The 144,179-nt window shown below is 45.0% G+C and overlaps 1 protein-coding gene across 5 annotated transcripts; it reads right to left on the bottom strand.

Annotated features, from left to right (window-relative positions):
• Positions 1 to 22,888: 22,888 nt before the first annotated feature.
• LOC146177226 (uncharacterized) lies at positions 22,889 to 136,781 on the bottom strand. Of its 5 annotated transcripts, none has more exons than XM_084580403.1 (5): positions 136,178 to 136,781; positions 49,958 to 50,005; positions 34,151 to 35,150; positions 33,154 to 33,557; positions 22,889 to 23,389 (listed from the first exon to the last, which is right to left on the bottom strand). In XM_084580403.1, exons 3-5 carry the CDS (start codon positions 35,050 to 35,052, stop codon positions 23,160 to 23,162), a joined length of 1,536 nt encoding a protein of 511 aa, XP_084436529.1. In that variant the 5' UTR covers positions 35,053 to 35,150; positions 49,958 to 50,005; positions 136,178 to 136,781; the 3' UTR covers positions 22,889 to 23,159. The 5 variants fall into 5 exon arrangements, with proteins under 5 accessions (XP_084436529.1, XP_084436532.1, XP_084436527.1 ...); XM_084580406.1 differs by lacking the exon at positions 136,178 to 136,781 and adding an exon at positions 115,359 to 115,577; XM_084580401.1 differs by lacking the exon at positions 49,958 to 50,005.
• Between the last annotated feature and the right edge of the window lie 7,398 nt (positions 136,782 to 144,179).

Genomic DNA, 144,179 nt, shown 5'->3' with positions numbered 1-144,179 from the left:
AACAGCCCTGTAATCGCATTCTTCCAAGATTTTAATAAAAAAAGGGTGCGTATGCCGATGTTAATAAACTTAAACTCCATACAAAATGATTATTCCAAGGAGACATTAGCAAATCTTGTAAACCAAAGCTAAGGATCGAAAGAAGGCTTATCTTGTCATGAGAAGCTCAAAATTGGCAAAAACATGTACGCTTGGAACGATTCAACTGAAGATTAAATTAGCCTCTCTCCTCTCTCTTCTAGTAACTCAGATTGATAGACCGCCTCAATTAACCCAGCTCTTCGTGACCTGATTATGTTAAACATAAATGCCCATAGCATAGCGAAACAGACAACTGCCCTTGAGATGGCTCTGTTTACTCACAGTCCCGATATAGTTGTTATAACCGAGACTTGGCTTCACTCTGGTATCACTAATTATGCATCTTTCCTCCACCATACACTGTATTTAGGTGCGACAGGGGGTCACGATGAGGTGGCGTAGCCGCTTTACTAAAACTGATCGTTTCCTCTATAGTTTTAAATTTACCAGAAGTGAAAGTCTTCCTCTGAAAATCACCTATCTTGGCTCCACTTTCATCTTATGTGCACTGTATAGGTGTCCTAATTCAGACCTGGCCTCTTTCTTACAGCACTGCTGTCGAAAGTTGCGTTCATTTTTGTCGCGTTCTTGTCTTATCGGTAACGTTAATGCATCAATGAGGGTTATGGTGTATTTATTTTACACGACTTGAAAACTTTTTCCGTTGGAATCTCAGAGTATGTAGTGTCTTCAGCGGCTGCTATTCGATCTGCGAGATTTAGTAGGAGCGGCGCCAAAGAAGTGTAGCAAGTAGAGGAAATAGACTTCTCATCGCAACGCGTGACAGAGGTCCCCGTAGTGCTTCCTTTGACGTCAAAAGTGAATTCACTGTAGCGTACTTAGTGACTCATTCATAACCAACTCGTCGCTCTTCCCACCCGAAGAGACATGAATATGAGCTCCGAGTTGGTGAAAGTGACTAGAGCGATGAAAGCCGAATGAAGATTCTAAATGGAGTCCGTGTGAAGCAAGTTCGAAGTGCCTCCATCGAGTATGAGTGCAGGCGAAGGAAGGAGACTTTTTATTTCTTGCTTCGTATTTAAAATAAACACAAGAATGAAAAAGCGAAAGTTACGCCGGCGGCACAAAAACGCTGAGAGAAAAGTATGCTATGATAAAGGCCAACGTGCATGACGGGGTGGTCGCTATGCAACCTATAGAGCCGAGGGCCGCTTGCCCCCCTGCGGAGCGTCTTTGAAGTCGTCAAGTCCCTCGGAAGGCACGTCCTCTTTGGCTGGCCGTTTCTTCTTATTTCATTCCGGGCAGCACGAGTCGTTAGGCGCCCCGCCGTCTATCTTGCAGAAGCAGGCTGCGTCTCGTCGCATCCTCCCTCGACGGCCCTCTAGCTCCGGAAGGAAGGCTCGCCCCATTTCCTAGCGAGATGTGGGCTGTAATCCGGACGGCCGCTCCGGAGTGGAGCGAATAGAGCTAGGAACTGAATTTTTGATGCATGCAAATGGCAACAAGCTAGCTTCACTAGATTTTCTGTTGCTCTTGCCCCTTCCCATTCATTTATTTTTTCTTCCCTTTCAGTGAGCCATCAGTTCAGCGGAATTTCTCTTGCCACAGACGAAGTCCTCGACGTGACAGAGACATAGCCAAGGGAAGTGGGTCCGCTGTCTTTGAAGTCCCATAAACAGAAAGTGGCCACCGTTAAGTACTATAGCATTTGCGCATCTCTAACGACAGAGCTGCGTTAACATTTTTGAATCTTTCAAGAACACATTCTAGGTAAAATCTCCGAGATATTTGTGCTAACTGCTGTTTTGACTACCTTTAGGTTAGCGGCACATTTTACGAATAAAAAGGTACATCTGTTTAGTTCACTGTTTTCTTAATTTACTTGAAATGACCCGAATTTAGAAAAAGCGGTATGTGTTGCAGTTAGCCAGCATCTTTCTGGCTGTCTGTTCTAGCCATAGCGACGTTATGTATTGATCGCCGACAAGAAAAATCTAGCAATTTTCTACGTTAGTCATACGTGCTATAGTGCGACTTTTTCAATTGGTGCACTTATTGACACCATCGGCCAGCAATGTCGATTTTAAAGCATGCCATAGCTGCTTACGGTGATAGCTCCGACGAGCAGCTGCTATCGACTAGCGGAGGCTTGCTAAGCAAGCTGCGAGTAGCTGTGCCAAATAAACTAAGGCATATCACTTTGGAATGTTTTTTTTTTTCTTGTCATGAAAATAAACTGCGCTCAATGGAGGACAAAAATAAATTTAGAGGATGCCACTTCGCTTCGTTTTCATGGCGAGGTTTGTATAGGTTATGAAGTCAAACTGATAATAATACAGCATCAAGAGCAGCAACACTTCGCACACAAAACGATACAGAACCAATATAACGATCGACAAGCGATTAACTTTCCCTAAATAAACATGGCTGCAGTGCACTTTCGAACGTTCCTATCATTTCAGGTTAGCACTCTGCTACGCGAATGATTGTATTTATTTGTTGGTCGAGGAAGAAGCAGATTATCAGGGTTTGCACTCTTTAATTATATGCCAATACTTACAAAATGAAGCATATATAAGGTTTAGAAAAAATAATTGTGCGGTATTAACTTTATGAACGGCACAAAATTTGTGTCCCTTGTTTGCCGTAAGCCACAGTTAGGTGAACGATGCTCATAATATATTAATATATTCATTTATTAGCTACTGCGCGTCGGCAAATACTTAAGGCAGTGATGCCTATTACAGTGTATACCTTCGCTTTTGAAGCTATCCTGAAAGGAGACTGAAGCACAAGTTTACCTGTTTAGGACACCTTTTGTTTAATGAGTCAGCTTTGCGACATTATAAAATACCGTTATGCACACCTGGACGAGAATGGTCTACGCTTCTGGTGCTCAGCGAAGCATTCCTGGTAAATGTTCTCCTGCGCCTGTCTCGAGCAGTTAAATGTTTTCGATTACAGTGTCTAGGAGATAGTGATATGTGGTAAGATGCTTTTCACAATCACTTTATTTGGCATTCCTCACGGTATAGAAATAAAATGAGAGGACAAGGAATAAAAGCTGCTGTCTAAGCAGCTTGACGAAGGCCCTTGCCGCTTTTGATGGCAGCGTACAGCGGCAACAATCATACATTGGTTAAAATTTGGGTAGAAACATAGCTGAAATATGGAGAACTGTAAAATGTAATCAGTTTTCCTGCTAATAATATGACAAATTGTACAAGCTCTATTTACAGATCATAAAATTATCATTTTATGCGTAGGTTGTGCACAACAGTACAGAAAATATAAGAAATAGGAAATGCACATAAAGATCAAGCATTTATACAAATCAACACACTCATACATATGTCCAAACGTCTATGCACCATACATAGAAAATCTATGCAACTTATACATGCTTGAAAAGTTAAAATGCATGTACAGGAAACTTTTTTTTATTTGCTTGTTGGAATGCCCATTTCTAATCTGACACTTTATACTGTTAAACTTATACAATATCTAGCGAGTGCGTGTTTCGTTTTTCTTATATCTCTAAGACTGTGTTATTAATTGTGTTTAATAATGCTGGCAAGTGATATTCTAGTCTATTGAAACCGTTATTCGTACGCGAAATGGGGACAAGCTAAGTATTCATGTTTCTCATTTTGTAGGGAACTTCCAAAGTTTGTCTTAGATTGCACAGCGATAGAAAGCATGTTTTTATACCTAATACTTACAGGTAAAATTATATAGGTGAAGTACAGGCAGTATATTATATGTTGAATAAAGCAGCTCAGCTGTATGGCCATCATGCAGTAAGCCTGCAATGTGACGGATTGCCTATTTTTTACATTAAGAATAACTAGTGTATGTTGGTCTTCGAAGTTGTTGCCTAAACAAGGCTACAGCAATTGATGTGTAATTGATGGAGCATATTGACTCCTAGGAATCGTCTGAGCCGTCTGAGCTTCCGATGCGTAGAAAGAAAAATAAACCTTCTTATATTTGTCCTGTGCTCGCAAAGGATATTAAATCCTGCGATGCAAAACTAATAGGGCGCGGTTTGCAAAACCAATAACACAATTTAAAAGCCTGCTGAGAGATAATTGCCGATGTATTGACTTCTATGGTACAGCAGCCATAGAAAAAGTAAGTCAATTACGTACAAAAAGCCATAGCAAAAGTTAGAAAATTACAAAACGTATGCCCCGAATATTCCCGGCAATTTTTCAATATGGCCTTATGAATTTACCACCAATAAAGGATGATTAAGAGCATTGTAAACAGAAGGTGAGCAAGTGTGCCTAGGGGTAAATAAACATATTGGATCTAACCCGGCGCGTTAATAACAAGCCATTTTAGTCCAACTGCATTTGCCTAAAAATTACTATACCTCCATGAGCGATTAGACCTACCGGTCAGTGCGGTGGACGATAAATCCGTATGCTTATCGACAGATTCCTCGTGCAGCGATTTGATTTGTAGTTGGAAGGCAAAACCTTGCATTTCCAGCATTATTGAAGAATCAATGCTTGCTTTCACGCGAATGATTCTTAATTTGTTGTATTTGTCCCGTTTAAGTGAGAACTTCTGTTTTCAAGCATTGTCATTGTTTTTATAGGCTTACATGGTCACTTTACAGCAGACGAACTACTTACAACCGACAAACTATAACTTGTTACCAGTAAAATGTCTATCCGAAGGTTTTCAGACCATGACTGAAATGCTTACAACACTGCAGCGAGGCAGCTTAGTGTTTAATTTTGTGGACGCCTGTTCCTCTGTGGCATTACTTCCAAGAATATGTTGTCTTCACAGAGCCTTATTATTGTTCGTGCTGCAGGCTTTTCTGATTCTTTCTTTCTAATTCTAGGATTTCTAATTCTTTTGCAGTCTTGATGCGAGGCTAAAACAAATTTGCATTTGTGGAATATAATGTTTTATTATAAGTCTCTCTAAAATTGTATTTATTGTAGTTTATTATATGCAAGCCCTTACAGAAATTGACTGCTCGTTGAGCACTTCGGAGGCTACTTTAACACTCAGCGCGAACAGTAGGCAATGCCACATTGCACGTGGTGATATTCTGGCATAGCGATATTTCCGCAAAGTGGCCTGCATTTAAAATCTGAGACAATATAGCTGGTGTTACCAATATAATTATCAGTTCTTGTTTGCACAAAGCTATTTTTCAGTGTATTTTGCACGCTTTGATCATCCAGTGGCACGTTTGCTGTGAATTCAATGGCATTTTCTGCGACAATCTAAGGTTTCACTGTTGGCTTCATGGTTTGAGAATATCAGCGGTGGTGCTTTGTGTTCATCACATCTCAGCGTTGAAGTGCACGGTTAATGTCATTTGTAGTTCTCCAGCCTATACCTACTATAAATATATCTGTTAAAGGTGCATCTATAGCAAATGGTCAAAACTGAGACAAAGCCATTGAAAAAAGGACTTTAGAAGCACCACGCTCCCCAAGCTGCAGCAACAATGGGTCTTAACATGCCGTCAGGTCTTCAGCTCTTCTGTACTGATTACCGTTGACGTAACTATTACACGTCACTGTCACTACATCCAAAAGCGTCAGGTATTCTATTTTACCATTATACAAGGCAAAAATTCTTTGGAGACCGAACGGAAGGTGAAACCGTCCTGTATGAAGCTTGCCGTAAAATGTACAATAAAAAGCAAGGCTCAATATGCAGTTTTTAAAACACGCAGTCCGCGAGAACCTAATAGCAATGTTCTTTTTTTTCAAGTCACATTCTATATCTTGTACCGATGCTTTTGTGCATTTCCGAGTCTTCTCTTCACTGTTGCAACTTGTGTTCTGTGCTGTAGAGCTTAAATCCATTTAAACGTAGTCTAAAGTTTACTTGGATGGTAGGAAACACCATCCAAGTCTTTTAGCATTTACACGCGCCCGTTGTTGCGTGTTTGGCTTACAAAGCAAACATCGCCTAGTACATAGTATATGGTAGTCATCTTCTCTATGTAGAACTTACTATGCTAAAAAGATCAAATACTAAGAAATGGTAGGAGTACACGAACAACAAGATTCACTAGATAGAATACCGCAAGCTATTCTTTTATTTAGGTTTAGTGCGATTGCGTTTCTGCAGCAGTCGTGCCCTGCGGCGGATCTGTGTGTACGCAGCGGCTACATTTGGAACGCGTCGGCGGAAAACGACGTGTTGGCGTCGCGGCTATAAAGAATTGATCAAAGCATATGCGGCATATGGCGCACCACTGTGATGCGTCTCTGCAGATATTTTCTCGGAATAATCTTTAAATCACATGTGCACAGTCTAGTTCGCTGCACGTGCCACGTAGCATAAACAAAGCAGTAGTGTGAAAGGAATGTTGCGCTGACATCTCGGTAACTGATACCTCGAGTGCTTGTGCCAGTGCAAGACAGTTTTGCTGTGCGTCACTGCCGATATAAGGGACTGCGCTATTACATCATCTTCATTCATGCATTAAGCCGCCGCTTCTAAGATCTATTTAGAACCTTGATGGCATTTCACTTCTTATCTCTCGCGAAAGTTATGAAAGAGGTAGCCAGCTATTTTGATAAGTTGCCGCATAATTTGTTCCTACCTAACTTTTTTCTCGAGCAAAGTACTCTCACGTATTTCATGTGAGGGTGCAATCCAAGTAGAGTGATGTTCGCGATTGCGTTGCGGCTGGTGTGTACGTTTAGAACGCATAACATTGAGTTCAGCGCGGAAAATTACTGACAGCAGCATCCTTCGCGGGAATAAACGCTCAGACTCAGAAAGACGAAAGACATAAGCAAGAGCGAATGGACGGGTCCGACGGCAAAGCAACGCCCACTTCCATTAGCCTAACAATTTTCGTTGTTGCCTCAAAGTTCTTCCTTGTTGCATCAACGGTATGAATGTCTTTGCGTCTGGCAAAGCCTTTCCTGTTCAAGTGCCACGAAATGTTTGAAAGGTTTGGTGCGACAGGGCAGGAGACAATGTAATAGGAGTGTACTTCTAAAGTGCGATGATGCCCGATCCTTTATTCCAAAAATAGTCGCGCTCCTACGAACACATTGCGAAATGTGTATAAGGTGGTTCGTGAAAAAAAAAAAAAAAAAACAATTAAGAAAATGGCAATCAAAGACAACATGTCAGAGCTGAAATGTTTCTGCTCTGCAAACTTAGCAATATTTTTTCGAAACGAACGACGAACGTTCTGTGAGCGAATATTTCTACGCTCATCTCTTCGCGAATTCACGAAAGTGATTAAAAATTTCAAATTGGCTGTCAACATTTTATTTGACACAATTTACGGTTGTAGTTAGCATGCTATTTAGTATGTGTCAGTCCGTTGAATCTACGAGGCATTGCAAATAGTTTACCGCAATTTCAGCACAGGCAAAATTCTGTAAAAGTTGGAGTAAGAACCACTCGAAAGAGCGCACGCCAGCAAGCAGAGATGCGCATGTAAGACTGATCTATGGCCTATTGGCAATTTTTCTTTGTCAAGGTAAAATGATTCGCCTTGTAGGACAGCAGACATAAACGCGCATGTAAGACTGATCGACTGACAATGTTCCTTTTCAGGTTAAGATAATTTACCATGCAGGCAGTTCGCGCATCCTGTTTAAGCTTGAACTCGTTAAGAGCTCTCAGTTTCGGCAAAATGTTGCTTCCTTCTATAAAAAAAGTAAAAAGAATACAAAACGAATATTATTAAAATGCCAACCATCCCACTGCCCTTTACTTGTTCCAAAACGACCATCTTGCTATTCGCCATTTTTTCTCCTAAGTTTCGAGTAATTATCTACTTACACGTCTCAATTTTTAGCGAGTCTTCCGCGATATTCAAAAAGAAATTATGTTCTCTACGGTTTATAATTTCATCATTTAAACGATAAACGATCTTCCTCAGTTCATAAAAAATGACATTCTGCATTTTGCAGATGACTGAGTTATTTAAACTCCCGATTCTGAAGATATTCTCAGCTTCCTACGTGGTGCAAAAATGACAAATGTCCTTAAACACCGCCAAATGTAAAGTGATACACATTCATAGGCGCTTCAATTTAACTGAACAAAGCTGCATTCGCTGTAGTTCTCAATTACCGGACACTATAACTTATAAATATATAGGAATACACCTTTCCAACAATCTTACGTGGTAAACCCGCATTAAGCACATCACTTCAGCATAGAGCCGATCCTTGGGCTATCCTAAACTTTCCATTAAGCTTGCTTCAGCACACGCGAAATTGTTAGCCTACAACACATTAATATGTTTTGAAGTGTAATATTCCGCCGCCGTTTGGAACCCACACCAAAAGTACTTTTCTTATAGTTCAGTAACTATTCAAAATCTCACCATTAGATATGTCCATCCCGATGTTTTATCGTGCGCTAGTGTAACCGAATTAAAGAACCGTGCCGGATTATGAAATTTAACAGGTTTGACTCTTGTTAATTCTGCTATTTACTTCAATCAAGCATCTACGTCAAAAACAGTCGCCATTTTCAGCTCGTCACAAAAATTAACCAAAGGTGTCATACAGCCTTGTCCAAAACAATCATTTGTTCATTCTTTCTTCATACGGACCGCAAACGATTGTAACGAACTTCTCAACATCGCTGTAACCATATAAGAATTTACTAAATTCAAAGACACGCTGAAATCTATTTATGCACCTTAGTTTCTGGTATCTATTTGGTGAAACACTTTTCTATTGTACTTAACTTATAGTTTCCAGTTTTTTCTTGTTTTCAAAAGCATGACTTAGTTTTACACCCACTGTTCGCCGCCTCTTTATCTTTTTTCTGTTATCGTTTTGTAGCGAGCGATACACTACACTACGCTTCACTCCTTTCGCGGTGTCTGGAAAACAGCAGCAGTGAGCATACGTCAGGATCACCACAGGTGCGCCGCGTGTTTCACCCCTGGTTGCACTCACTACAGAGGAGCAGGAAGAAGGTAGCGGTATCCCAGCAGATGCACAGGGTAGTTCCCGCACTGCGCATGCGCGCGACGCTGCGGAGAGCTCGCCTAGTGTAGCAGGAAAGTGTCAGCCGGCACGCATGCTCGCAGCATAAAAGTGTATTCGGCCTAGAATGCCGATACGTTCAATGGAACGCTGGTTTGTTCGATGCAGCTCTCGGTCGCCCAAAGCCAAAGCATTCGCTCCACATTCTATTGAGCAGCGTTGAACTCATACAGTTGTAATTGTTGTAGTTGTTTGCCTATGTCCAAATCATTATTTAATCCCTCTCATACGCATTCCACAGAATATGGTCTATGTTTGGTTGTTGTTTTAGTTGTTAGCACCCATATGTCATTTAATGCCCCTTCTGAGGTCCTCGAGGTTACAAAAATAAATAAACAAAAGATTGCCAGAAACCTGACAGAAAAGTTTTGAAATACTTTATAATCTTATTTGTCTGTGGAAAGGGGCATTGCTCTTTGTTTTGTACGTCTTTTACTGTTTGGGAAAGGGGAAACAAACTCAGAAAAATTCCGAGGACACTGGCGACTAAAGTGATGAAAGGCGAGAGCCTGAGGGCTGCATTCTGCTACGCGATTTTACCGCGTGCGCATGATAATTATTGAATAATTAGTTAATTATGCAACTGTCAGAGATTAATATTTATTAATAACAGTAATAACGAGTAAATATTCAAGTAGACATTGATTAATAAGTCACTAATTAGTCAGTGGTTTTTGATAGCCATATGGCTGTTTAAGAAGACATTAAATATTTATAAATTATTAGCTAATTAAGCAATTGTCACTAATTAGTAATTATAAATATTTGTAATATTCAGTAGTCATTTAATTAGTGATTTATTTGTTAATCAATAATTAGTAATAAGCCTGTTGTTTGCCATATGGCCGTATAAGGCAAATTAATAAATAATCAATAATTACAAATTAGCATTTATATAGCAATTACTACTAAGTGATTGATTAAGAAAATTTCGTTAATTAGTACTTAAGCATTGATTGGCATATCACCTTATAAGACACGCAATCACGTATACTGTAGTCCGGGGTGCGTGGCATTTATTAGTAATTAATTGGCTCATTAAGCGCTACTCTCACCTTAATTAATAAATATTTAGTAAATAATTAGTAATCAGCAAGTAGTAATTATAAACAGTGTTCAGTAATTAGGAAATTATTAATGATTCATTGCGCAACTACGAGTGTGTAATTATTATTAACTAGTCATTATTTAGTAATTAATCATTGATTAGCATATGGCCATATAAGGCACGCATTTGCGCATACTGTGGTGGTGCTCTGTGATTGGTCGAGACCTCCACGACGCCATCTCGTCTCGACCAAACAGAGACGCCGCAAAAGCGTTACCCTTTTGCTGACGACAACAAAACAACGGTTGTTGACGACAACACCCCTTAATTTTAAGGCTTAATTTTAAGGCCTTCGCCTTAAAATTAAGGGGTGTTCATGCTTCGCTCTATGAGCAGAAGCGAAACCGCTTCAACTCCGTCCTTCAGGACGAAAGCCTTTTGGCTCATTCTCCTCTTTGTCCGTCCGTCTGTCCGTCCGGCGTTACATTCAGCGCCTGGAGTGACTCATGGTCGAACACAGCTGCCAAAAGGTGACATCATCTTCATCGATAGGTGGAGCGGTCGACAAGCTGCTCAGTCGTCAGTTGATGTGCGGCAGCTAGTGGAGGAGGATGTCTCCCAAGAATGCAGCGATTTTGCGCCAGGTAGTTCGGCTCAGCAGAGGAAGGGGACTCTAAACACGCAACGGCGATAGATCAACGAACGCATGCGTCAGCGGTGGCTGAACGCGTCGCCGGCTGCAAATCTAGGGAGGCTGAGCGAAAGTATGAACAGCGTCAAGCCGCTTCGCCGGTACCAAAGATGCTTCATTAACACTTCTTTTTGGGCGAATTGGTTCCTTCTGATGGTAGGAAAATTTGAAATGCCGCTACCACAAATAATCACAAAAGAATGCCCGACAAGGCACAACCAAACTCTATGGTGTGGTCTCAGTTGTAACAAACCTAGGCAGTGAGTGGCATTCGGAGTAGCGCGCAAAGGCTTTCGCATAGCGTACTTAGGGCTGCCAAAGTGCCCCCATAAATTTTTATTCATTGCCCAATTTGTTTTATTAGTTTTTATTTAAACTGGTTTTTGGGAAAATGTAGGCGCAGTATCTATCTCCATTCTTGGTTTGCTGATTAAATAATGATAAGTGGCACGCGAAATGCTATGAGAGCCCCCTGAAGGCTAGACAAAGCGTGGTTGCGCCACAACGTTGATATGAAGTCGGGTGTGTACTTCGGCTTTTGAACACCAACGCCGGCTTTTCGGTCACACGGGAACCTTAAAGCGAGCGGGCTAATATCTAAAACCTGGCTTAAGTTTGATAGAGAAGCTTGCAGCCAGAATATTACTATTCTGTAGAAATAAACAGTTTGTCCTCATCACAACCAAAGGTTTGCAGGCATGCAAAGAAGGAACTCTCCAGCGTAGCTTCACCACCGCTGTGTACAAGACCTGCTCACCTGCTCACTGAAGGTGGCCTTCCTTTGTGCGGTATAAGATCCGACAGAAAAATCCGCAAAGGTGAATACAAGTAGAAAGAGTAGTTAGCTATCACTTTCAGTTACCGCACGGCATCGTAGAAAGTGAAGCATTGGGCAGTGAGGCGGAACGGAGGCACTGGAAAAACGTCCCACGCGGCGAAGAACCGTGATAACATCAAGACACGAGTTCGAAACAGTACTGGCGGCGCCTACTTGACAGCAGAGTTTGAGAGACGACTGCCCTCCGATGTCCTACGCTATAGAGTTAATTTTCCAGACTGGAAGCTGCCTAGTGCAGTGCATAATTGAGCACATATGCATTAAGAACCAAGAGAACCCCCCTCGACAACTACCAGCCGTCTGTATCTTAATTACGGCAGCTAAAGATGGCTGATTTGAAAAAAATGAGTAGAGATGCATATAGGCGAGCTGTACTGCAAGCGAAAATAACTCTATCTGGACAATAGTTTTTTGCCCCGTGATCTGGACACAGCAGCACGGTCTGGGCTGCGTGAGTCGTCATGCCTTCCGCATCTGCCAATCCAAGTAAGTGGATAAAGTTTCACCAGAACCGTATATATGCGAATGCAACCTTCCGAAAAGCGAGCAACAAGAAATTCGTGTAAGTAAACTTGAGGTAGTTGAAAATACACGATGTGGTGCCAGCAGTTTTCAACAGACTCCTTTACTGTGTTTTTACTTTTGGCTTTTTGGATTCGATGATAATAACAAAAAACAATTGGAGGATGTTCAAACTTCGCCCTAAGAGTCCAACGCGAAAGCGTTATCGGGTCCCGTTCGCATCGCTTTTTCATGCTCCTTAGCCTGACAATGACATACTTCTCCTGAGACACCACTGCATTTTGTGTATTTAGGGCAGGGTGAAATTTCACTGCTTCCTTGATTTTAACCACCAATCAGGTAATCTGCGCTCAATTACTTCTTCCCGCTTAAAGAATCTAGTCCGTTTATTTTTATCCGCGATCCTTAAACCCCAGTGCTTTGAAAACGATGAATGGATGCATAAGGAGTTGAATCGGGCGCCTGCTCGCGCCATCTTTTGCGGTAGCGCTGTAAAGAATATATAAAGAAAAAGAAGAACCAACAATCCCGTAGCTCGACTTTTGAAACGAAAAAGGGCCATTAATCTGAGCACAAAGCAGAGAAGAAATGCCGAGCTCTTGCTCCCGATAGAGCAGCCAGCAAAAGTCAGCGCCTTCCTAGGTTTCAAGTTACAAACTGAAGACGGCATGGTCCACTTTCCCAGAACGACCGGGGAACGCGCGATTGGAAACAAGGGACGGCGTAGCACCCCGCTGAGGAGAAGGAGGGGCCTGGGCCGGCGACGAGGAGGCTGTGCGCACGTGCGGGGTGCGAGTGCTGCTGGGAACGACTGGCCGAGAGAGAGAAGAGGGGACGAGACAGTGCGGAAGGCACCCTTTGTCGGAGAAAAACGCGTGTAAACTTTGCTGAATATATCCAGTATTTTTGTTACCGATAAATAGTTTTTGTCCCCGTGGTGATTTCTTCACTTTTATTCGAATCCCCTAAAGTTCAAAGTTGTAGTAACAAAGTTCAGTCTAATATCAAATCAACAACTACTACATGGTGCCGAAACCCGGGATGAGAAGATAGTGGCGAAATCCAAAAAGACCACGACGGACCAAAATGGAAAAGCTCAAAGCGAAGAGGCGAAGTCGACGAGGGCAAAACACAATTATCATCAACGAGTCCACAACAGCCCTGCCGACAGCCAACGTCCAACAGTTGACAGCTCTGCTTCACTGACTGGAAGTCAGCAATGATGAGCTGCGGAAGATCAACGACGAGTTGGAGAACTATCTACCGGAGGAAGCATTCTAGACTGAGTTTACAGAAAGCGTCGGATACGATGACCTGGCCATAAACCTAATCGGCCAGCTGAGGGCTCGGATCGCAGCTTCACAACAGACTGCGTCCGAACAGAACACCGAATCGACGCAAGCGTCCGTGCCGACGCCCAGGCTAACTGCAATCATGCTTCCGAAGCTGCAGCTCCAGTCTTTCAATGGTGAGCTTGCCAAATGGCAGTCTTTTTGGGAATTGTTCCGCGAAGCGGTGCATAATAATGAGGCCCTGTCTAAAGCGGAGAAATTTCATTACTTAAAGAGCCTCCTCACCGGGCCTGCCGCATTGGCAGTAAAAGGATTGCAGGCAACTGAGGCCTGCTATGACGACGCGGTACAGATACTGCAGCACCGTTTCGGCGACAAGGGGCTAATCGAACAAGAACACCTGACCACATTAAGGACGCTACCGCCAGTGTCGTCATCAGGAGATGTCAGAGAACTCCGCCGTCTTTACGATCATGTTCAAGCCCACAGTTTCGGGTTAACGGCTCTCGGAGTGACCAAGCATGCTTACTGATATTATCCTGACGGCGCTGCCGCGAGACATGCTGGTGGAGTTTCACCGCTTGGCAAGCCGAGCGACCAAGACAGATGTATTGTCGCCGCCCGATTGTAGTCCCGCGTCACCAGCGCAGCAGTCCTCCGCCTCGACGCAGCAGCAGACGGATCAGAGAGAAGGCTAGAGGAGGTACTACATTTTCTGCTGGCAGAAATAGAGTGTCGAGAGCGATGTAGGCAAGTTCCCGCCTTTGAAAAGCCGGTTTACAAGGAGAACCTCGGCAAACGCGCCAGGCGGCCGACTCTGAGTGCCGCTGTTCTTTATGCGCAAACAGAGAAATGCGCATTTTGCGATTCGAACAGGCACGGCACAGAGATCTGCGCGGCTGCACTGACGAACGAAGAAAAAACCGAAAAACTTCCCAGGACGAAAAGGTGCTTTCGATGCACAAGTTGGGGACACCGAGCAAAAGACTGTAGGCGAAAGATAAAATGCGGGAATTGCGAGAAAAGGCACGCTACCTCAATGTGTAACCTCAGTTGGGCAGCGATCAAAACTGATGTGACAACAGAGGTCACCGCCACTAATGTGCATGCAGAAGCCAAAACAGAAGAAACGCAAGAGACGGCACTGCAGACTTTCCGTGCCTTTGCGTTGGGGAGCATCAAATACGGCTACATCCGGGGCGTAATGGACGGTGGAAGTCAAAAAACGTTCATTCGAGCAGAATCTCAAAAACACTTGATTTGAAGGTTTTAGAAAAAGCTGACTTCCACCTAAACACCTTTGGTGCTGCGGCCGCGCAAGTCCAATGCTGCCGGCTGGTAGAAGTTCGCCTTCGGAGCCAATACGAAGATCACGAAATAGCAATAGAGGCTATTGAGGTGCTCTTCATATGCAAGGACGTCAGGAAGGTGCCCACAGATCACAGTTTTGTGCAAAAGATGGAATTTCGAGGAGCACTGCTCGCAGACAGACTGATCCATCCGGGCATGTCTTCAATGCCAGGTGTTGGATTACTAATTGGAGCCGACCACCTTTGGAAATTTCAAACGGGAGAGGTGCAAAGATGCAACGAAAATGAAGGATTAGCAGCGGTGAACACAAAGTTTGGTTGGACGATTCAGGGACCGTTCAGTGGGACTTCTAGCCTCGCAATCGCAAACAATGTTTGCATATTAGGAATGGGCTTGGAAACTGCAGACCAGGTCCACACTACGCTGCAGAATTTCTGGGAACTAGACGCCTTCGACATAAAAGATTCCCCAGAGACACACGACGAAAGAGCACTGAGCAAGGTAAAGCTGGAAAAGAAAGGTCAGCGCTATGAAGTTGCCTTGCCATGTAAAGACGCATCCAAAGAACCCAGTGACAACAAAAATATTGCAATTCGGCGACTCGACAACCTGACAAAGCGACTACGCCGCAATCCAGAACTCGTTGAGCAATACGACGACGCCATCAAGGCAGGGCATGCGGAGTAGGTGACCGAAGAAGTAGTGTCTGGGAAAGCTTATTACATGCCACATCAGCCAGTCGTACGTAGTGAGGCAGCTACAACGAAGCTGCGTGTCGTGTTCGACGCATCATCACACGCTCCGAGGAAACGGTCACTCAACGACCACTTGGAAAAAGGACCTAACCTGGTCAGTGATTTGGTGCAGATTCTCTTGCGGTTCCGCATACACAAGGTCGCTCTCGTAGCAGACATCGAGAAAGAATTTCTGCAGATAAGCGTGCGGCCTGAGGATAGAGACGCCCTGCGGTTCTTCTGGTACAGTAGCCCGCCGCTTGACGCGTCAGCATTGCCGGATATCGAAGAATGGAGAATGACTCGGGTACCGCTACCCTCCTCCACCACCTTGAATGCACGACAAAGGAAGTTTCGAGAACGGCGAGCCTCATGAAGGACTCCTTTGACGTGGACGATCTGGTGACGGGGGCGGCTACAGTAAACGAGGCGTTGAGAATAGCCACTCAAGCCACCGACATAATGAGCGACGCTGGCATACGCTTAAGGAAATGGTCCTCGAATTCCGATGCAGTCCGCGCGGCGCTTGGAGACGACGAAACTACACCTTCGAACGGTGAACAGAAGATCCTGGGAATGAAATGGAACGCAGCTGACGGCAAGACGGCAATGTCCCTGGCCAGTGTGATCAGCTCATTAACTAGCAGAGCTGCGTCGAAGCGCGCGGTGCTGCAGGCGTCGGCAAGACTATTCGACCCCTTGAGCCTCGTCGCACCGTTCGTGGTGCGAGCAAAGATCCTTTTTCAAAGGCTATGGGAGAGAGGTATTGAGTGGGACGACCAATTACCGAGCGACTTGGAAGCAGACTGGAGAAGTTGGCGTTTACACCTCGCCAATCTGAGACAACTCTCCTTCCCACGTTGCATCCTACAGAACGACCACGTTTCCGGGCAGCTCCACATTTTTTGCGACGCAAGTCAGACGGCCTACGAGCGCTGTGCCTACCTCCGCATTGGAGAAGACAACAAAACGGTGAGCGTCAACCTCATCATTGCCAAGTCACGCGTGGCGCCTCTATAGGCCTTGTCGCTGCCTCGGTTGGAGCTGATGGCGGCTGTAATTGGATCACGAATGGCCACCTACTTTCAAGGAGCAATTGATAACCAAATGAATGTATTCTATTGGACTGACTCAATGATTACGCTCCCTATCCCTTGTAAACGCGCATAAAATGAGTTGCACTCATTTTTTTTTGGGGGGGGGGGGGAGGATGTAAAGAATATATAAAGAAAAAGAAGAACCGACAATCCCGTAGCTTGACTTCAGAAACGAAAAAGGGCCATTAATCTGAGCACAAAGCAGAGAAGAAATGCCGAGCTCTTGCTCCCGAAAGAGCAGCCAGCAAAAGTCAGCGCGTTCAGCGCGTTCCTAGGTTTCAAGTTACAAACCGAAGACGGCATGGTCCACTTTCCCGGAAGCGTATTTGGGTTTGCTCGGTACGGTGGCTCCGCAAGGGACAAAGCAACAGAAGAGACGAAGAAAACGGGCTGTTCAGACTAGCATCTACCGCCCTCGCGTATTTGGGTTTGCTCGGTACGGTGGCTCCGCACGGGACAAAACGACAGAAGAGACGAAGAAAGCGGGCTGTTCCGACTAGCATCTACCGCCCACGCGCGATTGGAGAGAGAGTGAGCAGAACTTTTTATTTATTCCAGCGGATGAAGAGGCTCCGTCGCTTGGGATGGATGGCGGGTGCCCCGCCTCAGACGCAGGCCGGCAGACGTTGTTGGCCGGCGGCGTCCCAGGCCAGCTGGATGGCGGCTAGCTGGAGCTCGGGGTCCGAGCAGCGCAGCATGGTCTCCCAGAGTTGCGGTGTCAGATTTAGACCCCTCCCGGGAGAAAAGGGGCAGTCCCAGAAGATGTGTTCGAGGGTCCCTCTCGAGTCACAGTTTGCACACAATTCAGATCTTTCTCCTGGGAGCATATGGCTCACCAGGAGCGGGTGTAGAAATGTCCCAGTCTGAAGGCGACGCCAGGCGACGGCCTGCCTGAAATTTAGGGTAGGGGCTGGCGCAGCAGCCACCCGTCTACTGAGTCTATAATGCTGCAGAATTTCTGTGTAAGATTTGGCACACTCTATGGTCCCCGCTCCAAGTCCCCCCTCTCTGCCGCCGGCTCGGTGGTAGAGCCCTCGAGCCGTGGCTTGGGCGGATTCGTTGCCGGGAACGCCAGTGTGCGATGGAGTCCAAATCAGCTGTATAGTTCGCGAGATTGGTGATTGCTGTAATATTCGAATTGCCTGGGGAGCAATCAACCCACGACTGTAATTTCGTATGGCAGTTTTGCTGTCGCAGATCACGAAACGCGCCTTTGTCTGGGCGCAGGCTAGAGCTACAGCCACTTCCTCAGCTGCCTCAGGAGATCTAGTTTTCAGGGTGACCGCGGTGATCGGTCTACCCGACCCATTCGATACCGCTGCAACCATAAAGCGGCTTGCCCCTCCGGCAGCATCTACAAAGGCTACTTCCTCCGGCGGCAAGCGGCTAAATTTCTTGCTAAACATTTGAGCTCTTTTTTCCCGACGCTCCGTATGGTGTTCGGGATGCATGTTTTTTGGCAGCGGAGGTATCCATAGCCTGTCCCGTACAGCCATGTCTATTTCAGATTTTGTCTGAGCGCCTCCCCAAGTAACGATGCCCAGTTTTTCTAGAATTGATCTGCCTGCGGCGGTTAGGCGGAGCCGTTCTACCTGTGAAGTGCGCACCGCTTCCGCGATTTCATCCCATGCGCGATTGGAAACAAGGGACGGCGTAGCACCCCGCTGAGGAGAAGGAGGGGCCTGGGCCGGCGACGAGGAGACTGTGCGCACGTGCGGGGTGCGAGTGCTGCTGGGAACGACTGGCCGAGAGAGAGAAGAAAGGACGAGACAGTGCGGAAGGCACCCTTCGTCGGAGAAAAACGCGGGTAAACTTTGCTGAATATATCCAGTATTTTTGTTACCGATAAAGAGTTTTTGTCCGCGTGTGACTTCACTTTTATTCGAATCCCCTAAAGTTCAAAGTTGTAGTAACAAAGTTCAGTCTAATATCAAATCAACTGCTACTACAAGCGCCGTAAGATCAAATGAATTTTCCGGTGAGTACCACATCGCAAGCAAGCAATGCACAAATGTTCTTTGCTACTCGCTTAACGGTTATCTCCGTACTTAGTTTCTTTACAATGACGCATCTGAACATTAGCTGACAGCCATAAGGCAATGGATATCTTAAGTCCTTCTTAAATCGGAAAGAAGCAACGCGGTTATGTGGCGGAGTGGCTGCGTGTTCCCTTCGCCCGACAAATGAACCTTGTCCGACTCCGCAGGTTTCAGTGAAACATTGTTTGTTCTTTTACTTTCTTCTAATTTCCGCGTTGCATGTACAACGTCTCCACCGCCTTTTCTGCGACACGGGGCCCTTAACGCTACCGGGTTAAAAATTATGTTTGTCAGGAAAGAAAAGGCGCAGTGTCTGTGACACTTTTTTCTGTGGTTGGTTGGTTCACGGGAAGGCAAAGGCGCAGTATCTGTCACACTTGCTCTGTGGACACCTGAACCGCGCCGTAAGGGAAGGGAGGAAGGTGGGAGTGAAAGTGGAAAGAGAGAAAGGGGAGCCGTAGTGGAGGGCTACGGAGTAATTTCGGCCACCTGGGGATCTTTAACGTGCGCTGACTTCGCACAGCACACGGACGCCTCTTCGTTTCGCCTCCATCGAAACGCAGCCGCCGAGGTCGGGTTCGAACCTGGGTGCTCCGGCACAGTAGTCGGGCGTCTTACCACTGTACCACCCCGGCGGGCGAGGTCGACCTGCACTGCCCCATAAGCAAAGAGAGGCAGGGGGAGTGAAAGCGGAAAGAGAGAAAAAGGTGCCATAGTGAAGCGGGCTACGAAGTAATTTCGACCTCCTGGGGATCTTTAATAGAACCGACATAGTACAGCACATGAACGCCTCTCTTTCGCCTCCATCTAAAGCAGCCGCCGGCAGTCGGAGCTTAACCACTGCCCTACCGCGACTTCTACATCTCGCATGGCCTTGTCCTTTGAGCGTCAGTCGTGCATCGGTGAAGGGGTCCGGGAACTTCGACTGCGTGGGGTTATATAAAGTAACTGAAATCGCTCTATAGACGGACGTTTAACTTTCTCCCACATGAGAAGGTGCCTGCCCCGACTGAAATTGAACACGCATGCTTGCACTTACAAGCGAGCGCTCAAACTGTGGTATTTCGTGCGGAAGGGTATCTTTCACTATTGCAGAGAAAAAAGGCTGCAGACAGCCGTGTGACTTCGCGTTAGACTGAATAATTTATCTGTCTATCTACTTCTTTTATTGCATAAGCCAGGTTTCTACCCATCGCGTAAATGCGGCCGATAGCCACGTTTGACATTTAGAGCGACCGCAGATGGGGCCCCTCTTCAAGCCGTCGGGCAAACCCCGTCACTAGCCATACCACGGCGAAGAAAAAGATCAAGAAGAAAAAGGGAAGCTACGTCGACTTTGATTACGCAACCTAACGGGTTTAACTGAGGCTAAACTCAAGCTGATTTTATTCTTTCGCCTGTCTGCTGGCGCTCCGTTGGCCAAAAACTTTAGCCTGAGCTCATTGATATATAGGCCATACGGTAAGTGTCGCTATACACAATGGCTTAAATACATTCTTGTAGTTGAAAATTTTACGATGTGGCACCTTCCTTGAATTGGGTACTGGAGTTTTGTTTTGTTTAGAAGAATGAAATGTGCTATTGCATCGCAGTTATCGTTATCTCGTATAGTTTTATTCATTCATGCCTGGGCGCTCTTTGTGCAGGCACTGCGCAGTTCAGTGGTTCGAGCGAAACAACTGGGAATATTTAGCTATCAATATTCAAAAATTTTATTTCACGTCTCGTAGCTACAAACCCCACCAAAACTCATCCACGTCACTGATACTAGGCGCACAGCGTCATTATGCATGCGTCTAGTCGGGCTGGTGACGAAAGCAGTCGTAGCAATGTGCTTTGTGTATTTAGCGTTACTCAAAGGAAGCTTGTCAATCCAATGAGTGATAATTTAGGTGCTGTTTCGAAAAAAAATAATGAGATCTGAAAGTACAGACAAGTACAGCGATATAGTTTGTTCATATAAACATATGGCAGAGAGCATTTCAACCAAGCCTTCCAAGAACACGGAACATGTTGAAATGCATTATAATAAAAAAGCGTATCCCCATTAAAAAAGAAAATCTGAAACATGAAGTTTCGGTGCCTATGCCCATGGAAACATCTCATGTTGCTAAACTGCAGTCTGCAGCGCCTGCCTTAACTCAATATGGTGAACGCAGAGAAAGGAAAGTGAAGCCAATTAAAATCGTTATTTCAATCACTAGCCAGAGTTTTGAGCGACTAAATATTTTACCATTAGAGCTTGCGGACGAGAAAGAAAAGACCACTTACCTTATATCAGGGGACACTTTGAAGGCAAGGATACTCACAATTGATGTCCTCAGAGACCATAACAGTCTTTATCACCAGTGATGTGCGTGGAAAAACTTTCTTCCTCTGTCACCGCGGCTTAGCACCCCCTATCACATGTAGGGAAAGCGCCGGCTGGAAGAGGAGGTACGCACATCCCTGATGACGCGGAGAGAACCACGGGAGCTCCGTACGGGCCACCTTCGGGTAATTTAGCAAAGCGAAATGCTTTTTCCTGGTCCTGCCAGCAACGCGAGCGGTCGTAGCCGCAACCCTCCTGCCGCCTCCCACGGCATATGCAGAGTGATGGACTGGCCCGATGTATGCGGCGCCTATGGGGAAACCCGTAGCACACAGCTATCTACAGTTTGGTTCTGGACAGACCGATAAAATACCCTACGCCCTAGTTGCCTCTCATGGCGGGCACCGAAGCTTGGCTTTTGTCTTTAGAATGATGCTCACTGCCAAAGACGCACCCCTCTTTCCTCAGCCGGTGAGTCGGGAGTCCTTCTTACGTAGCCTTCTCCATCTGAGAAAAATCTTGTTGACGATATATTGCTAGCTGGGCACTCTGTGTATTATTTGAAACTGCAAAAAATAACAGAAGAGTTTTCACGCTTGCTCTGCCATCCCTTTGTTCACTCGAGCATGGGCCCTCCGCGGTCCGCGAGCGAAAACGCCGCATCACCGGATTGGCTAAGGAGTGGAAGGCTGCACCCATTATAGCGCCACAAGTGGTAGGCTGTATTTTTACTCATTGAATTTGATGCAGCATAAACCGCGATATAGACTTCTGAAAGGGTTTTGGTGATCAAGCGTGTTGTATTTATGTAATTTATGACAGCGCGTAGCTCCATTTCTTTATCTAGAGTGACAGTGGACGCTGCGGAGCCTATGATCTATTCCAGGAGAAAAAGGAGAAGGGGGGGGGGGGGGTGAATTGTGTAGGAAAAAAACAAAATAGAAAGGTTTCGATCTCTCGCGTTTCCCTTTAACTCCAACTTTCCAAGTGGCTTCAGCGCACAACGTCGTGCCACTTTGTGGTGCGCCTGATGCTCGCAGATGCGTTTACCAACCGCTACCGCTTCTAGGTAGCAGTAAATTCCTCAATATATTTTACAGCCCTTTCTGCGCTAGTTTCAGCATGGACGATATGTTCGACCGTAGCCCTGTTCATTATGCACTGCTTATTGCATCGAGGTACATTCACGACACTCTGCATTGGGATTTTGAGCCCCTCGCCTGGGGATGTATTTTTCTGAATGAGTCTTGCGTGCGCGATACGTTGATCTTGCTAACAGTCTTCATTTTTATTTGTTCATTTCTTATTTATATCTAATATCAGTTTATTTATTATAAGGTAACTTTTCAAACCGCTAACCACGCCTGGTTAACTGCATAGCCTTAATCTCTTCGCCATCTCGGTCTTTCTTGAGCTCCCGATGTTTCCCTCACTTATTCACACGCCCCCAAATTTTTTTTCTCCGGCTATCTCGTGCAATAGCAAGTATTTTTTGCGAAGTACTTCTCATGATCGTCACCAGCATTTTAGACGGCAGTAGTGCACAACTGATTAGCCCTTATTCTACCCCTTCCCCCCCATATTTGTTTTCCTTTTAAGGTGCCTTTAGAAATTTCAGGAATAATGCGGAACTGTACGTTATACGGAGTCAACACTCAGTCGCTTCTTTTTCAGGTAATGAACACAAAAGAATGCTAGGAATAAACCTTCTACGCCTCCGTATGGATAAGTCTTATAAGTTCTGAAATCGGGTAGCACAGTTCTCTTTACGCACTTCACATGCCACAAAGCAATCCACATCTCTTTCTGCGGCTGGCTATGCTCGATGTCCGGAAAGTTCGGTGAATATAACCATCTAATTTCTTTAGTAACATACTATATTTTCTTCACAAAACGAACAGTCGATTAGCAGACCTTCCTGTGATGAAAAAAAAAAAAAAACAGCCGCGACGTTAATGCCATCATTTTATTAATACGTCGCAGGATAAGAACAAGTGAAGAGACTCGTTTGTGCGTTCAAAGAGGCTGGACTCGTGCATCATAAATATAATGCCCGTTTTTACGGAACCGCTAAAGCACTTTTCTCAGCCTCGATATTAGGTCCAGCACCTTGCTTCACTTCCATGAACCGAAAAATTACTTGCGTTGTGCACATTTATTTAAAACTTGCAGAGTGTTTCAAAACCGCGGTCCATGAATGCACCAGCATGACTGCCACAATAGTCACCACGGACTTCCCAGTCCCGGAGCCTTCGGACAGCGTCCTTTGTCCGGGAAGGCTTGCGCGCACACACCGTTCACCCGGTCAAGCAGCGTGGTGTTGAAGCGTAGCGCCGAACGGTCCACGATCGAGGGCTGCTTGACACAGTCGAAGCCACCAAACTCACAGATGCGGTAGTGGTGGAGCAGTGCATCTTCAGGCGCCACACGCTGCGTGGCCTGGTGGCGACCTCCTGCGTGAGATGCCGTTAAATTGTTTGGCGGGAAGAATTAATCTGTTTAATTTGCAGGAAAAAAAAAAGTCTAACCGCATTACGAGGCTGAGGGGTAGAAATTGATGCTTAACAGAGGACTAGGATCCTCAAAATCCCATTCAAATACATGAAAAAACAAACAAACCTTGTCGCACGCACTATAAAAGAAGGCAATGCCTGTTAATGAAAAAAAAATTAACGTACGAAGATAGAATCTGGCTGCATCGTTTGCGAACGCTAGTGTAAAATGTCCGTCGGCCATAAGATTAAATGCCCGCTACCCTTCTCAGAAGAACCGGGAAGCCAAGCATCTGCCACAAATGCCAACAGGAACCCACCCGCCATACGGGGGGCTGCCCAACGCGTGGCTCGACCGAGACATTACCATGTCAGAGGTACGGGTAGCGCTGCACGAGCTCAACACCCGCTCAGCAGCCGGTCCCGATCTTATTACCAACAAGATGCTATACGCAACCTCGACTATGCATCGATCGAGGCCCTAATAACCCGCTACTACAACGAATGCTGACGTTCGGGCAAGCTCCCCCGTCAGTGGTAAACGGCAATAACAATCCTAATTCCGAAACCGGGCAAACCATCGGACGTCGGCAACTTGCGTCCCATTTCGCTCACGTCCTGCGTGGGCAAGGTGATAGAGCACGTGTTTGCCAACCGGTGGCAGGAGTACCTAGAAAAGGAAAACCTATATGCGGATACGATGATCGGCTTCAGGCGCAGACTCAGCCCACAAGACGCCATGCTACAACTCAAACAAGAAATACTCGACAAGACAAGACAGCAAAGTAAATCTGGGAGTTGATTTACAAAGTGCATTCGACAAAGTCAAATACTCAGCCATATTGGCACAAGTATCGAGACTCAACATGGGGGTAGCGAGCTACAATTACATCCAAGACTTTTTGACCAACCGCACGGTCGAACTGCATGCCGGAGACCTTAAGTTCCCCGAACACAAGCTCGGCAGCATGGGTACCCCGCAAGGTTCAGTCATCTCGCCGTTGCTCTTCAACCTTGTCATGATCGGGGTAGCGAGGGCAGTAGAAGGGACCGGCTTCCGGCATACGATCTACGCCGACTACATTACCATGTGGGCGGCAGGCGGCACCGACGCCAGCATTGAGCAGCAGCTTCAAGAGGCTGTTACTGCCATCCAGCAACACCTTGACGGCACAGGCCTAGTGTGCTCGCCCGCCAAATCCGAGCTGTTCGCCCTCACACCATTACAACCGGTACGGAAATGCGCTCCCCCTCGGGAGTGCAATCACGTGAAGATCGTGACAGCATCGGGGCAGCGCATCCCCGAAGTTCCCAAGATCAGGGTCCTGGGCCTGCTACTAAACAAGAACGGCCGCAACGACGAGACCATTAACAAAATTACCACCAAGGCAATGGACGCTATCCGGCTCATACACCCAGTCTCGACACCACGGGCAGGCATGCGTGAAGACAGCCTTCTGCGCCTCGTCCAGTCGTTCGTGATCAGTCACATCGCCTATATTGCGGCCCACCTCAACTGGCAGGTCACTGACAGGACAAAATAAACACGAATCAGACGGGTTTACAAGACGGCGCTGGGATTAATGGGGACCACAAGTACGGTTTGGTTCCTGCAGCTCGGCGTCCATAACACCTTAGAAGAAATAGCCGAGCACAGCTCACTGCGTAAATGGAGCGCCTCTCTACCACTGAGACGGGCCGAAGGATACCGACGTCCCTGGGTTACAATCCCCGAGCTCGCAGTCGGCAATCGTGCGAGATTTGCGATGAGGCGCGGGCCCACTTCCACTGGACCCCATCCTGAAAAATATGCACACCGAGTACTACTAAGAACGGCGGCAGGCGCGGGCCAAAGTCCTTGTAGAGCAACACGCCCAGGACCCGCACGCCCAGTTCGTGGACGCTGCGAAGTACAACCGAGAAGGATTCGTGGCAGTGGCCACTGCGGCGGCTACCGACATCAAGACAACGGCAGCGAGCGCGTGGTGCACGGACGCCACAGCCGCCGAGGAGGTTGCCATCGCTCTGGCGATCTCGGAGACCGTGTTCGCACCGTGCTCAGAGACTCGAGGAACGCTGTGCGCAACTTTGCCAAGGGGCGAGTATGCGCGCCGGCGGCCGCGATCGTCAGTAAGCTCCAGCTCGAAGACCGCGGCAATACTATCCGCATCAATTGGTTCCCGGCGCACGCGGGAGATTGTGCATCCTGTTGTGGCCGTGCATGGTCCGCGCTTGCGCGCCCTATTGTGCGCCTATGGGCATGATATTGATATGTGCTGTTTGTGCAAGGGCTCTAAGTGAGCGTGTTCACATCAATGTTTTTGTGTGAGCATGCTTTGCTTTGCCGTGACCCTACAACTGCCAAGTTGGCCCTGCCAAGGGAACGTCAAGAAAAATACAAAGAAACATCGCCCTGTGAGAAATAGCCGGAAGTGCTTTTGTTCAACTGTTTACCCTTCCTGTCGAGAGGCTTTATTGTCAAGTGAGGAATGCCTATTGTCCAAAGGAGACGATCGGAGTGACACGTCCGCTGAAGTACAGGAGAAGAAAGGAACATGAGGATTACGGCCATTAGAGGATTTCCCGTGAATGCAGGAAAGAGTTGCAATTGCCGGAAAGGGACAATGCTCGGAGCAGTATTCGTGGCGCGCACGTACACTTGTGTTTCTGAGAAGGAAATCCACTTGCTGGAACCAACATAGCGGATCTTTGCAGAAGAATCGAAATGTACCTCCTCGCCGTTCCCAAGCTCTACAAGACAACAAGTGACCACGCCCGACGAAACAATACTGGACCAGTCAGTGCATCAGACCATCAGTGCAGTGATGTGTTCGATTGGTTGCCGATATCTGAGGGGTGTGCCCTGGAACTGATTGGTCAGCATCTACAGAGAGGGGCTGGACATAGGGAATTTAAGGATGTTGCAGAGCGCGAAATGACGCTCTGAGCCCTAGGTAAACAGCTCATCCAGACACTTCTCTCTATGAGCTCTTAACGCTTGCCATTTTACTGATATACCTTTTCATTTCATGTAAATCAGTTTCCTCAAAGTGCCATTAAACCTGCTTGTATATATTTTACCAACTTCGAAGATTCAGTCCTTCATCAACCCGGAGTCTCTGCACGCTACCAAGTGAAGGCCGGGTCGACTTAGTCCCAGCGTCACGACAACTGGTGACCAGCGTTGGGATCTGAATCTACAAGCTACAACATCTGGTGATTGGAGGTGGATCAGAATCTACAAGCCGCAACATCTGGTGATCGGAGGTGGCATCTGAAGCTACAAGCCACAACATCTGGTGATCGGAGGTGGCATCTCAAGCAACAAGCAGGAGCAACAATCGGCCAACAAGAGAGCAGCTCGAACATCGATCGCATGTGTGGGTGAGTCCTTGGCTTTTGTTCTGATATGGACCAGGTTCTAGAACAGGGTAAGATTTTAGAACTGGTAAAGAGTGTTGAAACGCCTTTAGGTTTGGTAGTTTGCACAGTTCTTTTGGAAGTAGCCGACACTCGGGCGATCATGGACCTACAAAAGCTGCAGAAACCGGAACTGTTGCTATTGTGTGAGGATTTGGGAATTGATATAAGTGGTTTGGCACGAAAACCCTTTATTTTAAAGGCAATCACTGATTTGGGAATCGATGATGAGGAGCTCAGTGAAGCATGAAACTTCATCGGACAAAAAAAGGAGGAGCAGCTCAGACAGCACAAAGAGCGGGAAAAAGAGGAAAAAAGGCATGGGCGTGAAATTGAGAGAGAAGCAAAAAGGCTGGAGCAAGAAATTGAGCTCCGGAAATTAGAAGTAGAGTTGAGCAAGAGGTCGGGCAATTGTCCCCAACTAGCGGTACCTCTTCTCAACAAGGAGGCAGATTTCAAGATGCCAAAGTACATGCAGCCATATGTGATATCAGGGGATATCGGTCTGTATCTGGCTAACTTTGAGCGAACTTGCGAAAAACTGTCCTTCCAGCGAGACACGTGGTCTCAGAGATTATTGACGGTTCTGCCCTGCGAGGCAGAGGAGGTTGTCGCGCGGCTAAGCAAGGAGGACGCGGACAACTACGAGAAGGTTAAAGCTTGCCTTCTGAGAATGTATAGGCTTAGCGCCGAGGCGTTCAGACAACGTTTTCGGAACGCTACCAGGTCCAGGGACGAGAGTTACGCCGAATTCCTATACAATTTAAGAGTCAATTTGGGCGAGTGGCTAAAGAGCACTGATTCCTACAGTGATAGGGACGCTGTAGTCGAGCGAATTCTTTTGGAGCAGTTTTATAACTGCCTCCCAGACAAAGAAAGAAATTGATTACAGGACCGAGGCGACATTAAGTCGGCAACTGAAGCTGCCGAACTCATTGCGGAGTACGCTTCGCGCCGACAATTCAGCAACCCAGCAGTGGATAGGCCCCGCAATCCCAAGTTGAGTGTGAATAACCGTCAGGAAAGGCTCTTTGCTAGAGTTGCAAACGAAGAAAGGAAGGCTTCTTCAGGCAAATTCCCTGGAAAGGACGGCAGTGAGAAAAGTGGGGAAGTGACCAACGTGCAGAACACAAAGAACAAGCTTGAGGCTAAGAAGCCGCTCACATGCGTTAGGTGTAATGAGCAGGGTCACATTGCCGTCAACTACCGGAAAGAAAAGATTGCTTTCTCGTATGTCAGTGACTGCGATGAAAATATGCAGCTTTTGGAACCCTACATGCATCACCTAGTAGTCAACGGGAAGCCTTGCAAGGTACTGCGTGATTCGGCCGCAACGATGGATGTTGTCCATCCGGCGTATGTGTCGCCTTCCGACTACACAGGACACTGTGCATGGATCCGCCAGGTAGTGGAGGAACAGAGTGTGTGCTTGCCAATCGCGAACGTGGTCATCGAGGGCCCTTTCGGCGAGTTAACAACCGAGGCTGCCGTTTCATGAAAGCTTCCTAAGTGCTATGCGTATTTGTTTTCCAACAAATCGGACATGCTGCTGCGAAAGAGGGGCATCCTTTTCGAAGACAAAGTTGTGCAAGCCGTAACGCGTTCGAAGGCGCGAGAACTAGCTACACTGCTCATTCCAGAAAATTCCACAGCGGAGGAATCGGCAGTTAAAACAGTGGTCGATGCGGAAGATAGCGGGTCAGAAAACTGAGAGCGAGGCATCTCAGATAAGTCAACTTTAAAGTGAGCTTGATGAGACGCGGAATGAGGACGTTTTTGAGAGTAACCTCTTGCCGCCAGTGTCTAGTAAGCGTGATTCCGTTCTCTCAATGGTAGGGTCCTCTGAGCAGCGTCACCTGGCGACAGATAGCAGAAAGTATTGCAAAAATGAATAAAAGCCTGCCGTACTCGCTGCCTCAGTGGCGCAATGGCTATTAGTATTACGTACCTGAGCCCTTAGCGAATGAAATATTTGTTCGAATCCTCAGTTAAATTTTTTCCAAAATTTGTTTTTTTAACTGCAACATAAAATAAGCTACTAATTTCTTTCCTGGAGGCAGTTCCCCTTTAGGTTGCATCATGTGATGATTTAATTCTTAATAGCCACAATACCTGCCGTGAACGCAGCCACGAGACAACACAATGACAACGCTTAAACGATTTAATTACATAATCATTTCTTGCCTTTAGTGAGTGTATGTTACCTTTAGGTTGCGTTCAGACACCCCTCTCGATAACAATCGCCGTTTAACCCACTCAGAGGCAACTAGTGATGAGAAAGAAGTTGCGGGACCCTACCGTTGAGGAGACGGAATTATGCGTCTAGTAATCTCACGAGACTTCTAAGTGGAACCTGAGAGGGCTTAGCTATGGAGCAAGCCAATGATCCCAAGATACAGGAGATAAGGGAGCGCCACCGCGCCACTAAGACCGCAAAGAATATTTCTTTCGAGATGAGAAAGGGAGTGCTGTATCGCTTATTCAAGGATAAGCGCGGAGTAGAGCGGGACCAGTTAGTCGTTCCCCAAAAGTACCGCGAAGACTTACTGCGACTTTCCCATGGCAGCTCGTAGTCATGTCATCTTGGAATAAGGAAAACAAAGCAGAGGCTGTTGCAAGAATACTATTGGCCTTGATGTTTTAAGGACACGGAAAATTTTGTACGGTCATGCGACACGTGCCAGCGGGTTGGAAAGGCGCAAGATAAGTGGAAAGCTCCGATGGTGTTTATACCAATCATTACCGAGCCGTTTCGCCGGTTAGTAATAGATGTAGTTGGGCCACTTCCTGTGACAGAGTCAGGGTACAGTTATATCCTCACTATGTTATACCCAGCCCCCAAGTTTTCAGAGGCTGTTCCGCTGCGCGAGGTGACGTCCGAGAGTGTAGTGGATTCGCTGCTGTCAGTGTTTGCACGAGTTGGATTCCCTTCCGATGTCCAAAGTGATCAGGGTAGCGTTCTCACAAGTGTCCTCACCACCTCATTTCTCGAGCGATGCGGCATTAAGGTAGTGCACAGCTCGATCCACCATCCGCAGAGCAACAGCGTAGAAAGATGGCACTCTGTTCTCAAACGCGTCCTGAGGGGACTGTGCTTTGAAAACAAGCGCGAATGGGATACCAACCTGCCTGCAGCACTTTTCGCTTTGCGGTCAGTGCCGCACGAATCCACTGGATTTAGCCCAGCCGAGTTGGTGTACAGAAGGTCACTGCGCTCACCATTCCGAATGGTGCGCGAAGCCTGGGAGGGGTGCGCAGAAGACCCAACAGTAGTAGAATTCATTCTGAACTTCCTGAATCGCTTACATAACACTAAGGAACTCGTTCAGGCCAGCATGAAGTCAGCCCAGGCTCGTTCCAAAGTGTACTATGATATGTCAGCCCGTCAAAAGACGCTTCGTATCGGGGACCAGGTGACGTTGCTGAGAGGTTCAAGGCAGAATAAGCTCGAAGTACAGTGGGAAGGACCTGCTGAAGTCGTTGCAAAGGTTTCTAACACTAACTACGCAGCGAAAATCCCCGGTAGGCGTAAAGAAGTGCCATTTATCATTGCAATCTTATGAAGCCTTATGTGCAGAGGGAAGCCGTGGTAAATCTAACGTTAAACCTTCCCGAGGAGATGAGTGACAACTTGATTTGCCTCAGCGGAGAAGAAAGCAACGCTCAGGAGCTTCTCAAATAGACGGACCATTGTCCCCTGGCTTGGCTGCAAACTGCGACATCGAAGAACAGTCGCCTTCTGAGGTGGAGCTTGATTTTACAGCAGTACAATTTTGAAATAAGACACAAAAAGGGGAAGTTAAATGGGAATGCGGACGCGCTTAGCCGCTGTTAAAAGCGGTCCGAGGTGCTCCTCACCATGTATCCAAATTGATACTCAGGTTCTTTTTTTTTTCGTGCGCTTGTATATATGTGACAAAGTAAAGCAGCACGTTTGGTTTTCTAGGCATACGTGGGTCCTGAGCGTCTTGAGTGTGGGCTTTTCTCGGACAACGATGGCAGTTTTCTTTTGACCTGGTCTTTTCAGACGGGAGCCGAGTGATTGCTTAGACATGTGGTTGAGTTTCAGAGACAGCTCAAGCAATTTGGCCTACGACAATCAAGACAACGCGACAAGCGACAGCGAGCTTCAAGCGTTCATGTGCAGGCCATTAAGTCGTCTCTTCATGCAGCAGCTGCGATTGCTGCCCTCCGTGACTCTTCTGGCGGGGGAGGAGGCTGTTGTGACCGTGCATGGTCCGCGCTTGCGCGCACTATTGCGCGCCTGTGGGCATGATATTGATATGTGCTGTTTGTGCAAGGGCTCTAAGTGAGCGTGTTCACATGAATCTTTTTGTTTGAGCATGCTTTGCTTTGCCGTGACCCTACAACTGCCAAGTTGGCCCTGTCAAGGGAACGTCAAGAAAAATACAAAGAAACGTCGCCCTGTGAGAAACAGCCGGAAGCGCTTTTGTTCAACTGTTCACCCTTCCCGACGAGAGGCGCTATTGTCAAGTGAGGAATGCCTATTGTCCAAAGGAGACGATCGGAGTGACACGTCCGCTGACGTACAGGAGAAGAAAGGAGCATGAGGATTACGGCCATTAGAGGATTTCCCGTGAATGCAGGAAAGAGTTGCAAGTGCCGGAAAAGGACAATGCTGGGAGCAGTATTCGTGGCGCGCACGTACACTTGGGTTTCTGAGAAGGAAATCCACTTGCCGGAACCAACATAGCGGATCTTTGTAGAAGAATCGAAATGTACCTCCTCGCTGTTCCCAAGCTCTACCCGCCACCAAGTGAACACGCCCGACGAAACAATACTGGACCAGTCAGTGCATCAGACCATCAGTGCAGTGATGTGTTCGATTGGTTGCTGATATCTGAGGGGTGTGCCCTGGAACTGATTGGTCAGCATCTTCAGAGAGGGGCTGGACATACGTTATTTAAGGATGTTGTAGAGCGCGAAATGACGCTCTGAGCACTGGGTAAACGGCTCATCCAGACGCTTCTCGCTATGAACTCTTAACGCTTGCCATTTTGCTGATATATCCTTTTATTTCATGTAAATAAGTTTTCTCAGAGTGCCATTAAACCTGCTTGTATATATTTTACCAACTTCGAAGATTCAATCCTTCACCAACCCGAGTCTCTTCGCGCTATCAAGTGAAGGCCGGGTCGACTTAGTCCCAGCGTCACGACAATCCTCACCGAATTACGAGACGGCTCATTGGGCGGCGCGAGCGCTTACCTTCTGCGCCCCGAGAGGGATCGTTCCGAGTGATGGTTCGAAACAAAAGACCGAATTACCAGTTACGAGGAAGTGACTAAATTTTACCGCCTAGCTCGACGGACAATGCCGCCTCTTCAGCCGGCACTTAGTCGGGAGGAAGCGGTCATCCTAAGGCAAATGGAAACCTGTTCACTACTATCCTCGGCAGAGCTGCACGTCCTCCACCTAGACATTTACTCGAGTGATAGGTGCACTGTATGTGAAGTGGGTCCGACGGACCAATGGCACATCATATGGGACTGTGCCAGGTTCCCGACCAAAGCTGCATCCTGGACATACCCGCCGGAACTTCAAAGTGCTGTGCAAAATACAGACAAGGACATTCAACATTGGGCCGTCCAGCAGGCCCGGGGTGCGCTCGAAAAGCACAAGCCTCACAACCCACCACAAACGGGCGAAATGAGGTAGTGCAGAGTAGGACATAACCCAGGATCGACGCTTGGCCAGTGTCACGACGCTTTAACTCGTCGTTTGCCGGATCCGTAATAAAGTTATACATACATAGACATATATAAATAGATCATCAGTAAGTACATTGAAGGTTACGCGCAAAGGCTTTGAATGCAGCATTTGTCAAAACACCACCTGGTGAAGCAGTGCTCCTCACTGACATCGAACAGTGGCTGGGCATCCTAGTGACAGGGCCCCTGTGGAACTGCGAGATGTACTCAGGCTCTAACTGAAGCAATATTTATACGCGAAATTAGAACAATGCGAGCGAGCTATGCCCATTTCGTACATTACAAGAGAAGCTTATTTTTGTCACTGAGTGTTTAAGATGAAGCTGATAAATAAAGCGAGTGTAGGTGTTGCAAAAACCTTGCGAGTAGCAGCCTTCATGCCTCTTTTTATTCTGTGTGATACTGAGAAGAATGGGAGCATGCATGCATTCAGAGATGAACAGCATCAGGTATCCCTGTAATTGTAGGAAAACCAATAGACCTCTAGGCTCACAGGAATCAAAAATCACGTGCAGGCCTTATAGAGACCCTAAGAACGAAGAGCTTACTGGAATGTAGAAATACGAAGCTCACCCAAATAACGCCACACGACGTGATTTCCTACTTCAACTGCCGCCACCGGTCGCACAATGTACTTGGAGCGCGAACCGACGCGGAAGACCTTCCTGGAACGTCGCGTCTTGAACTGCGTCAGCATGTACGGAATCTCCGCGGGAGCAGTTTCCGGAGGTGCCCCGTAGGCAGCCGTGTCGTTCTCCCAGTACAGGTAGAAGAAGCTGTTGAGCAGAACGTAGCTCATGGTGCGTGGCGCCGAGCGCTTTAACCTCGTCACCATTGCCGGCAGCGTGTCCTCTTTCCGGGGCACGGCAAACTCGTCCAGGTCCAAGACGAGGACGTAATCGAAGTGGTCCATGCAGCGATAGACGCAGTCGTTGAGGGCGGCAAACAGACCCTCGGTGCGTATCTCCTTTTGGGACCTACGAACGATGCGAACGATGCAGTCAATCGACAAGACTCACGAACTCCTGCACAAATCACACCGCTGTTCAGAAATTGTAGACAACTGCAAATTATTTCTTCACACTGGCAAAACAGCCCTACCGGATCCGAATTGAATAGGCTTCACTGCAATGTGCATAGCACAAATTACTTTTTTATCATCTCAAAAAAAAAAAACCAAAAAACAACCATCACCTCTCTTAGCAAAGTAACAGAGTGTGACTTGAATAAAGATTTGCCACTGCAGAACGTATGACTTCAGCTAGCAATCAACGTTTGACTTCAACTTTTTTTTTCTTGTTGCCAGAATAATTATCGTAAACTGATTACAAACAGTCGATTCCGAGTTTTGAGAGAATGGCATTCGATAGTTTTAATAAGTATGCTATAATATAATAGCATAAGCCGAAATTCTGTAAAAAAAAAAAGAAGGGTGTGACCTGCGGCGGCACACTGATATATTTATGGCATAATATTCATGGTAACTAAGCCTTACCTGCCCACTAAAAAGACTTAGGCGCTGAAATAGAATGGCAATAAAAGAAAAGCCATACTTGTTCGTTCTACTTACTTAATGTCCAGGTTCCAAGGTAGGCTCGTGACAACCCCTTTTGCAATGTAGACTTGTAGCAGCCGCTCGACGTTGCTCCCGATGCTGTGGTTGTAGAACAGGAAGTGGTCAACTCCGACGATGCGATGGAATTCGACGAACTCAGCAAGCCACGATGCCCTGTCATACTCGTAGTGAAGCGGCTTGACGCACACCGCGAAGCGTCCTGTAGGGTGGTCCGGCCGTGTCTCCAGGGGCCAAACGGGTATCGAGGGGCTCCACTGGAATTCGTACGTCTCTTTGAGCCTCACGCGAGCAGGCGGGGGTGTGTCGGGCTCGTCGCTGTATGGACACGTAAAGAAAGCCGCGCCGTACTTCAGCTTCCAGTTTTCGTTTATGGTCTTCTGTGCAGCTGCGACCACCTTCGCCTCGCCATTGGCATACTCTAGCCGGCAGGATAACTGAGCTCCGCCCACACTTGCGTATGCGCCTATCACGCGAACGGCGGGGACGGCGAGGCGATTGTCCAGGTACGCGGAATACAGAAAAACCTTAAGCTTCGTCCTCGGGTACGCGTCCGTTGAGACCCAGTCTCCGTCTTTCGAGGGCTGTTCTTTAAATGTTTCAGGAAGCTGGACTTTTGGTGACAATGGAGACGTAGTGACTCCTTCCGACGATGACTGCCTAGTCCTAGGAGCTGCCACCGAAGTGGCCGCGGTGTAAGGTTTTGTCGAGAGCGAAACTATGACGTCACCTACGTCGTCCTTTTGATCGCCGATTCCGGAAAATCGGTAGAGCGCTTGCACCCAGAATATGACGGTGAGCACAGCGACAAGAAGACACAGTGCCCTTATGGCTCGGAATATAGCGCCGGCGCTTCTGTGCCGGTCGATGCGCCATCGTCGTGGCGTCCATCTGGTCATGTTCTGGAGGCGGCATGGACATGAGCCCCGGCGGTGCGGAGACCGGTCCCCGTTGCGTTACGGCGACCGACGCTGGAACAGGTCACAGGGACTGGGACCTGTATGCCGTAAGAGAAGGAAGGCAAACCTTTTTGAGTATACTTATCAATAAGGTAGCAAAATCTGAATGACGTAAATCGTATTTGGGCTTCTTTGACCATATGCTTATGAAAACATTCTTTTCCCTCCGACAAACAACCTACGACTTCCGATGCGAACAAGTACAATAAATGAGGATCAGGTTAAAAAAACAATACCCGAGGACTACTACATTTACTCTGGAGACAAAGAACGGAAAACCTCAACTGCCAGTGCGAGCATTCTATCGATGATGACTGCCTTGATTTGAAGGCAAGCATCATCGTAATCTGCGAGATTGTATCAATGTGCATGGCTGTTGAGATTACCGGGGTACCGCCTGTAACACAAGAGAGCTTTTCTATTTCTGCGGGCATCATCGGCGGTACACGAGTCAGTTGTAAGCTGCCGTCCGTCGTGAAATATACAAGGCCGTTGAAAGGGACAGCGTTGCCTAGGGTAAACACTTGCAGGCACGGTGACATAATAGCTTTCCGCTCGCGCCGCGAACCATCGCACAAATATCAGCTTACGCATGCATTTAGCTTTCTTTGCTATTCATGCTGGCAAAGGAAACCGCGCATTACAGGCGGCAACGCTACAAGGTGACGTTGGCGGCAAGGCAGTATGCCGAAACTAAATTTGTGGAGAGACTGAGCCTTGAGTGAACGTTAGGGCTGTTATGGTAGATAAAGGACCGAGAATGTTGCTAGTGAGGACGGCAACTTGAATGTTACTGCGGCTTTTGAAAAGCTTTCGAGACAGAACTCTCTAAGGATAGGGCGCTTGGAGTGCCGTGGCTTGCAAAAGGTTCTGCTACATGCGTTTATGGCAGATTTATTGTATATACCTTTTCTTTCCAGCAATAAACTCGGTTTTATAGCCTTGGTCAAGCTCCCCGGTTCGTGTTTTTGGTGATGCTAAGCTCTCCAGGGAGGGAAAAACAGCTGCAAAAACCAGTAACTTTCGCAGGTAGAGATAATGTACAATAAACCGAGTCCCTGTTGTCAGTGTAATTTCTGTCGTTAACTAATAACGGTCGATTAAAATGGAATTTCGTATTAGTAAAGACAATCTGCCACCTTTGGCCAGTTGTCAAGGAAAAAAACCGGGTAACAAGTGGCGAGGTGCAGCGTTTCTAGGAGAAAATGAACAGTGCGGTAAACTCTAAACCACTATCATTTAAACATGAATAACAGGCTCACAATATGAGTACATTTGTGAGATACAAAGCGAGTAGCATGCAAAAAGTGCAGGGCAGTATGCACGCGAAACCGCTTCAGTGCGCGGCTTGCAGGGTAGGTAGCATCTCGGACAGTCCAAACAGAGCAAGTTTCGTTTTATCGGTTAATCAGCCAGTTCACCCGTCAAGGCTGCTTATCACAATTATTTGTTTTAAATCTTGGCCTCCATCTCATTTATGCCAAGTACTAGAGTTCTAAACAGCCCGCGGCAGTGCCGCCGTGGCCCTGAAACGCACTATGAGTCTGCAGGGATGTAAAGACTTGCCACAATCGTAAACGGCGCCGTACAAGCAATATTAGAATGTGGCAAAGGAGCAGAACAGCTCAAGCAGGACTAAGAAGAGCTAAGAAATAGGATCGCCACTCGTTTTGAGTGGCGCAGTTTTGAGGCCACGCACAAAGATCAGAGTGCGTCCTGCGTATCGCCGCTGTCGTCTCTGGTACTTCGTTATTTGCAAATAAACCTGCGTCCCTTTCACTGTAAAGGCGAGTCTGTTACTCATCTGTTCTCTGTGCCAGCTCTCCTACACGTGGGCTTACTTGGACAGATATAAACAAACGCTGGCAAGTCATGATACCTTTTTTTTTCAGACATCTTTCCACGTACGCAACCGGGATAATGCCAATTAGGCTTTCCTTTCTAAACTCTGAACAGAGAGTAATTTTCTAAAGATGAGCCATGTACATAACAATTATTAAAATAATTTTTGATGGTAAAAGCCTTATCGCCTGGCCAGAAGATATCGACACGTGCATTAGAGGTAGAAGACGAAAGAGCGCAATCGGTAAAAGTAGAGAAGCTGAAGTGTAGGCCGTTTCTGGCGCCCTCGTTCCATTTTTTTTTGCAATGTAGTTATACATCTCAAAATCTAATATCTCTGCACCACAATTCTTGGCCGATCCCCCTGTGTGGATATGTGCCACCAAATTAGAGAAGAACAACAACAACAACAATTTCAGCTCTATCGGCGCCCTCGTTCAGCCGCTGCAGTACTTCTTCAGTGTAACAACTGTTACACTACTTTACGGTGCGTATAATAGCTTTTCTCAAGACTTTAGTGACACATCTCACTTTCTGACTTCTATGTCTCACTTTAACTAAACTTTACTGATACTCATTTAAATAAGTGCGACTTTTTCTCCTCCAGCCTTATGCGCACAGGATGTTATCCTGGCTTCACTTGGTCATACATTTCTTTTGTCGTAAAAACACGCAGGTTCTATCAATTACATACAAGATGCACCTGGGCTCTTCCTCTTCAAGCATAATAGCTTCGTATTCAATACTGCCTCACTGAGATTGAAAATTCAGCACTAAAAGCTTAGAGCACATACGCCCGTTAGAGCAGTTGCCTTTTCACATAAAAAGCCAGTAAGCAGAAACGTCCTCAGTATTTCTAAATTAGTATACTGAGGTCGTCTTCAAAAGATTTGGAAAATAGTTTTAAATACGTGGTATAACGTCTAGGGCGTATACAAGGGATTCGAAGCGCGAGTTATATGCTAAAAAGTCTGGAAAAAGAACTCCATGTTAGGGCTACTTGTATACTTGAGAAAGAAATCCTTTGACCACATAAATTACAAAGCTCTGTTTCGTAAAGTAGATTATTACGGCGACGTTTCGAGCTCAATACAGCCTCTACTTTTCTTTGAGTACCTATTATGTCGATATGCCTAATAATTAAGTGTGACACGCGGCCAGTGTTTGCGGCGGCATAACGCCAGGAAGCATCCTCAGCCCGCTGCTGTAATGAATGTAATGAAACTGTTAAATAATATCATCCGATCAAATCACCGCTCCCGTTTTAATAACGCTTCAGCGTTTTGCTTTAATCGCAAAGACTGCAGGGAGGAGAACTACATGAGGAGTGGGTTTTGAAGTGTGGCAAATATAAATTGCAAATTGCCATCACTTTAGAGGAGAGAAGGAAAATGCCCAACATGAGCATCACCACAGAAAGCAGCTCCTTGAACTTAAAAATGTTTGTGTAAAATTGAAATTTTATTTACTCAGAAACAATAAGAAGGGCTGCGAATGGCTCAGAAAATATGGCAATGACAAAGAATATCTCAGCAAAGATGAAAATTATTATGATGAACTCTCACTATTGCACAAAATTGCGGAGAAAATACATTTATTGAGCAATTAAATATGCGAAGACGTGTATGAGGTAATAGAGAGATTTAGCTTGTCGGAGACTTACTGACGTAGACTTGTTCCGGTTTGCTGGACCCCTCCTGAGCACGTGCATTGACAGCGGTGAGTGCGATCGCGGCAACGGCGCATGCGTCAGAGGGGTACGCTAAACCGGTATACGTCTACATCAGTGTGTCTCCGGCAATTTAAATCTCTCTATTATCAGGTGAAAATACTCAGTGAAAGAGAAGAGGTTTAAAGCAAAGAAGAGAAATAATGATGACTCATTGTCTTCAGATATTTATCAATAGGCGCACCCTTAACATTGTACGTGAGCGGATTACACGTATATATTTCAGTCTGGAGAAACAGGCATCAATGAATTAATCAAAATTTACAGTGTGGAAAAATTAGCACTGTGGTGTAATACAAACTTGCTTTGAAATAATGCACGTATTAATTGGTAAAATGCGCGCTTTGCACAGTTCAGTTCAGTCGTTCACTCGTGTCCGACTCCTCGTGACCCTATGGACCATGTCACGCCACGCTTTCCGGTCTCTCACTATCTTCCTAACATGACATAATTTCATCTGCAGTGCCTCGAGGATGCCATCTAACCATCGCGTTCGCTGCCTACCTCTTCTCCGGCGACTCTCAACCTTTCCCAACATCAAATCTTTCTCCAGCGACTCCTCTCTTCCCATCAGATGACCAAAGTAGCTGAGCTTTAACTTTAGAATTTGACCCTCCAATGAGCAGTCAGGGTTTATGGTCGACAATATCGACTGATTTGATCTTCTGGCAGTCCAAGGAACTCTCAAGAGTCTTCGCCAGCACCACAATTCAAACGCGTCAATTCTTTGGCGGTCAGCCTTTTTCACAGTCCAACTCTCGCATCCATACATCACAACTGGAAAGACCATAGCACGAGTTATACGGATCTTGGTTGGCAGACTAATGTCTCTGCTCTTTACTAGGCGGTCAAGGCTAACAACAATTAGCTTTGCACAAGCTAATTCTAAATGGCAATTATCGCCCCTAAACGCCAAGACCGCTGTCCGTTCTAAATGAAATTAATAATAAAACGAAGGATATCGATACAGTAATGCCTCCTAAAGCCATCGGGGTGACGTTCCAAACTATATTTCAAATAAAAGATGTTATTTCCAGCATATGAGGAAATATTTATATCTGCCGTACAGCCGTACAACCACAACTTAACACATTGATTTTAAGGGTTTGAAATTGTGAAACATTTTTTACAATACGGACAAAAATTATTACTCGACTGCAAGTTTCATAACAGATAACGTTTAATTTTTTTTTGCTGGATAACTTTGACGACAGAGTCGTCAGTGACGACACACCATAGCCTAACCACCGCGTATGATACTAAATGTTTGTACCTACAAGGGTAAATTGTGACTAGAAACTGAAAATTTATCAGTGCCCTCCCACTCCGAGCCTTGACGCATGCACTGTTATCGTAGGTAACAGCATCATGTTTATATGAAGGGGCTTCATTGTAAACAGGATTCCTTGAATATCCACGTAATCAGTTGTCATTCCCTCAATTGTCAGTCACAGAGCACACATTTATTGCTGATTTACTCTCGTGTAAATGATTCGGGAGCTTGTTATCATAGGCTTATATTTTTTTCCCTTCTTTTGATTTGCTTGCATGTAGGAAACACGCTGTACGCTGCCACGGATGGCTGGAAGGGGAAGAAAACAAGGCCACTATTCGTTTTTAATTCAGCCTTGAATATCCATAAGTATAATGGTAATATAAATACGCTATAACGCATTGCTAAACAAATTAAAGAGCACTGCAGAATCTGCATTGAAGTAATGCGAAAGCACGGATGCTGCTGTTGATTGCTTCTGGTTGCTTCTAACTGCTTAATTCACTTCTTGTTTACCCATTTTAGTCTTTGGTATTTTCAAATTGCGCGAAAATCCCTTCCTATGCCCTTTTTCGGCTCTAATTCGGGTTGCGTGACGTCAAATTCTTGACGTCACCTTAATTCACTGATTTAATTCACAATTTCAGTATTTGATACATTCAAATTTGGCATCAAGCCATTGACTAATGAGACCATTTTCGCCTTTACTTTTACATTTTTGCCTCTAATTATATACCTAATTAACTTATCGGCCTTATTACTTTTTCGTACACAACGTTACGTTACGCTCTATCGGTTGACACCACTCCTTAACCACTATCACTTCTCAATTACTCAAAACTGCTGTCGACAACATTTTGCATGATTTGCCTCTAATTAATTACCTAATAACTTAAGTCTAAATATTTTTTCGCACACAACATTAGTTAACCCTCTATCGATTGACACCACTCATTAACCTCTACCACTTCTCAATTACTCACAACTGCTGCAGACATCTTTTACATTTTTTGCCTTTAATTGATTACCTAACTACTTATTGGCCTCATTATTTTTTCTGCAACAACATTACGTCACCCTCCATCCATTGACACCAGTAATTAACCTCTACCTCTTCCCAATTACTCCCAACTGCTGCGGACACGATTTTGCTGACGCGGTCTGCGGACAGAAATCTGTACACATAGTGACGTAATGCTTTCTCATTAAGAACACTGAAAGGCTTTTAAGTGTAGTGAAGACTTTCTGAAAACTCCATTACAGCGCTTTATACAGCGCGGTTATATAGCCAGGCTTAATAGCAAGCAAGCCGCCACGTTTCTGTCTGACCAGTATAACGCAACAAAACGTTTACCGTCACCGAAGGGTTTGAAAAAGAGTATTCAATGATGTACGAATGTGCGACCATCTGACCCTGTCCCCTTTTCTGCTTCGATCTGGAAAAGCAGCAATATATTAATGTAATCCATTTTTTATTTGCCCCTAAACACTCCTCAAAAAAGAAACACACCCCGTGATCTGCATAATTAGACCGAGTGACTAAAGGATGAACTTTCTATAAAGCTAGCGAGCCCCCTTTTTTGTTCTCGCATTCATGAACGCACGGCATCTAGTAAGAATGTTTCTGGCCTAATTTTTTTTTATTATCTCTGCGCTCTCTATCTCCTCAAGTGTTTGTGACTCACGTCGTTATCAGGATGAAGCGCCTACAAAAACCAGGTTACAAGCATGCAGACAAGTGTAACGAAAGGAGGTCCAGCTGAGCCCTTGAAAATTCGACATGGAAATAATTTTAGAAACGATACCAGGGCAGAGGCCGTCACAAAAATAACGAAGCATTGCGTTCTAACTTTCAGGGTAAAAGGGGGCAGAAAAATAGGCAGCATATAGGCATTGTTGGTTGTAATGAAGCAGCAGCCTTTGAGAGGAGTTGATGCCTAGTGTGTGTGTTTTTTTTTTTTGGCGCCTTCTTTGCGCGCTTGTTTGCCAAAAGTGGCTGAGTGAGTGTCTTTAATAGGAAATCATTTTTACTGTTCTGCGCATAGTTTTCAGGATTGGAGTAATGTGATGTTTGCTCGAAGCAAATAATTTATTAGTCTCTTTTGTGCGTAAGGTCGTAGGTCGTGTCGCTCCCGCTGTTTTAATATGCTCAAAAAGCTTTAAGGCAGATAAGAACGCGAACTAAAATTTAAACCCCTGCGAATTCGGCATCATAAGATGTGTGTGGTGCAGCTCTGCGTATCTTTATTACCCTCACAACGCTGTCGCTAGAATAACAGATACGTGTCCAACGAGCAGGGGATCGGATTTCATCTTTGCTCCCCTTGTGTTGCAGCTACACCATTGCGATTGAAATATCTAAGTATCACCTCATGCAAAAATATGCAAATTGTGTTATAATAACTCGGGGGTAGCATGACGATTTCCCACCGTACTTGCTGTGAAACTGAACTTTCCCAACGAGGGCTAAATTAGATTCCCGTGTCGCCGCTTCCATCGACCGGCTCAGCCATTATTTCATCTCGAACTGCGCATCACTGGAAACCACTCCGTACAGAAATGTACGTGTACATATTAGCATATTGATTCTGGACGTCAGGAAATCGTATTAGTGAGGCTGAGGCGGGTCATACCGCGTAAGCCTGAAGACACATGCCAGCGTCGCTTAGACGAAATTGCTGTTGCCATTCTGTCGTCCCGGCACAAACGACATGTTTGCGGGACGTCACTTCGGCGTGCAACTGTCCTCTACACGCCAAGTAAGCAAGCCTACATACAACGGCATGCCAACAAACAAGACCGAAAACAGCAAATAGGGGAGGAAAACTTTCGCTTGGTCATCTTTGCAAGGGTTTCAAAATGCCGCGTCTCCCCTACACACCTCGCTCTGCAGTCTGAAAGTCGGGTTTGAATATACTTTGTTCGATGAAAGCAATGTTTAAATCCTCTTAGATCATTTCATAATTTACGGACAGGTAGGCTGCATTAGGTCTATTCAGGTAGATCCTGACTTCTTTTGACTTCCTCCCTGTTTTCAGCGTTGTGTTTGTGAATTCCGCTTTAACGTCAAGGCACTTTGCGTTGAGCGAAAAAGAGTGTACTGGGGGCAGAAATATGAGCACTTTAGACCCAGCAGTCGAAGACTCGCTTCGCGTAAGGTGGGGGCTGAAAGCATTTCCTTGTTTCTGCAGCCTCGATGGATAAAGTTTCCGTCTATCGCAGGTGGTGCTGCCAGAGGAGAGTGTTTCCATCGCGTTGAGACGCAGTGGCGATCGCGGTCGAGATGTTAAATCTCTAATGTTTGTCTAACGCAGCTTGTATCGCTGCATAAGGTTAAGACATTTAGTAATTCGATCAGCACCGAGAAATTGCCTCCATCTACAAGAAATTTGTTGCACTTATCGTAGCGTTCAACAAGAGCTTGTTGGTGCAAGTATCTTGTAGCGCCTTTCACAAAACAAGAAGCCATAATGACTGCATGCGGTTGAAATTGCGTGGGCACCGAATTACAACACTAGATTGAGAATGAAATTGAAAACATAAGACAGGACGAGTGTAGACTAGCAACGGATTCATTGGAGCGACGCCTACTTCCTTGAAGAGCATAGCGCATGCGCAACAGACTCATACCACAACATCCGAAGGTCTCATCTTATCAACCCAAGAACTTGAGTTCTTTCTCGTGCGTATGAATTGATGTCTCACTAACACACTTTTCACGCCCATATATTCTAATGATTAAAGCTTCAATAATTTCACGCTCCTTTCTGCCCTTTGCGCGGTTTGTAACATTTGCGTGATTGAAAAGTGGCGTACATTTTAACTTCTTGTCCTCATTTATTACAAAATCATGTCTTACCAATTTGACCCTCATCGCTAGCTCACCGAATTATTTTGCAAAACAAAACCAATGGCCGCCATGGCGCAGTGTGCTCGAGTAATCACGCTGCAATTAACCAGCAGAAAAATGAATCTGCTCTCTTTATGCGCCATACGCAAAACAACGTTAATTGACGAAATTCCAAATAACCATTAAAAGCAGCACTGTTCCGAGAGCAGAAAGTTGTATTTATTTATTTCTAGTACCTTAAAGTTTTCTTGGGAAGGTATTACATAGGGAATTTCTAGTACACGTAAAACCTTCTAAGGAAGGTAGTACATAGGGGATAGGACATTCGTTACATTGAAGGTATGACATCGCAATAATAAAAAACGGGATGTGTGGGCTTAACCGCCCACACATCCAATTTTTTTTATCATTGCTGCTTTTGTGAACCATCTGAAGCCCACCGGGTAGAAGTATATAAACGTTCCTGATGTTTGATAAAACTCGGTGTAAAGTTCATGTTTGTCCTGTCCGTTCTTGTCATGATCTATGTTTTCGGAACTTATCGTTCCACCGTCACCAACTGATTTGCATAGTGATATATACTGCGAGACTAGGGTCCTATGTACGTTCTGCATTTCATTCGCGATTTGTCATACCCGCAAACGCTCCTTGTCAATATAAATATTATATGTATGATGGTAGCACTGTTTACTCAGCGCTGAAGAAGGCAACAAAGTTTGCGCAGCTTCGCCTTCCAAGAACGAGTTTATGACGGCGGTTACCGCCATATAACGTTTTAAACGTACTCGAGCGATTTTCGCAGCTTCGTTCATAGAGCTATGATCCGAAAAATTAATGGCCGAAAACACTCGTGTCAATCAATTTTTCAGTTCAGTTCAGGCGTTCAGTCGTGTCCGACTCTTCGTGACCCTATGGACCATGTCACGCCACGCTTTCCGGTCTCTCACTATCTTCTTAACATTTTTAGTGTAAGGTCAAAGTGTCTGCTATTCAATATAGGGAACGTCAGCTGTCACATGAGTTCACACGAAACAAACTCGTCTTGCATGCAAATGCTCATTTTCTGTATACTGATGCCATGTAAGATGGTGCCATTGGTGACGTTTTAAATTCTTTCGAACTTATTCCCATAGATTCAACGTTTACCCATGAACTAGCACTCAGTGACATTCTGCAGTGTCTAGACGATAAGCTAACTTGCTATTACAGATATGCTTGTTGCTGTTCCCTCTCTGCTCAAGAAACTGTTGCCTTATCATTCCGCCCACTCGAAAACAATATAAGGGCTATTGATAAAGTTATTAATACGAAGACGACGAAGCGGGCAGTGACATGGAGCGGAGAGCTCGCGCCAGGACCGCTAGCCATTAAAGCATGTTCCATCGTCATGTCTTCACGTCGTTATGTGTGTGTTGTGTTGTCGTGTTTCATCGCTTTCCATATGCCACCACGTAACAATATTATATAAAATTCTCCAAGGACGCTTCGCGCAGATTCCTAGCAGCTGAGCTTCAAATTGCAGATTTGAAGAATGCTGACTTTAAAAGGGTCGTGATAAAGCGTTTGCAAGGAATATTAGGGCGCTTGTTAACGAAAAGGCTGTTGCGGATAACAAATCTAACTGGCAAGTAGTAATGTTTTAGGTCCACAGGTATGCATACATTATAAAAAATATGTAGAGAATATGAAAAAGATATCTGTCGGGACTTCGCCGTAAATATTAAGGTCAGTCGCCTATGTGCTGGAATTTTTGAAAATTTCTCCAGAAGGGAAGAAAATGGCTGTGGAGTATAACACAAGGCCTCCTAGATGGATTACGAAGTAATTGTACTTTATCAGATTCCTCTTGCATGTGGCAAGATGCACTTATGGCAGACTGGTCCCAAGATTCATATCCGTTTTGGGGTGCATGCAATGTCATTAATTGAAATATTGCTTCGCACATAAACGCACGCCTTCAGTATATGCGATTAAGATCTTTAATAATAAGAGGCAGCGCGAATAGACAAGGACGAACACAAGACAACAGAACCAACGCTAATGCTGTTGTATTGAGTTCGTCCTCGTCTATTCGTGCTGCCTCTGATTATTAAGAATCATCCTTGACAACGACGAGGTGATATTCATTCAGAGGTCTGGCATTCTGGAGCCGTTCTATGAGGCCTTGCCAATCTACCCAGATTCTACCTCAATTCAGTGGAAGGAGAAGAAATTTTTACAGCGATTGGGCATCTGCATAAGCTCCAGGGTTGCCCCGGTGCTCAGTGATATTTACCTTGGTAGGATGGATAGAAAAACAGAGCAAAGGTTGGATGACAAGATCATCAAGGTGATGAGATATGTGGATGTTTTTATTGTCTTCACGCGCACCGAAGACCTTACTGTTAAGGTGATTGAAGAAGTCATCAAATGTTTTGAAGAGTTCTGGTATGGACTGAATTTCTCAGTGGAGCCACCCAAGGAAAAGTGTATACAGTTTTTGGACATCAAGGTTATGTTTTAAACAGGACATTCCTACTGGGAACGACAAGTCATTGTCATCACACAGCCATCCTAAAGATTGGAAAATAGTTAGTGACACCTGTACACAAAAGAGGAAGCAAATCAGATTTCCCGAATTTCAAACCAATTTCACTAACGAGCCCAGTATGCAAGTTACTAGAGCACGTTATCTTAAAGCACATAACTACCTACTTAGAGAAAAATCAAGCTTTAACACCTTTTCAGCACGGCTTTCGGAAAGGAGTTTCTACAGTCACACAACTAATCGAAATTACACATGACATATCCTTCGCTATTCATTAGTAGAAAGAAATCGATCTCATTTTCCTAGACTTTTCGAAGGCTTTCGACCACGTATCACATTCCAAACTTATTATGAAGCTTATATCAACCTTTGGAGCCGGCGCTGTAGTAAAGTGGATTGTTGATTATTTGACAGACCGCACTCAGTTCGGGGAAATCAACAATGCGAAGTCCGAAACAGCCAATGTTAGATTCAGTGTACCACAAGGAAGTGTTCTAGCCCCAGTTTTATTTTTAATTTTTACCAACGACTTACCTACTATTATTTCTCACAATATTAAACTTTTTGCCGATGGCTGTGTTAGGAAATTAACTGTGTCAATGACCAGATAGCTTTATATAAGGCTTTAACAGCAGTGACCAAGTGATGTGAAAAATGGCAGATGACCATTAATGTTAAAAAAATAGTTTCTTTATCTGTAACCAGAAAGATACAGAAACCAAATTTTGAGTACACATTAAACAACATTCTGCTTGCTTCGGTGTCCGACGTTAAACCTGGAAAGCGCATAAAAACACACGGACAACAGCAAGAGACAGACACACGTGTTGTCCGTGTGTTTTTATGCGCTTTCCAGGTTTAACATGTCTAACGAACTCGCCCAAACGCTGCCATTATCGGTGTCTGAATGTAAATATTTAGGCATAACACTGACATGTGATCTCAGCTGGGGTTCTGATGCTAACAATGCCACATCAACCGCCTTAAAACAGTAATTTTTCATTAACAGACGCCTCAAACTAGCACCATCTGAAACAATGCTCCGTGCGTATAAGACATTTTTTAGACCAATATCAGAATACGCCAACGTTGTTTGGCTTCCTTTCACTAACAGGCTTCTTAAACAAATAGAAGCAGCGCAGAGGAAGGAGATCAGATGTGTATTTAATAAACACAGGTTGACAGACTCACCAACAGAACTACTCAAACAAGCAGGCCTGCTAACCCTTCAAAGCAGAGCAAAACTAGCGCGCCTTAAAGCCACGTACAAACTCATACGCAATCAATTAAAAGACGACACTTCAAAATACATATCAAAATCACAAACTCGACAAACACGTAATAATCCCATACACACTCTGAGCGAGCTTTCATTCCGTATTAACACTTTCAAATATGCGTACTTTCCTCGTGCTATACGGGAAAGGAAAGCCTTGAACACATTCATTTTTAGTAATCCCTCATTCGATTCCTTCAGCACACGTGTGGAATATCAACTACTTATATCTCGCTAAATACTGAGTTCTTATGTCATTACGAAGTTATTCCTCCCATTTGTGTTTTCGCTTGTGGCATTATTTGTCCGCCAAAATCTTGTCACATGCTCCTAATTCTGGTTTATTTCCTATACGTATCTTCTTATGTATAATTTAGTGTAATATTTTTTATGTACTTTGATTAATTACCATTGCTATTTTGTGTGCCTCTGTACCTTTGAATGCCCTCCCTGTTACGATACCTGATGAGATTGGCAGTATCGAATAATTAAATAAAAAATAAAATAAATTCTCCCCAGTCGACCAAACCACTGCTCAGTTTCGACTCCGGACACTCAAGAACTGTCAAACAGGCGGTGGCATCTATATGTTTCAAGGCGGCACTCGCAAATCGTGCCCGCGCAGAACGGAAGCCTCCTTAAAATTCCAAGCCGGTCGCCTGAAGGAAGCAGGCTTTCAAGAAGTGACTCTGGGGTAAATCTGTGAGCGAATGGTTAAGCGGATGAAAAAAGAAACTTGAGAGAAAAATGGAAGATTGCAAGATAGGGCGGTGGCCATCGCTTGCGTTCACGGGGTTTCACACCGCCTGAAGAAATTTGGTAAACAATGCGATGTCAAATTCGTCTTTAAGGCAGATAACAAGCTAGAAAAGATATAACCAGCGGTCAGCACGCACTTCAGCAATGTACATAACAACCCAAAAAATGCAGTTTCTGTAATGATGAGGTGTTTTTGTCATACAAGGCGGGGGTAGTGTATCACATTACCTTGCCCTGTGGCAAGATCTATATTGGAGAGACTAGGCTGTGTGTGAATACACGCTTAATACAGCACCGTGATTCCCTTAACAAAGTTCCCATTTCCAACCTGGTTTTTCACTGTCAGAACTGCAGAGGGTGCACACCGGACTTTGAGGGCACGCGCATATTGCACTGAAATGCTAATCAAGTATCACGGAAATGAATGAAGCATTTTTATCTGGCAAGACGGGGAGACACGTGTGACAAAACCGTCGGTTAGCCTTCACAAGAATGAGATTGCGTGGTTGCAATCGGTTTCAATCTGCAAAATTGATTGTTTTTGCTTTTCGTTTGCTCAAAAGTTGTAGATTACTCTGGCTAAGGAAACGTTCGTTAATCATGGTATCTGCTTATTTTTTTGGGTCCATGAATGTTATGCTTTTCTTTTGTATAAAAGCAGTCCTTCCTGAATAAAAATTCAGTTTCTAGTCAGCGCTGTGTTGTCTCACTTCTACCTTGCCTGTCCGTGTTTTTTCGCGCTGTTCGCTCATGTCTGATTTGTATTATTATGCATTCTGATCCGCTTGTTTTGTGACTCATAAACGCAAGAATTTTGAAAGCGGCATCGAGAAAGACCAAGGAACCCAAACCAACACACATCGATATTTATAGATTCTCTAGGCAGATATGGCATTTGTTTTAATTACAACAGTAAGGTAGGGGGGGGGGGGTGTTACTGCTCACGCAGGGCTGCAGAATAGGGTGTTGTATGTACTGCAATAATTTGGGCGCCGTGCGGCACTTACAGCGCTAAATAATTATTCCCTGAAGACTGACGTGGGCGTGTCTGCTTTAAGAAAGGGTGCCATGTAGGGAGACTGGATCCCTCCAATGCAATTCACAGCTTGTTTACAGGAGGTATCCATTGACATTAATTTTGAACAGGCTTGTATGAGAGTCAGTGAAGAATAGTTTGGTGATGTGAAACTTTCCAATTACCTTGTATTGCTTAAAAACTTCAGGAAACAAACTGCAAGGCTTGAATATTGAGCTTAATGAGAGAGATTGGTTTGAAAATTCATATGATGGAAACCAAAATTCTACAGCCTGGAAGGTTGACTGCAGCTTACTGTAGATTGTCTGGTGCTTGAAGTGTTGAGTATCTAAAAGTCGAGCAGAGAGTAGATGCCGACCCGTACACCGACAGTGAAATAACCTCACAAATAAGAGTAGAATAGAGAACAATTTGCAGGTATTTTTAGACCTTGAATGGCTGTCTGCTACTCTCAAGACAAAGATTCACGCTTATACAGTCGGCATTCTGCAGTATTTGGGCTTGAATAAAGCTTATCAGCGCCTTCATAGTAATGTTTAAACATGTTACTCACCTGCTTCGGCTGTATTAAATGCAACCAGCACGTAGTCCTAGCCAGGAGCTATTGAGGATAAAAGAAAAAAATATATACAATGCCCAAAGCAGCTGCGCCATGTTCGTTATTTGCTGCGGCTATGAAGAGTTGCTTCGGCATACCTCACATATCACCGTATCATTCAGGTGATTAATCCATTGCGCATACTTGCGGCATACTTAGCTGCGCATTTACTATTTATCATCCGATAGCATACGATGCGCAAAATGTCTATCCTCCCGTTAGGCAATATAGAAGAGAGCCATTGCAAAAATATCGGTGCGTGGAACACTGTAGCGCGGCGAGCTAGGCCGCTCTGCGCAGATAGCAGATGCATGAACAGGAACAGGAACCAACGCTACGCTTTACGCGCTGCCAAAAAGTGGGTCGCCAGCCAGCAGGGAGGCCTGAACGACAGATGCTCGGTGTACTGGGAAGGCTGGTTTAGTTCGCAGACGAGCCTGTTTTTCCCTGTTGTGAAACACACCCATGACATCGTTACATGCTTCGACTCGTAGCGGAATGTGTTTGAACAGAGTCTCAATGGTTTGTGCTTTCAACGGAGAGGGAACTCGCCACTTGAAATATAAGCTTGTATGAAAGTGCTTTGTTTTGAACTAAACAAACGGTGGTTATTCGGGGAAATAAGCGGATAGAAACCGCTTCCAGAGTAGACGTATGTCTTGATAATGAATGAGAGATAATGTTTTATTATTTCGTTGAAAACACTTAGGCGCGATGCATTCTTGGCAGACGCCCTGATATTTCTCTCCATCATAGGGACGCTTCACTTTGTTAAACACTTGAAGATTTAATCCGCTTTATTAATACCAGTGAAACTTAGTTCTTTTTGTGCCAATTGAATTCAAGTCTCAAAAGGGTACAAGGGCAGACAAAGAAAAAAAAAGTGTCTGAAATGCGAATGTTTCCCGTTAAGAAAAAAAAATAAAGAGCTCAAAGACGACGGTGAAGCAGTAGCAATCATCGGCATTAAGTGAAATTAGAAGGTTCGAGGCTTCAAGCCAGGACTGCTTTTCAATACATCTGGTGACTTTTCATGCAATGCTGCACGCATAGTGCCTCATAGTGTTCTCATTACCTCAAAACACTGAGCGCGTGATCCTTGCCCTTCGTAAACAGAATAGTCAGGGCATCCGTGCGCAAACAGGAATCTTGAACCACGTGTAAATACAGAATATAAGCATTTTCCCGTTGGCAGCAATAAGCAGCTGAAATGTTTTGGATTGGTTTACGGAGCCTGGTGAGTGTCTTTATAATTTCGGCCGCCTGATACTTTTTCGAGCGTACTAATCTTGTACTGCTCACAGGCAACTTGGGTTTTGCTTCTGCTGGAATGAGGCAGCCACGGCTGATGTCGACATGGTCTGTCTCAGCGTTTCAGCGCCTACAAGTCAACTACAGCGGCGTCTCTATGTGTACGCACTGAAAGGAGCTGCCGATCTGGCTTCCATCAGCAGCGAGTTTGCTGCCAGTAATCTTAAACTCACGCAGTTGAAGCAGCTGGACAAAGCCAAAGTAAAGGAGCGCGAATGAAGCTTACGATGATGTCGCTGGTATTAATCCTTCTGTTAGTGTTGTCTCTATCACCAATTGATTTGTGCTGGCTTTTTGGGTTGACACTTGCGAAGCGTAAGCATCGGGCCACACTATGCTAGGCCATATCTCTGCCACTACGATCCCTGGATTAACCTCGAGCCTGTCGTCCATGACTGAGTTTATGCACTGCGTTATGCTATAGCTGCTCCTTAGCGTCAATGGAAAACGCTTTTCTCTGATCCGTACGCACTGGAGCCTATTTTCAGAATATTCGCATGCTGTATTTTTTTTTCCCGCCAGAGACTCTTCAATGCAAACATGAAGCTCTATTCTTGTCGGCACAGAATACCACAAAATGGCACCATGTAACGGTATTTGATGATCTAAATAAGCGAGAACAATAAAACGACAAACGGTAGCTGCTTTCACAGCCACCTATATACTGACGAAAAAGAACGATTGAAGATCTCACACTGGAGGCGCAATAAAAGCATTGATATCTTTTATGTGAAGTTGCCTCTGCACTCAAGAACAGACATTCATGCGCATTAATTCGTTTTCACGCGTCTACGCTTCAAAGACACGATGTCTCCACCTTTTCTTATTTATTGTTTGCTGCGAGTTAGCCACTGGTATATTGAGAGATCTCGTGTTTCTATGGCGTTTCATATGTCTTTCTCCACCTTCCATTGTCGCTCAGCAGCACTACATGGGCCTAGTGAAGATGTATTAAAAAAAGTGACGAGGGTATAAGCATGACCTGAAACTATGGAGTTATACGAGCGGAAGCTGCGTTAAGCATGATTTTGTAAATTTGTACATGGTTTGATGGTTTGAATTAGAGGAACACTCAAGCTCCGACCTAAGAGCAGACGCGATATCCCCCATTCTTTGCAGCGAAACGTTTATATATTGTTGGTTTACGCTGTTTTTTAATTAACGGAAGGCATAGTATCTACCTCGCAGTCTTGGTTAGTAATGGCACCTAATTAGGCCAAGATCCTTTGTTCCCAGCCCGATGAAATACGAAGTTGCACCTCGTATAATAGAGCTTGTGCTCTGACTCCTAAAACCCTGCGGCACCTTTTCCAATGTTACAATTTATTTTGCGACCGCTGAAGTAAAAATATATTGTCAATCGTCGCGAGTGTTTTCTTCCTTACCCGTCCAAGTATTAGCGCTAATTTATTTTTAAATAAACAAAATTGGCAGTAGTTTAGCTGTGGCTAAACCTGGTAAGTTGCGCACCTGCAATGTTTGCGCTTAAGGTCCGGCATGTAGTGTAGCTGCGAGTGTAGCTTGACGTGTTTAGCCATGATTAAAGACACGATACACAATGAAGGAGCCAAACGTACGTCTAGAGGTGCACGACGCTCTCGTCTAGCAGCGTCTTGCGCTCGCCATTTTGCTTGCCGTTCGCGTTCTTCAGTTGCTGTTTTCTGGCTTCAGCGCATCGCCGATACCTCTCCTTGTAAGACTGCATAGCAACTGATCTACCTCGACGCGAACTCCTATTTCTCTCTTTCCACTTTTACTCCTGTTAGCGATCGTCTTTTTATCACTGCGCCATTCCTTACCCTGGGCGGCGGCCGTCCACCCCTTTGGCGCACCCCTTTGGCACACGTGCCTGGATTTCGACGCGCGCATGACACACCGGACTTTGCTCGTATCGCATGCGGTAAGAGAGTACGATCCGGGAAACGCCGCGAGTGCGAAGTGCGCGAGGATGGGATTGAGTGGTGCGTCAGCTTTCGTTCTAATGCTAACACTCCCGCCTTCCTCCCTTCTCTTAAGGCGCAGTTCAGGTGTTGTCGCAGCTGCGGCTCAAGGTCAAGCTTGGCGTCCGCCGGGGATATGCGACGGCTCGAAACCTGGCGCAGTATTGCTTACGGAATAAAATATATATTTGGCACATTGATAAGAGAACATTAAAGGCCCCGTTTTGCCCATGCAGACAACTGCGTCAGCACTGCGAACGAGAGGGAATGCCAACGAGATACCGGAGCAGATAGTAGTAGGCAAGTGTCATGGCCGAACAACGGTTGGTCGTCTCGTTGTGTGACGTCAGACTACCTGAAGATATGGCTTAGTTCAACGAGAATATTTTCGGCAAAAATCCGCTTTGTTTGGTTCTTGAACGAAAGTTTGAGATGAAACTCAGGTCAAAGTGATTTGTACCAACTCGGTCACTTCGTGCTCATGTGCGAGCTAGCAGTCGTAAGGAGCGACTCTTCGCTTCGCTTTTCGCAACACGTAGCGAATTCATTGATGGATGCGGAGGGTAGCGTTCCCGGATTCGTACTCACTGTGGATATTGTGAGCCGGATGATCCGTGACTCGATATGAGATTTTTTTAGCGGATTGGGCTCCACAATTAGGACGCTCTCCTCGCAGGCGATATTGTGGTCGGTGCGTTCGCAGGGCTTAGAGAGAGGGTTGCTCTCCGATTTCATTAACTGGACGCCGTTCTTGTTCTACCTGATTCATTGATCGAAGTTTTTTGTTTCGCCGACATTTGAGGGCGGCCACTAGGAAATCAGGATTTTGTAAACGACTCGTGGCTGTTTTTATCTGCAAATGTCGTATATTGTTCTTAATAGAAACCGTCCCGCGATCTTTGAAACAGGTTTGTGAAATACGTAGATGTGTTTTCGTAGAATGCGTACCAGCGCCTGGTTGACTTCCCTCATGTATTGAAGCACTATGCGAGAGAGGTTCGTTATTTCCTTGTTGACCGGTTCGCCTGTCCTCCAAGCCTGGCGGCGGGAAACGCGTCGAATAAAGGCGCGTGTGCAACCGTTTTTCTTCAGTTCTTCATCGAAAACGATGGCCTCTTCCACTTTTCTTTCCGCTTCGGAGGAGCGGACTGAGCTCTCCTATGAAGAGAGGAGACGATGAAGGACATGTGGTTAATGAGATGACACGGAAATTAGAATTTAGTAGTGGCCGATATGAGTAAGCTTCTTCTACCGGCTAGCCGAGTAGGTGATGCTAGCTATTCAAATGACGTGTCCGAGCTAAATAATTAGAAATATGGATACTCAAGTGTTTGTAGGAGTCGGAAAGAAGAACAGAGTTGGTAATGTAATAAGTAGGACTGACATAGATACGGCGGCGGTGGAATGATAGGTAGAAAGTCTTACATTCAGCGTCATGAGCCATTGGTCACAACATGCTAGCAATTTGTTAATAACTTTTTGCAGGCTTGAAGCATCTGCGTGATTAGTTATTGGTCGATATATTACACAGTCGTCAGCGAATAGGCGAATTTCAGACGAGATGTTATAAGGTAGGTCGTTGACATACAGGTATATTTGGAAGAGACCCAAGAACAGATCCTTGGGGCACAATGGAGAGGACGAGAGACATCGGAAAGAAATGTAAGTTTGCGTAAACGAATTGTTGTCTATTAGCCAGGAATCCTCGTATCCATTCCACCACGAGCGGATCGAGATCAAGATTCGGAAGTTTAAGTATTAGGCGCTTATGGGGAACCTTATTCAATGCTTTTTCGAAATCCAATAATAAGGCGTCAACAACATTGTTCTGGTCAATGGAAGAATGGAGGGCATGAAAGAAAAGAGCTAGGTGAGTGTTACATAAGAGAACCGTGTTGGTTAGGTTGAAAGAGACTAACAGATGACAAAAAGGCAACCACGCTCGAATAAATAATGTGTTCCATGATTTTGGAGCAGACGCAAGTGATGGAAATGGGTCAATAATTATTTGGAGATGATATGTTGCCTTTCTTAAATCAAGGAATTATTTCTCCAATCCACTAGTCTTCTAGAACAGCTGAGACATTAAACTGCAAATGAGTTTAGTGTTCTTTTAAACCTTAGCATTGATGCCGTCAACCCTAACAGAAGAGTATATTTTTAACGAGTCAGTAATTTTAGTGATACCGCTAGGATTGAAGATTATGTCTACCATTTGAGGATAATTGTAACAAGGTGCATCAGGAGGATTTCAAAGAGGCTAATGGGTGAATAGGGAACAAGGCACGTTGTTTTATACATTAGCTACTTCGAAGTCGAAATAAAAAGGGATATTTTATTAGACTAATTGGGACAAATACATTTCCAAAAGCTTTTGGGTTTAGTGTCTACCATGGAAGGTAAGCCAGAGGAGTAAAGGTTTCGTTTTCTTTTATACAACTGAATTGTAGTTGCTAGCAGCACAGCAATATTTGTTCCATGAGAGTTGAGAGTGATTAATTCGTAGACGGCGGAAGAGACGTTTTTTTCCTATAATTTAGACTCTTTAGGTTCGTGTTAAACCAAGGGGACTGCACTCGTTCGGTTACTGAAATAGTTGGAATGTATAGCCGTACTAGCCTTTGCATTAAAAAGGAGCCAGTTAGATTCGGTTGAGCAAGACTGATAATTGGAAGCGAAGTTCTCGTAAAAATTTGATTATTCGTTAGTTATGCTGGAGTAATCACGACGACCGTAAAGTGTAAGTTTCTTTTTTACTTCTTTACTTTCGAACAGATTACACGTGAATGAAGTATGGATTACTGCGTCATCACGTAGGCCTTCCAGGTGTGCAATTGCGGTGAAGCTTTCAGGATGAGATGTTAATATACGGTCAAGAATGTTAGAAGAGGTATCAGTGATGAGCGTTGGGCTGTGTGACAAATTGTGTTCATCCAAAAGTGAAGCACGTGTTGGCAAATTGGGAAGCCATGTCATTTTTTCATAACGTGGAAGCAATGTCAGACCAGTCGATGGAGGGCAGATTGAAATCACCGAAAAATAGGACTGGATTATTTGGATATGTCTTCGCAGGCGTGTTCAAACCGTCATGAAAGTGAGATACAAAGGATGCGTCAGCATTCGGTGGGCGATAAGACTCCAATGAGGGTGCGCGGTTGCGATTTGTTGCAGCATAAGCAAACAATTTCTTACGGGGAGGTTAGGTACAGTAGTGTATGGTGCAGAAGACGATTTGTGGCGATTAGTACACCACTTGCGCGTGATTTATCGTTCCTGACTTTACAAAGATGTCGACGTTTTGTTAACTCTGGAAAGATCTCGGAATCGATAAAGGATGAATTGAGCCATGTTTCAGTTAAGAGGATGATATTGCATGAACTCGAAGAAACAAGACTACACAAAGAGTCTTCCTTTAGAATAGCGCTGCTGAAATTAGTATAGGGAAAAGATAGAGAAGGGCTTATCGATGAAGTAATTTTGGCAGGAGACAGTAATGATTGCAGGGATGTGCGTTCAATGACTGCGCCAGAATGGGTATCAAATACATATGCTTTCTTGCCACGAAGTTTGAACTTCAGATCAAGAACTTTTCCAAATTCCATGAAATGCTTGCGAGCTGCTCGAACATCAGGTGCTAAGCCCTCAGCAACAGCATAGCCGGTGTTTATAAGCTTCCTGGCCTCAGATAGTACAAAACAATGGCGACTAGTTTATCACCCATTGTGCCTCTCTGCCAATAATCATCAGCACACGGTGTGTTAGTCGTTGACGCGGCTTCTTCTACTCGCTCATCTGGAGGTGGGAAGGAGGAGACAGCGTAACGAAATGAAATATAGCATATCATCGGCAGTGGTCCTCGCTGTTGGCGAGACCATGCGACCACGCTAGATCCCGTCGTGTTTTGATAAAAAGCTCTGGAACTTCGATTGCTTCTGACCATTACCTGTAGCATTATCCAGCCCTTGAAGCCCCCCCCCCCCCCCCAAAAAAAAAAAAAAAAAACGCACAATGGTAGCGAGCTACCTGGCTGGCTAGTATAAAGATTAAAATTGCAATAAAGCAAGCAAGTCAGCAGTTCCGGGAAACTGTCCCAAAAGCAACCACTTTGTTTTTCAACTCCGTGCTTGCAGTGGGAAAAAAAAGAGCAACAATTGTGTATTTCAAGAAAAAAAAAAAGAAAACCTGGCTTCTTGACCGGAACCAAATATATTTATGGGGTGCATACTGAAATATTAACGGCAAATACCAGTAGAAAAACCGAACGATGCGTGAGGTTTTACGCTGCTGTTACGCAATATAGTAAGCAACAATTGCTCTCAAAGCCTTTACCTATTTATTTGTACACAATTCGGGGTACGATACTGCATTCTGCGCACGAAGGTAATGTTGATCGGTCATTCTATTGCATAAATATTTAGGCTGACCTTTCTGCACTGCGCGCTGACATAAGCAAGGCGTCACTGGCCACAAAAAAAAAAGAATAAAGTACTTGAAATTGAACGTTGCTGCATGAACAGTTACGTACAGCGCGGCTGGGAGAAGTACGTGAACATATCCCGCAGCATAAATCTAACGAATACAGTTCCGTAAAATTGCCGTTCCGCCATTTTCTGGGCATGCAGATTTCGCGTGAGGCCGACTTAATTTTTACAAACACGCTCTCTAGGACAACAGGTGATGCATTAGGTTTAAATTAAGCATTTGCTGTTGATTGATAGTTGACTAAGAGTGGCGTCATTAAGCGCTGTTTCGGTTAGTTCATCAGGCGACGCAACATGTCGCCATTCACTGTCAGCTGAGCATTGAAAAAAAAAATGCTTCATAATCGTAGAGACTGATGTCTTACTAATATCAAAGATTGCCCAGAGGTTTTTCCACATTTAGAGCTAGTATATGTTTCTCACTTTTTCTGCATGGGCAGCGTTTGGAGGAGTGAAGAGAGCCGGCCCAAAGGGTGACGCAGCTCCACCCGCCACGGTCACTTAACCTAATGGCGCATCGGCGGCCGCCGAGCTACGCAGCTGGCTGGAATATTTATGAAGCGTCCCCTTCGGTGTTCAGGGTATACACGGGCGGCTCCTGGGGCGAGGACGCCGTAGGCAGAGAGCCCACTGTTTATAATGGGCCACAGAACATCGTGAGAGCAGCAGAGCGGGCAGTCTCTCGCCTTGCGCTGAAAGCGGGTGAGCCCTGACTGGGACTTAGTTGGAGACGGATTATTCTCAGAACGGCGCCTTAACCAAGCAGTCTTCTGAGTGGTGCTTCGAACAGATCCTGTGGTAAAATGTAGGCTTCGGGAGTAGGAAGTAATTACGAGGTGCGGCCTAAAATAACGGAAATAATGAGCACAGCGTGTAATAATGGTTAAAACATGGCGATGTGCAACGGCAGAGAGTTAAGCCTAGTGCCTTGCGTTTAAGAACTACCTTCTTACCACCAGCTCTGTATCTATACGCGCCATACTGTTGTGGTTATATTTGATATGTTATATCATCTGACGTCTCGTGGGATAGTCTTCGCAAAGAGTGAACTTGTAAGTTATGCGCATATTGTATGAAGTGTTTACGTTAATGAATCCCCGTTTTAAATTTTAAGGAACTGTGTGCACAAGCTTGTACACTGCGTCCAAACCTTTTATCCGAGAGTGTCATTGCAAACTATTTCGCTGACTCATAGCAATCTAGAAACAATAATATTTTAAATAAGGTATATTTAACGCTATGTTTCTGGAACAATCTTCATTACTTGTGTTGCTTGACAATGGCAAGTTAAAAAGAAAGTATTATTATAAAAAAACGTATGTTTCACTAAGAAGCCATGTCCTAGATTAACACAAAACATGTTTACGATAAATAAAGAAGAGGGCAATATCGGTTTTGCTATTGGACTAGGAATACTTGTTTTATGTTGGACCTGTGGAAGTAGTCTCCTTCCCAATTTTAAAGTCGGAGACAAATAGTTAACGAAACATGGCTACCACGCTTCAGCCACCTTTCCGCATCGCAGTGAAGAACTGAAGTCAGTGATGTTCTGAACCAACTTTCACGGCCAATTCCTTCAATTTTTATCACTTCACACCATCTTCAATATAAAACGAGGTTTCTCTTATCTTAGAGGTGACACTGGAATAAAAAATGACCCGAATGCATGTGTATAGCAGCTCCAGTCTATTGCAGGTCCAAGCCGCATCCATACAATGCCCTTTTTCACAGGCATCATATGGAAAGCCTGGATATCGAAACGGCTTGATGAATTTAAGCGGAAGAGCGCAGCACACGTTTAACATGCGACAGCGAACATGCTAATAGAAAGAAGGGAATTATCTGATGCCTGTGTCTTGTTTTCTGCTATGTCAACGGTCCTTGCAGTGCAACCCGAGCAAGCCAGACAGACAACGTTCAGTGAATGAGACTGGCCAGTACCCACTACATCGGCAGGAAAAGCCGCATTTGCAGGCAGGTAGTGTTGAATTTATTTATTTATTCGTACTGTTGTCCATGGCGTCGTTACAAGTCGGTTTTTAACTTCATGTTTTCAGCCACACACTATGCTACACTACTCAAACTACAAGCATGAACATAAGGGGGTAGGAAGAAAATACAGGCGATGCACACAACACATTATAATATTGCTGTATATGGCATCAAGAGCAATATTCCAGAAGAAGGTTAGTCAGTCCAATTAAAGCAAAGTGAAGTCATATTGAAAATTCGCGGAATAAAAGTCAGCATTTGCCGCATTGTAGCTTTTTACAAACTGAGGTGCACAACCTGTGTGATGACCACACACACATATATGTATAAATATTTGGTTTGTGGAGTTTAAAGTCTTAAAGCGACTCAAATTATGAGAGACAGAATAGTGGAGGGCTCCAGAAATTTCGACCACCTGGGGTTCTTTAACGTACACTTGCATCGTACAGCAGACGGTCGCCTTGCTTTTTGCCTCCATCGAGAAGCGGTCCCCGCAGTGTAGTTAAATCCTGTATTCAAGGGCAAATTTGTCGAGAGCTCTGACCACCGCACCACCGTGGCGGGGCATGTAATTATTTAATATAAAAATATATATTATGCACATTATTATATAAATATTCTGGTCTTGCAGGTAAAGGCTTGACTATGTAGGGGTAGCTGTGTCTGAATCAGCGTGATGATTTTATTTGAATAATACGTTCGTTATTAAAACTGAAGTATTTGTTATACACGGAATGAGTACACTTTTAACTAGTCATGATTCATCGCTGTGCTTTGAGTAAGTTTAAACTAGGTAACATGGGCTTGACTAAATCCATTGTCTGTACTTCGAGATCATAAATCTTGCTGCTCTCCTGATAATTCTTTCAATTTTATCATTTTGTTTCTTTTTATGTGGAACCCATATACCGCTAGCATACTCTAACATGGGCCGTACTAGGATGACAAAAATGTGAAATGCACATTTCAGGTGTGGTGCATTAATATTAAGCTTACGTATGACAACTATTTTTCACCTGAGGTGGGTATGTTAATAATGTGAATTCTGCAGTTTCGATCATGATATGGTGACTACTGAAAGTTGGAAGTGAGTTGTTCCCGGTAAAACTTTGGCACTGAAATCGTAATTGAAAGCAAAAATGGCTTTAATTTCCTTGTTGCTATTATGCAGACTGTTATAATGCAGTTTATTGCCATGTTCCACATTTCACGCCAATGTTTCCACATTTCACGCCAATGTTCGACACCTTAGATCCGTACACTTTAGCAGACACACACCATACTTGCTCATGTATAAGTTTCACAAAGGCGATTCGAATTATTTGGGGCTGAGCGATTAGTTTCCCTGATAAATCAAACAGCTGTTTCTTGGTGCTGCTTTCCTGAAATGCGTGGCGGCTAAGCCTAAAAAAGAATATTACGTTACCTTAACACTTATTTTCACTTTTGGTCACCGGCTCACGAACAACCATGCCTTCGTTAAAATTACTCTTGCAGGTGGTGAAAGTGAAGTTGAATAAAGACGTCCTTTGCATTATGCTCACCGTTGTCACGGTTATTCGCCTGGGAAGGCGCCTTTACCATGTTGCATACTATCATAGAAACAAAGTAGTGCAGGTTTTTTTATTTGATATAACTTATCTAGCTGTATGTCAAAGTAGGCATATAGTCTGTTCACTCGGACACGGCGAGGAGGATCAGTGCGGCACAGGCAGCATTTTGAAGTGTCCCTAACGTATCGTCTCTATGCCTCTTTATACCTAATACTCTCCTTACGATGACTGTAGATAGTTTAACAGGAAATAGATATTTTTCTTTCTAAATGGTCGGTGAGAAAGGGCTGAAATGAAATTTCTGTTGTTTTTATTGGCTATTTATAGATGCCGGTGTACCTCTTTAATACGGCAAGAGCATGAAATTTTATTCAGTTTTTGGCAGATAATGAGAAACGGAGGCGTTCGAAGAAAATAACTGGCCGCATTGAGTTTAGCAGGCTTCTAATCAAAAACGGGAGGTAAATATGCATGAATCGTTTTAAGATTAGTGACACGCATAGTATTTGGGGTCATATTTTAAATTCAAAGCCTTATATGCCCCATTGTCAAGTGAGCAAGGCGTTGTCCAGGAAAGTTGGTCCTGAAACTTTAGATTGATCCAGGCGGCGGTGACGTCATCATTTCGGAAGCCAATCAGCAATTGGAGGCGATCTTCTGCCACATGAGCGCTCACTGCCTCGTGTCTTGTGAGCTCCAATGCGCCACGTTGCCTGATCTCTTGTCATCCTCCACTCAAAAGGGCATCCTATGCATAGAAACTAATGTCTAAATATTTTATTATCTAAGTGAAGACATCTGCGTTCAATCAAAACCGCTTTCTTGTTTTCAGCGTCAGAAGGATGTGCAGCAACGTTATCTACCTCTATCTCTGCATCAATACTACAATCGGTAAGCGTGAGCTATTGCCCCATGCTGGAGGACAGAACGAGCCCTACCCTGCGTTTATTATCTTGTTTTATCAGTTTTCCTAATTTTGTATGATTCCGAGCGGCAAATATTATTACGCCTGATCAATTCTACTCCATTTTTAGCTCAGCTAGCAACACTATTTAAAGATGATGCTTTGAGGAAAGCAGATATAAATAGTTAAGTTGTCATGCGGATGCACTGTAAGGGGCAACTGTGTAAGCGCGAAGGGTTAAGGTGGCTTTATTTCAGATTAAACTAGTCACAGCAAATAAATCGTTGAGAATATGCTTTTTCAACTGACTACCTTATTGCAGTGCCGTAGCTTCTTTGCAGCCGCGTGCTTTGAGGTACAGTCGTGGACAAAAGTGGTATACTCCGGGCGAATCGCAACGATTGCATTTTTTTTCCGTATAAAAAAATGTGCCACACAAAATTGCTTGGACTAGATGGACAGTATATCAAGGAGGGTACGTTATGCATATCTCAGAAATAACTGCTTCTCTGTCAGAAAAATTTGGCGGGCAGTTTTTTCGCAGCGCGTGGAATATACCACTTTTGTCCGCGGCAGTACATAGTGGAAAAATAGTTCTATGACACAATACCAGCATGCAAAACGACTACGGAAGGGACGATAGTAATTATTTTGCATGTATAATGATGAGTACTTCTCAAGCGTGTTTTTGTACTGGCAGAGCGAAATAGGCTGCTCCTTTTTTTCTATAGCATTGTTGTAATTGTGAGGACGGTGGGGTTATAGTTTGGAGTAGAGAGAAGCGGTCGGATGTTGTCTCCACAACTGGTCTTACAGGCGCGCACAGTGCAATCGGTTGCACAAGGAATGCATTTTCGCTTCTATAAAGACAGAAGAAGGATGTTTTCACCCAGTTCTACTGAAGTCCGGCATTGCGAGAAGAGAAACAGGCCATCCTCGGTCGTATGTTTCTAACATTACAAACTAGGAAAAGAATGGAAGATGCGAATGCATAGTGAAACTGGGTTTCTTTACTGTGTTTCCAGCCCAAGACGAAGAATATACAAGGCGTCTGGAGACGCAAATTGAAATAAATCTGGCGGCCCGCCCAATTTCTCCTACCCTAAGAGGGACAACGAAGCTACAGAGGATGAGGAAGAAGCCGCAATTGGGCACGTCGTTGAGAATAACAAATGCGCGCTGCGGGTATTCGCTATGCGCCTCAGAGGAGGGCAACGCAAAACACGCCGCATCAGCCGAGACGAAGAAACAGTTCTCCTTGATAGATTGGGCATCCGACGAAATTGTGGCAGGCTCTTTCGCGACACCAGAAAGGGATTGCCGGATTCCTCTGCATTCGGCCGAGGACGAATGGGGAGGCGATCAGTCTGGAAGTTGCTGCTTTATCGCCTCACTCCTCGCCTCCCACGCCCGCACAAACGCACGTACGCGCCTACTCTTGGAGAAGACGGGTCACGCAGAGACAGGATGTTGGCGGAAAGCGAACCATGCTCGTCAGGAGCCCGATAGGGAAGCGAAAAACCCATTATTCTCGCATCTGCCTGTACGCTTAGCCCATTGTCACGGCAGTCTGCTCTGCGAAACTAGGTACTCCGCGCTCATCTCTACTGGAAGGCTAAGCCGTAGGGTGTCTCCATCGTAAATGTATTGACTTAAGACAGGCAAATCGGGGAGCGCAACAACATGCACAAGGCGTTTATGACCTGCCGACGTTACCGGAAAGATTGCTTCAAGGTGTTTTCCCTATGTTCAACGTGTCAATTAGCAACGTATTTTGCCTTAATAGGTTTGTGGAATTATCATTTCTTGCACTGCTTTGGCAACGGCGGAATTATTGATTTATCTACAGTGTACTGAAGACCCTACTGTGAGTCATAGCAAGCGGGACATTAAATTCATAAGGCTGTGAATCAAGTGTTATCATCGAAAGCGAAGAAAATTACGAGCTCTTAACAAGAAACAAAATGCGTCAGCAAACTGTTAGCAACATTATTTCTTCAGTACAACGATTTCTGGTCCTGCTTAAGTTAAAGTACATTTGTTATGAGTGAAGACGGAGGCAGTGCTTACAAAAACTCCACCTTATATAAGTAAGGTAATACTTTGTCCTACTAAACGTTTTCTAAATGAGGGCGTACTCTCTTTGGAACACTTGCAGTAAAACTAACCACAATGTACCACAGCTACAAATGAAAGCTAGGAAACTTTTCGATGTCTTCAAAGATGCCTTCAAGGAAATAACATGGCAAAAGAAAGCAAAGCTGTAGGTATATCATGTTCTATTTATTGTTGTCCCGTAGTCGACTTAAAGTGATTAAGCAAGGATTAGGAACAAAGCTCACTGGAATACAATTTTAATAGGCCTCACCTAATCGCCAACTTCCACACATTGCAGAAACCCCAATGAACGATGTACTTTACTTTCTGCCGTAATTAGCAATGAAATCACCAAGTAGCAGCTCATTACTAGCTCATTTCACGACTTCTGTCACATAATCTTCGGCCATAAATCAATGGAAAATAGTTGTTCCATATTTCAGCCCGTTAATTTACGTCAGTACGATATCCATGATTTTTTAAACGAAGGCACATAATACTCAACTCCATATTGCGCCTAGGGTATATTGTGGTACAAGAGATTAGGTGCTTTAATATTAATGACTCCTACCAAAACAACTGTTCTTAAGCTCACCTGTGATCACACAGTAAGAAATCAGGTTTTTCTTGTTGCGGCTGCTTACCTCGTGGAGTAAAATTATTACGTAATTGCACCTAAGAAGGCAACTGCGTACAGCGGCCACGGATTAGCCACGAATACTTCATCATTCCACCGCTATCAGGGACTCTTTGGACTGTAAATTATGACAGTACCCCGACATACCCATGCTCACTTACTCGCATCAGAAAGCTTTTGCCGAGGCATAAATGCCTATGCATTTATGCCTATGCTGCCGGAAAGCTGCATAGGCATAAATGACTATGCAGCTTTCCGGCTCACAAGCGCGCCCAGGCGGGGGCATTTAATTACAGAAAACAGCGCGTAAGCCTTGTACCCTGCAATAACTCTATGTTGTTAGCATTCCTTTATCGCCAATAGCGCCAGATATCAGGCCGTGTGAGCTCTATGTACGGTGACAATTCAATTACGCTGAAAGCTCCGCCCGTCCGGCCCATTACCCCGGCACCAAGTTTGGGCTTGGGGAAAAACAGGATAGAAAAGGAAAGAGAGAAGAAAAAAACACTGAAAATGAAACAGCGGACCTGCTTCCTCTAATGCGTGTGCTGAAGTGATGCATGGGGGAGGGGAGCAGCAGCGCGGGAGAAGGGGAAGCTTAACGGAGCGAGCTAAAATTCGATGTCTGAAGCTGCACCAGAGAGAACGTAACGAGGGCGGGGCAGAGAACGGATGCAGTTCGTAGTTGGCGCTGGGCTCAGCTGTGCAATTCGCTTGCTTGATAAAGCAAAAAAAGAAAAAAAGAGTGCGAAAGACGACGATAAAAAGTAAGCGAAAAAGCCTTTATTGCAGGAGATATCGAGGTAGCACGTACAGAAAGTAGGCCCAAATAAATTAATTTAATTAGGCTGGTGCGTTGTACTGGACGAAATGATTCCGCGAGAACTTTCATAGCTCACGGCGGCTTCACTACGGGAAGAAAAAAAACGGGAAGCGAAGACTCCCCCCCCCCCCCCTCCAAGGTCACCTATATAAACGAAAACATTAACGTGCTGCTTGGGAGCTTTTGCTATTGGGTATCTCGGTTAGTGGTTTGAAGCGTTTTTTGTTATAAAGCGTGTTCACGTGCCACGTGAGAAACAGGACCAATTGATAATCAGTGCTGATACTCAGTGCTGGGTTGAACTGCAGTGTCAGGCAAGCCTATATACCTCTCTTTTTCTGACATAACTACGTCAGAACATAACATAACATAACATAAAATAACATAACATAACAGTACGTACCTTTTTACGAGTATAAAAGAATATGGAAGGTAAAAAGCTTGTTGGGATATGTATCAAGGCAGCCCACAGAATTTTAAAAAATTGTTCACATCTCTCCTGTGTGAATTTCTTTCGTTGAAGATCTCAGACGCAGAGTTCCGAATGCTAAAGCCTGATACGGTCGCACTACTAAATAAACAGGAAATCTTTAAATATGACGCCCTTCGGCGGGGGACTATCGGATTCAACCACAGAAAAAAGCGGCTTTTGCCCCTTAAAAGAGCTCGCTGCAACCAATGGCTTAGGGAAATTCCCGCCAGTAGTCTCCCTTTAACTTTCTGCTAGCCGGAAAACACAGGGTGTGGCAAATGAAAGGAGGTTCTCCACTCCTTAATCGCATATACCGTGACGTCAAGAGAATCGGGCGATTCAGTTGGCCGGAGGACTTCCTCTGAGCTGCATCTCCATCTACACCCTTAATCTGATTCCACATAGGTTCCAGTTATAAGTGGAGCTTAAAGTCAATGTTCCACTTTTAAACGAAACATATGCGGCACCAGATTAAGAGTGTATAGAACAACCATATATCGGCATATCGCGAGGCACTGATGATACTTGTCCTCAAAATGCACCTTCTTTGATATCCATGTTCTCAAAGTACTCTAGATTAGCGCGAACTGTGAAACATGGTCTCGCACTGTAGACGTTCGTAATTATTTGGCTTTTAGGTTTGGTTTGTAGGGTTTAACGTCCCAAAGCGACTCAGGCTATGAGAGACGCCGTAGTGGAGGACTCCGGAAATTTCGACCATCGGGGGTTCTTTACGTGCACTGACATCGCACAGCCCACGGGCGCCTTGCTTTTCGCCTCCATCGAAAAGCGGCCGCCGATGCCGGGATTCGATCCCGCGTCCTTGGGCACACTAGTCGAGCGCCGTAACAACTGCACCACCCCGGCGGGGTGAGTTTGGCTTTTAGATTAGGTCAATATGCGTTAAACCCGAGGTGTAAGGCCAACCTTAATACTTTAAACCAAAGAAACCACATGAGGGAGCACGTTCTTCAGTAGAAATTTATGTGATGTCTGGACGTCGCCAAACAAACTGCGCCAATTTTACCCTTGTGAAGAGATTGGGGGGTGGTACATTTTTTTTCTATTTATTTATTCTTACTCCCAGGGTAAGAACATTACAGATATGTAAAGCGACTGGATAAAAGAATCTTCATTATTGTGTACGTTTTGCTTTGCACTCATACCCTGCACTTACACAATTCAGCCTATTTTTTTATCTGGCTCCTACTATGCCCGCATCGACTTCCACGTGACATATACTGTCTGCCTTATGTGAGTATTTTAAGTATCCCCGGAATACTTATCTTTTTTTTTTACGCTATTTTGATTATCTTTACTTAACAGAGCCTTCGATAAATATGTTGTCATCTGTGTAGCCCTTACGTTAATTTTTTTCTGCCTTGCTTTGTCTTCGGAGTTATGCGCGTCGAGTTTCTCCCATTTGGCCTATCTAGCTGCCGATAACTTTGCAAACATATGCTTCTCTCTCGTATTATATATTGAGTTGGTGTGCAACTTCCACTTTGATTGTATGCTCATGAAATAGTTCCCTTGTTCGCGGAGGCTGTCAGCAAGCATATAATTTCTCTTTGATTTCGTTAAATATTCAACCAAAAAGACATACCTCACGTGCACACAAGCCGCGGACTTGTCATGCTGTCAACAGACTTGTATAGTCTATTCGAAGTGTAGACAATAACATAGTTTTCGTCTTACAAAGGAAGACAATTAGAAAAAGAAATGTCTGCAGTGGAAGGCACAGAGGTATGTTCAGAAATCTTCCTTCTGCTGTCGGCAACACTCTTCAAGCAATGCAGCAGAGGTCGCTAATGATCACTACTGTCAGAGTACATCCCGCGATCTGGGGAACACGCCCTGTTCAGAGCAGCCGAAGATTGCTTACACAACTCTGCGAGTGTCGGTGCTTGGGTCCCGAACCTCTGCTCCTCTACTGTGTATTATTAATACATTCTAGGTGCCTCGGCCTGTGGGTCTCCCATCATAGCGGGACCAAGAATGTAGGACGCATTCAGAGAAGAGGGAACAGAAGAACGGAAAGAAAGCGACAAGGGTTTCTATCCGCGCTTCTCCAACTGCGGCACCGCGGATCAAAGGCCTCATTGTTAAGCAGCCGCCGCCTCCATAAATCTCTTCTGGGAACGATTTAGAGCGCCCCTTGCGGCGGAAACGGCAGCTCTCTCGATTCACAACGGCCGCTGGCTGCAGGGGAAGTAGAGTATACCGCGTACTCGAACGGAAGCGCGCATTGGCATACGCGACGTGCAGACGCACTGCGAAATCTTTCGTGCTGTACAGGCGGTCCTAAAAAGTTGCTTTTTTTTTGCAGCAGTGGGGATGGAAAGAAAAAAAAAGGAGAGAAACCATTCCGGTTCACGAGGAGCCAGAATACAGTCGTCATGAAAAGCCGCGTACTTTCATTTTTATACTTCGTTCTTTCTCTCTGGTTTCTGCTTCTGTTCTCGTGCATTCCGCAAGTCCCCCCTCTTTCCTCTCCCGAATCTTTTTCTTTTAATATTCAGTACGTTTGGCTAAGTGCACTTGATTTATTTTGCCTAAGTTAAGCGCAGTATACGCCGCTTCATCAACTGGCTGCCTGGTAGCCTGCTCTCGGCGTCAAAAAGTGAGCGTTCTGCTCACACCCTAGCCGGTGAGTCCTGGTAGCGCCCGACGAGAAGTCCTTATGAAACGCGTGATGATGACAGGTTCTGCGTCGTGTGCTTAGCGCCTCCATTTTCTGCTTCTAGTTATTCAATAGCTCCTCTATCGCACGTTGCTACAGCGAAATATGGAGGTCCTTTTCAGGACGATGGGCACAGCCTCTGACTAGTTCACCATCTATATATTTCCGAATTTGCTGTCTGATCAACCACAGTGCTTATAGTTAATCGGAAGCCTCCCCGTCCTATCTTCTGAAATTGGGGCGCGAATAGAATATTGGGAGACGATAAAACATGGCGTTATAATTTGCGCTATTTAAGTTTCCTTGAATGGTCTACCAAAGAAAATGTTTCGCCAGTGCCTGAGGAAAAGTTTTTCACTGTTATTTGACGCGGATCCGTTTTTTTTTTCCCAGCTTTTTTCGGCTCTTCGTAGCTGCCGAGCATATTGTTACCAAATTCAGGAGCGACTGCTGAACGTTTTCTCGCCTTCGCTTTTCATCATGAGAACGGCAATCTCAATCTCGTGTGCGCATTTGTAATGAGGGTGCGTTCTTCTGAATGCTCTAGTAATCTAAATATTTTTTTACGATATTTATTGCCGCAGGGCATCAGTAGGGTATGAGATGAATAATGAGCTAATAATAAATGAATGGGAAATGGTTGGTTCATTTTATGAAGTCCAAGAGTGAGCGATGATGTTGTCCCTGGGTCCAAATGACGTACTAGGGGCAGGATTGCTTACTGAAAGGCCAGCTATCGACAAGTGCCAGACTCGTCTCGGTTTCAGAGCTGGGCAGACCCACAGCAAGTGGTGAATGTCGGCTTCGATATTGTCGTCTTAGCATATCGGACACCCTAGTATTTATCTAGTGCAGGCGCACACACTCGGCCAAATGCATGCAGGGATAGTGATTATGAGAAATCGCGATTATGAATTATGATGAATTATGAATGATGAGAATTATGAATCGCGATAGTGATTATGAGAAATGGACAATGTATAATCGCTATACTGCCAACCTTCTCGAATACATAAGCGCAACTGGACTCCACTCCTTCTTTTAACTTTCTATCTCCTGCATCCCATTCCCCTTTTCTCAACTTATGCCTTGTGGCAAGCTCTTCGAAAAAAAAAAAATGCATGCAGCTGAAAGAAATTGGCTTCCTAGTCCTCGGACGTGATTTGTTTGTATCCTTTGCTGCTGTATATTGTCTCGTAGGCGAAAGGGCCCTGCATCTTCAATTCTTTCAAACTTTGAACTGCCAGATGCGCTAAATATCTAAATCGCACATTAGCTTAGGAACAAACGTTTTAGGCTTTAAACTTTACTTGGCGGGAGCTTGCATATCAGGCGTAAATTCAAGTACGGCAATGTTTGCAAAATTCAAACTGGATCTTGAGGTCTCGCTTTGACTTATTTTTGCATTTTCTCCTGCAAGCCTGGGCTATAATGGCAGAGGCACTCACCCCCACCCGATAATCGTGAGCACAGGGAGGTTGGGAGCTCCTCACGCTACTTCCTGGTCAAAAGTAAATCCCGATATTGTCCTTATCTAGCACGACCGAGGCTAGAATGGCCATTACGATACCTTTGTTTTGTAACTCTCTACTGAATGCAGTCTAGAAAAGTTGTCCTTTCCAGTATCAACGTCTTGAAGCTTTACTCTTTAAGGAGATAACAGAAACAGGAACGTCTTTTCTTGAAACACTCTTTTTGCTTCTGCACATTTGCTTTTTCGAAAACATTTTGCTGCCCTGTTAAGCTCATGCCCTCGATCACTGACCGCGTTTGAGGCAGGGTGGTAGAGTATAAGGACGATAGATAGCTGTCAGCGTTTTCAGGGCTCATGAAAGCGATAATTGTCAATTGTGTTTTCAGGTCAGCGAGATTGTAGTGTACGTATTGTACTTTTAGAGATCACTGAGCTCTCAAATTGGTTACTCACTAAAGGAGAGCACACATGTGAGGTAACCCATCAAAAGGGAAACGGAGGCATCCTTTGCGTAGAGCGGATTCATCCGAGTTCTGATCTGCAAAATGCCTTGCGTGACAGCTGCGCCGCGACCAAGCCTCGCTTTTGTGTCTCGGCGCTCTAAAGCGAATGCCAATGAATAGCTGGCCATTCTGGTCGACGGATGATGGCTGCAAACACCAGCAGCGGACGCTGGCTGTGTAGGAGAATGCGGAAATGTAGGTATACGCTCTTGAAACACTGTAGCGAGACAGGCGAAACGACGGGCATTGTTACCGCCGATTTCGCAACAACCTTTGCGGCTGGACCAACCGTTTTTCAACAGCGGCGCGAGAACGCAAGATGTAGACGAGCTTAGCACTCCTGAACTTGTCTGTCCGTTTATCTTTGCTCTGCTCCCGTTCATGGATAAGAGCGATATATGCTTTCCAACACCGTGATACATTTCCTATTCTCTGCACGCAGCGAGAATTAGTAATATCAAAAGAGTTAACTGCTGAGCTAATTGGTTGTCAGACATTATGACAGGGTATTTAGCGCTACACAGTCACACGCAAGAAAGAGGACACAACGAGAGCCGCGCCGTGGTGGAGCAGTAATTAGGGCGCTCAACTGCTGTGCCCATGACGCGGCATTGAATTGCGGCCGTGGCGGCTGCTATTCCATGCAGGCGAAAGCAATACGCCCGCGTGCTGTGCGATATCAGTAGACAGTAAAGAGCCCCAGGTGGTCGAAAGTTCCGGAGCACTCCACAATGGCGTCTCTCATATCCTGAGCCGGTTTAGGACGTTAAGCTCTATAAAATCCAACCGAAACACTACGGGCGCTTGGTTAGTTCCAAACCGACAGCCGGACACCCTCCGGTAAAAATGAGTACAACAGTACCTGGGCCTGGCGCCTGGCTTTCTTTAAGTTCCATATATCTCGTGCCCTCTCCGACCAAAGCCCAAATTCAGACGGCACTCGCAGCCTGCAAACGTGGTTCGCCATTCTAGTCCTCACTGCCCTCTAAGCCCACCCAGTGGTATTCACGAAGATGTATGCTCAAGAAACAAAGAAATGAACACTAAGAGACCCGCAAGGCAGTAAAGGCGGAAGTTCTCTAAACTAGGCGCTCTTAAGTAGCATAGATTCTAACAAAAAGTTAGCTAGTGGTATTCCACAGGGTCGGTAACGCAACAAAATGTTCCCAAATTGCCACTGATTCTTTTACTTGTATTTAATGCGCAGGTTTGAGCAGTTCGCATGGCTGCGAATAAAATACCGAAATGAATATTCAGAGCTGTCTCGTCAGCTAGCATGCTTGTCTTTCCAAAACTTATGTGGTGTGCCGCCATGGGTTCTGCTACGTAAATTATTTCCCTTTTTCTTTTTACTTTTAAAAGCCACATTGCGTTTTGGGGTACGGCGTATTTTAGAAACTGGAATAAACTCAAGCCAACTCGATTTGTTTAACCTACACAGAGAACGTAGCACACTGTAGAGCTGTCCACCTTGTCTTTATCAAACTTAAGCCGATTGCGAGGGAGGGAACCCGAAAACTTGAGGTCTGTAGCAAGAAGGCATGTTTAGTGTTCTGTAAGGGAATTTATATGCAAACCTACGAAAAGGTGCTGCCGGGATACAGTATAAAAGGGCACGAAAACGGTAGTGAAAATGTTTGAATGAAAAAAACTCTACTGCCTCGTTAATTCTGTTAAGAAAGTTCAGGCAAAGATAAGTAGAAGCAATGCAGTTTTCTCTCCGACACTTCTAAGCTTGCAAGGGTTATGGTGCTGGAACTTTGTGCCTCAAGTTTAAGGGCTCCCGTCCTGGGGACAATCCACTATCGGCATCGACGTTGTCAATACTGTGAGCAAAAATCAAAAGCATCGTTTGGAAGACGGTAGGTGGCAGGTTCCGCAGCCCGCACGGATTGGTCGATCGGTAATTTGACGTCAATGAACACGTGACGGACGCGCACAGGTTCATAGAAGATACTGAACTGGGCAAATCTACTAAAATAGGATGGTAACAGGGGAATCGAACACGCCATAGCTTTGGTTCCCGAGCAAACTGTGGGATAGTATAGTGTGCGTGAAATAATAACGACCTAAGTGAAGGTTTCGTTGATTGCGCGAGTAAATCGTGCACATCCGTGTACGAGAATACACAAGGGGAGCCACAGATAATAGCTAATGATGTCATCATGTCATACCCCTGAAATCAGAGCATAAATTTCAATCAATGTTTTAACACAGCTCAGTGTGCACGGGAGAGCCTGGAAAGGTGGTCGCTGGGAACTGAGTGTCAACTATATATTTTGTGGAAATGTTACTTGTATACCTTAACGTGACTTGAAACGCGCAAAGAAAGAGCATACTTTTCCCTTATTGCTTTAAAATATACCATTACTCTGCCCCTATCACGCATGGAGTAATCCGCAAATACATGCCAAATATATGGAGCAAAAAGCTGAAGTCTTTATTGCGCCAGGATCCTAGATGTCCTAAGAAGTCATAAAATTTCTAATCTGTGAGAAATAAAGAGTAATTATTTCTACACTAAAATAAACGACAGTAGCAAGTATGCTGCGGAGGATCTGGTATGTGCATGTGTTGCCTGCGGAAGAGTTCGAAAGCCCACGCAGTCGTTCTGCGGTCGCGGTCTCACCTCTAACCAAGTGCTCAGCTATTCCGAGAAGAGAAATTACTTTTTGTCACACATTTAGAGGCACGAGGGGTGAAAAAAACGTTCATTGCTTCACAGTGCAACAGAAAATAGCCTTGCTAATGTAATTAGTTTATTTTATGCTCTTTAATTATACAATAATCATTGTGATTAGATGAACTATACCCAATCTACCAATTTCCCAAATGTCTCGAATAAACCTGCTGCTGTGCTTGCCGCACCCACTTGAACCCTGTGAACTTCGTAACTTCATCCTTCCACCTGATATTTGGATGCCCAATGCTACGCTTTCATTCACTTGGAATCCAATTTATTCCCCTTGGCGACGATTGATTATCCTGTCTCCGCATTGCATGTCAGGGAAAGGCCATTTTATCTGCTTGATTTCCACAGGAATGTAATTTGCTTGAGTTATTTCTCTGATCCACTCTGCGCGCTTGCTATCTCTTAATGCTACACCTATCATTATTTGTTCCGCAACTCCCTGCATTGCCCCTTACTTAAGTGCAATCCTGCTTGTTACCATGTATAATTATTAAGAAGAATAATTATTACTGCTTAATACTTTTTTATTATAAGTGATAATATTTCTTACCAATCATTAATCCACATGAGAAGAAGTGCGCAATAATGCACATTTGTAGAAGGAATCATTGATGTTAGGTTAATTTCAGTGCATTTTCTCACTTTCTTCGTTTTCGTTTTTTTGAGGCCGCTGTGTGGAATCTGATGAGCCGCGTTGCTATGTGGATTTGTGACTGTGCTTCTATTGCTTGCACTCGGGCACAAGTAGGCCTCGTTTTACCTTCGTTAACCTTTCCTTACCCGTTACGGATAAAAAAAACACCATTCTACCTCCTTCCGGCGATCACCATCCGCCCACCTCTACGCGAAGCACCAAGATAAGTGCACCCGTGTCGCTATGCGGTGAAATGAAAATATCCACTTCGTGACCCAGACAAGTGAATCCCAACCACACCCGGCTCTGTCAGTGCCACCACCGAATTCGCCGCTTCAGACTTTTGGCTAATGAAGGAGAAAGACAAGAAATGACCACAAAATTAAAAGAAAATGTTACGGTGGATGAAGTTCTGAGCCACACCGGTGTTTCTTATTATCTTATACCAAAAGAGTGCAGGAGCAGAATATTGAAAGATAACGCGCATAGCCGCGTTATATTAATGGTCAACGGAAACCGGCGCTTCCCCTTTCTTTTCGGAACGACCGGTGAGTGCTTTTGATATCGGGGCGGGTTTGCATTACGTTCCGTCCTGCACTATCTTTGTAACAGCGACATATGTGAGAAGCAATGCTCGTCCGTGTTTGTAGTTTTACCTGCAGAGAAGCTGCGAAACGAAGATCGTTATGTACGCATGAAATATGCATGATAACGATGCAGTCCAAGTATAAAAAAGCAGCAAAGGAAAAATCCTACAAGCGGCTTTGAGGGAATCCACATTCTTTTGGTTTTTTGAAGAGTGCTGAAAATGAACAAAAAAGACAAGAACGCGAACTTACCAACATTTTACTTTAAAGAAAACATAACAGTAAAATTATATTAGCACGTCGCAATGCTTTTAGTTAGACACAGTTGTGGGATATGTGTTAAGCTACTTTAAAGCCGTAATACTGGTTCGAAAAGAATATTTACTTTTAACGGACTGGGAGAATTAACAGGCACTGGATCGAAGGAAAGGCGAGGGTCCAGTCAATTTATATAGTTGTAGCAGAATTCACAGAATACGCCACATTTACCATGCTGAAAGCCGTTGATTTCTGTCAACAACGGTACCCTGCGCCGGCGACAGCGCTTGGAGAAAAGGGTCCTGAAACATTGGCATGACATCATAGGTACAGCCGCGCATTCACTGTGGTGGATACATGATTCTCTGTGTATATAAACCGGACAGTTACTACTCCACCCGTTAACACACGTAATAACCCAGTCGAAAAAAACTACAGAACTGTGTCGAAAATACGACAAAATATCCTGTAGTTCCGTCGTAACCATCAGACTTTTCTGAAGTTCTGTAGTGCTTTTCTGTAGTTCTGTAGTTTTTCTGTAGTATATGTCTGTTGTCTGTAGTTCTGTAGCACTTTTATGTTGTAACTACAGAAATTTCTGACGTTACTACAGAATGTTCTGTTGTCACAACAGGTTTCCCGTCAAAAACCGCACAAAAAATTTGTCGTAACATCAGAAAATGTTCTGTAGTTTTTTCCGACTGGGAAATCTCCTAAATCAATCCATTGCACCTTAATATACTTCTTATCTCACCTAAGCTTTCGGTTTCACAGCACGCGGGCAGTCTTTAGCGCCCTCCGCAACTTTTCACTATAACCGTTTCAAAAAGAGGGGTCTACCAGCAGGGCCTGTCATCCCTTGTGGCTCGTTGCCTTTGCAAGTCAACGAAACTCTTTGGATGGAGGTCATAGAGGAAAACTGCAGCACCTTTTGCGATTGAAATCAAGCCAGGAAAAGTTATTTTCTTGCAAAAGTTTCGACGCCTCCTTCAATATACGCACAAAACAGTGACGCAGAGTCAATTTGAGTGATGGTTGTGTTCTGGGAAAGTTTTATTTTTTTTTTCAAAGCGTGTTGCCTTTTTTTTTTTCAACAGAGCTGCAGTTTTTCATTCTGTCATGAGCGCAGATGCTGAAAAAACCGCCGTTAACGTTTTCTGTGCAGGCGTGGGAGCGTTCCAATTGTCGGCAATCCAATCCTATATTATTGCTTTTTTTTCTAGCTTCCATATGGTGACCAAAACGTACTACGTACTGCTCCCTTTGAAAATGACGTTACACCTACTGATTTGTCACTGTGAACTCAATCAAAAACAATCCAGTTATCCACACATTACGAGGTTCCAGGGGCGGGTGAAAGATGAAACGCATTGCTACAGCCGCATTTGACTCCAAACGAACTCCCACAGAACGCCAATAGAGCTCGATACCTGAGGTTTACGGACGCTGCACTAGATGCTTGGAAAGCAAACAATTTGTTTCATTATGGCTATATTTCCTTGTTTGTGTAGGTGTATTTTACTTCGATTTATTTTATTTTTAATTCGCTCCAGAGACGTGGCATGCATAGAACAAACGATGGATCTTGTATCCATTCCGTGGTATGTCCAAATCCTTGCAATCATTTAAAGTACTCTCAAGACCAATTAACAAATAGCTTCCTCTGACATCTTTTCGCTTGCCGCTACAGGAATGATCGTGGGTCGGAAAAAGGTTGTTATTTTTAAATCTACCGCGCATAACAGCATTTTTGCGAGTCGCAAAATTATTGTTATGAGTTGACGACGATAGCCACTTAAGTATACCGCGAACATTATATGCAATGGTTTTGCTTCCAACACGGAAACAAAAAAAGGCTAAAATTGTTTTGTGCGCACATTGAAATTTTCTGGAGTCCTAAATGAACCTTTTCAGGTGGTCTGAGTGTATTCTATTTATTTCCCTCTGCAAATATCCTGCTACCTCTAAAGAGCAATGTCTGGTACGTATGTGAAATCGCGGCTCCTCAGAGTTCGCTTTTGAGTGATGGAAATTCTGAAAGTTGGCTAGAGAAGCAATATCATATATGGAAAAATATGTCATTATTTGCATTTTACGAACATCACAGACGTGTTATATTCATAATCCAAAGAGGGTCTCTGCATCGCAAATATGTGTAAAGTGCTTGCAGATGCAATATACTACGGTGCGTCTTAGAGTTTACTGGCGGAAAACACCGTTAGGAAGGAATTGTACAAGCGCCTGACTTCCTGAGCGCCCCATGCGATGTTCAGACCAGTTTCTATACGGTACTTACGAGCAAAAAACTGAAAAGGACACCGTACGCCACGTAGGCACTCAACACAACACCCTGCATAGTACATGGGTCACTCTAAGAAACAGTGCAAATAGACACGAAAAGCAAATAGGCATGCCTTTCCGCGACATATGATAATAGATTTGCAGTTACAAAGGCGAAGGTTTTAATAAAACATGTGCAGTCTACTGTTTGGTCACTCAGTAAAGAAGTAGAGATTCTAAATTCATATTCAAAAATCATTTTTACAGGTAATGCGGGCCTACGAAATCGGACTTCTAGGCAAAACGGTAGGTAAAAGAGACAAGTGTAAGAGAAGACTTAGGTTTAGTTTATTGGGTTTCATGACCCAAAGTAACTCAGGCCATGAGAGACGTCGTTGTGGAGAGCTCTTAGATAATTCGGCTATCTGCGGTTCTTCAGCGCGTACTGTCATCGCGCAGCACATGGGCGCCTTGTTATCGCCCCAATCGATAGGATGCGGGATTCGATTCCGCATCTTCGGGCACAACAGTCTAGCGTCCTAACTTCTTCTCCACCGCGGTTTTTTTTCTTTATTTCCTGTTAATGAAATTTATAGTGGGTCAAAATCATAGTACCATACCGGGAAAAGCTCCAGCAAACTTAGGGTTTTGCAAAGTTTCAAAAAAGCTTTAGGTTAGTCATCAGTTCGCTCGAAACTGGCATCCATTCGGCAGTGCTGGAAGAGCAGAGGCTGCGAAAGCTTTTATTTTGTCTTAACTGCATGCGGCTCGATGTGGTTAATATTTGCTTGCAGTTAGGCTTTGTGCTTTACTTGTGATTACCCTTTATGTGGCCTAATACCTTAAAATGAAGGGAACAGTATTTTTGCAGCTAGATTTGCTGGCAAGTAGACCTTGAAAACTGAGATTGGGCTACAAAAAAGGCTTACATTACGAAAAGTAACCAGGATTTGTGGTACGCTTCTGACCTCTATATCTTCCCTAAAGATCGGAAGGGCCCCGTCCCTGTGGCGCTTGGGTTAGGGTGCTCGACTGTTGTGTCCAAGGATGCCGGATCAAATCCCGGCTGCGGCGGCCGCTTTTCAATAGAGACAAAGAGCGATCCGCCCGTGTACTGTGTGATGTTAGTGCAGTTTAACGATCAGCAGGCAGTAGAAATATTCAGAGCCCTCCACAATGGCGTCCCTCATAGCCTGAGTGTCTTTAGGAAGTTAAACCCCATAAGCCAAAACCGAACCTAAGACCTCGAAACATGGGAAAAAGGACTGTGCTTTCTCCGGAGAAATTTAGAGCGAGCTTGAGTATGGCACAAGTGTTTCACTATGCGCTTTACTTCAATCGTAGGCTTCGCGGATCTTTGCGTGAAGCTAACACGCTTCCGGGGGGGGGGGGGGGGGGGACTTCTCCCAATCATCCCTCTGTTAACACAGCGTTTTTCTGCCTCACGAGAGCAAGCAAAGACTTCTAGCTAGCAGCTGGATAGCCTGAGTCCCTCAGCTTAGTTTAACCATATCGTCTCAATCATTCTGAGTTCCTTTGAGGGCTATGAAGCGTTTCCACGCCAATTTCATATTAAGTACGCTGACACGAAGTGAAGATTGAGAACTTCAACAGTCCGTTATTTTCGCATGTCGGACATCGAAAATGTGTTCGTTTACAGTGTTTCGTATTCTGATAGTTTTACCAACCACTGCGCCGTATTTTCTGAGGCTTTCTGCGTTTGATTTCAGGGTCATAGCCTTAAATCCCGATTGTTGGATCCACATCCTGATTAAGCAGACATAAAACAACTTCCATGTACTGCCTGATGTGAGCTCACGTTTAAGAATCATGGGTGTTCGATAGTCGAGCACAGTGTCAGATGAACAAAGAGACACAACAATACTCATTATTCCTGCTTCGCTCTTTCAAAGAAACTCAACTAACTATTCCTCTTTTTCAACTAATGGCAGACATGGGAGTCTAAAAAAAGGAAACAAAAACATTATGAAACTGCAAATTCTTTTTTAGACGAGCTACGGAGATGGCCGGGAGATGAAAATAATTTGTAGAAACCGGCTTCAAACAAATCTCCCCAGATAGTTTATGCAATAAGTCCTGCTTTCCACATAAAGGTGTGACTACGAAGAAGAGAAAACTGGTGCCGTGTTCAAATTTCCTAAAATTTCAAATGTCTATGCATATAAAATGTGCCGAATTTCGCCGTACCTCCTTGGAAGTAACCGCCTCGGTAAGGTTTTGAAATATATTTATTAATACGTGCTTCTTGTTAGCTTGTATTTGTTATGAGGGTGAGCGCAATGTTTCAAGTAAAATATTAAACGCTTTCAAAGAATGAGGAGGCCCAACATTTTGCACCGTTAAACTAGAGTTCTATTCTTTAGTGACCGCGACGACTATAAAGAGGCAATGGCAGTCAAGTATACACTAAGGATGAACATCTTAAGTTATGTTGTTTGCACGTTCATCGTATACCTTGACAAAGACAAGAGTTGTCGAAATAAGAGTGCAGACAGTATTTATCACTCGTTTTAAAACATATATATTTACCATGAACTGGTGGGCGAGTTGGTCAGACATATTCCTAGCGAAGCAGTGAATCTACACGAGGCCAAGAGGGAACAAAGGGACATACACACAGCTGAACTGACAAAAAAATGTTTATTCCGGATGTTATGTGCATTTATTTGTTTATTTAATTCTTTACCCATAGCGCCAAGCGGCACTACAGTGGGAGAGGGTTTATATAAAAAACAAACAAAACATGAACAGTGTCCGTCACGGAAACAAGCCCAAATCCCAGCAAAACAAAGACAAAATACAAGACAAAAAAATTCACAGCGTCAAAAAACTGAAATGGTTATTATCCTCTAACATTTTAGAAAACAAAAGTGAGAAGGATTCAACGCTGCTTAACAAAATGTGGAGCAAAAGTATTAGCTGCGTGAGATTTGGTTTGGTTTGTGGGGTTTAACGTCCCAAAGCGACTCAGGCTATGAGAGACGCCGTAGTGGAAGACTCCGGGATTTCCGACCACCTGGGGCTCTTTAGAGTTCACTGACATCGCACAGCTCAAGGGCGCCTTGCCTCACGCCTCTGTCGAAAAGCGGCCGATGAGACCGGGACTCGATCCCGCTTCCTTGGGAACAGCAGTCGAGCACTCTTGATCACGTTCTACGTGACGCTGACGGTAACACAGGACGTTCCACGTCCACCGCTATAGTTGAAGGTGGCGCTGGTGAACACTCTCAAGGTTCCTATACAGACAACATTATTACCCAAGAAAGTAGCAGGAGGGACAGCAGCCGATGTAGCTCAGTTGGAAGAGCACCGGACGCGTTATTCGGAGGTCGTGGGTTCGGTTCCCACCATCGGCACGTTGTTTTGCGTTCTACTTTGTATTTATTTATCTTTGCCCTAAATACATTACATTAGTAATTTATGGGATTATCAAGGAAACAGTAAAAAAAAGACAAAGTACAATCCCCAATGCTTTCCTTGGCCTCGCCGACTGTTGGCTACTTTCCTTCATATGTATATATATATATATATATATATATATATATATATATATATATATATTGTAAAAGAAGGCTAGGTCGAGAGGGCGAGGTCGTGACGGCAAGGACAACGAAGCCTTGTCTAGCGTTTTAATCCGATCACGAACCCAGGCGCGCGCCGGAGCCGGCGCCGCGGGACGATGATGATGGTATGTACAAATGAAAGAAGAAGACCATGGCATGTACGAATGAAAGAACGTCCACAGAAGGCTCACACAATCTGCCCGGGGGGTCGGAAGCGGCCAGCCTGGCCGCTCCTAATTAACCGATGTACCGAGGCGCACAAACGGTTTCAAGCGAGAAACATGAACAATTTCAGTTCCACGTTGGCGTCGATCGGCTGGGGGATCAACAGGAGTGACTTTGTAGTTAACTGGAGAAGTTTGGCTGATGATCTCGTAGGGACCAAAGTAGCGGTGGTGGAATTTGTCACTAAGGCCAGGGGTGCGCAGTGGTGTATAAAGCAGTACTTCGTCACCGGGACGATAAGAGACCACGCGATGCGTAGAATCGTAGCGACTCTTGCGGTGTTCCTGGCACGCTGCTGTGTTTAGGCGGGCAAGATGGCGGCCTCTGGCAACACGAGATAAGAACTGGGTAGGTACTGATGTGGAGTAGTCGGGCGTAGAGAAGAAGGAAGCGTCGAGAATTGTAGTGGGAGGACGGCCATAAACGAGGAAAAATGGAGAATAACCGGTAGTCCGCTGTGCTGCTGTGTCACAGGCGAAAGTGACGAATGGTAGAATAGTGTCCCAATTTCGATGATCCGGTGTGATGTACATGGAGATCATATCCGATAAGGTGCGGTGAAATCGCTCAGTCAGCCCGTTAGTCTGGGGATGGTAGCTTGAGGTTGTCTTATGAAGGGTGGATGACGCGTGAAGAACTTCGGCAACGACTGCCGATAAGAAGGCCGTCCCGCGGTCACTTAGGAGCACCCGAGGAGCGCCATGACGCAATACAATTGATCGCAAAAAGAAGTTTGCTACTTCTTGAGCGGAACCGATCGGTACAGGTGCTGTCTCAGCGTAGCGTGTAAGGTGGTCGACAGCTGTTATAACCCAATGGTTACCCCCATCGGAGAGAGGTAGGGGACCATATAAGTCGATGCCGACTACGTCGAATGGCGTGGCGGGACAGGGAACAGGTTGTAGAAGGCCAGCGGGCGAAGACGTCGGCCGTTTGCGACGTTGGCACAGAGGGCAGGATGCGACGTATTTGGCAACGCAGGAAGATAGGCCAGGCCAAAAGAATCGTTTTTTCACGCGGTCGTAGGTTTTGTCAACACCAAGGTGACCTGCAGTAGCGTCATCGTGGAGAGCGGCCAGTATACGTGGGCTAAGCACGCGCGGCGCGACTGGGATCCAGCGAGTTCCATCAGGGCAATATACGAAGCGGAGTAGGATGCCATCTTCGAGCTTAAAATTGCGAAGTTGTCGGCGAAGCCGAGCATTGGGTGGGTCCGAAGCGCCAATAAGGCGGTCGATGATGGATCGGCAGTAGGCATCGGCTAATTGCTGTGAGCGGAGAGCGTGTTTGTTCTCAGAGTCGTCAAATGAAACTGCTGTGATATACGTCGGGGAAAGAGATGGTCGGCTGTGGTCATAGGTGGGAATGCATTGGGAAGAAAAACAGCAAGCCGATTTCGAAAGTGGACAGCGAGAAAGAGCGTCGGCGTCTTGGTGTTGGCGACCCGATTTATAAATGACGTCGAAATTGTATTCTTGCAGGCGCAGAATCCAACGGCGTAGTCGGCCTGTCAAATTTTTGAGCGAGGACAACCAGCAAAGAGCATGGTGATCGGTCACAACTGTGAAATGCCGACCATATAGGTAAGGGCGAAATTTTTGGACAGCCCAGACGACGGCAAGGCACTCCTGCTCGGTAATGGTGTAGTTTTTCTCAGCTGGAGTCATAGTCCGACTGGCGAAGGCAATCACTTTCTCACGCGAAGTTGCATCGCGTTGCAGGAGTACAGCTCCAAGACCGAGACCACTGGCATCAGTGTGCAGGATGGTTGGAGCGCTATTACTGAAGTGGCCAAGAACAGGGTCTGATGTGAGGGCGTGCTTCAGATTATTAAAAGCGGCTTCGCACTGTTCAGTCCACACGAAAGGGCTGCGTGTTTTAAGTAGTTCATTGAGTGGAGCAGCAATACTTGCAAAATGCCTTATAAAACGCCGGAAATAAGACGCCAGGCCGAGAAAACTGCGCAATTCTGTAATCCGTTGTGGACGAGCAAAGTTCAAGACCGCGATTATTTTTTCAGGGTCTGGACTAATGCCGTCATGGCTGACTAGATGTCCCAATATTTTAATTTCCTTCTGTGCAAAGTGGCACTTCTTGGTGTTGAGCTGAAGGCCCGTTAAAGCGAGACACGTGAGGACCTCATTCAGACGCGTGAGATGGTCGTTAAAAGTTGATGAAAAGATGACAATGTCATCCAAGTAACATAAACAGGTTCTCCATTTTAGGCCACGAAGCACAGTATCGATCATTCTTTCAAATGGCGCTGGTGCGTTACAAAGTCCGAAAGGCATAACATTAAATTCGTAAAGGCCATCGGGAGTTGAGAAAGCGGTTTTTTCTTTATCGTCCTCGTGCATGGTATTTGCCAATAACCTGAGCGGAGGTCCAAAGTCGAGAAATATTCGGCGTCTTGGAGAGAGTCAAGGGCGTCATCAATTCTTGGCATTGGGTATACATCTTTGCAGGTAATTTTGTTGAGTGCCCGGTAATCAACACAAAAGCGTACCGAGCCGTCCTTTTTTTTTAACTAACACTACTGGGGAGGACCATGGGCTTGTCGAGGGACGAATAATATTGCGATGGAGCATGTCATTTATATTTTCTTCAATTACTTTTCGTTCAGAGAGGGAAACCCGATAAGGCCGTCGGCGAACGATAGAGTTACTTTCAGTAATGATGCGATGGTGCGCAACAGTAGTCCGTCCCAGTGGTGGGGAAGTGGCATCAAAAATGGCATGGTGGTGTCGAAGCAATGTCAGCAGTTCTTGGCGTTGGTTCGGCGTGAGGTTAGGATTAATAGTCTTTGTGAGAACAGAAAGAGAGACGTCTGGCGAAACACGGCGCTGAGGCAGAGGGGCAGTGAGCACCATCAAGGACAAAGGTTGAACATCCACCATGCAGGGGAGAGAAGTTCCTTTTGGGAGCACGAGGGATTCACGTGAAGTGTTAGTGGCCGCTACTGTCGCTGAGCCGTTGCAGAACCTCACAAGGCTAGACGGGAAGACGATACCGCGTGCAAGATGACGATAAGATGTTGCGATGAGTACGTCCCCATCAGTGATGTGGTCAGAAACAACGGTAAGCAGGTTTTCGCACTGAGGAGGCAAAACAGTATCAGCGGCGGCAACGAGGGGATGATGTCGTTCAGAAACTTCAGATGAAAAATCGCTGTCTGTCATATGGATAACACGGTCGGCACAAGAAATTAACGCCGAAGCGGTTGACAAAAAATCCCATCCTAAAATCATCAGATGCGCACATGGTGAGAGCACAGCAAACTGCACATGATGGCGGACGCCGTCAATAACAATTCGTACGGTGCACTTTGCTAAAGGGCGCAAAGGGACGTCATTGGCTCCACGGAGTTCAGGCCCATCATATGGTGTCGTCACTTTTGGCAAACGGTAGCACAAATAAGCGTGAATGACAGAAATTGCAGCTCCTGTATCATTCAATGCTTCGATCGGTAATCCTTCAGCGAAAACAGAAATCACATTATACGGGCGATCTGGAGGACTTTTGGTAAGTTCGCAGAGTGCAGTTTGACCTCCGGAAACTGCAACGCTTATTTTTCCGGGTGGCGGACAGGGATAGTAGTTGCGGGTCGGAGAGGGGAAACTGAGCGGCGGTATGGGGATAGGGACCGACGTCGGGATGCGTGGGTTCCACAAGGCTCAGACGAGGATTCTGGAGGTGGAGATGATCTTCGAGGTGGGCTTGGAATAAACCGGCGTTGATATTATGACGTTGGAGGGATGTCACTTTCAAAGGTATCGTAACCACGGCGCTCGTCCTGGAGGCGGCGGCGACAGACGCGGGATATATGTCCTCTAGTGCCACAGTAATAGCAAATTGGTCGGGAGGGGCGCAAGGTGCGTAATAGGGTGGTGCAGGTTGAGCCGTCGCTATTGCACTGACATGATTGTAGGTTGGTGCCGGTCGAGGCGGGGAAACTAAAGGAGGGGGGGATGCTGCGACGTGCGCGTAAGTCGGCACTGAGAGGGGTGCCGGTGGGCCAGATGTCATAGGTTCGGTGATTGTTGCCAGCTCTTCTTTGATGATGCTGCGGAGACCTGCGTCATAAGATGTTGCGGAAGAGTGATCGCACCCGTGTCGACAGACAGGCTTGAGGGCCTGGAGCTCCTCGCGGATGATGGCTCGAATAAGTGCCCGCAGGTCGAGATCAGCATAGGTCGGGCCAGTAGCGTTGGCGGGCTGCAATCGGGAGGGCTGCAGCTGGTCGATGCGTTGGCAGGTCGCAATAATGGAATCAATAGTTGAAGGATTCTGAGCAACTAGGATGTTATATGCCGTAGAATTGATTCCTTTCAAGACGTGGTGTACTCGTTCATGTTCCGCCATGGTGGGACTCATACGCCGGCAGAGTGCAAGTATGGCCGCTATGTAAGACGCATATGACTCATCAGGACCTTGACGGCGTGAAGCGAGCTTGGTCTTCGCGATTTCAGTTCGAACTGCCGGGTCGGCGAAGTACTGTCGGAACTGCTGTTTGAAGGTGGTCCAGTTAGTTGTGTGGGGCTCGCGGTTGATGAACCAAGTCCTGGCGACCTCAATAAGATAGAAAGAGATGTTGAGAAATTTCAGAGCATCGTCCCACCGGTTGCAGGCACTGCAGCGTTCGTAGGTGTCAAGCCAGTCATCGACGTCTTCATCGCGACGACCAGCGAACAGCGGCGGGTCGCGCTGTCGTGTGGGCACAGTCAGAGGGGGTGGTGCAGCCAAGGTAGAGGGTCCGGCTTGTACGTGGGTACTGTCGGTAGACATAGCGATGGTGACAGTTGCCAAACGGCGACCGGAACGTAGCTCCAGCGAGAGGCAGGGCCCAAGGCAGCAAGGGGATCAAATTTCACCTCCACCACTTGTAAAAGAAGGCTAGGTCGAGACGGCGACGTCGTGACGGCAAGGACAGCGAAGACTTGTCTAGCGTTTTAATCCGATCACGAACCCAGGCGCGCGCCGGAGCCGGCGCCGCGGGACGATGATGATGGTATGTACAAATGAAAGAAGAAGATCATGGCATGTACGAATGAAAGAAGGTTCACAGAAGGCTCACAATATATATATATATATATATATATATATATATATATATATATATATATATATATATATATATATATATATAATCTTGTATGCGCCCCTCCCCTCTGTAACGTACATCTGTACCCTGAGGGTATTTTAAATAAATAAATAGTTCGAGATTAGCGCGCGGTCTTGACGTTTGCGGCCTTGCAGGGCGGAAACAAATTTTCTGTGCTTTTCGTGCTTCAATTTAGAAAAGCTTGTGGTCTGCTGGGGTAAGCCAAGTTTTCTGACTTTGGACTGTACTAACCAAATTTGTGAATAATAGATACACAGTTAAAAATGATGCGTGACCACTTTAGTAGTTGTATACATGAAACCTACTGGGCCTGAGCGGAAACCGTCATCTTCTCCGGGATGGTAAAGTAGTGCGAAGTGGAGAAGTTTTTGCACATTTGCTCCGATTGGTAACGGTCCATGATTAAGCGCTTGTGAGCCTAAACTAAAATCAGGATTTTCTTTATTTATTGTACAGAATAAAACATTTCATAAAACGGCCATTAATGGCGGACGCTCAATATCCCCACTATCAGCGTGAACCATCTACAGTACGCAACGTTCCTTTGCCATCGTTGCGGGCAATGATTATTCAGTGGGCTAAGCGGCGAATCTAAAAGGGGCTCTGCCGAAATCACGGCATCAGCGGAAAGTTCCTGCGGAGAAAATTGCAGCTACAAGCACGCGAGCTTATTCGCTTTCCTATGCGTACGAGCATACATTGGTGGTCGGCGCTGGAGCGCGCACACGACACCGACCGCACCGCGCCCATTTGATCGAAGGTGTGGGCATTGATCAATCCACGAGCAGAAATAGGCTGCACGCAGTGATTGATTAGGTGCACCGGGGAAAGGAAATCGAACCGGCGATTCAGGTTGCTTGTGCGAGATCGAACAAGTTGATTTCTTCGCATTAGAATACGGTCGTTGTTGCACGAGCTAGTAATTTTGAGAGGTGCTTTGATTCTTTTCTGGTCCCTCTGGATGGAGGCAAAAATGCACAAACAAGATGTCTTTACAGTGCACATTAAAGATTCTCAAGGGATCAGAAATAAATTTAGATCCTCCCACTATTGCCTTGATCACAGCCAATGTGCGGCTTTCAAACGGTAATCAAAAACATTATTTAACAATACTGCACTCGTCAAAAACCTTTCGGCTATTACAGCAAGTGCAATTATTAAAATCGATTTTTGTGATGAGACCCTAAACAGCTATAAGTGTCAGATAGGGGAGCCCGCATGCTTACAATGTGTGCTTAGTATTTTTACTGGGCGCAGATATGTACTTACCTGGATGCCTTTAGGCTAAAATTTTGCTAGGGCGTGGCTTTTATAGCGTTATATAGTATGCAATGTAAAGAGTTTACGCTTAAAAGTGTTATTTACTTTTATTCACATGCAAGGTTGTATTGGCTAAAACTATTTTACGTAATACGGTCGAGCTTCTACAGCTGTATAGTTTCATTCGCGTGTCTGTCCAAGGTTCGAAACCCGCCGCCGGACACCCACCGGTAAAATTGGGTACAAGCGTCCCCCGGCCCGGCGCCCGGCTCTTTTAGGGGTGTGCGTTTGGAAGAGGCTCTGCTAACCCTGCTGTGCTCCTTCGGGGGCTTAGATTCGAAACACCATGGCCTGCAAAGGCCGTGCTGAAAAAAAAAAAAGGGGGCCACATACTGGGCTTTTGCCGCGCGAGGCGGGCTTATTGTTGTCCGATGGCGGAACTGATCACTGCAACATCGGCGCAACTATTTAGGCCGTGACACCTTTTCCCAAGCATTTCACCCCAGAAGAGCCGAGCACCAGGCCGGGGGAAAGCTTGTACCCATTGAAAAACCGGTGGGTAACCGGCGGCACCAGGGATCGAACCCGGTACCTCCCGAATGCGAGGCGGATGCTCTACCACAAGGCCACCGCGCGGTAAAGAAGAATTGGGCATAGGCAAAAACCAGATGTATGCGATAAGGGACAAGGCGGGCAACGTCATCACTAATATGGAAAAGATAGTCAAAGTAGCCGAGGAGTTCTATACAGATCTCTACAGTAGCCAAAGTAGTCAGGACCGTAATGAGATTGGCGGTAGGGAAAAACAGTCACACGTTCCACCAGTGACGAAGGACGAGGTCAAGAAAGCACTAGAAACTATGAAAAGGGGGAAATCAGCTGGAGAGGATCCGATAACTACAGATTTGCTGAAGGACGGGGGGGATATCGTGCTAGAAAACCTGGCCACCCTGTATACGCAGTGCCTGGTGTCATCGACGGTACCGGAACCATGGAAGAATGCAAACATTATCCTCATTCACAAGAAAGGGGACTCTAAGGACCTTAAAAATTACAGACCAATCAGCTTACTGTCTGCTACGTATAAGGTATTTACTACGGTAATCGCTAATAGAATCAGGACAACCTTAGACTGGAATCAAGCAAAGGATCAAGCAGGGTTTCGTAAACGGTACTCTACTATCGATCATATCCATACCATCAATCAGGTGATAGAAAAATGCTCGGAATATAACCAGCCCTTATACATAGCATTCATTGATTACGAAAAAGCATTTGACTCAGTTGAAACCTCGGCGGTGATGCAGGCATTGCGAAATCAGGGGGTAGACGAGCCATACGTGAAAGTGCTGGAAGATATATATAGCGGCTGCACAGCAACCATAGTTCTGCATAAAGAAAGTAACAAAATTTTCATAAAGAGAGGTGTTAGGCAAGGAGACACAATCTCCCTAGTACTATTCACAGCTTGTTTAGAGGAAGTATTCAGAGACTTGGAATGGGAGCAGTTAGGGATAAGGGTAGATGGAGAATACCTCAGTAATCTGCGATTTGCTGATGACATTGCCTTGCTAAGCAACTCGGGGGATGAACTGCAAATAATGATTGATGACCTAGACAGGAAAAGTAGAAAGGTAGGCTTGAAAATCAATATGCAGAAGACTAAGGTAATGTTCAACAGCCTCGGGAAGGAACAGCAGTTTACATTAGGTAGCGAAATACTGGAAATAGTAGGCGAATATGTCTACTTAGGACAGGTAGTAACCGCAGACCCGGACCACGAAAAGGAAATAACAAGAAGAATACGATTGGGATGGAGCGCATTTGGCAAGCACTCGCAGATTATGACTAGCAGCTTACCGGTATCGCTCAAGAGGAAAGTATACAACAGTTGCATCTTGCCTGTACTCACCTATGGGGCTGAAACGTGGAGGCTAACCAAGAGAGTTCTACTTAAGTTGAGGACAACCCAGATGGCTATGGAACGAAAAATGGTAGGGGTAACATTAAGAGATTGAAAGCGTACAGAGTGGGTCAGAGAAATAACTCAAGTTACCGACATTCTAGTAGAAATTAAGAAGAAGAAATGGACATGGGCAGGACATGTAGTGCGAAGAGAGGATAACCGATGGTCGCTGAGGGTAACAAACTGGATTCCAAGGGAAGGAAAGCGTAGCAGGGGGCGGCAGAAAGTTAGGTGGGCGGATGAGATTAAGAAGTTCGCAGGGGTCAAGTGGATGCAGCTAGCACAGAACCGGGTTAAGTGGAGAAATATGGGAGAGGCCTTCGCCCTGCAGTGGGTATAATCAGGCTGATGATAATCTGTCCAAGGTAGAACAAAGTAAGCCGTCGTTATAGAACCCCCATGAAGGTTTGACGGTGTAGGACGGAGGAGTTTACAAAGAGCAGTTCAAATTGTCGAGGGCTATTTTCTTTATAGAGTGCACCGGACAGCCTCTGATATCATCGGCGTATATGCGTAATGAAGGGGCATCATCACTGTGGTACGCACCGCGTTGCAACAGGAACCTTGGCCTTTTTCAACCGTTTTAAGTTCTTTAGATTTCAATGGTTTGAATCCAGATTTGCTGATTCTCAGTGAGCAGGTACCGCGTGCTGACATATCGTTACGATATCAGCCGACAAGATGGGACTCACTGCGAATTGAAGGTTCTTATATCGCCGATGTGGTGCAGGAAGTTGGAATGGCTAAGAATACACATCAACGTGTAGAAACAAAATAGGGTGCGAACCTGGAGACTGATTTCTACCACTTAGGATCCTTTCACGTGCAGTGTGTCCAAGCAACGTGCCGGGCGGCATTCGATCCGGCGGCCTAGGAATTAACATCTAAACACAGCCTATTAAGCCTAATATGGACTGTATATGCCATATGAGGCGCCAGGTCAGAACAAAAATAGGAGATGAAATGTCTGAACAAAAGGCATGTTGAAAGGGAGCTCAAACTTGAAGGATAATGCATTGCCAAAGAAAACAAAGCATAGGCGCCTTCGAGCTGATTTTTCATCGAAGTGAGCGTAACACACTTCTATAAAGTCTTAGAACAAATATAGAATGCTTTTAGAGTTTGTGGTTAGTGAAGACTGGACATTGCATGTGTTTCCTGGTAGTGTTCTTGCCGAACCTGAGCTTAAAAGCTATGTGCCTGGTGATTTTATGATGACCTGCTTTATTTCCCGAAAGAGCTTGAAAGGTAAAAATGCAAGGATTTTAGCGACACCTTTGAGCACGTTTGAGGTCGTTCCTTACACGCAGGCTAATAAACGGAATATTTGAAGCAATAAACCTCTTAATCGATACACCATTATTCAGAGCACAGTGATCCCAGCGTTACGTAATGGAGCTTTTGTAAGGAAGCACCGGGTCGCATATAGACATTAGGTTTTGAAGCACCCTCCACCGTGTGTGATAGAGTGATTCGTTAATGACGTGAAAAATTCCTGAAGCCGCCATCACAAGACAGCTCGACATATGGCTCTCAAGCAACCGCTCACTGGAACGACGGAGGAAATAAGTCATGTACATTCCAGAGCATTTTCCGTGGAGATAGAAGCCGACATCGCCTGTTGGGGCCACTGCCTACTTGAGCATATACAGCGTACACGAAATAAAATTCACTTAAGTACAAAATCCACACAGGTGGATCATTTTCACTTCGTGAAGATCCGGAAAAAGCAACTTCAGTACACACATGAGATGCCAAGAAGTGTGGTATTGTAAAATATGCTTACAAAAAAAGAACACGACACAAGTAGAACCGTACGGAGATGTCTACTCCAGGCGCATTACTGCATCCGCTCGAAATCGAAACAAAGCGAGTACGTGGACGTACCAGCTAATGAATGTAGCGCTAGAGTGCTTGAGAGGAAAAAGCAGGCAAAGTGACGAGGCTCACGAAACTCAGTGCTAATAGGCAGGGTGCACGCAACCAGCGAAGTAGCGCAGGAAACAAAGAAGTAATGCAGTCCTGTTGAATACGAGCGAACTAGAATGGCGACACGCTGAGACAGCGGCGACCCAGGGGTGTGCGTGCCACGTGCAGATGGGCTTAGAGAGTTGCTGCTCAAGCCCTGGCCTATGATGGCATGACAGAAAGTCTTTTGTGATGTCCCTGTGCTCCATTTCATGGAGAATACTGTAATGAGTCAGTGTCGGGAGGCAATCGTTGGAATGTAATGTTTTGTTCAAGACCAGAGGGACCACCTCAAGCGAAACATGCCGCTTCTTTTCTTGCAGTGCTTTTCGTGGCCGTTTCTAAAGTGATAGTTTCCATGAAAATGTGCGCGTTTACGAAATTGCCTTTAAAAATGATAAAAAAAAAAGAATGCGCAAATCGCCGCAGGTGGACAGACTGCTGGTAGTTTGTACTTTGTATACGCACTTTTTAGCCGCACAGCAGTCAGGACAATTGCGTACAGAGTAGAGTTTTTCTTTTATTTCAGCCCCACCAGAAATAAATGCAGGATTGTTGATGTTCTCACTAAAGAACACTTTGTTGGTTTTGATTAATCCACCAAGGTTGAGATGATTCGTAATAAGGAAGTAATTACTCATTACTGTGAACCCAAGCGCAGTCAGGCGGCTGTAAAGAGGGCTAACCGGTTTCTGAGAAACTTAGTAGTTAAAGAAGAATATCTCAGTCCAGGACAAATGTTTCTTGAACTTTTTTTTTTCTGAAAATGCTATTAGCTTTCCTTTGCATCGTTTCGCTATGCCTGGGTGAATGCTATAATGAGCAGTCGCTTTCTTATTCAAAGAAACATTTTTTTTTTGTATGTTATCATTTTTATTTGATTCAACTCGTGCGCTGCTTTGGGTTATTTGAAAGTTAATACACGGTTGAAGAAGGCTGTCTCGATTCCTGTCGAATATAATGAGATATAACTTGCATAACGAGGTATAACTGTTCATTCTTTGGTATTTTTATACTGAAAGCTACGAACAGCCTCCCCTCCTGGATACAAAGCATATCACATGTTCATCATACGTTGATTCAGAGCGTCAGTAGCAGCCAGCCCCTTTAGCATGCCTTATATCCCAGTCACGCGGCACCTCTCCAAGGTGTTTACTGCAAAGGAGCTTTATTGCATTAAAGGAGCAAAACTAAAAAGGAGAAGCGGCGCAGCTACGTGGCAAGTGCAAAGGAGATGGATGAGGATGATGATAGGCATTCTCCATGAGCGCCATTTGTCGAACGGCAATCCCAACGGCTGTCAACCGCTGCGCTTGAAATGGCGCTAGTAAACGCTACCAAAATTGAAGTAGACGATACATTTCAGTTTAAATGATAAGTGAACGAGACTGGCCTTGCGTTTGTTAGGAAAAGTAACCGACTTATTAATATGGAAAGATTCTGAAGGTTTGAAGCATGAGGCGTATGTTTAGTACACGGTGGTTTAGTAACAAAAGTTTTTCTTTTTCCTTTTCATTGTGACCACGGTAGACGCGCACACGTTGTTCAGCCTGGTTCTGCGTGCTAGCGTGCGAAGCATACTTTCCTTGTGCGAATTTTGAAGAAAACTTTATAGGATGTGTTCGATGAACTTTCGTGTTACAACTATGAGCGACGAGACCCAGGACGTGAAAGCAAAGTGCGAAATCAACAAGGAGACATCGTATGTTGATGCGGCTGTTAAAACGTTCCAACTCCTCTATCAATGCTCGAGATTCTTAAAGTTCACTGAAATGCAAATTTAACGCCTAAAGGGCCACCCACAGCTTTCTCTGTGAACATCATGAGACGAGGCGGAATGCCGATGCACCGTCGCCGTGCCACATGCAGCGAAAAACTGGCGGCGTCGGTGCCCGAGTGAGAAAACGCGCGATTTGGTCCACTTACAGCACACTTTTCACAGTAAATGACATTTCAAGAGGAACACATACAATATGCAGCGTCAAAAATGGCGCCCGACAGCACTTGTATACATCCTTCGAGTGCTCCCGACGCTGCCAGCAACAGAGTGAGTGCTGCAGGCGCGTCGCTCTGGGTTTGAGCGAGTGTTGCTGAGCGAAACGCCGAAAAAGGTCCCGCTTCGGCTGCATCATCAAAATAGGCAAAATCACAATGCTTACAGCACTTTATGACGCGACCTTACCAAAGCGGTGCCGCCCGCTAGCGCGGCGGGCCAGTGCTCTGGCCATGCGCTGCTTCCTTGTCGCTATAGGCCTACTTTGTTTCGCACCGATGGCACATAAAACAGCGCTATGAAATTCCTTCGTGCTGTACGAATTGGTCTACTCGTAGAACTGCCTAACTCTGACTTTTATTCTCTAGTAAAAAAAGCAAAATGTGATTAATTTCGGCTTCACTTTTTAGCGGAGGTGGCGAGCAAGCGGGCCGGAGCAGCCACGCCGCAAAGGCGGCAGCCGGCTGTGAGCAGAAACTTGCTTGCAATGCAGTTGTCGCTTCTATACCGCGACCCGGTACGGCTTAGCGATCCTCAAGAATGACTCAGCTTTCACATTCGGCTCATTATTTACGGGAACAGCAAAATTTAACACACTTTTTTTAGTTTTCTTTTTTCTTTTTTATTGTATCGCCGGCGCCCACGACTCCAAGCAGCAGCCGGCTTGATCAGCGGTGAACGGCCGTCGGGCGGCTGTTCGCTGGTTTACCGCGGGAAAATCGCTCGATGTGGGCCAGACTTAGGTAGCTTCAATTAGGCCTAAATATAATAGTAAAAATTATATTTGTGTCAACTTTTTTTCTTTCTCTGTTTTCTTTTTTTCAAGTCCGCACCGGTGGCGTTCAGGTTCACGGTGCTCCTTTACGAAGCTGAAGGCCGCTGACGACCGCCGTTCTCGCTACGGGTCTATATCACATAGGGCTCAGACTTTGCCGTGTACCTGCTCGTCAACCGCCTTTGGAGCAAAGAACCTTAATTCTCAAGGCCTTACAAGTGCCCGTGTGATAGGGGTACTATACCGAGCCGACGTTCCTTTGCGCGCATACTGCATCCAACAAAGTTCTCATCAAAGTAAATTAGTGATTGTTTCGCTGTTCAGTGCAAGTAGTCGTGTGCTAGAACGCTCGTGGGTTTACATGCAGGTTTAGATTATTGAACCACGAGAACTTCCACTGAACTGCTTTTAAGTGATTGGAAGTTGACGTGTAGTGCCACAACGGTCATAGGACTCAGTAGCGCTCCTTGCGGATTTGACCAAAGCTCCCGATTGGTAGATAGAGTGACCCAGTATTATTTTTATTTCAAGTTTATTCTGAGCATTAAAGGCCTGTTTATTTTTGCTTTCAGGTAACTGTGGTAGACACTATAGCAGGCTTTAGGCAGAACAGTAATGCATTCATGAGCATAGGTAGGAGGGTAGCGTTAAGCATGCTCTTTCCGAAATGCCGTCTACCGACACGCGTCCTTGTGGACGACAAAGACTGCAACAATGATTACGGCCTAGACACTTAAATAGTCTTTTATCTGCAAATTTCAATAAAACTTCAGCTGTTTTGCAATAGCCAAGTGTATGCTTGTAAAGCTGTTCTAGTGATCCCAAGAAGGTGGCGTTAGATGCAAAATACTAGACGTTTGTAGATTTTCCAGTATTTATTTTGTACCGTACGAACATGTAAGTGAAGAAAATATATTATAGGCCGTTTAGTAACTCAGTGAGAAAGGGTTGTCCTACTGTGTGAATCCAGAGAGGCACGCTTCCCGGATTAGATATTTCTCTACTTAAGCGTCCACATCAACCATGACCGACATGCTGGCACAGTAGTTTCTTCAACAAGGCATTTCAGCAGCAGCGCTATGTTCTTGTAATGACACCAAAAAAAGTATGCAAAGACGACTGCTCGTCTTTATCATCTCCCTCTTTACCAGTGCTAGATTGCACTGCGGTTCAATAGGGCGTGAAGTTGGGCTTCAAGTTGGCGTGAATAGGGCGTTACAATCAGACTAGTCGTAGAATGAGCAGGCATTTTGCAAATAACTGCGCGCTATACACCGTACTTCACTATAACAGAAGACGACCTTATTACGTTTGCTTATCCTTTATATGTGGTGGCTCCTAATAGAGAGTTAAAAAGAAAAGTATTTTCGTGATCCCCAAAACTATTTTTTCTTAGATAACTAAGCTGTCTCAAACGCCATGTGGCGAATCGGTGGCACTTACTCCTGCACAAGCTTCAGCTCCTATCTAGTTTTTGTACCAAAGCTTACATTGAAATTCGCGATTAGAAACAGCCTAATCCGAATGTTGTAGTTGTGACGACAAGCTGATTAACACGGTAAGGATGGATTCAAATAAACTGCTTGTTTGGGAGACCCGTGTCATGGAGTAAAGGAAATCGAATCTGCGACAGCAATAGCAAATATCAACGCATAGCGGGAATCTAACTCTAAATCTCTGGAGTGCTGCAAGTAAACATCTGGTTCAACTGTCTGAATAACCAGAGAGTAGCGCGGAAAACGGGTTATAGCGAGCCAAGAATACACGTGCAAAGCCGCGGTTGGATGCGTGGTTAGCACTGCCAGTAAAACTGCGCATCCCACCTGCGGGCCTCCATTGACAAGCACCCTAAAAAAAAAAAAAAAGAAAGAAAAAAACGACGAAAATTTATATACGATGCCGTAAGCTATGTAAGAGAGGAATATACATAAACGAATACGGCGAATGCTAACACTGGCGTCAATTCGTGTGATCGGCAGTGCGGTATTTATTCCAAATTTAATTACTTAATGAGTTTGGTCCCCGGCCTGATCATTGCTTGGAACGTGAGAAGCACCAAAACTCTCTGAAGCTGATATGGTGTTGCGTGGCAGTTACTACGCAGTTGGAGATAGTGTACTTGTTTTTAGGACCTTATCTCGAAAGTTGGGCGTGCACGCTTAGCGCGGCCGAGAACGGCGGAGATTCTGACGCTGATGACAGAAGTGCGCATTTCCTACTGTCGCCGTTGAGCAGTTTTCTGCTGCGTGGTTTCGCAAGCTCACACAATGCATAGTTTTTACGCCAACCTGTTGTGTTGCTTAATGAAACTTTCCTGTCACCAGAGTGACGACAAGTTAAAACTTAAAATGTTTTGATAAAGAGTCAGTTCAAGCAACTCGTGCTTTGCTTTCAAGCAAACTGAGAAAATCCATAACAGAGAAATGCTTGTAGCTGCCGCTTTTGTGCATATTCAGGAAGAGAGAGGAGCGCTTAAAGGTACACGCACGTTCCTTTGCTACATGTCTGTATCTCTCGCTTATCTGTATCTGCCTGAGAAAAATGAGCCCGCTGAAATTGACTACCAATACTAACTAAAGAACGAACCAGAACTAAATCTCGTATACGTATTCTGATATTTCTAATCCTGCAATCTTTACCGTCTTCAATGTCTCGGGGCAAGTCGGGCCAATTCGGTTTATAATAAAAATGGCCGTTTTTCTTTGTGCGGTACATTGTGGTTTTATTTACAGGAAAAGTACCCACCCTTTAGTTAATTTATTTCACCATGGCTGCTATTAATGCAACTTGGTCCATTCAATAAACGTGAGAAACTATTACTAAAGCACCTCTTATTCATGAGAATGCAAAGGAAAGATGAACTAAGTAGATACTAGCATCAAACCGCTCTCAGTGCGTATTCAAGCTCAAGCAACAGATCTAACCGCCCGTCTTGTCCCCCTCACGTGTTGCGCTAAAGAAGATTCGAACTTAAAAGCTCGAACCAATTCTCACCCATAAACAAGCGCTGCTAAGACAAGAGCCAGTGCTGCATTTTCTATTTCTAGGAAAATTTCTGCAATTCTCCGAAACCATAGTTCTGAAATGCTCTAGTGATACAAGCGATCAAGCTGAAAGTATCGCTCTGCAGTCGGGCATTATGAAACTTTGACGGCCCGATAGCGAAAACTATCTGTCATTTGAAATCCATAAAGGCAGTTCATCGCATATACAGCAACGCGGTGCCAATGCTTCTTATAAGTATGGTTTTGTATTAGAGGATAATATAGTGTGTTTTTAGGCATTCGACTTTTTGCAAGCTCCATGAAGAGACAAAACATGAAGTATAATTAATGCAGACATTAGTGTGCTTACTTTTCAACTTTCGCATCGTAAAAAGGTATGGAGGGAGCAAACAGGTAATGAAGCCCTTAAATTTGCGACGGACTGATCCGAAATCACACGCTGTGGCCTCACACATGTGTTCACTATTAGAAATTATCACACTTTAGTGCAGCTCTTGAATCTGTGTCAGATGAGAGGATAGGTGCACAAGATGACTTAAATGGTACGCCAATTGAAAGTACATGTCTTGCACAGCTGGCGCATAACGTTGACATAAAGTCACCAGAGCGGCTTAGGAGTCGCAGCATCAACAGTCATGTCTGCTTGTTGTATGCTTTGCGTGTTTACTCCGAATCACTGCCAACTTTCACAAATGGTAACCTTAATCAGCTATCAGTGTGGATGCTGTGACTAAATATTCTTTGTGTTCACAAAAGCAGTTATTTTTCTAATGCGCAGCTTCAAGCTTATTTTACCTCTGCTTCAAACACTAAAGATAATTGTTTGAACTCTTATTGAAACATTGTTTCCCTCCAAACCATCAATGCGTTTTGGGGTGTTCGCGACAAATTCAGCCGTGGCAAAATTTGTAAATGTTCTGTGGTCTGAAACACCGCAAGGGCCAGAACACCGGCAATAGTGAAGCGTTAACAGCACCTTAGTCTAAAAACAAACCCGGTAGAGGCTCAAGGCTCCTTTTTACTTTGTATTTATCACTATCCTTCCATTACCAATACAGGCGGAGCTATTACTATAACTATACACATAAACACTTGAAATATAAAATAAGTTCTTTGTTTATAGAGTGTAGCAAACTTGGCATAAAAAATGGCCACAATAGAAGCAGCATGCAAGTATACGAGACAAGTAACTTGAGAAACTTCCTGGCACCACCGCTGCAACCGGAAACGCGTGTCCCTCAGGAGTCGTCGCAACAACGCGAGCGTGACCTGAACCGCCGCAATCTTTTGACGCAGGCACGTTGTTGCTTACACCAGCCTTCGAGCTGTGCGCGTTCTCTCGACTCTTCAAGCAGCAAAATTCCGATAGGAACAACATAGGCAGTTCGCGGCAGCCCCAGGGGAACTGACCGTGCGTGCTCCTGAAGCTGACTCCGTGCTTCCTGTCGAGGCGCAAAGACTAGACGCAAAACCAGCGTATATCCCAGGGTATAAGTGCTGTGGAGGCAAACGTAAAGCTTTGCTGGGCCAGAAAGTTTGGTTTTATCAACTTCTGAAGGCCCGGACGACCTGTGATCGAATCCACGACATCCAGCGGTTACAAGCCTACGGCAAAATTGGTTCGGAACAACACGACTCCACTTGTTTTTAGACCTTCTTTTTCTACTGTGGTTTATTTATTTACCAGTAACCCAGCAACTCTTGGTATAGTTTCTATACCTATTCAGGCGCTCCGCTCCCAGGGGGCCCTTATCGCTGGAAAGCCAACTAGGAACAGGACCATTCTGCCTTTGACCGGCCGTTCCTTTCTGCCAGCAAGCTTCGCGGAAACACGGTAAAGTCACGAGGCAATGGGTAAGGGCTTTGTTTCTGGTTCATGAGCCCTCTTGATAACACACTGTGCCAGTGCTCTACCTAAAGAGGTTCCTAAGGAAAACCTGAACCGAGGTTTTATGGAGTAACTTCGTCGACTGCCCTTATCTTCTTTCTAACTCCTCAGAGGTGACAAAGAACGCCTCCACGCTATTTCAGTGCCAGTAGAGATGGCGATATTGTATATCCGACACACATAGACGATAGAGCGATTATTTCGGGGTCATGTGGGGTACGTAGGCTTAATGAGTACACGGCTAAGTCGTTTATATTAATGACCACGATGCGTATAATGCTCCACATAGCGTTATCTCGGACGCTGACAAAGTTCTTAAAATAAAATTGATGATTCATGACTCGCAGAGTTTGGCCGCGGTCACTGGGTTGGCGCAGAGCTCTCCTGCCTTGCCTCTCGAAATCAAAGAAATGAGGCTAGCATTCGGTGGCATACATTACGTGCCAAGAAATATAAGTCCCTGCTCATAAAACTGTACGGGCCTAAGCTTACCATGCAGAAATTTGAACATACTTTTTAGATTATCTAACACTGAATACCTCTGCGCTAGCCTGTGCCGTCCACGCCACAGTTGTAAAGGCCTCTGAAATGAACATACGGACGCAAAAAGCGACTAAGTGTGGAAAATATTTATTAAGCGGCAGATTGGAGGTGATACTTCATAACAGCCGTTCGTTTTGCGTTATAGGCAAATTGGTTGAGACGATGAAAATGATTATAGCCAGCTCAAAAGCCACATAGTTGAACCTTGGTACAATGTCATCTTCTCCACGGAGGTACCTTTGAATAGCACACTGTATTCAATAAATTTACAGTAAGTACAGATTAGGCAGCGAAGTGTATAGCCTCATTTTTCTCCCTAACGCTCTCACCATGCAGAACATTCCGAAGTAAGAAAAAGTGGCTATACATATTTCCAAGACCTTCTAAATTGCCAAAGAAGCCATTAGAGAGATTACGACGTTCCTGCTTTAAACTATCCTGATGTGACGGTTGCACATCAGCGCTGCTGCGCTGTTCACTTCATCATAAGGAAATCGACGGTTGAGCTGTTCGCTAATAATATAAGGAATTTTAGAATTTCGGAACTACCGCGCTGTTTGCTAGGGAGTGACCAAATATTGTATACCATCTACTTGGAACGACGGAGGTGGGATGATAGCCCATTTTGGGCGGAAAACGTGAAGAACGCAAATATTTGCAATGCAGCTACAGATGCGTGGCCTGCCGCTACAGGCGAGCTCCAAACACAGCACATCGTACTAAAACTGCCGGTATATAGAGCACCTGCAGCCTTTCTTTCATGCACTCTCTTTTGGGAGCCTTTTTGTTCACAGCGTTTACGGCTTATAAGGGCTTTGCCGCGTTACTTTCTGAAGGCAAGCCATAATTAAAGTATATCAGCTTACTGTGTATACACAGCCAGCCATTACGCACTGTAATGAGAAGCGTTGTTTCCGCATTCACTAGAAACCTAACGACGATACTCAAGGCCAGGAAACTATGTGGCCGAAAAAGACAGCGGCATGAGAAACTCTAATATGTGATAATCTTTTCAAAACAGTCGCACTCTTCAGAACACACAACTAACGCCTGCAGGAAGCTGATTCGAGCGCGCTCTCAATGCGCGCTCGCTAGCATCCACAGCCAGTGGTGTACATTTTTCAGTCTATGGCAATGTGGTGTTTTGGGCCTAACGTCTCAGAACAGAACATAAACACTGAGAGGCTCTATATGTGTGGGTTGCGTATTAGGTTTCCTCACATGGAGTTTATCTACATTGGCATCTCACAGCAGATGGGTGTTTTGATCTAGCTGCAGTCATTGAGGGCTTCCGCAGTAGTTTTTTGGAACTTCGACCTTCTGAGCGCCCAGATTCATATCCAAACTGCGGGTTAAAGGCAAATCACATAGTAATGACAGTCACATAAACTAATTTAAACACTTTTACAAAATGCTAGTTTGGTTTCAAATAATTTATAGTAAATTGTGGTGCATTCTTTTCAATTAAGCACTTCAATTTTAAAACAAGTCCTCGCATTTGACGGCTCCTCACTTAAGGGTACTCAATTCACTACAAATATAGCTACACAGATACCACGTATACTTCGTACCCTAACAATTTGTCCCGGGCTAGAACTTGGACCCAGGAAGTCCCCGGAGTCCGATTCAGTAGCTCTTCAATTTTAGCAACTGACATATCTAGTAGATCGATAATATGCTACAGACCACAGAGCAACAACTTGAAGCAGGACTATAGAAGTAGTCTCATAGTCTAACATGAACCAGAAATAATTTTTCAACTGCGAAGTTTCTGTGAAAGGTGTATAGCTGCCCTCTGTAGAAAAGCTATATACTGACGCAGATATGGCTGAGTGTGGGCGGACGTAGATGGCTCCTTATACATTTCAGTATTTCTTTTTTTTTTTTGGAGAAAGGAGAAGCAGAAGCAAAAGGCATCGGCCCTTATGCATAGTCCGTGGAACAGTTGAAAAAAGAAACGAAACGCAGTGTTATGTATGAGTTGAATAAATATACAAACTGGAAGAAATTACTACCTAATTTTTAACGCAATGATACATCAAAGCAAGAAAACATTTCGCCACAGTGACTTGTCGTCGTAAAGTTCACAGAACATACAACACATTCACGATGTAATCACGTAAGCATCCATCAGACAAAGAGCAAGGTTTACAGAACATGCACAGAAATTACGAAAGAATCTATAGTGAAAATTTGTTGGAATTGAATTTAACATGTATCAAGTATTGTTTGATGTTCTCAATGAATTCTTTGAAGATGAAGAGAAGTGAAGAGGTAGATATGAATTAAGAGCTGTAGGGGCTTGGTGTCGTGTTTCGTGACCTTAAACAGACAAAAGCATAGTAAATAGTTTGCGTTTAGTTCTGAAGTAGCACGTTGTGGACGAAATGTCAGGAAGCTTCTATGAATGTATCAAAATAATTTGCCAGAAATCCAGCAAAAGTATCAAAATAGTTGAAAAAATTCTATTTGATCTTTCTGAACAATACTATGTTTATTGTACTCGGGCATTGTTGATGGTTTCTGTGATCGATCGTGATATTTCTGAACTGCACTTAGTGTTTCTTTTGTATCTTAGTTAACTTTAGCTATTTACTGGAGTGCAGAGTTCCCCAGATGAGAGTAACAGATTCTATGAGTAAACAATAGCACAACATAATAATACCTTCAGGCATGTGGATGCAATATTAGTCGCTGATGACAACCAACTATTCTGTGCGAGGGTTGTGCGCGAGATGTGTCAATCTGTGCGCGAGATTCCGCGAGATGCGTTCTTGTCTAGAATTCCTGCCATCTGCAATCCCACACATAAATGCGCACCGGGGAACGTCACGTGACACGTGCGATGTTGTGGCGTGCAAACACACCTACCGGGGACATTGTGACAGATCCTGCGGCTTTCCATTCCTGCAAATAAATTAAATTATATGCAGCATTGCAAAGAACGCCTATAACAGGCAAACGATTAGAAGCAAATGGTAGGAGATTAAAGGTAGACTTTCGCCATTCTCATTTTGAGAAACATCTGAAAGACCCTCTAATTTTTTTCTTGGTGAATAATAATAGCCTGTCGCTCTGACATTAACCGGCCTGTACTCGGTGTACCGCGTTTGCGAACGATTCAGTGATAATCTACTAGCCTGCTACCAGGAGAGGAGGTTGTTTAGGAACTCTCTTGCCTTAACTTCCAGTGCACACAGATCTGCGTCACTAAAAAAACTTTCGTGTCCGCCGCCTGCATCAACGCTTGGGTCTGCTATATTGTATATATTTATAATGTAAGCCGGGAATAAGACTTCCCCTGGAATTGAGCTCTCTGGCACAGTTTGCGTGATGGCTAGCAGCTCTGAATTTCCAGATTTAATGCAGGCATACTAGAAATGCTTAGCTAAATAACTGGAAAGCACGGCTAAAACAGGCACAGTAAAAAGTTTACTTATGTGTGAGAACAACGTGATGAATTTTGTCAAACTCTTTTCTTACGATTTCTGCTTCAAAAAAAAAAAAAAAAATCTATTCCACATTGCAGGCAGCCCTAAAACTTATACCAAGAGGCTCTCACGTTTCGGAGCTAGCCTATATCGTTGTTCAAGAATGCAGTTGCGGATATAATTCAGGCTTAAAAAAATGACGGAGAATTTGAGTTTTACATAGCCCTAGGCCAGGGACGGTATAATATTATTTTTTTGAATGTGGGGTCGCATTACTTTAGTTATAAAATATATTAGGTACCCAAGTTGGTTGGCTCCGACAGAAGTCGCTCAATTTCGTATTAGTAGCGTCTTTTGCTCAGTGTAATACTTGGCGTAGCGTAAAAGGCTTCAGTACGTTTCCTGCTTGGAGGAATATATACACGTCTCGTGTCCACGAATGAATCGTGTTTATCTGTTTGAGTAGGGTGCGCTTACACCATGACAGGCCGAATACGACGAACTTTACTGACTGAATCTAATTCTCGAGCAGTTTCAGCGTGAATTTTAGTACCGTTTTTCAATTGCATTTCACGATTGTGTCAGTAAATCAAAATCAATAAACGGAGAACTTCAGAGGGCCTCGGCTAACGTCGCTCAGTGATCAATGTCCTTGCAGCGAATACAGGCGAGAAATTCATATTATTATCCATTAATAAATCACAGCCACTTGGAAAACAGTAAGCTTTAACTGAAAACAGAGTTTAGATCAGCTAGAAACTGCCGAGCTATAAAAGCACCGGATGCTCATGCGAGCAAAATACATTAAATACATTGCGTCAAGGGTGTTCTCGACACTGACGCCGGAACCTAGGCTACACCACATTTCACTGGTAGACGTAGGTGCGGAGCTTTTCAATTCACGCCTTTGAAACGTTAGTCACGCCAACGATTGAATGACAGACTCGGTGGCAATCCTTGTTGCTGAAGATTAAAATAATCGGTTATTGCTGAGGTGCAGGAAACTCGAATCAAAACACTGCAAGACACGGTGAAAACATGTCTTTTTTTTTTTTTTCTATTTGCTAACCGAAACCATGCCTTATGGGTGTGCACAGAGCGACATTCACTCTGGCTCACGGCAATTACTATAGCTGCGTTCGGCACTTCATTCGTAACCGGAAAGTTGCCGGGAGTGCACCTTTCCTGCTTTCTCTTCGCTCATCATGACCATAAAAACTGAGATGAATCGCGGTGCACTGAAGCGTCCTTGGAGGCTCGGTTCCTGACGCCCATAAATCACCGATCTGCGGAGTAGCGACCCGTTGGCGCGAGCTTGCTTCATCTGGGTCAATACGCTTCATATAGCGCCTGGCTGACTTTAGCTAAAGGGCGCCGATCCTGTTGCGATGAGTTATATATCTCGGAGCTGCCGCGGTGCTTGGGCAATGTCCCTACTTCTCAATCAGGGCGTGGTCAGGAATGCGCGCTTGTACTTCCTCACGAGCAATATTGAGATATTACTGCAACGAAGGTTTACCGAGTTCCCATCAGAACATGAGCACCATTGGAACTGATAATTTTGTTGCCAAGATGGATCATAAATACTTCCAAGGCTGTTTAAGCGTACAGAATGCACTGGAAGTAGAGCATGGGGTTGTCCTGTTTTACATGCTCTGTTTGTTCATTGAGCTTACAGCTTTTCGCACCAATCTGTTCAGGAATTTGTTCATAAAAAAAAGCGAGTTATCAAAATCCGTTATTAGCGCGTGGTCACGCTTTACACATATAACAGCTCTATGCAAATATACCAAACTGTAAAATTCGTATCAAAGACTCTACATGGCTGTGTTCGCTTGGTCAGACGAATGTGAAGATAAGTACTCATGGCAAAATTGAAGATCAAAATTTTCTGAACTCACGTTTCAAAGGCGTGAATTGAAAGGCTCCGCACCTAACGTCTACCAGTAAAAGCCGGTGTAGCCTAGGTTCAGGCGTCAGTGTCTAGAACACTCTTGACGCAATGTAGTTTGCTCGCATGAGCATCCGGTGCTTTGATAGCTCGGCAGTTTCTAGTTGATCTAAACTTATTTTCAGTTAAAGCTAACTATTTTCCAACTGGCTGTGATTTATTAATGGAGAATAACATGAGTTTGTCGCCTGTGTTCATTGCAAGTACATTGATCACTGAGAGAGGTTAGCCGATGCCCTCTGAAGTTCTCTGTTTATTGATTTTGATTTACTGACACAATCCTGAAATGGAATTGAGAAACGGTACTAAAATTCACGCTGAAACTGCTCGAGAATTAGATTCAGTGAGTAAAGTTCGTCGTATTCGGTCTGGCATGGTGTAAGCGCACCCTACTCAAACAGATAAATACGATTCCTTCGTGGACGCGAGACGTGGAAAAAGCGCTCACGGAACGAAGATTAACAGGGGTACAAAGAGCCCGCGGACGGCCGCTATGACCGAAACCGGATTTGAGGACTTTGGACAGCCATGAATCACGTCTCGCCCGGGGGCAGTTTCAAAAGAATACCGGGCTGTACAATAAAACGTTTGCGCCGGACGAAGACAAACAGAAAGAATAAGCACATAAAGAAAACAGAAAGCTGAGGAGGACGAAGCTCCTCCGCGGCGTAAAAAACGGCGATAAAAAGAAATGGATCGCATACTCTCCGCAGACGCAGCCATTTTGAGGCTGGTCTTTCTCGTGCGGGGAGGACGCGAAAAGTTCGACATTGCGAAGGATCTGCGGATAGAGCAGTGTTGGCTTTGTGCTGAGCCTGAGCCCGCTTTGCTGCAGCGGCAAAATGAGGGTCCCGAATAACGCTTCTTTTTTTTTCACGTTGAGCTGGAAAGGAGCGAGCATTGTGAAGTTGGTTTAAAATGAAAGGCCCACCGCAGCTAGACTGCCAACAAAGAGAAAACAATAACTGGACATGGTTGTGTAAAGCTGTCAAAAATGACAAGTAGAGTCTCTGTACTGGATATTGTTTAGGACGAAGAAAAAAAGGTATCTGGAACTGTCGCATTGTGTTACAGTAAGATGGGGATGCAGGAAGATTAAAATTTCAGTTTAATGGCAATCACATCTGAATTACTTGACTTATCAACGCGTCGCTAGCCGCGGAAATCTGCAGCATGTTGTAGACGGGAGCGGAATTATAGTGGCAAAGAACGTCGCTTGTTTTCATCTCGTAGAACCGGAGTCGTTATAAAAAGGCAAGGTCTATTTATCGTCGGGACAATTCACAACTGCCAATCTTTCCGACATCAGCGGTTTGGAAGGTCTGCAGCTAAAGAAGTTGGACATAAACAAGAAAACGGACAGGGCAAGCTTCCCCCTCTGCCCTTATTTTCCAGATATTGTGTAGTTAGAGTGCTTTCTTCTATCTTGACGAGAGCAAAATAAGTTACTGCAGTAACTCATGTGCTTAGTTTAACAAAAAAATAAACAAAAAAAAAACGAACCTCAACATCTGCTAAAACGAAAGACTGTGAAAAAAGAAAATTATTAGAGCACATAATCACGACCAAGGAAAATGCGCAGAAAATTATTTCTTTGCTGTCAAGAAACCTACATCTTGGCTTGTTTCTAGTCGAGCCTACCGCGTTTATGGAATCTAAAAGAAAATAAATATAAAACTAAAAAACACAGATAGTGAAATTCCCCTGCCATCCGGATTCCGAAATAGTAACCCGCAAATCGAAAGCAACACACAATGCCAGATTCTCGGCATGAAGCGCTGTTTTTCTCGCAGGCTGCAAACAGGAGAAACCACGCGATTCTAGATGGAAGCGTGATGGAAATTGAGCCCGAGGCGATACGTCGCTGGATGTGTTCAACAAGAAATGGCACAGAAAGCCGAGAAAAGAGTTTGAACGATGTGCCATTCCTTTTCGCCGATGGCAGGGCTGCTTCTCTTGGCACTTCATTTCCGAAGTTGGCCGCTAGTGAGACGAGAAAAAGTCGCTGCTGCCTTTCTCGTTCTCCTCCTGTTTCTCTCTTTCTGAACGACGCTGTGCTATTTCCTGTCATTCGTAAGACAGTACAAACTCCCCAAGAGGCCTGCCTTCAGGCCACCGTATCACACTGGGTTCATTGTTAATGTCGCCGGGGTGATTTTTTTTTATCCTCGCGGCCCGCCAGTTACTCGCTGCAAACACGATCAATGCCGCATACGTCGACATATACATATAAACTAACTGTGGCCGTCATTCCAAATATTCTGGCTTCCATTAGGCATGCGTTAGTCCATGCCAGATTACGTTTTTTGTACGCTCCATACTATTGCCTGTCGAGAAGTGCACTGCGGTACAAAGACAATTTTCGTGCCTTGTAGACTCAATCATGCGCTTCTCCCACATATTGAGCTGTTTTAAAGTGTACAGACCGAGGACAGTCAAGACCGGCATTGAAAATTGCTTAGGTGAATTGAATGTGAATGCATTAAATAGATTAAGAAGTGTATTTAGAAAGAGTAGGCTGTGGTATATTGTAGATTAGTAGTCGCTGCGCAATGTACTATAATGACTATCTAAAGAAACACTGCACACACGTGACCATACTGATAACGTCACGCAAGTTTTCAGGGACCAACGTGTTCTGAACAGCGCCACCGGGTTTCGTTGCTAATGGGCTATATGAGTCTTCAGCCTCTCTCGACTATTCGAGGAGACAATACTGCGTAAGCACCAACTCACCAGCTTATATTCTGGCATAAGAAAGATTAAAGTGTATAAAAGAATCTGTTAAAGCATAGCGGGGGTTTGAAGCTCCTGAGAAGGTAACGAGGTTATTATAACTGAGACGGTAAGCAAATGTTCTCGCGGTTAATGCAGAGGAGAATGTATGGCACGGATGTTCCGATTTCGCCAGTGATTTGTATTGCAGAACTGCATTCATTCACTACAGTGACAATCTACATTTCAATCTGGTAGGTTATGCTATCGCATGCTGTTATATATTTGCATATTTGGACTAATTAGGAATATTGTCCAATTTCTCCAAACCAGATGTGAAGTAGCCACCAGGCATAGGCTTCAAACAAGCCTCGTGCTTAATCTTGGGATCGCACGTGCAAGAATACCCACTCGTTCTTGCACTTATGTTCCTCCCTGCACTGGTGAAAGTTGGCGAGGACAAAGAAACCGAAAACAAAGAACGAGACACTAGCAATTTACCAAGTGGAAATTAGGGCTGCGGTAATGCCTAAGTTGTCTGATACTGCGGCAAAGGAACCTGATCTGCTCTCGTCGCTGCGGGCCCAAATCACGCTCGCGGGCGCAAGGCAGATAGTTTCCATCTTCCTACTTTCTCTCAGATAGTGAACAACAATAGACGCACGCTGAGATCTTTCTTCGTATGCCTCTTCTAAAGCTAACGCTATGAAAGCAAATTTCGTGACTGTGGCCGAGTGGCGCAAAGCAAAGCAAAACAAGGCTCTGCTGGCAATATTTTAAATACTGTGTCTGTGAACTACGTTTACGTTATTCTCATTATAGTGCAAGGAAAGGAGAGCCTGTGAGCAACTCTTGATGATCTAACGATTTATACATGTCTTTTTCAGCCGGTAACCCTGGTCCCATTTCTTTAAACACACTGACTGAAGTATCGATTTTCTTAAAAATTTGGTTTGATGATCGCCGTCAAGTTAAAATTCTTGCCCGGTAACAGATATGCGTTTAGGATGGCGGTTGATTTGGCATGGTGTTAGCCTACGTTTGCGGAGAATGGCAGTTAAAAAGTACCTTAGCTTAAGACGGGCTGACGAGGTCACTTCAGTATAAGGGAACACCATCACATGTGCCTTAATTGATTGCTTTCTTTTTTGGACATAACGTTTGAGTGTAAGGCAGTTATGGAATAGTGTAGAGTGATGTTAGGAATGTGAAATTACACTATTATCCAAATGGGTAGCAAAATCTTGCCTTTGATACTTGTCCTGGGATCACGCCGGGTAGCTAAATGTGCCGCAGTACACGAAACTGGTGGTCGATAATAAACAGTAAAACTGCAGCCGTCCTGAGGAGAGACCTGCGGATATATTGATAGCTATGGTACACCCTTACGAAAAAAACTTTCATCCATAACGAACTTCCCGTATAAAATACCAATATAGTGAATGTCCCTGTAGGTGTCCCCAGCCTTTGCTACCAAAATCGCGTTTCGCTTCCTTCCATTCACGATTCAATTATGCAGCCTATCCGAGTAATTAAGAACGCCGCGAGTGAACGCAAGTGACAGAAACCATAACTAAAGTCGAACGCAGATGAACTGATTGATCGCTTTACAGTTGTTAATATGGCACAGGGAGAAGGGAGGGTAAAATGATGGTTGATGCAGTAAGCATGCAAATGGCCCCAGTGCAAATAGCGTCCAGTGACACACGTTGTCGAAAGATAGGTGTGGTTTGGTGTATAAGGTTTAACATCCCAAAACGACACCGAAAGATAGGACTGAATAGCAACTTGTATTTTTTGAAGCAGTAGCAGACTGGCTCAAACAGTCGAACTGAATGTAGCCCTTTGCTTTGATAAAAATGGCCCGGGGCCAGTCGACAGGAGACGTTCATTGCACAATTCGCCCGCAGGAACGTAGACATGAATCCACAGCCGACCATCACGGAAGCACGCCAGTTGCGATACAGTTGCTCAGAGCCTCTGAACAGCGCTGCTGTCGTTTCAATGGCATACAAACTCAGCCGCTTATTTTGGCAAAAAATGCACCCAGCTTCACCACACTCACATAGGAACATACACAAGGAAGGTAACGTCAGGCAGGAAGAAATATCTCGCTGGCAATTGCCTACGTTTCTGACGTGAAGTGGTGCTGATTGTGCAGTAAATACACAATAAAATAAAAAGTAAAAGAATACATTCTGAAGATGACAAACGTGAAATATCCCCCGAATGGAGAAAAGTCGAATCCGGAAAAACGCGTAGATCTTTAAAAGGCTACGATCTCGTTCACACGATCAGTCACGCCGCAGTGCATCTGAAAAACGACGTATTTAAACTAAGATCAAAATACCGCATCTGAAATGTGCTCATTACTCCAGTGGTTCCACACAAATGTAAGCAGTCGCTGAATGTTCCGGAATCGAACATATATACTATATCAACTGCGGTTAGCAAAAATGCATTGCCGAGCACAGCCTTTTTTTTTTGTTTGTTCGCCTATGTATATCCTCCTTGTTCGCAGTACGTGAACCACAAAGCACAGACAAACGCATCCCGTTTATCAGTCGCTCTAGAGCTCCGGATTTTATTTTGACTCATGCCATGCGGCCCAACCGACACTCTAGCGCGCGGGGATCTGGTACCTAACGGCTGCGAGAGCGAGGCCTACTTCCGGATGAAGGGTCCGTGTACCGCTGCCGTTTCCGGCTGTGGCTTTCCCGCCTTCTTCCGGTACTTTTGTAATCTGGCTTCCAGAGGGAAAAAAAGTACAAGAAGATAATCTGTGCTGTGAAGTAGAACGGTGGTTTGTTTCCTTAATCTAGCTCTTGTGACTCAACGCCATTTTAACATTGTGTATTCCCTGTGGTCAGTCAGTGCCATTTGGTGCAGGATACATTTTTTATCCAGTCGTCTATTCTCTGAGGGGCTATTTCGCGCCTCACTGGCAAGTATACATGAAGTGGATAGCGAATAATGTATTTTTCTCTTGAATGGCAAATCCAAGTATAAACGTCTTGCTGGATAAAAAAAAAGAATGAGTGTAAGCAAATGACAGTGACGTCATACGTTCACAGAAGAGCAGCCCTAACAGCGTATCGTTCTTCCTTAACTAATGTTTCTAGGGAAGAATTTCGGTGTCAGCTAAACTCAAAAATGCGGCCCTGCACTTGCGCGGACAACAGGTGTTTTTTAAACATTAGAAAATTGTGCTAAAAGGAGAGGAAAATATCTTGGAGTCTGTATTGCCCTCTGTTATCGAAGTATGCTTATTAATACAACGCTTGCAGTAAGAATCTGACGCTAACTGAAATAAGGTTTGCGATCAAACGAGTTCTGGAAATAAATGCAAGTAACAATTTTACGCCGGCATATACCACCATCAACATCGTTAGGGCGCAGGACAAGGCTCACTGGAGGGATATGGGGTACTGTTCCGCAGTGGAATGGTTCCGTCAAGGTGGTATTGATCTGCAAGAATGCAATTGAAGAAATAATCATGCATGTCCGAACAGAGTTATCTGCGTCATTTCCCCTGTGCCCTGAAAGGGTTGCTGGTGTCAAACCCAGCATCAACCTAAAGTAAACTATGTGCCTACGTCAGTGCCTTGATGGCTGTTTCAGTGCCCTACTATGATTCGTCAGTAAATAAAGCGCATTCCCACTTGTAGAAAACACAAAGTTGAAAAATTCCAGCTCCTGATGCACTGCAATGGAGAAGCAGTCAGGCATTTATAGGTCGACGATGTTTTAAATGAAGTGAACTAAAGCTGGTCAATTTCCAAATGTTAATATGCCAGCGACAATGAAATATTAAGAAACACACAGTGCAGCGGTGGCATGCAAAAACCAGGCTCACTTTTAGAAAGGTGATGGCATGAGGTGTGGAAGGTTTAACGTTCGGAAGCGGCGCTGACCCTTTGATGGGTGCTTTTTCTAAGGCGAGGAACAATGCACCTGGCGTTGTTTGATACTTTCTGGCGTCCCACAACATAGGAACATGCTTTTTTGCATTTTTGCTTTTTAGCTTACCTGCAGAACAAGCCGGAATTTGATCTGGCAGTCTTGTGATTAGGTACCAAACGGCAATGCCACGTGGGCACTGCAGCAGGGGTAAAATAAAGTGCTCATTCTGGAGCTGCACGGAATGCGGTTTAGACTTATTGAAACTTGGTGCGTCGTGCCTGTCGGGTCATTGATGTCCCGCGTTTAGCAGAATCTAGGCTTCTGATAGCATATGTGCATAAATACCTTGACTACTATTATGGGTGTTTCTTTTTCAAAGCAATTCACTGGTCCGTATATTTCAATGCTGATATTTTCACAGTTGCATTAGCATTTTTGAGTTACAACAGTAAGCTCAGTGAAGGGATATCATTCTCGAGCGAGAACAAGGGATTTAATAAACTCGCACATTATTTCCTTGTATAATGCCGCAATCTATCAACAATGCATTGGCCTGTTTCAGTAGTTGTGGAAAAGAAATCAGAGTACATTATAGTGAGGAAGCGTTAATTAAGAGGCTACTACTCCGAGCAAAGTCTCTTATTACTTGTGGATACATTCAGATTGGTCAAACAGGAATGTTACGGTATCACACACGAGATCAGTCGCCTAACGCTGCGAAATTTGATAAGATAACGAACAAGTTGATTACAATAATTGGACTAAAATTCACTCATCCGCACGTTCACTTATCCCTCCGTGTGCGGTATCCCTTCCTCGCGGTCTCACCCGTGCAGAGGAGGTTGCGCTTAGGAGGATCTGGGTCGGTGTTGCCCTCACACCAGCTGTCACTAGGACGTGGTCATACTTCCCACATTTATATCCCCGCCCACGGTGCCCGATCTGTAAAAACGAAAATATTGAGGCCGACATTCACCACTTGATGTGGAACTGCCCAGCACTCAAACCAACACGAATCCGGCTCATGAAGATAGCTGGCCTTTCACCAACCAATCCTGCCTCATATGTCGCTTGGACGCAGGAATCTCATTATCATTCACTCCTGGGCTTCATAAAATCGGCCAACCTTTTGTCATTCAATTAATCATTTATTCATCCTTCATCTCTTACCCTACTGATGCCCTGAGGCAATAAATATCGATAAAAAGGTATATTAGACCACACCCAGTCTCGTGGTTGCGCCCAAAGTTGGCCTGGGCGGCTACCATAATTTAGCTGTAGTCACCGGAAAATTGACTCGTATGAATGCACTAACTAGACCACGGTTTCGCGCGAGTTGCCGGTATAACTGTGTTAAAATGCTCTGATGCTCTACCGGGCGTCCACTGTAGGTGAATATATTGCCACGCGCCTTCGCAGAAAGCCGACGGAAGAAGATACGGTCGGAAGGATCTGTAGAGGACAAAGAAGAGCAATGGCAGAAAAACATTTTTAGACTTCGCCGCGGTCCTGCTGCGACCGATCCTCTGTAAATAAACCCCCATGTGCGTACTAAGCACGTAACAATATATATCGTAAATTGGCTTCTAATTATGCGTTTAAATTCTGTCCTTTAAAATGTGCAACATAAAAAGTAGGAGAACAGAGTATAGTGCATCGGATAGAGCGCCCGCAGACTGCACCCGCCGCGGAGTAAGTGATGACGTAGACAGCCGCACCCATAGTAATCTTAATTTTACAAATACCAGTGTTCTGGAAATATTTTGCATTTTGTTCATTTTCTTTTCGCACATCATATATCCACTAGTGTCAATACACTTTTGCAGCGAAAGGGTATAAGGCCATTAGGAACCCGATATTTCAGCTTTCATGACAGTATTGATAATAGGTACCCAGCAAGTGATCACTTGCAACGATATTTGTAATTTATTGCCTTGAATCGAATGAGATCTGTCATTTAAGTGTTACCCGACTGCGGTGGCGAAGTAGTTAGGCCATTCGAATAGTGAACCCAAACACGCAGGATCGAATCCTGGTAGTGGCGGCCGCTTTTCGATGGAGGCGAAAAGCAACGTGCCCGTGCGCGGTTCGATGTTAGTAGACGTTAAAGAAATCCATGTGATTGAAATTTCCGGAGGCCTCCCCTACGGCGTGTATCATAAATTGACTCATTTTGGACTTAAACCCCATAAACCAAACCAAACCAAACTACTTCTTTAGTTGCTCTGCTCTGAACTATTTTTTTTTTTGTGTTGGATGTGGTGACTTTATCCTACATTCCACCGACTTGCGAATGGTGCTGTTCCTGAAACAATAGTTACAGCTGTATGCTGAGTTTGTCATTAGTGACCTAATGCACTCAACGATAATGGTTGTCGCTGTTAGGGAAGGGAGTGAAATGACAGGATTATTTAGAAAGAAAAGATTTCAGAGGAACATTCGTGATTACTCAGGAGGACAGTGGTTAATTATGGCACTGTGATACGGAGAGCAGTGAGCGAGCTATACAGCGCTACCTACTTTCCGTGTCCTTACATGGATGTCCTTACGCGACCGCCGCTTCATCCTAGAGAGCCTACCTACAATGGGAGGCCTTTTGTTATAGCACATAACGGACTTCGTCGAAGAGATCTGTCGCTAGTAACGCTAACTTCGGCACTCTCTCACAATGCATTATGCGCCAGGTTGAGAAGTGGAACTAAAACATGATAATTTTCATAATTACTCACCCTCGCATTGGAGCTCGTGGGACAATTAATATAAGCAACATTTCAACACTACGTCATGGGAACCTATTTCCATATTTGTTCAACAAACCAGCTGTCGAATCGGCTATCTCTTCTAGGAGATGTTGGCAATCTGCATAAGAAATCACTTCACACTCTAGGAACGCTTGTTTTAAGTTCAAGTCCCACTGGAATCACTTTAAGGAAACCTTTGAAGTCTGCCTCCTTCCGCACTGTCGTGGCCTAGCCCTTCAAGTACGCAAGCGTCCTGCACAGGTGCTCAGTGTGAGTTAAGAAAGGTTTTTTTTTGTAACTTTTAATGGAAAAAATGTAGTTTCAGAAATGTCCATTTCAGAGGGCCACATAATGACCTTTGCTGGCCACATAACAGAGTGTCACCTGTAGGCGGCTCTTGCTCACTCAGGAGTGTAGAAATGTGTGTTTAATGTGACGAGCAAACACGTTTGTTGCGAGTCTTATAAGGGTATAAGAGATTAAAAGGTGGGTGGTTTAGTAAGTAGCTTAATTTCAAACAAAAGTGCAGTATTTCGTAGGCTGCATAAAGGATAATGGGAAACACGCCGAACACCTTTTTTACAAATGATTTCATTTTACTGGCAATCACACCTCAGTGCGTGGTTTTGAATACGAAGGTGCACAATAATACACGCGCGCAGGCACATAAGCAAACGCACATGGTTCATAACAGTAATACCTGACAATACTGCCTATACACAAAAGGTGTTGGAGAAAGCACATATCAGGCAAACTACCAAAGAGAAAAGTCCTCGTCTTTTTGTATGCTTGTTTCTCAGAAGGCGACGTCAGACGTGCATCAACGCAGGGGTGCATCCAATGCTTTGACTTAAACAACAGCTAAGGAGATGAGGTCACTAGAAGCCTTTCTGTAAAAAGATACCCAGCGCATAAAATATGTGCTGCGTGAAAGCACAGCATGAAAGAAAAATACATCGACACACCATTCGCAGTTGCCGTTCCTTTCATGACGTCCACCGTCGGCGCAGGAAAAGCCATCAGCGCGGAGCTGATGGCAGCAAGTAAAAGAACACAAGGAAGTTAGGCAGAAGTGAAACCAGACAGATGCGGCGACAGCGCAACGTCACATTCACTTCCATGGCCAAGCTGCAACACTTGGCTGTCGCGAACAGATTCCGCCACCCTAGGAGCGGCAAGCGGGCACAATGTGAGCCGCCCTTCTCTTGAGACAGGGCCCCGGATATATCGGGCTGCTGAAGCGCTATCGGAGGAAACCGGACGCCGGTGGCCGCGGGGATGCCTTCTGCATGCGGCGACAGTAGCTTCATCCTGCGCTGAAGGTCTCCAAGGCGTCGCTCCGTATCTATGGTCGGACACCGACTGCTACGCTCAAGGAGCTCTGCGGAGTGGCTTTCGCTTTCTCAGTGTCTCCGGTGTCTCCCCGATGTCTGCGGCTTTGCGTCTCCATTCGCATGGCCATCTTTTTGTGGAGAAAGAGCTGGCGGCGCGTGAAATCGAAGACGCGTGGCCAATCCTTGCTCACGCTTCGGTGCCTTTGCTAAACTGAGTAAAATTTGCTTTTATATCCGACTTCCTCGTTGATTTTGTCCATTGCTGCTCTAGGCATGTTACGAACATTATTTCCGGCTGGAAAAAAGTATTCCGCAGCAGCCCTAATAAATGTCGCATGAACAAAATGCACGGTACAAGGCAGCGCTCAAGATGTATATATCTTAGAAAGAACACATTTTAGCGCACAAGCTAAGTATATTAAATGTGGAACTGATGAAACGCCAGATAGCTGTAGTTTGAGGCCACTAATACTATTCGCTATAACATCCCATAGGCACTATATATATTATAGTCAACATGTTTCTTCGAATAAATGCTTTCTAAGCAGTGTAGGGCTTTACTACGCCGACTACAATGGCAACAAGAGCAGTCACGCCATTGTAGTTGCTAAGCAATAATGAGTGACCCCCTCTACCCTTGTTCAGTGCTCCTTCATACCGTGTAAACCATCTTCTTGCTGACGTTCTACCTTCGTCGTATCGTGAAATATGAGACAAATATTCGTCGATGGCAGCACAGGGTAAATTGTTTTCAGGAAGACAAAGCGGATGAGGATTTGAAATCAGATAAGGACTGATGAAGAGAGTACAGAGAGTAAGGAAAAATATATTGATCCCTTTGGCGGGATAAAACATAGCCTTCAGGATTAAATAAAAAGATAAAATGACTGTATACAGAACACCGGGCGCAGTGTTAGTAGGCGTAAATTAGCGCACGTGTACAAAGACAAAGTGAAGTACCGGAAGCACTGTCTCAAGTCCCCTCTTGCCATGTCTTCCTACAAGAGCACTGTTTTGCCATTAACATGCCGCCATACTAAGTGGTTCATCACACTTCCCCTAATTATGACACGGCTTAGCCCGCATTGGATTCGCTCGGGTGAGCGATATTTGTTTTTGCACTCCAAACAATGCTGCTTCTGAGTCTGTGTAATGATCTGTTGTGCCGTTTTAGTTTTTTGCGCTGGAGAATGAAGGTTGGACGTCATTGTGTGCGAACTGCTGCTAGTTCCTAGCGTTTTCCAGAAGCAGTTGAATTATTGTTTACAGTTTTCTGGCAGTGTAGTCCTTCTTTCAGGTACGCGAACTAACTTGGACACATTCCATTAGCGGCTGTCACTTCGCAGATAGGCAGTTTGATTTGTTTTCTGAAATACTGAACTGACCATGTATGAGATCGATGTATTTACTATAATTGCGGGAGCGATCCCAACGAGGACACATCTTAAAGATGGATACCTTTTACCATGCCTCCTATTCGCGCACTACATTTTCTCACGACTGGATGGCTTCGAGGCACTCTCAAGTACTTTCAGTACAGCGTGGAGTGTATTACACCTCCAAGGCATTCCAGCTGATTCCTGTTCTTGGTGTACGACTGTCCAGGATCAATTCTCGTCACACAAAAGTCGTCACATGCGGCGGAAGCTTGTGGTGAGTTAAATGACTAAGAGTGCAAACTACATTTTCACCACTTGGCCATCTGCAGCCGGTGCTTGAGCCCCCTGATGAATATTCCACTGCGTCCTTGTCATGGGAGTGATACACAGAAGGGCCGAATTGTATAATTCTCCTCTCGGGCAAGCATTCAAGAACATCAGGTGCTCGAGCTTCAATACGCTACTGATCACACTCAAGTCTGGAAAGACGTCCCCACTCAACGCTAGTTGTAGCTAGTCGACAAAAGTAGTTTTTGAAGCATATGCAGCTTGAGTCCACTTCGATTGGAATCAACCAGTGTTATGCATCGAAAGTTAGAATCTGCCTACTCGAGCACTTTCGTCATATATATCGCAAGATCCTGTCGTGGATTTTCAGGAAATTTCCCGGGTTTTATTTCGACTTCCGGTGGAAGGTGGTGACCTTCCCGGAAACTTGCGCTTCGAAGGTGAGGACCAGACGCCGTAGTTTATGCAAAACCGGCACCACGGACCAGGTACGCCTCGCACGGTGAGAAACATTCTTTCCTAACCCAAGGCCTGTGGTGCAGAGTTGCGAAAACATATTCTCAAGCTCCTAGGGAAGAGATGGAGGCGAACCTTCGCGCGTGGCGTTGCCGCAGCAGGATCATTTGTTATCAGGCAGCAGCTGCGAGCAAGGACGCGGCTTTGGTTGGGGCCAGAGACGAAACGCAAATAGATATTCTTTATCAAGAAGAATATATCGGCTGCACAATAATTAAATGTTAGAAAAATATTTTTTTTTGCAGAATGACCTGCATCGTTCATGTTTGTGGGGGCCTCCTGGGATCAACCAGCTGAGGAAAGACTGAAGCCGTGAAGCCATGAAACAACTGTTGAGTGTGCATGGTAGCATTACAGCATGCAAGTTATATGTTACACATATTCGATGTAAGCGCCTGGAAGAATAAAAAAAAAAAACAACTCTTATCTCACCGACACTGCGGTAGGGGCATCATTTCTTTTTTTTTTTCTGCTTCGCTGGAGTGAGCCCCCGAAGGTATTCACACTACGCGAACTCCCCTTCCCCCCCCCCCCCCCTCCCTCCTTCGCGAGTCGCCCCCATGACACTGGACAGAAGTATAGCCACGTAAAGGCCGCGCCCTCTCCCACTCGACGAGAGTGTCGCTTCGGAACCTGCAGTTGCAAACGGGAGAGGGGATCTTTTTAAATTGGTGCAAGAACGCGTGGCTTAGTTGAGGCAAAGCCAACTGCTAATTTAGTATCACGCCACTTGGCAGTTCGCAGTGTAATACGATCAGAGCAGACAAGTCGCAGTTACAGTGTTGCCGAAACAGGAAAAAAGGCGAGCAGCATCACCATCTAGTTCAAATGACGGTACCTCGCAGTGTTGCCAGAAGGGCAGTCGCAAAAACGCGCCAAAGCTCGGTGCTTATACCCGGCGAGTGTCAACATCGATTCCTTGCTTCATCGTTGCTATTGACGGAGATCAGTACGTGGGGCTTTCTATATGCTCACACTGATTAATGCGATAAAATTTCTTAAGTTTTTGTCGCACATTTCCCTTGCAAATCTCATTTATTGTGCTGTGCTGGTTTCCAGCCTATACTAGTTTTCATGTACTCTGAGTTTAAAAACGATGCTGTCTTGTTCGTTCAAGTAAATTTTTGATATTTTTCTGTTAACAGTACATTGTCGTTTTCTTTCTTAAGAGTTTGACCAGCCTTTACGCTCTGAATTGTACTATGTACTTTGAAGGTATCACAAACAAATCTACAACAATGCCGAAGACCGGGGCTACGATGTGCGTTCGTTTTCACATGCTTGCGCGATGCGGTGGCTCTCCTGCACATTTAATAAAGGTGTCCTTTTCAGGCGCACTTTGAAAATATTTTTTGCCTCAGCACATCTCCGAGCCATTGTTAATCATCTATAGCGGTCGAAACAGCTACGAACGTGATGACGGTAGGGGTGGGCATGGATTGCCTAATGGTCAGATTGTACGGATTTTGGATTGTAGATGCTCGGTTTTCACGTTTGTCATCTCCTTCTTACCTTTTAAAATTGTTTTGGTGAACTCTCACGACATTCCTCTGAAAATGACCCTATATCTCTGCGATTACGGGAAGCATTTTCAAACATTGCGTCTTCAGAAATGACGAAAGTTATGTTTCGAAGCCGCTGTCCAAGCTGTTACCCGTCGTGCTCGTCCAAAGAGGCGACGGTCTCTTGGCCTTCGGGAGGGTTCACCTCTCACCCGCCGTGCTCGGATGCGCTGACAGACGGTCCGTTGAGGCGTACCTGCTGGGCACCTTTAAGAGCTACTCGCAGTCGAACCAGGTCACAGATTGTTAATTGCAACTCGTCTCTTCTCCCCGAAATCAGCCCTGGCACCTCACTAAATAGCTTCGTCAAACTAAGATCACTACGCTCAGCCAATAGGAGCAAAGTAAACTTCCTAGGCGGGGCTTGCAGGCTCCAGCATGGTTCCTCCTCACACCCGTGTTGCTGTACGCTCATCATCATTCGTGCACATTCCATGGAGTTCGAATCCGCAGCCGTCGTCACGTGCGCCAGTGCCAGACAGCCGGCGTCTCGCGGAAATGAGCCTCGTGGCATCCGCTGCTCCTTTACACAAGAGCACGCACGCACACACACACACACACACACACACACACACACACACACACACACACACACACACACACACACACACACACACACACACACACACACACACACACACACACACACACACACACACACACACACACACACACACACACACACACACACACACACACACACACACACACACACACACACACGCACGCACGCACACACACACACACACACACACACACGCACACACACACACACACACACAAACACACACACACACACACACCACGGATGATCTTCGAACCTGCGGTCGGGAATATTGCTGCTCGTTTTGCCGACGCGCGGACATCCGGTACAGGCGGCGGTGCGTCGGCGACTTTAAATCCGCGCCAGCCAGGCATTCCGCGGTCCACGGCCATGGGAAGCGAACGAAGAGACAAGTACCGCGCGCCGGTTCTCAAGTGAACACAACACCGCCGCTGCGCTCTCGAACAGGCGCCAGTCCAGAAGCCGGCGGTGTGGCACGTCGAGTTGACGAGCGTAACAACGAATTCAGAAATGACGCGCTCGGTTGAAAAGGGAGAGACGTCTTTAAATGATATAATGTTTGGGATATTTGCGTGTTGCGATTGATCTGTATGCGTATTGAGTAGATAGCAATTTTGCAGCTTGTCACTCGTAGCGAATCTTCAAGGCGATCAATCAACGGAGATATTTCTCTAGTTGGTTGTTCCGTTATTTCGCAATCAACCGCAAAATATATTGCAGTCGAACAATGATATGACCAACTGAGATCAATCTCACACGGTGCCTGCTCCGCACAAAGTTAGTTAACCTTAACCACCAGGATAAAACAAAAATCAGGCAGGGTCGAGTGAACAGGACGTTACAAGAAAGGAGATAGGAAGGTTAACGATGCAGATGAGAACAGGGAAACGTGAATGCTGACATTCTTCGGTATGCTCACGCCATAGGTGCAATCAATGGGAAGAAGAGACTTAAGTAATCTAGCTCTTCCGATGTCATTTACTCAGGTGACCATCTGATTAAGTACTCGGCTCTAAATTATTTCATAACTGAAACATGACTGCCATTCCTCTCTCATGCGGAATGAAAATATAACCTTGCTTTAAAAAAGGCTTCAGTGTCTCGGCAGAGATTCCCGAAACTTGGAGAGCATCTTTGCTGCCAGTCTCTGTGGTTTTTCCTCACAGATTTCATTTCTTGCTCCTACATAGGCAGTCTGCAGGCGCATGAAGATGCTTTAGCATACCTGTGTGGCTAGACAAATCAACACCAGATATTTTGAATTAAACGCATTATTGGTTGCTTATATGCTTAGAATTTGAGCGGGCATGGTGTGTTTCTTGTATAAAAGATTTATTCGTAGACATAAGTTTTAATGGACGAAGTAGAACATTATATAAGCAGGAGTCACAAGGAACTGCATTTTTGACGATAAATAAGAAAACTAAAAGCATGATTTGGAGCACTGAAATCAATTTAAGCGCGCAGGAATCATTTATATATTTTCATGGTTAAGTGGCCAATTCTTTAATAGCGATAAACACTTTATAGGTGTAAAAACAGTGCTGCATTTAGTGTTTGGTTAGTACTGCTACGGTATGATATCAGCGTTTTTCAGACATATAATGTTCTGTACTTGATCTATTTACTCCACAGTGTCCCTCTCCTTAGACGTCCAGCTGTGTTTCAGGTTTAACGACTCGCTCTTTCAATAACCTTTCTTATTGAGCAATTAGGAATACGTCATATTTATAAGCATGGTTCTGAAAATTAGTGCGTAAGAACAATGAACAAAAAAATAAGCATTTGTGTAGTCTACTGGGCGACTCTTTTAACTTTCTGCGGAACCGAAATTAACCACCTGAAGCTACTGGGAGAAGAAACATCAAATTTAATAAAGTTCAGTGCAGTGTGGAGCAAAGCAAACCACTCAGAACGATGATTAGAAGGCTTCTGGTGTACTCACCACAATGTAAGAAAACATTACAGTTGCATGCACTCAGGAAAGCGATTTTCGCATGATATTTCATTATTATTAACAACGCCAGACCAATGTCCTGAGAATGAATACAATTGCAGGGTGCAGCCAGACATAAAGTATGACAATCGTTTATCCACGAAATTTTTGAATCAGCAGTTGATTGCATATAATCAGCAGTCTGAATAACCTGCGCTGCAGCAGGAAAGAAACAAATTCTGCAGCTAACACTGAGCGTGAGTACGGCGAGAATCTTTGAACGCGTTCAGTCTGGTTCCAGATGTGCTAAGGAAGGGTTCAAGTGAAATGTCCCTGTTCTCAGTAGTTTGATGATTACGAATATTTTACAGTGGGAGACAAGACGGCCACTTCTTGATGTTTAGCTTACAGCCCCCGATGATACTGATACGCGAATTACACTGCGCCGCACGGAGTTGCGCATGAGGCAGCGAGAGGAGCGGCGCAGTTACTAGCCTGACATGGACCGTTTCTTGCTTACATGTATTTCTTTCCTATTCTGTAAACAAAGCGATCACTATAACAATGTAGTAAGCTTTTCTTTATCCTTGGGATCAGAAGCCTTCTGCGTCGAAACACTCCCCGACTTGTCATCTTCTTTGAAGCTCCAGAGAAAGACCCGACACCTAGCATGGGTGTCAGGTTACATAATGAATAAAAGAAAATCCTCCCTTCTACTTGTAGGGGAGAATAGGGTTGCTCATGGGTAGCTGCTAAAGGAAGAAACGTTGCGCATGGCTTAGTTTCGGCTACCCGGATTTAGGGTTTGAAAGCTAGGCTCATCGCGGTACCTTTAGGCGCACTTGCAACCGTAGATAGCGCGGTACAGTTGGTATCTCCTCTCAAAATGATGTGGCGAGTGTTACACATCTTGTGATTGCCATGACTAGTCTCCTCTAGGAGAAGGCCGCGTCTAACGCTAGGTGCACAGCAGTTGTTACAGTCGCAATTTTTTTCACACACAACTGTCTTCTATCGTACACGTTACACAAAACTGAACGAGTACTTCCGGAATCCCGCTCAAAACACACTGTAACAGAACTAGCCAGGACAAAGGGCCGCCGCAGCGTCGACTTACTCTGCGCCCCGTACGTCCGCCGACGCACGTATAGTCTAGCCATCAGCCGCCTGCCTCCTCCTTATAGCTTTGTCTTGCTTCCGCTGAGCCACCAGCCTGTCTCCGACCTGTTCTGATGTTTTGGCGGAGAGCGCGCTTACCAAACTCCGTGCCATGTCACATTTTTCAGTTGACTGCCAAACGCTGGCACCGGTGTTTGTCGCGATGTTATCACCACATGTCAAGAATTTCGTTCGGCGACTGAAGAAGATGACCCCTAAATGCGATCCGTCCTCATTGCTGGCCGCGGGCGACGAAGCGCACGGCTTCCCCCTTCTTGTCCTCTTCAAGTAACTGCGTCATAGCAAGGAACTGGGGCTCGTCTGTTGTTTGCTGTGGCACCAAGAGAGGAAACACAGGGCCGAATACAGTGAACATAAGCTTGAGGAGAAGAATTGGAGGATCGGGTCAAAAAATAACTCGATTTACTGACATTATAGTAGAAAAAAAAACGAAATGGACCTCAACAGGGCATGTACTGCCGAAGAGAGAATAATCGACGGCAGAAAAGTGTAACAAATTGAATACCAAGGGAAAGAAAGCGTGGGGTGGCTGAAAGTCAAGTGGACGGATGAAGTTAAGAAGCTCGCAGGATTCAAGTGGATGCAGCTAACACAGGACCGGTGTAATTGGAGGAACATGGGAGAGGACTTCTTCCTGAAGTGCGTGTAGTTCGGCTGGTGATGATGATGGGTGGACGAGTGCTTTCCGTGGCTAGCTCGTGCCCGGAGGAGGTTCTCACGCACGCAGAAGAATGCGATGCCTTAGGGTGGCTAGAACGGCTAATTAGAATAGTTGGTAAAGAATAATTGAAACGCAGCACCACCCACGGACGATTGACGAGGGAACAAGACATCAAGGCTAGCTGGGAAAACAACAAACCGACAGCTTGCTATCGTTTGAGGCGAGGAAGAATATGAGCGGAGAAGACGAGCTGAGTTATCAGAGCTGTGCATGCGCGCATTATGCCACTCTTTCGCTGAAGTAGTTATGTGCAAGCATCTCTATAAACTGTTCAATACGGCGTCATGCAATGCCTGTGAGTTAGTACCATGGGAGCAGAACAAGCGGCGTACAAAACGTCAAAAACGTGCCTCGAACGCGGCAAACCCGACATCAGAATCTCCAGAAAGTGCGCAAGAGGCAGACGGCGAAGAGAAATGGAAAGATGCTTGTGTGACGAAGTACAAATACTAAGGGCGTGAAAGAAGATATGTGTTTTATCATACCACGCAAGATATTATTTAAAGTTAATCATAATCATATTGGACTGGCTCATGCAAACTTATTTTCCGCATGTCAACTAATCTTCGCATGACATATACTACCATACTGACTGTACGGTAACACGCCCAAAAAATGAGAGATGCGGGTAAAAATGAAGTCTTCCTTAATTTTTTTTTTTTTTTGTGAGACTGGTATACAGGGTCCCATACTGTGTCCTCAGGCTAGTACGAAGTTCGCTCGAACTTGCAATCTATGATCGAAAGAGAACTTCAATCGGAAGAGAGAGAGAGAAAAAAACTTTATATAATGCAAAAAAGAAAAAAATAATAATCTAGAGCTTCCGTGGTTGGGTCTTCAGTCCAGGACTCTCGCGGCCTTTGCTGCCCTGCTGGCCTGTTCAATCAGCCAAAGCTGGTCTTTCAACTCCGAACTGGACAGCGCAGCCTCACACTGCTCCGGCGTGGCTTTGTGAATTATCGGCACTGCATATATTTTCTGGCAGGCCCATGTGATATGATAAATTGTCGGTTTCTGCCCACACCAGGGACATGTGTCCCTGTATACGGTCGGATGCATATTGCTGTATAGACAGGCATGGATAAAAATTTGTTTGCAGCTGCCTCCAGGACTCTTACAGCTCCCGGTTTAACAGCTTGTGGAGAGGAGGACTTCGTGTTCTGATCCCCCGGTTGTGCACGAAAATGTCTGCGTAGGTACGAGTCACTGCCTCTGCCTCTTTGGCCTCCGACCTCCCTCGGTTTGAATAACCTCGAGCTATGAGATAGAACTGGATGTTTCCGGCAATGTCGCCGTGCACCGGAGCCGAAAGTACGAGTTGTTTTGTGTCGCTTATCCCGCCGGTCTTCAAGATGGCGACAGCGTTTTTGCAAATCCTGCCGTTGCTGAATCCTCGGCAAGCGGCTTGCAAATCGGTCATTACTACCGGCGAACTCTCGGACTTATTGCCCTCAGCGACCGCTAGAGCAATAGCGGCCTCCTCGACGTCAGACACGGTGCAGTTCCGTAGCGAGGTGCTCATTTTCTCCTTAAGCTGGAAATTTACCAGCGTACCACCGCATCTCTTTCGTTTGAATACATCGCCGCATCTACATAGACGGTGTTCTTGTTCTAATAGGTTTTGGCTGAGGCTTCCGCCCTGGCCCTGCGCCTACCCTGATGAACGACAGGGTGCATGTTCTTGTGAAGTGGTGCTACTTCAAACGTAGACCTGATCGCGTCCGGTATGTCTATCGTCCGATCAATCTCCAGCATGTGGTCATGATAGCCTAGTCTTCAGAGGAGAGCTCGTCCCGCCGTAGTGCGTTATAGCCTCATCTTCTGAGAGACAAGCTGCGCTTTCCGGGGCTCTTCGTATGTGTTTGCTAAGCCAAGGGCCATTACATTCGCGCTTCCCGTTCTTATTGGCAGCCCCAGCGCTGTGTTGTAAGCCTTCCTGGGGAACGATCCCACTTGCACTTTCTCCGTTCGGCTCAGGTGTTGATAGGGAAGACTGTACGTGGTTCTGCTTACCACAAGCGCCCGCACTCACTTCAGGGTGTCTTCCTCCTTCATCCCCTTTCTTCTATAGGTCACTCGCCTAACCATTCTCGTTATCTGGGCCGAAGATCCAGATAGCAATCTGATCGTGTGGCCCAACCTCTGATAGGACTGAATCCACATTCCCAACACTCTTAGCACGTGCACTTCTGGTATGTGAGCCCCAGCTAGCATAACGGTGAGGTCAACTTCACTTTCGTATCAGAGCCTATATATTCTGAGAATTTCAGATTTTTGGATCGAACACGAAAGTCCCCTAGCCCTTGCGTAGCTGTCGACACAGTCCGCGGCTGGTTTTAGACTCTCCTCATTGAGACCTAGCGAGCCCTCCGTTGTCCAAATCGTTATATCATCGGCGTACATTGCGTGCCGAATGCCGTCTATGGCGTTCAACTTCTACGCCAAACCAACCATAGCGATTTTGAAGAGAAGGGGCGAAATTACAAATCCTTGAGGCGTGCCCTTGTTAGGCATCCTGATCTTGTCCGATAGCAAGTCACTGATGCCTATAGTCGCGGTCCTATCCGCAAGGAAGGCCTTGACGTAACCATGAATATTTCGCTCGTAATGTAGATTGCTCGGACTCGATAGTATGGCTTTATGACTAACATTGTTGAACGCCCCCTTGAGGTCGAGAGCCATGATCTCATGCTCTCCATAATTTGGCACGTTGGTAAGAACCTCTTCTTTGAAGAAAAGAAGGACGCCTTGCGTTGATAGCTTAGGCCGGAAACCAAACATTGTTTGTGGTATGAGATCTTCATCTTCCAAATAGTTCCGAAGTCTGATCATAACGATCCTTTCATACATTTCCCTAGGCATGAGGTCAGTGAAATAGGCCGCAGATTCTCCAAACATGGCTTCTTGCCTTGCTTGGGGATGGTGATGATTTCTGCGTGCCGCCACTCCTTGGGCACAGTCTCCGCCTCCCAGTGGTCATTCAAAACTTTGGTGATGCTCGCAATCTGTTCCGCCCCTACATTTCTTGTAATGGCGTTCCCGATCTTGTCTGCTTCCGCCACCGTGTTCTTGAGAGCCATTCTGGCCGCCGCGTACACCTCGTCCTTCTTGATTGGACGGTCGAGTTTCTCATTTTCAATTCTTCGATACACTTCTGTGCAGCCGGGCATGTCCACCACCCCCATGTACCGTTTTCATATCTTGTGTAGCAACTCCTCAGCGTCTCCCAGGTACTTCTGGGCGATTCGGTGAAGCGTCTTGCTGATTTCGGCCTTTGACTTGGCCGGGTCGATGACATTCCTCAGCAACGCCCAAGTCTTGGCCGTCCCTAGTGTTCCTTTCAGTGAGTCGCACAACTGTCCCCAGTTTTGTCTAGAGAGCTCTTGCGCATACTGCTCTGCCTCAGCGGTGACCTCGGCAAACTTCAGTTGGAGCTTCCTGTCACCCTTCTGTCTCCTTCACCTCTTAGTCTACTCCTACGACCTTCCCATAACCGCAGTAGAGGGTTATCAATTTTAGGAACTGCGTTCGTCCTTTTCACAGTCTTTGTGGCTCTTTCGTAAACCTTGCGGAGTCCCTTACTACACGCCTCAATAGCTTGAATTGGTTCCTTGTCGCAATGTTTGCTAAACGCATTCCAGTCAGTTATTTTCACTTCTCCTAACTTTCGTCTGACCCTCGTAGTGGCCAACGATATCACAAGGATGAAGTCCTTGTGATATCAGAAGTTCACACGGCGCCGAAAGAAGGGATTAAATGGTGCATATGAAAAGTGGCTGAATTTCTCCATAAAATTGAACACACAGAGACAGTACTTCACTAGTTCAGAAATCGGGATATAGGAACAATACAGATTATTTCACAATAAACCAGAAGTTTCAGGCTCTAAGTAGCCGATTTTTTAAATTTTCGTATCGGTAGCCATATCCTCTACAAATCATCTAAATGCCAGTCGTTGCTGTTCTTTTTCCAACTTTTCTGAAATCGTTGGTTGTATTTCTTTCATCTTTTTCCTGTTTAACATTCAGTCCACTTTCGATTTCCAGTGTGATGTTTGCTGGTGTAATTATGTGGCATGGCGGCACCTAGAAACTTTTCATGTATTTGAATCTATCTGTTCTGGCAAACCTAATTTAATTTTGTTTATGCTTTGGTTTAGGAACTAAGGACCACTTTGATTAAGGAGCACTTTATCGGCACGAAAACTGAAGAACTGTCGAGAACGAGAGCTTCTTATGAGAAACGTTCAAGATATCTGAGGAAAGGAAAGGTTTAAAAGCGTCCTTTTAAAATCAACGTACTTGAATGTTTTCGGAAATATTATTGAGATCTCCTTTAGGAGAATAAATATGACGGGCCAAATATTTGAACACTTCCTAGGCTTGTTAAAGCTTCGCTAAATTCAAGGTTTTCCAGAGCAATAAAACACACAAACATACAAGCAAAAGGAGCCTCAAATTTGCTACGAGCAACAATGTTCAGGTAGGTCACCCTATCATCATCATCCTCATTTGCCAGGCTACACCCACTGCAGGGCGAAAACCTCTTTCATACTCCTCCACATAACCCGGTCCTGTGCTAGCTGCATCCACTTGACCCCTGAGAACGTCTTAGCCTCATTCGCCCGCCTATCTTTTGGCCGGCCCCTGCTACGCTTACCTTCCTTGGAATCCAGTTTGTTACTCTACGCTACTATACGCTGTCCTCTCCGCGCACTACATGCCCTAACCATGCCAATTTCTTCGCCTTGATTTCCACTAGAATGCCATTAACTCGAATAATACTTTAAAGGGGGCTACTTGGTTGTTCATAATAATTAACTCGAGTTACTTCTTTGACCCACTCTGCGAGCTTCCTATCTCTTAATGTTACGCCCACCAATTTTCATTCTATAGCTCTCTGCGCTGTCCTTAATTTTAGTAGACACCTTTTTGTTAGCCTCCATATTTCAGCGCCTTAGGCGAGTACAAGTAAGATGCAGTTGTTATACACTTTCCTCTTGGGCGAAGCAGGCAAGCTGCTAGTCATAATCTGCGAATACTTGCAAAATACGCTCTATATCCCAATATTTTTCTCCTAGTTATTTCCCTTTCATGGTCTTGGTCTGTAGTTACTACCTTCCTAAGCAAACTTATTCACCTACCGCTTTCAGTACTTCGCTTTCTATTGTGAACTGCTGTTCCTTCCCAAGGCTGCTGAACATTACCTTCGTCTTCTTCATATGATTTTCAAGCCTAGTTTTCTACTTTTCCTGTATAGGTCATCAATCAATCTTTGCAGATCATCGCCTGAATTAGTTAGCAAGGCAATACCATCAGCGAATAGCATATTACGGAGATATTCTTCATCTATACTTACCCCTAACTGCTCCTCTCTCTAAGTCTCTGAATACTTCCTCTAAGCAAGCTGTGAACAGTACTGGGAAGATTGTGTCTCCTTGCCTAACACCTGTCTTGACGACATAAAGAAGTATAACATGGGGGATTTGAACATGCTCTAAATAACGGGGGGTGTCTTAAAGCGGTGGAGAGAAAATTGGGCACAAGAAAAAATCAGATGTATGCGCTAAGGGCGAAGGCGGGCATTGTCAACAAGAATATGGACAGGCTAATAAAAGTAACGACGATTTCTATACGGACTTATATAGTAGCTGAAGTAGTCAGAACAATAATGAGATAACCCCCTTTCATCCCCCAGTTCGAGCCGGCGCTTCGGAAACCGGAGCCTCGCAGGAAGAAGGGAGGGGGGTACACTCAGCGGCGAACGATGGGGTCAGGAGCGCGCTCAGCAACCGGAGAACTCAAGGAAAAAAAAGGGGGGGGGGTCGCCGGAGGCAGCGCTAGCAGCGACTAACTGATACCAGTGCCGCCGCTAGCGAGTCATGACAACGTGACTGCGTAGAACACCGTCGCCGCCTTGCAGAAAGAGGAGGAGGGGGTCCCCCCTCTTCCTGCGTGGCGGCGAGGGTGCTCTCCGGTTGCCGAAACGCCGGCTCGCTGTTAGCGGATCACGGTGCGTGCATCCCGTTCTCACTCGCTTCACTCGCTAGCTGCGTCAGCGGCAGCAGTCGCTGCTATCTGTTCGTCGCGCAACGACCTATGGGTCCACGCGCTGCTTCCCGCAACCTTACGATAACTCAATTGTTCTCTTTTCTCCGACCAGAAAGCTTCTTTCATGACAGCCAAGAACTGTTAGTTGAGTGGTTTCTTGATGAAAAGCGTGACAAATAAAAAAAAGTTGCTTGTAATTGTACATACGTGTCTTTGCTCGAAATCTTTGCCTCAATCTATCGAACAGGTGAAACAGCTGATGAGCTGCGCTCATATTTCTCATTAGGAAGTAACGTAATCGTGGGCAATTTTTTTTTGTAATCAATGAATGCTACGTAAAATGGCTGGTTATATTCTGAGCATTTTTTTTTATGACCTGGCTTATGGTATGAACATGACCGATACTAGAGTACGCTTTCTGAAAACCTGCTTGATAGTTTGCTCGATTGCAGTCTAAGATTGTCCTGATTCTGTTAACGACTACCTTAGTAAACTCCTTATATGTAACAGATAGTATGCTGACTGGTCTGTAATTTTTCAAGTCTATAGAATCTCCTTTTTTATGAATTAGGATAATGTTAGCATTATTCCATGACTCCAGTACCGTCGATAACACCAGGCATTGAGCATTAAGGGCGGCCAGTTTTTCTAGCACAATATCGCCCCCCCCCCCCGTCCTTCAACAAATTGGTAGTAACCTCATCCTTCCCAGCAGCTTTCCCTCTTATCGTAGTTTCTAAAGCTTTCTTAACCGCATCCTTAGTCATACTTAGGCGGAACGTCTGACTGCTTTTCCCTACTGCCTATCTCATTATGGTCCCGTCTACTTCGGCTACTATATAGTTCAGTATATAACTGCCGAGTTATTTTGACTATCTTGTCCATACTCGTGTTGACAGTGCATGCCTTGTCCCTTGGCGCATACATCGGATTTTTGCCTGTGTCCAATTTTCTCTTCGCCCCTTTAAGGCTGCCTCCGTTGTTTAGCGCATGGCCGATTTCCCCCATGTTATACTTCCTTATGTCGGCCACTTTACGCTTTGATTAGCTTTGACATGTCTGCCAGTTTAACCTGTTTGTTGGGTTGGAATCTTTCAGCTTTGGAGCTTCTTAACCAGATATTTCTTCGCCTTGGATAGTTTACCGCTATCCCCTCTGAATATGCTACCGTATACTACTACCACGCACTCAGTAACGATATCTCTGAAGTTATTTTCATTGCTTTTATAGGCTAAGGTATTCATCCTCCGTTAAAACAGAATATCTACTCCGTACCGAGATCCTGAATCCTTCTGCCCTTCCCCTCACTGCTAAATCGTTGATGGACTTCTTTCTATTCTGCCCTATACCGACAACGATAACATCTAAACGGCAAAACAAATAATCAGAAATAGTCGATCAAGGTCTTGCCAAAACAGCGAAGTTAAATGCAGATTATGCGCTAGCAAAAAACTCCCAGTGCGATACATACAGAGCGCACGTGCTTGATCATTACTTCCGATGAGACGGAAAAGAAGATTCGCAGACATGCTCGCATTCGCTCTCGAAACATCAGGCAGATGGAGCCAAATCTGGGCTTGCCAGGTCCGCAGTGATACTCTGAAAGGTAACTGGCACCCGCCGCTGTTAGTCAGAGGATAGGCGTTCGGCCACTCAGCTGTAGTACCCAGGTTGGAAGCCCACCGCAGCAGCCGCGAATTGGCGGAGGCGAAACGCAAAAGAAGTAGGTGTGCTGTGCACTGTCAGTGCACATTAAAAATATCCAGGTGGTGAAAATTAATCCGCATTAGACCACATGTGAGTTTTAATTCAGATTAAAACCCACGTGGCATACTGTACAATGTTATACTATATTAAAGCTGGAATACGCAGCCATCATTTGGAACCCTCATGCAAAAGATGGCGTCACAAAACTACAGAAACAAATAGAAATGCGGGCAGTACTCTTTACATTTATAGAGTAAAATGAAACCGTTTACTCACATTTCTAATGACACAAACAAATATCAAACCTCTCACTGTTACACTCTGTTTCATACATCAAGTGCAACACTGCCAAAGCTACAACTCTTGTTTGCGTGCTCCGCATCCGCGATGAAAAATAGTGCCTGCCCTTGACGAGAGCAGATAATAGTTATTTAGTCTGCAAGCTTAATACATCTTACATTAGCCATCAACTTCATAAAGAGCCCCTTTTTTTAAGGGAGGAAGGATTGGATTCGGTGAATTTGTATGTTTTTATGACGTTTTCGTTCGGGTCGCGTTTTCGCTGCCCCGCAACCTTGCCAGCTGTGCAACTAGATGGCGCTGGCTGTGCCCTCCGCGCTGAGCATTTCTTTTTGAGAAAATGGTTCTTCGGTGCGAATTTTTTTTCCATAAGATCTGCACTGCGAAGATCTCAGGGCACGTGAAGCAAGTTATTGCAAACATGTATGCTCGGAATAAAGCCCGTTTCCGCAAGAACCACTCGGCCACAAAACAAGTGCGTAGTGATATGCGTCCATTTTTTTTTCTTGCGGACTATTTGTGTAGCTTTCGCTGCGTTGCACCTGATGCATGAAAATGAGTATAGATGTAGTATCACCCGCCTATCATTCCTTACTAATTCATGTAAACTAGGCATCTCTCCCACTGCATATGTAAAGTTTTCAAAAGCGAGTAGAACTCGTCACCATCAAGATGACACCTATTTACCACCAAACTTGGTGCATGCTAAGGCTTTTCCGAGAACGAGTGATGATTGGAATGCCCTGCCTTTACGAGTTATATCGGCTTTTTTCTTTGGAAAGGCCTTCATGCTCTATTTAAGGTTACTTATACACTATATGCGACACTTTTTTAGAGCGCAGCTCTTTGGCGTTCGTTCCTGGGTTTCGCGTCGGCGTCGGCCTCGTAACCAGCTCCGCGCCCCTTTCATCCCCCCAGCGCTAGCAGCGACCGACTGATACCGCTGGATGCCGCTGACGCCGCTAGAGAGTCAAGATAACGTGACTGCATAGAACACCGTCGCCGTCATGCAGAAAGAGGAGGGGAGGGTCGCCCCTCCACCCCCCCCCCCCTGTTCCTGTGTGGCGGATAGGGTGCTCTTCAGTTGCCGACGCGCCGGTTATTTCACGTAGGCCCCGGCACGTCGACGAATACGTGACCACCTTCCCACGGCTAGACCTGGTTCTTGGCGCTGCGGAAGCGAGGGTATCATATTGTTTGCGTCGGCATCGGCGGCGTTGTCTTTGAAACCAACTCCGCAGCTGGGGTTGACTCACTATCGGCGTCAGCAGCATCAGTCAGTCGCTGCTATTTCTTCCCTCCTCCCTTTATCGCGTTGTCCGCTTGCTGCGCGCGCTTCTGCCCCCATCGTTTGCCGCTGGGTGTACACGCCGCCCCCCTCCCCCCTCTTCCTGCTAGTCTCCGGTTGTGAAAGCGCCGGCTTGAACTTAATTCCTTTCTTCGCTCCTCCTCCAATGCAACCCCTGTGCGGTGGCAATCAGAGAGCCAGATCGGTGGCGGCGGATCCGTATATGTGCACCGCCCGAGCCGAAATTGCCGCTACCGTTCGCCACTGCGAAATTATCTGCCAGTTCTTTCTGAGCCATGAGCGAGACGAATGTTGACATAAAGACAAACAGGAATTTCTTCACACTTATGCGGGAGAACATCCCGTTCCTCTCGCTCGTAACGCGTCCCACGGCTGTGACAACCTCGCGAGGCACTTGAATAGATCTCGTCTTTGAGAATCAAGCATTGGTGTACCAAGTCGAACATATATCAGTCTATTTCTCCGACCACAAAGCTTCCTTCATGACTGTCAATAACTGTTAGTGGAGTCTTTGTTAAAGGAATACATGTGAAAAATAAAAAAAAAAAATTCTGTGATAGCGCATACATGTGTTGCTCGATTTCTTTGCCTCAATCTGTCAAAAAGGTGAAACAGCTTATTTGCTGCGCTCAAATTTCGCATTAGGAAGTAACGTAATCGTCGGTAATTTTTTCACTCTCTTTGTTTCACTTATGTGCCCTTGTTGGGAGCGATTGTTGTATTTTTCTGCCTTCACCGCGTGGACAATGAAGGTTAGTAGTATCCTGCGTATAAATATAGAAAAGCATCCCATACCACGACATTGTAAATATTACTTGCAGAAGCGACAGCCTTCTCGTCTGTTTAGACGCTCTGGTTTCAGTGTACGAGCATGAACGACCGGGTGAACGCAGTAACAAGAATCGCCTTGCAGGGCTGACCTTGGTTTGCCCTCGGAACACCGCAGAAGGATTTTGGGAACCTTTTCTAAAAGGGCACCCGTAAGTAATATGGCCGCTGGGTCTGCGGTCGCTCGTGGTCATCCTTTCTGTGGTGGCGGGAATCGAACCCGACCACCTCTCGCAGCCGAAGAGTTCAAACCAGTATCTACGCCAAAAACCGCCTAATTGGAGCTGACGTTATATATTGAGTCGATTAGTCTTTTACTGGTGCGGTCTCTCACAAACACCACTGCTTATGGAATTATGCATTCTCAAAGAGAGTGGAAGATAACATCGTGAACGTAACCACAGGCGATTTAAAAATGCACGAGCAACAAATAAGTACGACTGCAGTCAATGTTTATTGTGCCCGTTTGTCTGTGCAGTGTTTCATTGATAAATAAAATTTTGGATCAATTAGAATTACGCAGATGTTCTCTTCCTGAAAGGGCCCCAAAACCTAATGCACTGTTCCAGGAGTAGAGTATTGGAACAAGGTCAAATAATTATTGCTATGCATTAGCGTATAAACATAGCTCTCAGGTCTGTTCTCTCTTGCTGCAGACGCTGTACTCATAGTCGAATGGAAATCATTAGAGTCGAGCATTAATTAATCCTACGACTTTGTAACCAACCAAACCCGATGCAGGGAGGTGAAGTCAAACCTGATTCTAAAAGGACATATTTCTTTTCCGTTACCCTACTCCCTCACTCATACATAGCCGTAAGCGATTTGCTCAACCATATTCTCTGAGTGCGCACATAGCAACAACTATGAGACTTAACAGAAGTGTAACCTTGTTTTCAAGTAATTATTACCAACTTTTGATGTGTGCATGACCGCTACATGAAACGATGAGCTTTCCATGGTTAATGTACAATGTTTTCATTGTTTTCGGTAGCATCTTCCCCGGAAAGAAAGGGTTAGCAGTAGCATCGCTGGAGCCTTCGGCGTCTTCAGATAAAGAAACAACTTTCAAGTTAACTTCTCTGCATGCACACAAGTATCTCGCAGTAAATATAACTCTTTTAATGAACCTTTTACGGTGACTGCCCGCATGCGAGAGCCTGCGTATAGTAATCAGCCCAAAACGCTGAAAACCAATCAATTGGAGAATGCACGCCGATAAGCCTGAATTAGCTTTGAGGTATGTAGTTTATTTTATTTTGTTTAATGTCCCAAACTGTTTCAGCCACATGGGACGCCAGATGCTGGATGTGGGTGTTAAGCGTGCAGCCAGCATATGTACCAGTAGAAAGGGCGTCGCCATGACTCTTTTCGACAGACGGTTTATTATGCGCACACCGGATTATTTGGCTCGAATAACAACAGTGACAGCCGCACGCTACTAAACAGGAGGTGATTGAAAACAACTTCAATGCATATATTATCAACAAAAGGAATAGAGCATCCGCGTGTTAATCACGTCTTTTTGTTTATCACGATTTGTCACAGCTTTTTGATGTTTCAAGCGAATTTTCTTGATGACAGTGATGGCGGCTATACTTAAAATTCCTAGTGAAGAGAAATGCAAGGCAACTGCGCATCAAGACAAAAGCGTTGCTTTTGAAAAGTAACGAACGGGACTATAAATTTCTGTGTAAGGCTTTTACTTCATTCTACTTTGCGTCACGGGATATTTTACTAAGAAAATCATTAGCCCCTTTTCGCGTCGATGATAAAGTTTGGATTTACAAAGAAAGTAAATCATTATGCACAAATGTGTTTTACAGTTGGATATAGGTACAAATCGAAAAAACAAAAACAAACAAAGATCTGCTGCGTGCTGGACTTTTAAGTCTTTTCGAGGTGGTTGCTTCGAATGAGCTTAAAAATGATTTTTAAATATGCATAGAAAATTTACGGGACTTTCTTCACTGGAAGAGTACCAAGCGCATCTGAGATGTATATTATATCGCTGGTGTAACACGAATTGTTTGCGTAAAAGTGCAGTCTTTCAAAGCGCATACATAGAGCGATATAACGAAACGTGAAAGAAGCAGTGAAACATGCTCACCATTCACGAAGCATGATGTATGTTGTTTGGTTAGCACACAGCAGAAGTAATCCACTGTAAACAGTCTCACACTTTTCTCAAATATTGGAAAATCGGCCGTAGCATCACCACGATACAGGAGATGTCACACCAGTCACAGGATTCCGGAAGATCGTATGTGTCGTGTGCAGAGCAGCCACTTGAAAATTCTCTAGAAGCATTTCCGATATACTCAGACCAATTTTGGAACGGTCACGGATGTCCTTTATGAAGAAGCACAAAGCCGCAGGCACTGCCGGATTAACACACGCCCAGAGACCGGCTTGAAGTTAATCGAGAGATAAGACGCCGTAATATGCCGGCATTCCTTTCGTTCGGCGCGTCACATTGCCGTTGCAACTTTTCAAACGCGCGGAAGCACAAAAAACAGTCACGGCGATCTGTCGGAAATAAAGGCTGTCAGCGGGGACTGCTGCGGCGGATGGTTTCAACACACCACAAAAGACCGCGTGGCGCGAAAAGCCCGCGCTTCCCCGCCCCGGATCGAAGAGGCGGCGGTCGGCCTCTGGATGTCCGACAGAGTGTTGCTCGAGTCAAGACGAAAGACTCTCCTAGACGGGCTGGGAGGAGTCAACCCCTGCCGGGACAGAGAAAGAGTGGGAGCACCTTTGCGCATGCGCCGGATCGTTCCTCATATGGGACAACACTGCGTTTCAATGAATGCCGTGCGTCCGCGCTATTGGCGCTCCGCCGCGTGGCGTGGGAAGATTGAAATAGGCACGCTGTTGTGGCGCCATCTGTTGGCCAGTTCGTGAGCTGCCAGCGGTGTATCGCCCCACTAGCCGCTTTCGCGCCGAAGTGCCCGGCAAGGCTGGAATTGAGCTTTACCTGCTGGATAGTTACGTTTTGAAGGGAGGCCATAAAATTTGGAAATTAAAACCCCAGTAGAGACAGGACAGAGGGAGGGGACAGCACAGCTCGTCGCCTCCCTCTGTCTTGTGTCTGTTGTGGTCTTAATTCCCAAATGCATCACAAACTGGCTTACGTTTCCACCCTCCTGAGCCACAATATAGAAATGATGTGCAAAATAGTTTAAGCTGGAGATACATATAAATGTTCCGCGTTTAATTTAAAGTAGATATCAGACTAAAAAGAGCATACATTTAAGAAAACATAATGTGTGAATGAAGCAGGTTACGCTCTTTTTATTGGAAGCATTGCTACAGTATATTCAAGAAGTGAAACCAGAAGAATACCATTACGACAGCAAGACAAAATTAATATCTTAACTACCAGAGAGAAAATGCAAACGAGGTTCATCAACTCTTCTAAAGGACGGCCGTCGAACTTAAAAACTGAAATTACCCTGCTCCATCATTCGAAATTTCCATGCTTAGCTTATCCTGGCTACCATGAACTCGACTTTATGTTCTCATTTCAGCCATATTGATCGCGTTTCTTTCTTAGTCATAACTCAGTACTAGCGGACATATCAGCTGGCGAAAGCCCGGCAGCAGATTCTATTTCAGCGCGCTTTACCTTTGTTTCTATTAAGGGAGTCGCCTGGGATTCCTATTTCGGCAGGAGAGTGTACAAGTGAGGGACAAAAAGCAATCAAATTATCAGTGTGTGAATAGAGAGCTGATAAAGACCAAAATATAAAAAAAGAGAGGACTGCGAAAGATCAATTGGCAGTGGCCTTATTTAGGAGGTGAGTACAGCTTCATTTGAAGGAGGCGATATCGAAATAAGCATGAGGGGGACGAGAGATGGCAACTTGGTAGGAAACTCGATAGCTGTGCACAAAGCATCTTATATGCCCTCGTTGGAAAGCTTCGTCAGGTCTTTTTATTATTGAAGCTGATCTGACAGGCTCTTTTTGGGAAATTCTGATGATACACCGGCAGAAAAATGCGGATACAATGCGGAGAGTATTGTATGTCTATGCTTTCCTTTCCCGCGCTTCAAACAAGGGATGTCTATAGCGGAAAGGACTGCTTTACATTATTTTGATTTGAATGGCGCTTTATACCTGGAATCTATAGAATGCCGCAGTTTGCTTGGGGATGTCGCCTTTTAGGGCTTTTCTAGCTTACAAAATGCTATTCTTTATCTCGCAGCAGTGCGTTCGTCGACTGACAGAGATAATCTATATATAGAGTCAAGCTGCAGCGTTCTGAAGTGTACTCTTTAAAGATGTCCTCTTAAAGTCCAAAGATAGTTCAAGAAGGATATTGGGATGTGTTCCTAAAGTTTTGTGCCTTGGAAACAATCAGAGCAAACTAAACTCATTATAATAGAAATAAGCAAAATATTATTTCTGTATTAGCGGCGTGAATTGAACTGACCTGTGCAGAATTTAATACGACGTAACCTGGGCAAATAGATGATGTTAGTAAGGTCCATAAAACTTAGCAAGAAGGAGCAATAAAATAAATGTTTGCTCTTAAGCGCTGATGAATATCGCAGCCTTCGACGTCCTTTCAAAAATACTAAGCAGGGTACGAGCAGTTGCATCTCCATTTCAAGAGTGTACCGTACAAATCCAGCCATCTAAATAGGAAGAATTTTAAACACTACTTTCTGAGCTTGGCCTTGGTGTTACAGGGTAAAAGTAAAACAAACAAACAAACGAACAAAAAACAGGCAAAAGACAGGGTAGTGAAAAGAGGTATATTTTTTCCCTCGCGAATAAAACTAAGAAATTATAGACAATTTCCTACCCAGTGAACAAATTCCAGCCCCATATTTGAGGTGATATCTGGGATCCATTTTTTTTTTCTAAAATCGTTCGCATAATCGGATATTAGCAAGCACCTGTGTGAAAGCAAGTGTTTTGCTGTGGGGACACGGGGAATGTTCTTGATGCACATCAAGAGATGTTAGCATTTGATAGGTAGCTGACAGCCTTCTCGGCCTCATTGTTTATAGCATTCGACTAAGCAATTAATCACAAAAGTGCAGTATCAAAGTCTATATTGGCGGTAAATATTCAATGGAAATGCCGGGACGTAAAAACAGAGATTGCTCTCTCACCAGTCTATCATTTCAATACCGTTATTGTGTTCCAAAAAATATTGATTATAGGCTGTACGCTTTCGTTTACGAAAATCTATGCCCCATGATTTTCATGTAATACCTAAAGTCTAGAAGAGCCAACTGAAAACGAAAAGGGCCAATAGGGGTGCCTGTCTATTTGTTTCAAAGCTTTACACATTAAAAATTTGCTTTTTGTCTTTATTTGTCACAGAACGTTTACTTTCCGAGAGTAAAAAAAAATGATTTAAACGTCGTAGGTCAGCGTCTGCTTTATGTTCAGAAATGTGAAAGTGTAATATGCAGTTAACCATTTAAATCTTTTTTATTTGCCACTAAATTCTAACCAAATAGCCTAAAAAGGCGGCCTTGGTTTTTCCTATGGGAAAATATTGTGGTTGCTATTCTGCTTTGTATGACTCTTTAAAATCGCCAATGTTGTAAACTTGTGCTAAAGCCTCAAATATCAACGTTCACATAACTTTAGTATATGTATCTTGCTTTATTGGTCGTTTTAGATTGAAAATAGTTTTGCTTTGTGTTTAATCAACCTACACGTGTTTTGATGCTTTGACACTTCATATACGCATACAGCTTTGACACACCGGAATTCTGCTACCTGTCGCTGCAAGATTTCGGTGCCCGTGCAACGGGAGGTTGGCCTATTTTTTACTTTGCTCTAGAAGAGGAACATATTAACCTAACTTCTTGGCCAGGAGCTACAGGCTATACGTCTCTTCTGCCACATCTCATCAGCATGTTAAATATAATAAATAGAGGCCTATGACAACAGAAGCAATTTGGCACAGAAGCTTAATTTCATGAAATGCTCAGAAAAGCCCAGTGCCTTCCTTGTGCAGTTTTCAATTTTGTGCGCAGGTGTGCAAAGATTTTACGTTGATATAGTGAGCGGGATACAAGTACCTGAAACGTGCATCCATCAGTTGTGGACTAGCAGCGCAATGTGAAAGAATTGTCGTCTTAGTGCCGCAGCGCATATGACAGAACGAACTCAGTTCTATTTTTAAATTCCAAAATAATAGCCTGAATCTCCGGGCCGATACGAAATTATTGGACCTTGGCGTTCTTTCTCGTGTTTCAGACATATTTGTACTCGATTGCGCAGCGCGCGCGCGCGCGCACGCATGCACGCACGCACGCACACACGCACACACGCACACACGCACACACGCACACACGCACACGCACGCGCACACGCACACACAGTCTACATTTCGGCAGGAGCCCTGCCTTTCTCAAAACTGAATGTTCATGGTTGTGTTTGAGAAGTCAGACACAACGATGAACTTTCAGTATTAAGAAAGGCACGGCTCCTGCCGAAACGTCGAGTAAAATAGAGCAAAATGCGCCGGCTTGTAGCGATTGCCCAGTGGTGATAAGATGTTGACAATTGCAGAGTTTAAAGGCTGCAGCTTCTGAAGCGCTGTACGAGCCCGAGGAATTTCACGCGATATTCATGCATAAATCAGTCATGTTGGACCGACCTTATTTATTAGCAGCAATCAATCACGTGTATGTCGTGGTTACGTTACTCTGCGGCTACATAAGTAGTTTTTCTAGTAAGCATGACTTAACCTGAGTAGGCAGAGCATGCGAAAATCCTGTAAATTTCAGTCTGGGTCACTCGGACGGAACAATTACAGTTCCCTGTAAGGTCACTGGCCCGAAAGGAAAAAGCCGCGTGGATCTAAGTGACAAATGACCTGAGCCATGTGAATAATGAAGCACACCTCGTCGGACAACAGCACCGCAGTGTCGAAATATCAGCTCTTATCTGGCCATTAGTCAAAGAGGGATAGCTACGGGGCTCATGTTTTCCCCAGCGCCTGATCATTAGCGCGTCAGGACCCTCACTGTGGGTCCCATTTTTCATTTATTTTTTATGTGACTGAAACAGTGAGGGGGAGAAAACGTGTTAATCTCTTATGGATGAAACTGACGAGGTGTATGTATGACCAGAGCTTACTTACTGCGGTCTATATTTTACGAATCTGCTGCGTGACCCATTTCAGCTGCAATAAAAGCCGACATGCGGCATCGTGTATGAATCTTTAGTTGCACTGAGCTATGCAAAATGCATTGCTCAAGAAAGCAAAATAAAAAATAAAATTAAGGAAATGATTCCGACAAATGTAGGATCGGTAGCTGCCTTGCAAAAGGGCAAGACAAAAACCCCCATGATATGAAGCGTGCACTTCCAGTGTACATGTCATAAACTTCAATGAATCGCCGATCTCGTCGTGTCAATCGGGGCGTCATTAGCTCCGTGTTCGCACCGTAAATAACAAGTGTCTACCCTTCTGTAAATAACATATAGCGCAAGACCAAAAATATATAAACGGAAGTGCTGTGCTAAGTGTTTGCTCAATTCGATGACATTGGTAGACACTAAAACAGTCATCTATAGGGAGTAGTATATTAAATTCATGCTGTGGAAGCCCAATAAATTAGCACGCTAAATCAAATACCTTGAATGCGACGATATCCTGGCGAAAAGAAGGCACTACTGGCTGCTCTGTACGATCCTCTAGGTGAGCACCACCTCATTTTAAAATGGCTTAGAATAATACAGTGACGGACATAATTTTCCGCCCAGTGTGTCCTTTTGTACTAAGGTCGGCACCGGGGTTGGGCAGAGAAATAGCAGAGAATGAAAAACAAAAGATTGCATAAACATGTTTCAAGGCGGCCACCTGAACCGCTATTAAATGTAGCGGATTCCAAAATGTGATATCTAATAAAAAGAAACAAAACACAGAATACTCACGTCTTCAGGGGACAATAACAGAGTGCGTGTATCATGGAAGAGAGAGAGAGAAAAAAAGATTTAATAAACTGATTTCAAGGCGGCCACCTGAACCGTAATTAAATGTAGCGGATTCCAAAATGTGACATCTAATAAAAAACAAAACGCGGAATACGCACGCCTACAGAGAGCATGTGTCATGGGGAGGCCGGGGGTGCTGGAGTTCGAAGAAAAGTTAAAAGTGTTAAGGCCTGTATGGTTATATTTAACGGTTGGTTTGTGGGGTTTAACGTTTCAAAGCGACTCAGGCTATGAGAGATGCCGTAGGGAAGGACTTCGGAAATTTCGACCACCTGGAGTTCTTTAACGTGCACTTACATCGCACAGCACGCCGGCGCCCTGCTTTTCGCCTCCATCGAAAAGCGGTCGCCGAGCTCGGGATGCGATCCCGCGTCCTTGGGAACAGCAGTCAAGCGACGTGACCACTGCGCTACCCCAGATGGCATGGTCATGTTTAATGTTGAACCTGAACAATATTTTCAGTTTAAGGGCTCATTCCTCAAGCAGACGTAATACCTGTCTGGAAATTATATCGTTATAGGCTAAGTGTACCATTTAATCGTGGATTAAAAGAAAACCGCTTTTTTTCCCACAACCTAGCCGAGCTGGAAATAAAAGCGGCTTCTTGTACTATGCGTCACTCTGAATACTGGAAGGTGGACCCTCCTCGTGCCAATTAATGCATTGAGAACCTGTCCCATACCCTGACTACTTTCCTTAATGAGCTAAATTATTATGTAATTGATTTACGTCGCACTACCTATCGCGAGCTACGCCACTTTGTTATGAATGGTAATAGTTTTAGACGTTTTCATTGTTTTGTCCAGCCATGAATAATACATTGCTGCGTGCTCAGGTGTGCCTTTGCATCGCCATGTAGAGGGGACCGTGGGATCTTGTCAAGCTGTTTTTAAGCTTTTACCCACGGCTCCCTTAATCATTTTGTTGGAAAAGGAAACATTAATATTATTAATATTATTATTTAGTTTTTACTTCCACTTGTGATGACTGTTCGCCTCTAGGCCGGTAAAATCGTGCTGTGATGAAATAGATATTATATTAGATGAAACAAAAAGGCGAAGAAAACAAAACACTCAATTAAGGTTGCTAGAAAGCAAGAAATATAACCTTAATTTTACGAAAAATAAATGCAAATTAGACTCTCTATAACACACGATTATCGAAGCCACGTAGCACATACTGTGTTTTGTCAACTGTTGGCTTCGCTTTGAGCGATACTGCCGCTTAAGGTATCTGCCTTGGTAAGATCGCTACAAAGGCTTTATGGTGTAATATATGCGTTGGTCCGCATTAAAATTCTTCCAGTGCAGTTGCGGGAGTGTCCAGATAGCATTCGAGATCTGGTCGCCTTTTCACACCCTTGAGGGTTTAGCACGTGAAGCCATCGACAACAGTTCATCGACCGAGAAACTAAATATACTCACAGACGTTGCCAGCTAATGAGCTGTCATTTACGATGCCTCTGAGGATATAATTTAAGCTAATATGTATCCCGTAAACGTTTCTCCTCGGCAGTACACGTGCGGTGCTCAGAGCACGACGCACTCTCTAGGCTGCATCGATGGCCCTCTCTCAAACTGACATTTTTGCCACGTAGCTATTGCTGCTTCATCACACCTGCTGCGGTTCCTAGCACGTGGGCGCGGACGATGACACGCTAGGAACGCATTGTAAAAGTGCTCAGTTGAGCTGCGTTTCAAAGCACATGCATGGTTATGTGGTCTTGTGACCGAGTACGCTGCATATTCTTCAGGTCAGAGGGCAATATCGGGGGCTACCTGGCATTGTCGCCTCTTCACTGCCCAGTAAACTCTTGACTGTCGGCAGTCGTGGCTGTTGCGAAACTGATTTTTTATTTCGCTAACGTGCCATAAAGCATATAGAAGCTTCTTTGTGCTGATTGGTGACGTTGAAAGTTTTGAAGATTTTACCTCCCGTTTCATCTGCGATGCACATACTAACATTGCTGTGTTGAGGCGCATTGTGTAGGCCTTTATGGAATGCACAAATGCCTACAATCAATAAAAATGCCACTGCTAATGCGATGCAGCTATGGAAGTGTACTATGCCTTCATGATTAATCATTACCGAGTGCAGCTTATTAGGCTTAATAAGCGGCCCGCATTAAACACATACCAA

Source organism: Amblyomma maculatum, chromosome 10 (assembly GCF_055883805.1).
Source record: "Amblyomma maculatum isolate TAMU_Amacu chromosome 10, ASM5588380v1, whole genome shotgun sequence".
NCBI classification, from domain to species: Eukaryota; Metazoa; Arthropoda; class Arachnida; order Ixodida; family Ixodidae; genus Amblyomma; species Amblyomma maculatum.
Note: the sequence above shows the minus strand (reverse complement) of the source record. Positions and strands in the feature narration are given on the sequence as shown.

Coding starts and splice junctions, on each gene's coding strand:
- LOC146177226 (XM_084580403.1), bottom strand. CDS start 35,052: ATGACCAGATGGACGCCACGACGATGGCGCATCGACCGGCACAGAAGC. Junction 33,558..34,150: donor CCTTGGAACCTGGACATTAA/GTAAGTAGAACG, acceptor CATCGTTCGTAG/GTCCCAAAAGGAGATACGCA. Junction 23,390..33,153: donor CGTCGTGTGGCGTTATTTGG/GTGAGCTTCGTA, acceptor CATCTCACGCAG/GAGGTCGCCACCAGGCCACG.